This window comes from Neoarius graeffei, chromosome 22 (assembly GCF_027579695.1).
Source record: "Neoarius graeffei isolate fNeoGra1 chromosome 22, fNeoGra1.pri, whole genome shotgun sequence".
Taxonomy (NCBI): Eukaryota; Metazoa; Chordata; class Actinopteri; order Siluriformes; family Ariidae; genus Neoarius; species Neoarius graeffei.
Window position 1 is genome coordinate 13,885,667 of NC_083590.1, and position 144,179 is coordinate 14,029,845.

The 144,179-nt window shown below is 41.6% G+C and overlaps 1 protein-coding gene and 1 long non-coding RNA gene across 2 annotated transcripts; both read right to left on the reverse strand.

Moving 5' to 3' along the window:
- Positions 1 to 8,858: 8,858 nt before the first annotated feature.
- Positions 8,859 to 90,176, reverse strand: LOC132870665 (NACHT, LRR and PYD domains-containing protein 12-like). Its single transcript, XM_060904422.1, has 9 exons — positions 90,123 to 90,176; positions 78,341 to 78,457; positions 77,325 to 77,378; positions 75,320 to 77,089; positions 68,673 to 68,867; positions 61,703 to 61,876; positions 57,461 to 57,634; positions 10,917 to 11,090; positions 8,859 to 9,036 (listed from the first exon to the last, which is right to left on the reverse strand). The coding sequence occupies exons 2-9, from the start codon at positions 78,445 to 78,447 to the stop codon at positions 8,859 to 8,861; spliced, it is 2,826 nt and encodes a 941-aa protein (XP_060760405.1). The 5' UTR covers positions 78,448 to 78,457; positions 90,123 to 90,176.
- Positions 90,177 to 94,204: 4,028 nt separating this feature from the next.
- On the reverse strand, positions 94,205 to 116,202 carry LOC132870668 (uncharacterized). Its single transcript, XR_009651166.1, has 3 exons — positions 116,117 to 116,202; positions 95,188 to 95,329; positions 94,205 to 94,280 (listed from the first exon to the last, which is right to left on the reverse strand). It is a non-coding gene; the product is annotated as an uncharacterized LOC132870668 (long non-coding RNA).
- Between the last annotated feature and the right edge of the window lie 27,977 nt (positions 116,203 to 144,179).

The following is a 144,179-nucleotide window of genomic DNA, read 5'->3' on the forward strand; positions in this document are numbered from 1 at the left end:
AAAAGGTCCTTCCATTCAGGGAGAAACCTACTGCTGTATTGTGTTTTGAGTTTCTTTGCCAGAGTGCCCATTCAGAATCTTTTCAGTCGCTATTGAAAGTCGCTCAGGTGGAAATACACTTTTCAAACAAAATGTTACTTCACAGTTGGCGGGATTCTCGCAATGCGGTGTGCGCATGATCAAAAGTGGAACGAAGTCTCGCTACCACAAGATAACGTGCAATTTCATAAGACTCTTTACTGGCTGTGTTGCAAGGATGGACGGCGGTGGAGCAGACAGAGAGCTGGAAAACTTCTTCCTCCAAAAATATATATTTTTATTTTTTCTATTTTCAAAACTTTTCTTAAAATAGTGCAAATATTTACAGTGCACCAACCAAAGGTTCAAATTGCCAAAAAGAAAACTATACAAAGAAAATAAGAAAACACAAAAATAAAGAGGCTTCAAGTTTGCCAGACTAAATTAAAAAGACCCTGAACCTATTAGTCAGCCAAACCTCAGTACCTTCAAACAAGACGTTCCAACCACAACTGAGGCTCTGGAGCTACTGCAGAGCTTACCCACAGCCCCTCCCACAGCTGAGCCCCAATTGCAAAATTAATCAATCAACTAAATAATGACATCCTAAATACAAAACAACAATTTAAAGAAACAAACACAAAATATACAAACATCCAAAATAATTTTCTTTAACCAAAAACCCTTCAGTGCATTGTAAAATACATTTCCCCAACACCAGTAAAACAACCCCGTTAAAATAGTCCGTTCTACCAAACACCTCAAAACCCCTCCATAACAGGCCAATGGTACAGTCCCTCGGTTTCTCACAACAAACAGGAAGTGTGTGGAGTTTGCGTGATGAGTTACTAAAAACTGTTTTGTGTTATAAAAATGCTAAAACTAAATAAACTTGACGTTAGAAATAACCGGTTTGTACGTGTGTTTCCTAGACCAGAGACAATGCTTAACAGATGGGAGATGAAAATGCTTAGAAATGTGTGATGCGTTTTACATAATGAGTGGAGCCAAACAAATGTTACTAGAATGCCGGTAGGCCTTTCCCTGCACTCATAACAAATGCTGCTCTCGTTAGAAACTATGGCAAACGGTGGAGTATGAAATGCTTGAAAACCAGTAATACTCATACAGAAAACAGTAATGGAAATGAAGTGCAACTCACAGCGACAGGTCAGCCAAGATGTTTGAACGTTGCTGGCAGATTGCTGCCTATGTGCTGTGCGCTTGCGTGAGAGGTGTGTGTGTGTGTGTGTGAAGGTGTGTGTGCGCAAGCGTCACGGCTCACTCCGTGACAGGCTGTCTGTGCTTTCTGTGGTGTACAGTATGTTTGTAAATGTTATGCGCTCTTTTATCATTGTGGGAATTGATTATAACTCTAAATAAATATTGAAGTTTTTTTAAAGAATCCGTATAACTTTATTTGTACGCCCGTATACTACATTTATTGAATCAAATCTGTATAAAATACAGACATTCCGTATAGCTTGACATGTATGTGTCGGGATGCCATTAAATCTTGGAGGGGAGAAGTGTAAGGACAAGAAGAGTTCAAAGAAGCCACCCCCAACATATTTATTTATTTGTTTGTTTATTTATTTGATGTAGTTCCTTGTTGTTTAGTGATGATGCTGAGACAGTTGTGTTCTTCCATGTAGTTGTGGCTCACAGGGCGATCTGTGCTCCTGTGCTTTAAACGGAGATGGAATGCGTTGGGAGAGGTTGTTCCTCCGTTACGCCACAAGGGGGAGTATGCGGCTAGGCACATTCATTGTGCAAAGTAAACAAGGTGTAAAAACTTTCCCAGCTCCATCTCGCTTCCTGTGAAGGTGAATAACATCACATCAGGAGCTCCATGTGTTTGAGGAGTTTTATTGAGTTATTTTTTCTTGTTTCTGATGCTAAGGCTTCTGGTTGGTGTTGTTTTATTTGAAATGTGCTGAAAATATCTTTGTGAAGTGCCCAGGCAGTCGGATCGGTTTGGTGTGTGTGTGTGTGCTCTCACAGATAAATGTTCTCATCAGTGCTTTACTAGACCGCAATGCAATCAGCACAAAGAGTTTAGTTTTTGAATTCTATAACCACTTGGTGGAAACTACTTGAATTTGTATGTTTTTTTGCACAAATGCAGATAAAAATATCGTGAATAATCACACAAAATCGTCAAGTTTAAAAACTGCACATTAATTAGTTCTCTTATAGTTTATTTTGTGAAGCGCCCTCTTGTGTCTGAAATTGGAAATGTGTAATTTTCTATTTATTTCTGATGCTTTGTCGACTTTATATAAAGGAACCTTCTACATGCAAATATAGTCTTTATCATTCTGCCTGAACATTTCTGTACATGATTATATACAGTGGAAACTCCATATAATGAAATACCGAATATAACACACTTTTTTTCTCCTCCAGTCCCAGTGAAATCAGTTTGCTTTGTTTTGTATTGTTTATTGACTGCTGATATAAAAAAAAATACCTGATATAACAAACAAAGTTCCCTGGTCCCAAGGACCTCGATATAAAGAGTTTCCACTGTATTTATTTATTGATTATAATGGCGATGTTACACTGAAGCATAAGTTGTGGTGTTTACTGTCATTGTTAGAAAATACCTTCAAGAGAAACTCATCATGATACACATTTATTTCAAAACAATGTGTGATTTCTTCAAGATAATACAGTATGTAATACAGACAGAAGCTTAAACAAGATCCTGCTGGAATGAGTTTGTTTCAATATTGAAATGTTCTCATGGTTGCAAAGACAAGAAATAGATCTTTAGGACTGAGAAAACAAGGATAATATTGTGGTTTAAAAAAAGGGAAAACCATCAAATTACACTTGTTCTTGTGACCTTCAAGTTGAAAGCTGTTTAGGTTTTTGATGATAAAAAGTAGATAATCTGATAAAAGGATGAAAAATGCTATGGATAAAAAAAATCACTTTGGTATCACAGTGGAGAGGGAGGGACCTGGAAGTTACACTCCTTGACATTTTCCAGCCAAGTCCACTGTCTTCTCAATCCTACTGACTGCAGCTTTAAAGGGTGAAGTTGTGGTGATATTTGTATGGAACTGATGGTTAGTAATCGCTGGTGTGTGGAGGTGAACTTTTTGGTGGATGAGACCCATGAACTCATGTTCTGTCTGGAAAGGGGCATAGCAGTGCCTTGGGTCTGTGGCCCAAAGTGGGCGGAGCATGGGGAAGGTGCGTGAGGGGGTGTCTCCCTCCTGTAAGGGGGGTCTGGGCCTCCCCCAGAAAATGTTTAAAAACTGGATGTTCTTCAATGCTCTCTGATGGCATTTCTGTGATGAAATAGGTTTTATTTTGCAGATATAAAAAGGTACACTTTATTCTAATTTTCAGCAGCCAGGCCTAAAATCAGTCTGAATGATGTTAACATGCACCACAGGAAAATGTTCCACTGGATTTTCTGATGGCATTTCTGCACTAAAACAGGCCTTAAATCTGAAGTCAATAAAATGGAACACATTAATTTTATTATACAGAGTGTCTACATCTGTAATTTTATTACACCAGACAACCAAAAAAAGCAGAGCCAGGGTTGGAAGTTGCCCTGGGATTCACTGCCTTACACTTTTTTTCTGAGGATTTAAAAAAAAAAAGTATACATACATATCATGAAAAACAAAATACTAGCACTTTAAATGCATGGGGTACATTTATAATTATGTCAGCTGGGTTCCACTTTATCATTTACATTTTATCTTGCAAGTTCAGGAGCTTTTTTTAAATGTTATTTTAATAAAATGTAATTTTCAGAGTAAATCTTAAAATTCAACATTCTCACGTTTTTCCAGAATAAGTGAAATTTTTCCTAAAAATAAAGATAAATTTTTTTTTGCTTTACATTCAGATGGCTTGTATCCAAAAATAATCCTTCATTTTTTTTAAATTTCCCAAAATTCAGACAATTTTTCATTCAAAAAATTATATAAATTCTAACTTCATTAGAACTATTACAAATAAAGGGAAGTTTATGAAGCATATGTAACATTTCATCAACACATTATTTCACCAGTCAACAGATTTAAAAATTTCTCCAAAATTCAGGCTCCTGCTTTTCAGTGTAAGGGTGTAGGAAGGGCTTCGCCCCAATCTCCTGTGCCAGTCAATATGGTGTGTGAGCAATAATCGGTTAATTACTCAGTTACGTCTGTTTACTGACCTGCCAACATCTGTGCGAGTGCCTGCTGACCAATGGCTTTTTCATCATTTTGGTCATTTGTATGCTTTAAAGGAACAGTCCACTGTACTTCCATAATGAAATATGCTCTTATCTGAATTGAGATGAGCTGCTCCGTACCTATCCGAGCTTTGCGCGACCTCCCAGTCAGTCAGATGCGCTGTCACTCCTGTTAGCAATGTAGCTAGGCTCAGTATGGCCAATGGTATTTTTTGGGGCTGTAGTTAGATGCGACCAAACTCTTCCGCATTTTTCCTGTTTACATAGGTTTATATGACCAGTGATATGAAACAAGTTCAGTTACACAAATTGAAACGTAGCGATTTTCTATGCTATGGAAAGTCCGCACTATAATGACAGGCGTACTAACACCTTCTGCGCGCTTCGCCAGCGCATTGATACGGAGCTCAGATATCAATGCACTGCCGAAGCGCACAGAAGGTGTTAGTACGCCTGTCATTATAGTGCGGACTTTCTATAGCATAGAAAATCACCACATTTCAATTTGTGTAACTGAACTTGTTTCATATCACTGGTCATATAAACCTATGTAAACAGGAAAAACGCGGAAGAGTTTGGTCGCATCTAACTACAGCCCCAAAAAATACCGTTGGCCATACTGAGCCTAGCTACATTGCTAACAGGAGTGACAGTGTGTCTGACTGCGTCTGACTGACTGGGAGGTCGCGCAAAGCTCGGATAGGTACAGAGCAGTTCGTCTCAATTCAGATAAGAGCATATTTCATTATGGAAATATGGTGGACTGTTCCTTTAAAACCACCTTCTTTCCATTCTGGCTGTAGGTCTTTTCCTCATTACATAAAAGGCAAATCACAACTCCAGACTTGTCAATAAGTTTCTGACGTCATGTTTCTCATGGCTGAACATATTTATCAACTTCTTTGAGTTATTCGTCCCTCCATTTATTTTTAATGCCCTGGTCCAACTGTTTAATTCTCTCTTTTTTGCACCAATTTCTAAATACTGTGGCATATTTTTAGGAAAATCTATCCAAAGTTACATGATTGAATCCAGCCTTAAAGGTGGAGTATGAGATTTTTTTCAGGAGTATTTTTTACCATATTGCTTGAAAAGCTCCTCACACCCATGTTGCAAGCAGTACAATAGAAGGTTTGACCCAAAAACGAAATATTTTAATCCAGTCTACAGTGTAAAATAAAGGAAAAACGCCATCCAATCATATCGAGGTACCACCTCAAAATGATTGGATACTGACACGTCAATCAGACTGAAGCCCTCGAGCAGCCCGCCCTTCTGTATGTGTGAGAGAGCGAGCAGTGTGTCACACAGAGCCCAGGATTTTCTCAGTGCGCTCCCTCCAAACAACGGGGATTTACATGAAAATGGAAGGAGATATTCACAAAATTATTTCACAGTGAGTGCCACAAGGATCTCGTGAACTCACTGATGTAATTTTTTTGTCTGTAGTGAAAAAAATGAGGTCACTAGAGCGAGTTAAAAACGAGTGACTTTTCTGCCAAGTTTATAATGGCAGTCTATGGGGCTGCGCGCCTGCCCTCTCCTCACTTTCAGGCTTCTCATTCAAAAACTGCAAGTCCTATTGTGTAGGTAGACACATTGTGTGAATCAGGACAAGTGTGGCTACTACTTTTGAGAAAATTGTGTGTGTGGAGTGAAAATTGGGGCTGAAAACACAGTTTAAATGAGAAAGTTTGAGCTATTTTTCCAAGCTCTCTACACTCTCCACTGGTGTGTAACGCAATAGACACCTAGTCTGGCTAATGCAACTTCAAAGCTCTGCGAGCATTTGGTCTGGCAAAGATATTAAGCCCAACCGTTTCCCAAAGCGCGTGGTTGACCCGCCTCCCTGAAATGCCTCAGTTTGCTACTGGTCGAAGCCAGAAAAGGCTGTGACGAAGCTTAAACCAATCACATCACTCTTTCCTCTGACGTATGTGACACGACGGGGCTAACTGGTAGATTAAACTCTTACCGAAGCTGGTCGGGAGCAAGGCGAAAACGTCCTTCCTTTCAATAAATACCTCCAGGGCTGCTCTTTGCTCCGTTTTCAATGAGAACTTGCTCCATGTTCGTAATGTTTCTAGTGAATGAAGCGCTTCCGGCATAGATTCTGTAAACAATCTATGGCTTCCGGTCGCAGTTCTACTACGTCAGTGCCTTGAACACGCCTCTACCCAGGGCCATTGGAGATGCTCAAAGTTGATTGGCTTCCGATTTTTCGGGAGCTTGGAAGAGCTGTAGATAGCTTGCCTTGCCAGACTAAGCTCGCAACAGGCCCTCGTGTTGTGTCACACTTAGGATGGGCGGGCCCAGGCTAATAGACACCCATTATAAAGGCTGATTTTCTCAGGCTTTATAAGGGGGAGGAGGGGTGGAGACGCGGGGGGTGGGAGCATGGCGAGGGCGGGCGTGTTTCTTTTCAAAATACGGCTTGCGGGAACCGTTATTCCAAAATCTCATACCCCACCTTTAAGGAGGACTAAAGACATGTTGACATCAGAAACAATCAGAATTTATATGAAGACGCATTAAAAACATGAGCATTGCTGAGTAATAGTGACAAACACAAACCACCATGGAACAAGACAAGCGACAAAGTATTGACACTTACAATGAATCAGAAATTACACAGATGCTGAAAATGAAAGTTTTGCTATTCGATTTTGATGAAAATCCATTTTTACATCTGAGTACTAACACCCATGTGTTGTGCATAGATTTATATTCAATAACTGTTGGCTTTTCTTTTGCTAAAAGAATCAGTTTAAATACATAAACTAATTTTATACAACAGAAAATAATCACACTGTATTTATATATTTAATTCTTCAAAATCTAGAGGAAAAAAAACTGAGAACAAAAATGAACAGCTTTGGTCTGACCCTGTAACAAAAAGATCTAATCTACAGTCACAGAGCACTTTATCAGGAACACTAATTCATGCTGTTAGTGCCAAATTCTGACCCCACCATCTGTGAGCCTCAGCAGAAATCAAGGTTCATCAGACCAGGCTACGTTTTTTCACTCTTCACCTGTCCAGTTGTGGTGATCCTGTGCCCACTGCAGCCTCAGCTTTCTGTTCTTGGCTGACAGAAGTGGAACCCGACGTGGTCATCCACCTCAGTGTTCAGTGTGTTGTGCATTTTGAGATGCTTTTCTGCTCACCACAATTGTACAGAGTGGTTATCTGAGTTACTGCAGCCTTTCTGTCAGCTCAAACCAGTCTGGCCGTTCTCTGGTGAACCCTCTCATCAACAAGGCGGTTCCATCCAGGTATTCCTAATAAAGTGCTCAGTGAGTGGATATTAAATACCAACCAAAGGACAAAGAGATAAATGTGCCTTGTAGTGAGTCTCCTCAGGGCTTCCTCAGATTAACTCCCCAAATGCCGATCCTGTCAGGTGAGAATCCCACCAATGTCCTGAAACTGTTCCTGTCCATTTCAGCTCCCTCTTCCACTGACTGGGTTCAGCTCGACTCCCTGTGCTTTTTCACCTGCTCTTTCAGGGTTTTTAAGGGACTGAGGTCCAGGCAGTTTCATGCAGATCACAAGTTGTTCCACATTCAGTGTAGAATTGTGTGCAGTCTGATTCACTGTGCACCATGAACACACACTGACCACGTCTCCGAGTCTCTTTCATTTGTTAGAACTAAATGACTGGCGTGTTTATGAATGTGTTGTCTGTTCCCCAACATGGAAATGCAGGAACACCAGAGTCTTCATCTCACACACAGATGTTCATCACAACCTGAAACTGAAAGAAAAACATCTGGATTAATCCCCACACACTGGACTGTGGTACTTCATGACCAACAGCATGTAATCATCTCTGCTCCAAGAGAAACATTATTATCTCCTGTTGATAATTTAATTCAACATTTATTCAGTCTTATATAATATCTGTGTTCTAACACTGAGCTCCAACAAACGAGAACTTCCACAAGATCTAACAGGACAGCGAGCAGACGTTTCCCATCACATCACTGCTCTGATCCAATCACAGGCTTTGGAGCTTTTTAAACAGTAACTAACACTGCGGTGGGTTTGATCTCTTGTTCTACATGTAGATTTAAGTGCAGACTTTAAGAAGAAGCCGAGGTGAATTTTACAGGAACGACAGAAGACACGGTGTGGAGGTGGAGAGCAGGAAGGAGTGTCAGAGGGAGTCAAGTGGCTCCTTAAATCACATATTTGTGGCAGTGTGGCATTAAAGATGATCATTTTACTGAGTTTTGAGGAGAGTTGAGAAGAAAATGTGCTGCTGATCAGAAACAGGGAAAAGCCGGGATCATCTTATTCAGACAAAAGCAGCAGGATGAAGTCAGAGACAGCAGGGTGTCACAAGGAGACGAGGTGTTCATTTACAATCACTCTCATGCACTCAGACGGGACATTTTGGAGACTCTGACTCCATCTTCTGCTTTCAGATGAATTTTAAATCAATTTTACTGAACAACAAACAGCATTAAAGATGACTGGGAGGGAAAAGTCGGATTAAATAGAACACAGTGAAAATTTCTAAAACTGGTTTCATTTCATGGCCTGGTCATGTGACATTTACTGAACTTAAAGAAAAACTATAATGAGGTTAAATTCTTTTTTTTTTCAATATTCACCTAAAAAGGTTATTACTTACATGAGTTTCTGTAGTTTGTAATGTTCATCATCCTTAAGAGCAGAGAGCAGCTTCTCTCCTGAGTCTTCTATTTTATTCTCATCTAGATCCAGGTCTCTCAGGTGTGAGGGATTTGATCTCAGAGCTGAAGCGAGAGCAGCACAGCCTTCATCTGAGACACCACACCACCGTAACCTGCGGAAACACAATGACACACACTTCACTGCCTCAGTTTATGAACATCAAGATTTGCTTTGATGTTTTTGCTTTGCTTTCTAATGAGCTCTTGGAGAAGTCGTTCGCTCAGAGGTTCACACACTTTTTAAACCCCAGAGTGTGAATGTTTAAATGGTTTATTCAGGACTGACAAGAACAAGTGTGACTGTTTTCTTTAGACAGAATGTGTTTGTCTACGATTCTGACTCGGATGAAGATCAGACCATGTTTTATTATTAAAGAAAACCAGGTAATGTCAAAGTCTTCAAAAACTTTTTTGCAAACGCAAGTAGTAAAATAATTTTTTTTAAAAACCCTGTTATTTATGAAGAAACATTTTGTGAGTCTTAAAATTGGTTAATTTTTCCAAGTATTTGAAATAATTTTAATTTCAGAAGAGAAAACGTCTATTCTTCATTACAGTTTTCTCTCTCTCTCTCTCTCTCTCTCATGCTGAGATGTTTTTTTTTCTTCTGTGTAAAACACACTCGCCCACACTCCATTCCCTCCCAGTGAAGCTGTGTCTCTGGGCGGGGCTCAAAATGACGTGTTAAATCCTGTTGTCCAATGAGCTTTCGTCTTTCTGCCCATTAAAACAGCGAGTACACAAACACCTAACAGACACTAATAGATGCAGAGGCTTCAGTGGGGGTCTGTTAGCTCTGTGTCTGGGGCTTTTCACACAGGCTGCACTGTTCACCACTAAACAGTGCGAGTTTAATGAACAAACAGCGCGATATTGCAGTGAGATACGCCATCAATCTGATTCACTAAAATACTGAACGACACCAAGACTGATGAATAAAATAGACACTTTGGGAAACGTTTCATTGCTGCATTTTAATGAGATGTGAGGGGAAGCCGGGCTTCCAGTGTCGTCTTAAAGCAAATCACCACTGACAGAGATGGACTGGAACATTATTTACTATTTTAAATTATTATAATTATTTCATCTATTTAGGGGGCGGCACGGTGGTGTAGTGGTTAGCGCTGTCGCCTCACAGCAAGAAGGTCCTGGGTTCGAGCCCCGGGGCCGGCGAGGGCCTTTCTGTGCGGAGTTTGCATGTTCTCCCCGTGTCCGCGTGGGTTTCCTCCGGGTGCTCCGGTTTCCCCCACAGTCCAAAGACATGCAGGTTAGGTTAACTGGTGACTCTAAATTGACCGTAGGTGTGAATGTGAGTGTGAATGGTTGTCTGTGTCTATGTGTCAGCCCTGTGATGACCTGGCGACTTGTCCAGGGTGTACCCCGCCTTTCACCCGTAGTCAGCTGGGATAGGCTCCAGCTTGCATGTGACCCTGTAGAAGGATAAAGTGGCTAGAGATAATGAAATGAGATTTCATCTATTTAAAAAATTCAAAACAACAAAAGGATTGTTGCTGTGGCTTTTGGTATTTTGGAAGTTCTTTTCTGCGCCTTTTTAATTAAAAGTCTTTTTTTAATCCAATTATTTTTTCCACATCAGTTCAATGGCATTCACGTCTTATTTTAGTTTTTAAACTCGATATTTCTGAGATCATTTCCAGCATGTCACTGCTGCTTTAAACCCTGCAGCTCACACAGAGTGCAGTTAGTTTGTGTCTCAGGTGCAGTTTGTGTGATTAGTTACAGCGTTGTAGTAAATTTCACAGTGATTTCAGACACACTGCAGTTGGATCAAGTCCCGTTTTGTGCTGCAGCTTCTCACATACGTCCATCTGACCCAAAGACTCTGTGACAAATCATCAGTGTGCAGTGAAAAGAAACAATCTTCCTCCTCAGGACATTGATGATGAACCTAAAACCTCTGCTTCAGTCTCACTATTAGAGAATGTGTCTTACTGAGGAGCAGGTCATGTGACTCTCAGAGAGATGATCTTACCCCAGTTTCTCCAGTTTACAGTGAGGATTCTCCAGTACAGCACAGAGACGCTTCACTCCTGAGTCTCCCAGATGATTATTATTCAGATTCAGTTCTCTCAGGTGTGAGGGGTTTGATCTCAGAGCTGAACTCAGAGCAGCACAGCCTTCATCTGAGACACCACAACCCCACAATCTGCAGAGACACAATGACACACACTTCATCAACAGATTTTCATCTTGGTGTAATAGTGGTTGTGAAGATGATGTCTCTCATGTTGGACTGTCTCTATTCTCTTCACCAATCACAAGCGATTATTAATAATGACTCAAACATTCCCACTGTTACTGACATTAAGTTTACTCGAGGTGCAAATGATTCAGCAAAAAGTCAATAATTTAAAGGTTTAAGTGAAGAGTCAGGTTTTGTAGGATTTATCTCTGCTTGACTGGATTTTTAATGATCACATAATTAAAATGTCTTTACAATTAAATATTTCTTTAAAGTAAAAGTGATTGAGGAGAAATGATCACTTCATGACTAATATATTTGTTCTGCATGTTTTACTTTTACAGAAAATTTTAATTGATAACACTGTATACAACTATTAACTGCTGCTTTAGTGAGTTATTGTGACTCTCAGAGAGATGATCTTACCCCAGGGTCTCCACTTTACAGTGAGGATTCTCCAGTCCAGCACAGAGACGCTTCACTCCTGAGTCTTCTAGTTTATTCCCAGTCAGATCCAGTGTCTTCACAGTCAGATGCAGTTCTCTCAGACTGGAGGTTTCTGAGTTGAGCACTGAGACCAGAGCTTCAGCGCTTCTTCCTTTAATTCTATCACACCTGATCCTGAAGGAAATAAAATAATACATAATAAACTCACACAAATGATCAAACAGGTCCTCAAATCTTTCACTGCACCATTTCATTTTCATAAACGGCAAAAGTACAAACTCCAAGACGACAACACACTGAAATGCTGTAACAGTAATTCACAGTTCGAGCTGTTCGGATTTGAGTTTTCTGCTGCACACGTCATCACTGACACATGGGATAAACACGCAACATCAAATCTGATCACCAAATCGGGAAATAAGAGTCCGATCTAAAATATTTATAAGAGGAGAAAGGAAAAGAGTTTCAAAAGTCAGGTTTAGATGAAGCAGGCACAGTTCGAGGCAGAGTCATATTTATCTGAACAGATCAGACATTTGATTTGTTCTCTAATTAATGAGCGACTGAAATGATCACAGCCCAGTGCTGAAGGAGTTTTATGGAGATACTCATGATGAGCTCGTTAGCTAACAGAGAACAGAGTGTGTGTGTGTGTGTGTGTGTGTGTTTGTGTGTTTGTGTGTGTGTGTGTGTTGCCAGGGGCTCCTTATTTGTTCCTGGTGTCAGTGATTTACAGACTGGACATGTTCTTCCCCTTACACTCTGTGTGTTGTCTCTCCCTCTCTACCTGAAATCAATAAATCACAGAGCTACAGCAGGAAAAAGAACAAAAGCTGTGAAGGTCAACAGAATTTTTTTTTTTTTAATTTATAAACGATTTCAGGATATTAAAACGAAAGAATAATTAGCATGTAATAAATTTATATTATGATTTCATAAAAGTAAATAATAATGGTGTTTCTAATGAGTTCTCTGTGAAAGTCTGTTTTCACCACTTGAATAAAACCTTTTATCAGGTCATAACAGGCCTCAACGTTAACTTTTGTCACCTTTTTCCCTGCAGAGCAAATTACCTCAATTTTTTGTCCCCTGTGAATTTCCTTTTGCCCTAAAATTTTGCGGTATTTCAGCAAGTTTAAGTGCATGGTTCAAGGCAACACTGGTATGTTTTCTCGGGGTATAATTGAGTTATTTAGACAAAAGTATATTTAAAAAAAAAAAAACACCTTTTTTAAAAAAAATACAACATTTATTTCTGCAGTAGAAGACAAAAAGTCCTGAAAAAACAAAACATAAATCAATATCATATATGTAAGACTTACGTATGGTACGAGTACATAATACGTCTTTTTATTACGAGTTTCGGATACAAAACACACTTTGTTTTGCCTCACAATATTGCAAAGATGAATTATAAAACTAAAAACATTATAAAACAGGAGTGTGTTCTGCAGTACTGTCTTATCATTCAGTCTGCCGTTGCACTCAGGAGGAAATTAAACAACCTGTCCTCCTCATCTACATCAGCTTCCTGTGCAGCCTCTGCAAATTTTGGGCGCCGTTCACCATAGGTGGACTGCCCTCTCAGCATTAAACGCATCAAGATCCAGGCCCTGTAGAGCAGGGGTTCTCAACCTGTTTTGCTTTAAGGCCCACCTATTCATACTTGTACCGAGTCGGGGCCCATTAAAAAAGATCCCCAATTATTTTGGCTCATCTATTCTATTAGAATCTAATAATCTACTGTAAAGTGTATGCATGGGATGCAACATCACTCCCTGTTACAGATGGGAATTTAAATAAATGCAATAAAAACTAATTTTTAGATTGTAGGTATTGTATTTAAAGCTGTACGGATGCAGGTCATTCTCAGTCAGAAGGGGTTAATGATCCAAAAGTGGAGTCTGATCCATTCACACAAGAACTTATTGCCATGTTTGTGTTCAGCAAACAAGCAGGTTATTAAAACCAAGAAGTCCACTCAAAAAAAAGTGGATATAGAAACCACTCCGAAGGATTTTTCCTATGAAAGAAAAATTTACCACCTAAATTTGGCATTAAAAGAATTTTGATCATATTGTAGCCGTAACTAAATACAAAGACAATAGTTATCCAGACTGTTAATTAACTTAATGTGAAGATAATCAACAGATTTTAAGCTTTTTTTTTTAAAAGATTGAGTCTATTTTAGTCTCTTGTATTTGTAATTATTTGTATCTGTACATGTACAACCCCACCAGCTCTGCTGATCAATTTATTGTGTTTAAATAAAGTTATTCATTCATTATGAGGTGGAAAATTATCCATCTGTTGAGTTCCCCGATGTCTCAAACTACCTGGTGCTGCAGACATCGTTCTACACAAACACACAGATTAAAACCTGGAAGAGCATGGAGGAGAACAACTTTTTATATGTGTCTGGGTTAAAGATCTGGGGATCAGGACACTACAAGATAAATCCTGTATTGTTGTTGCCTGGGTAAGGAGGAGTTTCTGGGTTTGTTGTCCGTGTCTTTGCGATGGTTGCTATGACGCTACAAGTTTTGGTATTGCGTGAAAATCAACTGCTGTTCGATTCCCAATCCTCCCTGATCTTCTCTTCCAGCAGGCATCTCAGATCCATAGCATTACCCACAAATCTTTCGCTCTCTCTATATATACGCACACGCTCTGTGTGTATTTAACAGGGTGGGGGTGTTTAAAAAAAAACAACAACAAAGAAAAAACCCTGTCCTTTTGTCAATTCAATTGTGTTTCTCTCAGCATTTCTACAGGCTTTGTATCATATTCTACAGGTTCTACAAGCGAGTCACTGCATTCAGTAGGTCGTTTCCGAGTTATTAGATTCTGTAAATGCATTGTGGCAACAATCCAACAACACCTTGACATTAAAAAGAAAACAAAAACAATTATGAAAAAAGTATTTTTGAAGACTGAAGTATTTTTAAAGCAAATCCCAAAGTACTGTAACTCGAGTAAAAATTTGACTGAACAACTTTCACTTGTATTGGAGTAACATTTGACCAGGAGGATTTTTACTTTCACTCAAGTAATGGAGTTGTGGATTTTGTCCCAAAGTGCAGATTTGTCCAAGAGCTTTCAGTTTCTCTCTTTCTAACAGTGGAACAGTAGAACAGTAATATTCAGCTTTACTTACATTGCTTTTCTGGATGCTGCAATCACAGGCATCACCTTCACAAGAACCCAATCTGGTATCTTCTCTGTACTGGTATATTTAAAGGAACCTTCTACATGCAAATACTGTATAGTATTTATCGTTCTGCCTGAAAACTTCTGTACATGATTATATACAGTGGAAACTCCATATAATGAAATACCGAATATAACACTTTTTCCTCCAGTCCCAGTGAAGTCAATTTGCTTTTTGTTTTGTTTTGTTTATTGACTGCTGATATTAAAAATATATACCTGATATCACAAAGTTCCCTGGTCCCAAGGACCTCGATATAAAGAGTTTCCACTGTATTTATTGATTGATTATAATGGCGATGTTACACTGAAGCATAAGTTGTGGTATTTACTGCTATTGTTAGAAAATACCTTCAAGAGAAACTCTTCATCATGACACAAATTTATTTCAAAACAATGTGTGATTTCTTCAAGATAATACAGTATGTAATACAGACCGAAGCTTAAACAATATCCTGCTGGAATGAGTTTGTTTCATTATTGAAATGTTCTCATGGTTGCAAAGACAAGAAATAGATCTTTAGGACTTAGAAAACAAGGATAATATTGTGGTTAAAAAAAGGGGAAAACATCAAATTACACTTGCTCTTGTGATATACAAGTTGAAAGCTGTTTAGGTTTTTGATGATAAAGTAGATAATCTGATTGAAGGATGAAAAATGCTATGAATAAAAAAAATCACTTTGGTATCTCAGTGGAGAGGGAGGGGGAGGGACCTGGAAGTTACACTCGTTGACATTTTCAAGCCAAGTCTACTGTCTTCTCAATCCTACTGACTGCAGCTTTAAAGGGTGAGGTTGTGGTGATATTTGTATGGAACTGATGGTTAGTAATCCCTGGTGTGTGGAGGTGAACTTTTTGGTAGATGAGACCCATGTTCTGTCTGGAAAGGGGCGTAGCAGTGCCTTGGGTCTGTGGCCCAAGGTAGGCAGAGCATGGAGAAGGGGCATGAGGGGGTATCTCCCTCCTGGAAGGGGGGTCTGGGCCTCCCCAAGAAAATTTTTTAAAAACTGGATGTTCTTTGATGCTCTCTGATGGCATTCCTGCGATGAAATAGGTTTTATTTTGCAGATATAAAAAGGTACACTTTGTTCTAATTTTCAGCAGCCAGGCCTAAAATGAGTCTGAATGATGTTAACATGCACCACAGGAAAATGTTCCACTGGATTTTCTGATGGCATTTCTGCACTAAAACAGGTCTTAAATCTGGAGTCAATAAAATGGAACACGTTAATTTTATTATACAGAGTGTCTACATCTGTAATTTTATTACACCAGACAACCAAGAAAATCAGAGCTAGGGTGGGAGGTTGCCCTGGGATTCACTGCCTTACACTTTTTTCTAAGAGGGGAAAAAAATCAAATAATTATACATATATTATGAAAATCAAAACACTAGTACTTTAAATGCATGGTGTACATTTATAATTATGTCAACTGGGTTCCACTTAATCATTTACATTTTATCTTGCACGTTCAGGAGATTTTTTAAAATGCAATTTACATAAAATGTACTTCTCATCTCATCATCTCTAGCCGCTTTATCCTTCTACAGGGTCGCAGGCAAGCTGGAGCCTATCCCAGCTGACTATGGGCAAAAGGCGGGGTACACCCTGGACAAGTCACCAGGTCATCACAGGGCTGACACATAGACAACCATTCACACCTACAGTCAATTTAGAGTCACCAGTTAACCTAACCTGCATGTCTTTGGACTGTGGGGGAAACCGGAGCACCCCCACGCGGACACGAGGAGAACATGCAAACTCCGCACAAAAAGGCCCTCGCCGGCCCCGGGGCTCGAACCCAGGACCTTCTTGCTGTGAGGCGACAGCGCTAACTTCTTCACCACCGTGCCGCCCCTAAAATGTACTTTTCAGAGTAATTCTTAAAATTCAACATTTTCTCAAGTTTTTCCAGAATAAGTGAAAATCTTTACTAAAAATATAAAATATTTAAAAATAGTCGGTTTTGCTTTACATTTATATGGCTGATATACAAAAATCTTTCATTTTTATTAAATTTCCCAAAATTCAGTCAATTTTTCATTCAAAAAATTATATAAATTCTAACTTCATTTGAACTATTACAAATAAAGGGTAGATAATGAAGCTAGTTTTATGTAACATTTTGTTAAATCTCTAAACAGTAAAATCCAACACATTATTTCACCAGTAAACAGATTTAAAATTTCTCCAAAATTCAGGCTCCTGCTTTTCAGTGTAAGGGTGTAGGAAGAGTGTCGACCCAATCTACTGTGCCAGTCAATATGGCACGTGAGCGATAATCGGTTAATTACTCAGTTACATCTGTTTTTGACCTGCCGACGTCTGTGTGAGTGTCATGCTCTGCCCTGGACATCCACTCCGGAGATTATGGATCTCTCACGCCAGCGCCGATCCGGATCCGGGACAGGAATTCCTTCTCCCCTGAACTTACTTCCTGGTTTTCACTGCTGCTCATTTAAATTATTTAAAGGCCATTCTCAGACTCTGTTTTTGCTAGAACAGTTCGTTTGCTACTCTAGCCGTTTCTGTGCTGCTCATGGTTTTTCTCTCTAGTTACTTATCTTGTTCATGTTTTTTTGCACTAAGGGTTTTTCCTGGTTCATGGGTTTTTGCACTAGCATTTTTGTCTTTGCCTGTCTCATGTTTTTGCCTGTCTTTGTGCTTTAGGTACTAAAAATCGATCCATTTTGTCTCTGGCAAAGGCTAGCTGAAGTTCGCTAAATGTCCGCAATAGTAACTTACGCTCCCGTTCAAAAGTTTGGGGTCACCCAGACAATTTTGTATTTTCCATGAAAAGTCACACTTTTATTTACCACCATAAGTTGTAAAATGAATAGAAAATATAGTCAAGACATTTTTCTGGCTATCTTGAGCATTTAATCGACCCCACAAATGTAATGCTCCAGAAACTCAATCTGCTCAAAGGAAGGTCAGTTTTATAGCTTCTCTAAAGAGCTAAACTGTTTTCAGCTGTGCTAACATGATCAGGGGTGCTTTATCAACACCCGTGGCCCAGGGGCTACTGGGTTTTTTGAGGCCCCTCATAGGCTACCTGTCAACCCTACCCTTACCATTGGCCAGGAAAACACTCATTTTATTTGCAATACGTGTCAAGCATTTACAGTGTAAGCACGTAATTAGCCTAGAAGCCTACGATAGGTTACGTTTGGCTCAGCGTAGCTGCGCAAGGCCCACGCTCACATCGCTCAACACATCCGACCACAGAGGGAGAGAAGAACGTGCGCATTATCATTACAGAGCCGGTTCTGATTATTACCACAGACAGGACAGTGATACTGCGTAACTTTCACGCAGGGGCATGGCCAGAGATAACCACACAAGCGCGCGTGCGCTATAACGTAGACCTATGTGTTGTAAACATAAAACACACACACCTACAGACAAGTCCTTTTAAAAAATAAAATACATAAAAATAGCTCGGCGGCATGAAAACAAACATTCACTGCAAGTCAAGGTACTTGGCTCGGCGGCCACATGAAACGTAAACACCATGGACAGTGGCCAAACTCATAACTCTACAGACCGAAATACACGAAACCAAGTCCTACTAGGGTCTATTTTACCGATCTATGTTCAAGCATCATGCAAGTCTTCCTTCTCCTTGAATAAGACCGTGCATTCAACTGCCTTTTTGACATGACTGCATCGAAATATCACTTGCAACAATATTTCACGCACTCCATCAAGAAAAAAGTTAAACATGATGAACACGGGCATACTGTTTTGAGCATATGATTTTTTAAAAAGAAACTAGCTACATCAAAGTCCTTCAATAAACCCATCCTTTATCGCAAATGAGCTTAACCTAGTTCAAAGCATGACGCTAGCAGTAGCTGCATAAGGCAAAATCATGTGGGCCTTTCGTCAACAACAAGCCACAGTGGGCAAATATTAATAATCAAGTGTCCTTACCTTAAAACGTTGTCTTGACCACAGAACTTCTCAAGTATTTCACTTAAATCCACACGGGTTAACAACACACCCAACACAGCTAGCGAGAAATGTGGATATACGCTAGATTGCTATTTCCCTCAGTATGCTTACTCTGTCTGCTCACGGGCGCAGATAGAGGGGGGGACGGGGGGGATTCGTCCCACCCAGATTTAAATTCACCTCGTTCGGTCCCCCCCACTTATAGGGAGGAAAAAACGTCTATGTTGTCTTTCTTTGCATAAGGCAAACCTCACGGAAAAATCAAAAGACTAATTACCATTCGGTTTATTGAGGTGCACAGCAGTGTATACATAGTTGCAACTGCGCAGACTGCACAGGTTGCGAGCTCGAGCTTGGTTGCTATGGTTACAAGTTTGACAGGCATATCGGGGACAGCGCCTCCTAGTTCAGGACCCCAACACGGCATGATGAAGGGTGCCTAAAGGCAGAAAACGATTGTATCGTTTAAAAAAAAAAAAAAAAACGACTGTAAGTAAACTGTGCCTTACTTTATCATATCACCTTGCAATTTTTTGATAGTCTGTTCAAAGTAATGTCGTAGTGAAAGTAAAATCGTACGGAGTAGAGATGCCTTTCTGGTAGCCTCCTTCTTTCGGTGGTAGCCTGTAGATACAGTGCTCAGAAGGCAGTTTTAATGTTTAATCTGGCGTTCCCTGCCATAATTTCAGCGAGCATATTGTTTCATAAGGAAACTTTGCGAAGAGTTGTTGACTGACTGCCGCTCACGCAACACACAGGCATAGTTAGAAAGTCAGGATGCACTGGTTTACACTTTACACACACACACACGTAGCCCAGCCTCTCGCTATAGTTAACAGTTGGAACTTAGCGGTTTTAAAACTAGTTTTGCAATTTCTGTGCGTGATGATAATGTGTAAACTTTGGATTTCCATAGGCTATGTTAAAATGTTATCATTGTCCTGGCCTGCAGGTAGTTCCTGGTGATGGCAGTGAGGGAGGTGAAATAACATGTATACACACTACCGTTCAAAAGTTTGGGGTCACCCAGACAATTTTGTGTTTTCCATGAAAAGTCACACTTTTATTTCCCACCATAAGTTGTAAAATGAATAGAAAATATAGTCAAGACATTTTTCTGGCCATTTTGAGCATTTAATCGACCCCACAAATGTGATGCTCCAGAAACTCAATCTGCTCAAAGGAAGGTCAGTTTTATAGCTTCTCTAAAGAGCTCAACTGTTTTCAGCTGTGCTAACATGATTGTACAAGGGTTTTCTAATCATCCATTAGCCTTCTGAGGCAATGAGCAAACCCATTGTACCATTAGAACACTGGAGTGATAGTTGCTGGAGATGGGCCTCTATACACCTATGGAGATATTGCACCAAAAACCAGACATTTGCAGCTAGAATAGTCATTTACCACATTAGCAATGTATAGAGTGTATTTCTGATTAGTTTAAAGTGATCTTCATTGAAAAGAACAGTGCTTTTCTTTCAAAAATAAGGACATTTCAAAGTGACCCCAAACTTTTGAACGCTAGTGTGTGTATATATATATATATATATATATATATATATATATATATATATATATATATACAAAATGGAATCATTTGCTGACAGCTCAGTCCCCCCCAGTTCAAAAATCCTATCTGCGCCCCTGTGTCTGCTGCCTGAACTGTGAAAATTATAGGCTACAATCTTTTCATCAATTTCTTCAGTAGATGCCATTTTAGACATTTTATTATCCCTCCTCCTCACGGTTTCATTTGAGCAGTTGACACCCTCCTCTTCCTCAGCACAGTTCCAGTTTGTCTCATCTGCCTCGCTGACTTGGTTCTCCTCCACCTTCACAAATGTAAAAAACAGTACCTTAATGTAATAATATGCTATCCATTACCTCATAGCATATCTAGCCTAGCTACACATAGCCTAGCTGCTGCTACGGCTGATAACTGATAAGTAGCTGATATTCTGAACAGATTGGTGATCCTTACCTTAAAAAAGTCTGTGACTTTAGGCAACGATTCTATCATTACGTGCATCTCTCTCTTTTTTTCCTTTTATGAGCCCCGCTAACATGTGAACGCTTCATCTTTCAAAGCCTCTAAATTTGTGTCTCAGTAGTCTGTAGTCTGCAGTCTTTGGCGTGCTTTCGTGCGTGACGTTACATTTTGTTACATTTTATTCTGGTACAGTTGTGGGTGTTCGTTTCGCGAACCACATCCACCATGTCTCTTACAGCAGGCTACTGTGCGCTCATTTATTTCTAACCATATTTCTATCCGTACATTAATGTAGGCCCACGATTCCGACAGTTTATTATTTTATTAATATTACAAGGCCCCTTTACGAGGCCCCTGATTGGCTGTGGCCCAGGGGCTTGAGTCCCCCCCTTAAAGCGCCGGTGAACATGATTGTACAAGGGTTTTCTAATCATCCATTAGCCTTCTGAGGCAATGAGCAAACACATTGTACCATTAGAACACTGGAGTGATAGTTGCTGGAAATGGGCCTCTATACACCTATGTAGATATTGCACCAAAAACCAGACATTTGCAGCTAGAATAGTCGTTTACCACATTAGCACTGTATAGAGTGTATTTCTGATTAGTTTAAAGTGATCTTCATTGAAAAGAACAGTGCTTTTCTTTCAAAAATAAGGAAATTTCAAAGTGACCCCAAACTTTTGAAAGGTAGTGTATTCTGGTTTATTTTTCCTCACGTTGTGCCCCTAGGGGAGGCGCGCCCCACACTTTGAAAAGCCTTGTGTTAGACTATTCCAGTGGGAGTTACTACTGTAGGAACAGGCCTGATTTGGGGGGGGGGGGTAAAAATTAAAGTAGTAGAAAACTATTTGTGTGTGAGGGCCACAGTTCTTAGATATGTACATACATTTTAAGTTTACTTAAATATCCTTTTTAAGTAATTTTGTATATATGCATCATACATGTGTATATATATACTTGCAGAATAAATGGGTCGCCACAACCCTATTGATCTAAAAGCTTAGAAACAAAAAATTAAAAATAAACTGGCAAAGTTTAGAGCTTGTCAGGAGCAAGGAAAAAAAAAAACTGAGTCACAAAAAAACCTATATTTGTAATGTAGATCCTGACAAGGTTTCCAGTGGTACAGATTTTAGCCATATAGATTACACTCTGAAGGAAGTTACTAAATCTGCTGAGTCAGTGAGTAGGCCTACATCTACAGTAGATGTTGAACACATTACAAATGAGTTATGCAGCGTGGATAAATCAAAGGAAAAAGTGGAACAGCAAAAGGTATTGCAAAATGACAAAGACCAGAAAGAGACAGATTCAAAGGGAGGCAGTCAAATGACCTTGAGAAATTTTCCACTACAGAATGATCCACTATATCTTGGCTACTTAGAGTGGAGAAATCTGAATAGGAGGATAAAGTATATTGAAGAGGGTAGATGGAACCAGTAGACAAAAATATGAATATACATGTAGTTATTTTTCATTTTGCACATGACTCTTTATCTGTCAAGCTGTTAACTATAAATTTATGAACAATATTTTTTTATTGTGTAGCTGCAGTTCCTGTGGTACTATGGCTGCCCCATTTGACATGGGATATGATAGTGATTTGGAGACTCAAATTTCCTGTCCTTTAACTAATGATGAAAAGAAAGCAAAGCGGAGGACATATATAAAGAATTATATGGCCAAATGTCGAGCAGATACAAAAAGAGCTACGGTTACAAATTTAGGGGAAATAAGTGACATTGAGGATGAGCTAGGGCAGCATGGTGGTGTAGTGGTTAGCGCTGTCGCCTCACAGCAAGAAGGTCCGGGTTCAAGCCCTGTGGCCGGCGAGGGCCTTTCCGTGTGGAGTTGGCATGTTCTCCCCGTGTCCGCGTGGGTTTCCTCTGGGTGCTCCGGTTTCCCCCACAGTCCAAAGACATGCAGGTTAGGTTAACTGGTGACTCTAAATTGACCGTAGGTGTGAATGTGAGTGTGAATGGTTGTCTCTGTCTATGTGTCAGCCCTGTGATGACCTGGCGACTTGTCCAGGATGTACCCCGCCTTTCACCCGTAGTCAGCTGGGATAGGCTCCAGCTTGCCTGCGACCCTGTAGAACAGGATAAAGCAGCTAGAGATGATGAGATGAGGATGAGATTGAAACATCCTTGAGGACTGACATGAATGATGACAATACTGATTGCTCAGAGGGTCATGATGAATTTGACACTGGAGCTGAATCATGGCCATTGCAGGAGGAAAATGGAAACATGACAGCTAGGCCCACAGAAAATAATGAGCACAACCTGCCTGTCCCAAGCCTACTGGATAATGTGTATGACCATTTTGATAGTGATGATGAACTGGCTGCGGAAAGTATCAAAGAAATTGAAGCACTGCAAGAAATTGACTGTAGTGATGATGAAGAATCTGCACTGTCAGAATGTGAAGATGAATTGGATGCAACGGTTTGTGCATCCACTGCTCCAGATGCCCCTGGCACACTCTGGTCTGATCTTCGTGAGGCAGTTTATCAAACAAGGATGAATACAGTCCAAACAGATGCTGTTCTCTCTGTTCTCTTTAAGCATAAGGACAGTGTCTCTGCCAAATTGCCTAAAACCCATGCTACACTAATGAGGACAACTCACCAGGCCATGCATGAGAAGATAAAACATGTAAGTGGGCACAGTTATTATTACTTTGGTCTTGCAAATCAACTACAGTTTGTGTTAGGATTATATCCTGTTCATGTCATCGCAGATCGAGATGTGCTCATGATTACCTGGAGTAATGATGGCCTCCCCCTTTACAATTCTAGGCAGATTAGCTCTTGGCCTGTACTAGCTTACATTTTGAACATTAAGCCTAGACACATATTTGAAGTTCTGCTTACTGCTGGTGATGGCAAACCTTGTAATCTTAACTTCCTGGAGGAATTCATCGAAGAACTGCATGATTTGATACAGAATGGTTTTATATACCAGGGAAAGACATACAGAGTGTTAATGAAAGCAGCTGTTTGTGATGCTCCTGCAAGAGCCATGATAAAACATGCCAAATCATTCTCTGCTAAGGTAGGCTGCTGTCAGTGTGAGATGGAAGGATTGCATGATGGCAAGAGAATGATCTGGGTTGGCAGCAGCCATTACATTTCGCGCAGTGATGAGAGCTTCAGGTCTAAGCGACAGCCTGAGTATCACAAACCAGGTGAAACTCCCCTCCTTAAACTTGTTGTAGATATGGTTTCTGCTTTCCCACCAGACTTCATGCATCAAGCAGGCGGAACAGTCAAGAAAATGTTGTTGTGGATTATCAAGGGGCCCAAGAAGGCTGGCAATGGCAAGAGGTATTGCAAAATGAATGCAAGAAATATAAGCATCCTTGATAAACGCATTCAACATTTGAGCAGTTCCTGCCCCGCACATTTGTGCGCAAGCTAAGGAAAACAATTGCAGGGGTGATAGCGTTCCGGCGCGGCGCCGGAACGCTATCACCCCTGCAATTGAGTTGGCAGATTACAAGTTTACAGAACTCCGCCAATTCCTTTTGTATACAGGCAAAATCCTCTTGCAGGATCTAATGGCCACCGATGATCACTACAAGCATTTTATATAACATACAATACTGTGTGTGCACTCGTGGTGGACAGTGAAACTGCAGCCATCTACACAGACCTGGAAAAACTTTTGATGAAGATTGTGGTTGATGGCTTCACTGAGCTGTATGGCACTGCTTTTATGACTGACAATGCACATGCTAATATCCACTTTCCAGATGTTGCTGCCGTCCATGGCAGCCTAGAGTCTGTGTCCGCTTACAGGGGCGCAGATACGTTTTTTGAACTGGGGGGGACAAAGCTGCCAGCAAACCAACCCCAACCCCACCCCCAACATGTGTTGTGCGAGGAATATACTCTGATGCCCTCAGGGCGGCGACATTACTCAGATAAGACAAAAAAAACATCACTCCTTCATCCCTGCAACCGTTAGCTTAGGCCTACTAATAAATAAAGAGTAGGAATAGAGCACACCTGTGATGTCTGGTGCTCTCATTTGCTATTTACCACTGACACGACAGGATGTCATGTGGGTTGAATATGTGTGTGTGTGTGTTCTGGATGACTGCTGACTGTTTTGTCTACCCTTTGTATTTATCTATAGCATCTAGGTCTGTGTATCCTATGTATTGAGACTTGGACTGTCAAACTTAATTACCCATCATTGAAAGAAATAAAGCTTATTGATTCTGATACTGATTCCAATCACTCCCCAAGCATGCCATATGCCATATGCAAAAACTGTTTTATTTAAACATTAACTGACTTTCAGCACACTGATTCTTTAAGAAAACAGAAAGAGCAGGGTGTAAAAAAACCCACAAAATGTAATTAAAAGTCACTTCTTACTTGATGTGCCTTACAAACACATAAACAACATAGCCTATATATATATACATGAATAAAATTGTAAATAAGTAGTCTACATGAGCTGTCCCCGATATGCCTGTCAAACTTGTTGTGGGTAACCATAGCAACCAAGCTTGAGCTCACAACCTGTGCAGTCTGCGCAGCTCAACCAACCGAATATCAGTCTTTGTTTTGTTTTATGTGAGTTGTTGCAACTATGTATGTACTGCTGTGCACCTCAATAAACCGAATGGTAATTAGTCTTTTGATTTTTCCGTGAGGTTTGCCTTATGCAAAGAAAGACAGCATAGACGTTTTTTCCTCCCTATAAGTGGGGGGGACCGAACGAGGTGAATTTAAACCTGGGTGGGACGAATCCCACCCGTCCCACCCTCTATCTGTGCCCGTGTCTGCTTACCCTTTTGAGAATCACTTGGGTCACCTCAAAAAGAGCATAACATCTAGTCATGACCCCCTTGTATCAATGCTAAAGGGTATTCAGAGGAGGCACGCTGTCCTGAAGGGAAGAACATTGAGAACACCACTCCCATGGATAAAATTTACTTGCCCGGACAATGTATATGTTGATCACAGGGAGCATAGATGCTTTGAGGCCCTAGGCTATAGTGAAGGTATGGTCAAGTGCTGTGAGTACACACAAGTTACACCCTATTTCACTCAACCCATTTCTTCATTCCGCATTGGCTGCTATAGAGTTCAAACAACTCACTGGAAGTTCATTCACTTCAAAGAAGAGGATTTCATTCGACTACGTCCAGGAATGCGCATCGACTTGAGTGAAATGCCTGGCATGGCTGGCCCTGATACTGCTGATATTTCTGTCTTTATGGGATTCCTGCACAGTCAGATGGATCTGCTGTTCTAGAAACAAATGTATGTATAAATATTGCAACCTGTATAGTAGTACATTTAAATGTTATGGAATTCTCTCCTTTCAAAAGTAAAAAATAGGCTATTATAATAATAAAAATAATTAACACACATAACAGGTCTCTTATGGACTATATTTTGTAGTCCACATTAAATAACAATGGTGCAGTAAATGTACTATTACAGTGAAGGAAATATCAAAATATAAAGTGCAATTATGGTATGTTGTTCATTTCCAGTGGGATGGGCTCTGCACTCGGCACTCGACTTTTATGGACTGTCCACTGAAGATGGCGTCTGGACAAGACCAACTTCAGGTAAGGTCACTGGCTTTGTATTTACTCTTCTACACACACTGTCTGTGCACTTACAGAGCCAGGGACACTTCATTTTGTTTGTAGGAACCCTCTACTCACTTCCACAGAACTGTCATGTTGTTTTGAGCTTTGCAATGGTTTTAAAACTAGCGTTTTGTATTGGCAAAAAGACATGCCCCGCACACTGCCGTGTTGGCGCTTTCTGGTTGAAATTGCAAAAAAATGAATTTTCTCAAAACACATCCGATTGACGTGATTGTGGTAGGAACCCAACGTATGCACTCCCAATAATGCGAAAATAGACCTAGAAAGCATTTCACTCTGGAGTATTCCTTTAACATAAGTTCCATTTTGAAATTTAAAAAAAAAATTCTTTTCATTTTCAGAATGCATAAATTCTATTTTCTGTTATATTTATTGTGTAAAAATTCCATCAAAAATTAGGATATACAGTTTTGCAAATTTTTCAAATGCGGAGTTGAAAACCACACTGTTCATTTATAATTACAGTGGTGCTCGAAAGTTTGTGAACCCTTTAGAATTTTCTATATTTCTGCATAAATATGACCTAAAACATCAACAGATTTTCACACAAGTCCTAAAAGTAGATTAAGAGAACCCAGTTAAACAAATGAGACAAAAATATTATACTTGGTCATTTATTTATTGAGGAAAATAATCCAATATTACATATCTGTAAGTGGCAAAAGTATGTGAACCTCTAAGATTAGCAGTTAATTTGAAGATGAAATTAGAGTCAGGTGTTTTCAATCAATGGGATGACAATCAGGTGTGAGTGGGCACCCTGTTTTATTTCAAGAACAGGGATCTATCAAAGGCTGATCTTCACAACACGCGTTTGTGGAAGTGTATCATGGCACGAACAAAGGAGATTTCTGAGGACCTCAGAAAAAGCGTTGTTGATGCTCATCAGGCTGGAAAAGGTTACAAAACCATCTCTAAAGAGTTTGGACTCCACCAATCCACAGTCAGACAGATTGTGTGCAAATGGAGGAAGTTCAAGACTATTGTTACCCTCCCCAGGAGTGGTCGGCCAACAAAGATCACTCCAAGAGCAAGGCGTGTAATAGTCGGCGAGGTCACAAAAGACTCCAGGGGAACTTCTAAGCAACTGAAGGCCTCTCTCACATTGGCTAATGTTAATGTTCATGAGTCCACCATCAGGAGAACACTGAACAACAATGGTGTGCATGGCAGGGTTGCAAGGAGAAAGCCACTGCTCTCCAAAAAGAACATTGCTGTTCATCTGCAGTTTGCTAAAGATCATGCTGACAAGCCAGAAGCCTATTGGAAAAATGTTTTGTGGACGGATGAGACCAAAATAGAACTTTTTGGTTGAAATGAGAAGCGTTATGTTTGGAAAAAGGAAAACACTGCATTCCAGCATAAGAACCTTATCCCATCTGTAAAACATGGTGGTGGTAGTATCATGGTTTGGGCCTGTTTTGCTGCATCTGGGCCAGGACGGCTTCCCATCATTGATGGAACAATGAATTCTGAATTATACCAGCGAATTCTAAAGGAAAATGTCAGGACATCTGTCCATGAACTGAATCTCAAGAGAAGGTGGATCATGCAGCAAGACAATGACCCTAAGTACACAAGTCGTTCTACCAAAGAATGGTTAAAGAAGAATAAAGTTGATGTTTTGGAATGGCCAAGGCAAAGTCCTGACCTTAATCCAATCGAAATGTTGTGGAAGGACCTGAAGCGAGCAGTTCATGTGAGGAAACCCACCAACATCCCAGAGTTGAAGCTGTTCTGTACGGAGGAACGGGCTAAAATTCCTCCAAGCCAGTGTGCAGGACTGATCAACAGTTACCGCAAACGTTTAGTTGCAGTTATTGCTGCACAAGGGGGTCACACCAGATACTGAAACCAAAGGTTCACATACTTTTGCCACTCACAGATATGTAATATTGGATCCTTTTCCTCAATAAATAAATGACCGAGTATAATATTTTTGTCTCATTTGTTTAACTGGGTTCTCTTTATCTACTTTTAGGACTTGTGTGAAAATCTGATGATGTTTTAGGTCATATTTATGCAGAAATATAGAAAATTCTAATGGGTTCACAAACTTTCAAGCACCACTGTACGTGAGCTCCTGCTTGTTTCTTGTTTAAAATTACTTCATATTCTAATGGTTTGATTTCATGTCTTATTAACAGAAAGTCCAGAATGACTTGGAGGATGGCATCATTCAGATGAATGAAAGGATGGAAGGGCTGTACAGATACATGATAGAGCTGGATGAGCACCGCCACTCATCTCCAGAACAATTGATTCCAAATCCTGGAAATTCCAAGGAAGGGGAGACTGTCATAGGTCATTTTGCTGCCCTCTCCCTCCTGGCCAACAGCAGCAGGCAGCAGAGGGACCTGTCAAACTACAGGCTGTGCCTAGATTATCTGGGTCTACCTTGCAAGAATGGCGTATCTGAGGTTAGTCCATTAACTGTCCAAACACATTTTGAAGACATTAGTCTAGACACGTTAGCATAATGTGTTTTGTGATGTGTGTGTGTGTGTGTGTATATATATATATATATATAAAAAAAAAAAATCTCCTTCTCACCCCCGACGGGGGGGTGGTATCCATGTCATCCTCAAGCTCGGGTCCTCTACCAGAGGCCTGGGAGTTTGAGGGTTCTGCGCAGTATCTTTGATGTTCCTAGGACTGCGCTCTTCTGGACTGAGGCTTCAGATGTTGTTCCTGGGATTTGCTGGAGCCACTCTCCCAGTTTGGGGGTTACTGCCCCAAGTGCCCCCACTACCACGGGGACCACGCAACCCTTGACCTTCCACATCCGTTCCAGCTGCTCTTTCAACCCTTGATACTTCTCAAGTTTCTCATGTTCCTTCTTCCTGATGTTGGCGTCAGCTGGGATCGCCACATCTATCACCACCACCCTCTTCTGCTCTTTGTCCACCACCACTATGTCCGGTTGGTTAGCCAGGATCTGTTTGTCAGTCTGGAAGCTGAAGTCCCACAGAATCTTGGCCCTGTTGTTCTCAGCCACCTTCTGTGGTATGGCCCATTGGGACTTGGGTATTTCTATTCCATACTGGTTGCAGATGTTCCTGTATACTATCCCAGCCACTTGGTTGTGCCTCTCCATGTACGCTGATCCAGCTAGCATCTTACACCCTGCTACTATGTGCTGGACTGTTTCAGGGGCTTCTTTGCACAGTCTGCATCTTGGGTCTGATCTACTCTGGTAGATCCTGGCCTCTATGGCTCTTGTGCTTATGGCCTGTTCTTGTGCTGCCATGATTAGTGCCTCTGTGCTGTCTGTCAGTCCTGCATTATCCAGCCACTGGTAGGATTTCTTGATATCAGCCACTTCCTCTATCTGACGGTGGTACATGCCATGTAGGGGTTTGTCTCTCCAGGTTGTCTGTTCCTCCTCCTCCTCTGCACTCTCTTCAGGGTTCTGCTGCCTGAGACATTCACTTAGCAGTTCATCCTTTGGGGCCATCTTTCTGATGTATTCTCGGATTTTCGATGTTTCATCCTGGACCGTGGTCTTGACGCTCACTAGCCCTCGGCCTCCCTCTTTCCGCTTAGTGTATAGTCTCAGGGTGCTGGACTTGGGGTGGAACCCTCCATGCATGGTGAGGAGCTTTCTAGTCTTGATATCTGTGGCTTCTATCTCCTCCTTTGGCCAGTTTATGATACCAGCGGGGTATCTGATGACTGGTAGTGCGTACATGTTGATGGCTCGGACCTTGTTTTTACCATTCAGCTGACTTTTCAGGACCTGCCTTACTCTCTGGAGGTATTTGGCTGTGGTTGACTTCCTTGTGGCCTCTTCATGGTTTCCATTAGCCTGTGGGATGCCAAGGTACTTGTAGCTGTCTTGGATATCACCTATGTTGCCCTCTGGTAGGTCAATCCCTTCAGTCCGGATCATCTTGCCTCTCTTTGAGACCATCCGGCCACACTTGTCCAATCCGAATGACATCCCTATGTCATCGCTGTAGATCCGGGTGGTGTGGATCAGCGAGTCTATTTCTCGCTCGTTCCTGGCATACAGCTTGATGTCATCCATGTAGAGCAGGTGGCTGATTGTTGCCCCACTACGGAATCGGTACCCGTAGCCGCTCTTCGTGATGATCTGACTGAGGGGGTTCAGGCCTATGCAGAACAGCAGTGGTGATAGCGCATCTCCTTGGTATATGCCGCACTTGATGTTGACTTGGGCAATGGGTTTTGAGTTGGCCTCTAGGGTTGTCTTCCACATTTCCATTGAGTTCTGTATGAAGGTCCTTAGGTTCCTGTTGATCTTATACAGTTCCAGACATTCCAGTATCCATGTGTGTGGCATTGAGTCGTAGGCTTTCTTGTAGTCAATCCAGGCAGTGCACAGGTTGGTCTGTCTCTTCTTACAGTCTCGGGCGACTGTTCTATCGGCCAGTAGCTGGTGCTTGGCTCCTCTGGTGTTACTGCCAATTCCTTTCTGTGCCTCGCTCATGTATTGAGCCACATGCTTACTCATTTTTGCCGCAATGATGCCTGACAGGGCCTTCCATGTTGTGCAGAGACAGGTAATTGGCCGGTAGTTGGATGGGATGGGTCCCTTCTGGGGGTCCTTCATGATCCTGCCTTGGGTTAGCCATTCTGGGTGGGTTCCATCCCTCAGCAGCTGGTTCATCTGTGCAGTTAGCTTCTTCAGCCAGTACATATGGATCATATCGGGGCCTGGTGCTGTCCAGCTCTTCATCTTTGACACTCTTTCTTGGACGTCTGCCATTGAGATGGTTAGTGGTTCTTGTTCTGGGAGGTTGCTGTGGTCAGCTCTTAGGTCCACTAACCATTGGGCATCGGTGTTGTGTGATGCCTTTCTTTCACATATGTCTTTCTAGTATTTTTCCACCTCAGCTCTTGGTGGGTCTGACCGGTTGTTGTTCCCCTGCCATTGAGAGTACACCTTGGCTGGTTCAGTGGAGAACAGCTTGTTTATTCTCCTGGCCTCTCCTTCCTTGGTGTATCTCCTCAACCGGGTGGCCAGAGCTGTTAGTCGCTGTTTGGCAGTTTCGAGTATGGAGAGTGAGTTGTACTTCCTGGGCGCCCCTTTATTCACCATGTTCCCTTTCTGTAGTTCAGCTAGCTGGCTAACTTCTCTCCTTGCTGCCTTTATCTTGGCCTCTAATCGTCTCTTCCATGGTGGATACTGTTTGTTATGTCCCGAGCCCACCTTGTGTCCAAGCATCTGTTCTGTGTATCAGCTTGTTGGTCTCAGTGATGGTTCTTGTGGAGATTGTCTTCAGAGCAGCATTCACATCTACTAGTAGATCTTCTGAAGGTACTTGGCAACTCAGCTTCGGTATTTGTCGGGGGCTCCAGGTTTCCAGTTGGGTCACGATCTTCCTTCTCAGGTCAGCAGCTCTTGTGTTGAGGCTGTTAGCTGTTGGGGCTTGGTACCCAATCTCTGGTTGTGGGGATGATGACATCTCCCCGCTGACCTGTCTTCCTGGCTCCCCCTTGCCGTAGCATCGTTGTTGTATTTCATTAATCTCTAGTTGTGATAGAGATTATGGATGTTGGAACACTGGGCTAATAGCTGTTTCTTTGTTAGCCTTGATTGTGGGTTTCGAAGTATCCAATGGCAATCACATTCTCTGCATGTATCCCCTCTCTCTGGGATTGCTTGTATAGTAGCATTCCAGCAAATCCGTATTTTCTGTCCTCGTCCATCGATGTCTTGTTCCAGTAGCCCATTTCTCATCAGTTTGCCCTGGTTCCCTAGCAACTGACGCAGACCTTGTTGACCCGGGCGACGTCTGACTCTATCAGTTATGTTTTCACTCATTCCTGAGGTAGGCTGATATATCATGAGGGGTTTTGCCTAAGGACCCTTACTGGATGATGTTTTGCCCCGACCGGGATTCGAACCCCGATCTCCTGCGTCGTAGTCAGTGAGCATTACCACTGTACTATCCAGCTGATATATATATATATATTTTTTTTTTTTTACAGGAAATTGATAGTTTCAGTATGACACTTTTTGTTGTGAAGACTTGTCACCCAAGTAACTTGCCAGACTTTGTTACTTGCAGCAAAATTTGTGACCCATCATGCAAAAAGGTATGTTTTTGAAGAAATTGTGGTATCTGAGTTTTGTCCTTAGAACTGGAATACATTGTTTAATAAGTTTTAATGTAGTTTACGTTTTCAAATAGTCAAAACGCTTCCAGAACTGTTGGTGTTTGAATATGGCTTAGGAAGGATAGAAAAGATTGGCATTCAATTATACTGGTGTAATTATTCAAAATTTGTAGTAAAAAGGTTCACATGACCATGAGTTTGGCATTATTCCAGCTGATATGGAGCGGCTGTAGCATGTCAGCACATATCCCCAATGCAATTTCATGGCAGTTGGGGTGGGGTGGCATGGCGTCCTTGGCTACGGGCAAAGCATATTTGCACATACAATATATATATTCAAAATTATTAATTTTACTTATTGTTTTACTCTGCCTCAAATTTTTATGACTATTGTATGTCTGGTCATGTGTTTATAAAACAAAGCTACCGATTGTTTCAGCCCCATCCCCCCCAATTTTCCCTTTTTATGAAACTAGAAGACGTAAATAATAAATTACTAACTTATTTTTGTGAAATTTTGAAGATAATGCCATGTTTCCGTGGTAACCGTACTGGGCCTAATAAACGCGCATCAGCAAAAATACTCATCGTGAAATGGCAGGATATTTAATTTTAAAATTTCATGTTTTTGGACTTTAAAATTATTGAAACTGTATTGCTGGGATTCAAATCAAATGTAGCAGTGATATTATGAGACAAAATGTTATACACAGAAAGTTGACCCTCACTGGCTAGAAACTGGAAAAAATTGGGAAACTTGAACTCTTTAACGCATTTTGGCCATTTTTTTCAGAAAGATAACATACACTTTATGCCATGTGGAAGAATTATTAACACTCTTTGCCATTCTTTATGGACAGTAATAAGATGTGGGACCTCCATCGTGATGGTCAATGACAAATCACTGGGGCCTCGTTTATACTGTTTTCATGACGTATTTCCGAAATCTCCTCAGGTGGCAACCATACAGTGTTATACTGGTTTAATTTATTGTTGCAATTTTATATGCAGCTTGTATCATTGTCATCTGAGGAGATTTAAGAAATACATGCCATGGCAACAGTATAAATAAATAATATTCTTTTTGTTGACAACTTAAGTTTTAATATTTACTTTTTTAATAAGACTATGTTAATTTAAAAACGAGTTTGTATATATCAATATATATTCCTTGCTTGTATGTTTCAGCTCCATGCATTCAACGACACCATCACAGGTGACACTGCTACAGCCAATAACAAGCGCAGAGCATTCCGCAATGCCTTAGCTGCCGCAATACCTGATGTGGGGACAGGTGAAGGACAGATTTCATTGAGGGGCAGTCTGAGACAATGTCTTAGAATCCTTGCCCCTGATTATATATGGCAGTATTTTGCAGTCAAGGGCGGGAAGGGGTCCAAGAAAAAATTCTCTTTTAGGTCCAACCTTCCCACAACATACAGCATTGTGTGTGGTGTTGTGATTAAAAAAATCACATCAATCAGCACAGTTCATAGAACGCGAATTGGGTGAGGTCATGAAGTCATGCCCTCACAGGGCCAAGAGGTACCACACTGCTGTAAGTACTGGCCAGTCCAGTGAGGACGCAGCAGCTGCTGCCATCATTGCTGCTGGGGAGGACATTGAGATACCCGGCGGCAACAGGCAGCCAGTGAATGAAAATATTGATGAGCATGATGAAGAACCATCTTCATCTGACCATGATTGTGAAAATTAGTGACTTTTAATCTAAGCAACTGAAAGCCTCTCTCACATTGGCTAATGTTAATGTTCATGAGTCCACCATCAGGAGAACACTGAACAACAATGGTGTGCATGGCAGGGTTGCAAGGAGAAAGCCACTGCTCTCCAAAAGAACATTGCTGCTCATCTGCAGTTTGCTAAAGATCACGTGGACAAGCCAGAAGGCTACAGGAAAAAATGTTTTGTGGACGGTTGAGACCAGAATAGAACTTTTTGATTTAAATGAGAAGCGTTACGTTTGGAGAAAGGAAACCACTGCATTCCAGCATAAGAACCTGATCCCATCTGTGAAACATGGTGGTGGTAGTATCATGGTTTGGGCCTGTTTTGCTGCATCTGAGCCAGGACGGCTTGCCATCATTGATGGAACAATGAATTCTGAATTATATCAGCAAATTCTAAAGGAAAATGTCAGGACATCTGTCCATGAACTGAATCTCAAGAGAAGGTGGGTCATGCAGCAAGACAACGACCCTAAGCACACAAGTCATTCTACCAAAGAATGGTTAAAGAAGAATAAAGTTAATGTTTTGGAATGGCCAAGTCAAAGTCCTGACCTTAATCCAATCGAAATGCTGTGGAAGGACCTGAAGCAAACAGTTCATGTGAGGAAACCCACCAACATCCCAGACTTGAAGCTGTTCTGTATGGAGGAATGGGCTAAAATTCCTCCAAGCCGGTGTGCAGGACTGATCAATAGTTACCGGAAACATTTAGTTGCAGTTATTGCTGCACAAGAGGGTCACACCAGATACTGAAACCAAAGGTTCACATACTTTTGCCACTCACAGGTATGTAATATTGGATCATTTTCCTCAATAAATAAGTGGCCAAGTATAATATTTTTGTCTCATTTGTTTAACTGGGTTCTCTTTATCTACTTTTAGGACTTGTGTGAAAACCTGATGATGTTTTAGGTCATATTTATGCAGAAATATAGAAAATTCTGAAGGGTTCACAAACTTTCAAGCACCACTGTAGATTGTGCAAGACTCTGTTACACTGGTTCACAGGATGTCTACATCAAGTTTTGTATTTTGTTTTACTGCAAAAACTGCTTATTGGAAAATGACTGACCAGCACAAATATGTAACCATACGGTATATATTTAGCTGCCGTTGAGAATCGGTGCTTATGTTATTGTGCTTAAACACATGTAGATTGCGCATGATTCTTATTGCATTTGTATAATATTTTACATTAAATTTTGTAATTTTTGAAATATGATGTTTTGTCTTTTCTATTATTGGTATAATATGGTTTCTCTCCAACTCCTGTTTGATTATAGTTCAAGGACGGGTGTATACTACATATAAAAGGCAATAACAGCAGAGAACAGTGAGTCACTCACTAGTACAGCTGCTGCCTGCTTTGGGCAGGTTTTGTTGTAGCATTCATATGTAAACTGTTCTCCCTCAAAACACCAAACAAATGTTTTTATGCAAACAGTTCTCCGACAAACGCTGAACAAACGTTTAAAACCAATTGCAAACTATTCCCCAGGAAACGTTCCATGCAAACTCTTCACAATCAGTTTGCAAACTCTTCCCTAGAAATGCTGAACGAATGTTTCTGTGCAAACAGATTGGTAACTGTTCCCTACAAACTGTTGACAGTCCATTTTCAAACTGTTCTCCCACAAATGTTTAACAAACGTTTCTATTCAAACTGTTGGCAGTCAGTTAGCAACTTGTTCTTACAAAAACGTTTAACAAATGTTTTAATACAAACTCAACAGTTTGCAAAATTTTCTTCTGCAAACATTTAACAAACGTTAATATGCAAACAGTTTGTTGAACGTTTGTAATATGTTGGTGTGCAAACTGTTTTTGCTTACAGGTTTTGGTTTGTTTTTGGTTTGTTTTGGGTTTGCAAACTTGTGTCTCGCAAACGTTTCCCAAACTTTTGAAAAACATTTGCTTCCTGGGAGGGGAGGAAACCCAGGGGCTGCAAAGCCGGGGCTAAGCTAAAGGCTAGGCTAGTGGACAACCGGCAGCGTTACAAACCATCCATTCCCTCCTGGAGGGAATTCCCCATGATAACGGAGGCTCCATTATCATGGGTAATGTGAACTCACTGCCAAATAAGGTTCACAAGCTATCCGCACTGAACAACCAGCGGATTTACCGGGAGAGCAGTTTATTTATTTTTACAGAGACATGGCTAACACCTCTCAGGTAACAATTTTACGTAGTAACTACATACAACGTAGTGGTTTGGTAGATGTTATGTAGTGTTTATACGTACACTGAGTGCAGAATTATTAGGCAAGTGAGTATTTTGACCACAACATCCTTTTAATGCATGTTGTCCCACTCCAAGCTGTTTAGGCTTGAAAGCCTACTACCAATTAAGTATATCAGGTGCTGTGCATCTGTGTAATGAGAGGGGGTGTGGTCTAATGACATCAACACCCTATATCAGGTGTGCATAATTATTAGGCAACCTCTTTTCCTCTGGCAAAATGGGTCAGAAGAGAGATCTGACAGACTTTGAAAAGTATAAAATTGTGAGATGTCTTGCAGACGGATGCAGCACTCTTGAAATTGCAAAGATGTTGAAACGTGATCACCGAACAATCAAGCGTTTCATTGCAAATAGTCAACAGGGTCAAAAGAAGCGTGTGGGGAAAAAAAAGGCGCAAAATAACTGCACATGATCTGCGGAAAATCAAGCGTGAAGCTAACAAGCAGCCATTAGCATCCAGTTCTGCCATATTCCAGAGTTGCAACATTCCTGGAGTGTCAAAGAGTACAAGGTGTGCAATACTGAGGGACATGGCCAAGGTAAGGAAGGCTGAAAAACGACCACCACTGAGTAAGGCACACAAGATAAAACGTCAAGACTGGGCCAAGAAATATCTTAAGACTGATTTTTCTAAGGTGCTGTGGTCTGATGAGATGAGAGTGACTCTTGATGGGCCAGATGGATGGGCCTGTGGCTGGATCAGTAATGGGCACAGAGCTCCACTCCGACTCGGACGCCAGCAAGGTGGAGGTGGAGTACTGCTATGGGCTGGTATCATCAAAGACGAGCTTGTTGGACCTTTTCGAGTTGAGGATGGACTCAAACTCAACTCCCAGACCTACTGCCAGTTCCTGGAAGAAACCTTCTTCAAGCAGTGGTATAGGAAAAAGTCAGCATCTTTTAAGAAGAACATGATTTTCATGCAGGATAACGCTCCATCTCATGCGTCCAAATACTCCACTGCGTGGCTAGCCAGTAAAGGTCTGAAAGGTGAAAAAAATAATGACATGGCCCCCTTGTTCACCTGACCTAAACCCCATAGAGAACCTGTGGTCCATTATAAAACGTGAGGTCTACAAAGAGGGAAAACAGTACACCTCTCTGAACAGCGTCTGGGAGGCCGTGGTTGCTGCTGCACACAATGTTGGTCGTGAACAGATAAAGAAATTGACAGAATCTATGGATGGAAGGCTTTTGAGCGTCCTCATGAAGAAGGGTGGCTATATTGGTCACTGATTTGTTTTTGTTTTGTGTTTGAATGTCAGATATGTTTATTTGCAAATCTGGAGTTGTCATATCAGTGTACCTGGTGAAAATAAATAAGTGAAATGGCTACATATTTGGTTTTTATTAAGTTGCCTAATAATTCTGCACAGTGAAAGTTACCTGAACACATACATATTCTCCTAAAATGGCCAAAACTAAAAACACCCCACTCTAACTTCCATACATATTCAGCTTTGATATTTATGAGTCTTTTTGGTTGATTGAGAACATAGTTGTTGTTCAATAATAAAACTAATCCTCAAAAATACAACTTGCCTAATAATTCTGCACTCCGTGTAGTTACTACGTAAAATTCTGGACTACCAGCAAAGTTTTTACTATGTCGTAAAGTTACATAGAGAAATTACGTACCCACCACCTTTCCACTACCCTATGGATACTATCACACTCATATGGGCACATTTTCACCTCCTTTCTACTACCATACAAAACCTGAGTAATATTATGCAGAAAACATGGAAGAAGCAACAATATTTTGCATAGTCGGTGCATTTATTTAGAAATGTGAAAAAATTATATTATATATATATATATATATACACACACACACACACACACACACACATCTCATTATCTCTAGCTGCTTTATCCTGTTCTACAGGGTTGCAGGCAAGCTGGAGCCTATCCCAGCTGACTACGGGCGAAAGGCGGGGTACACCCTGGACAAGTCGCCAGGTCATCACAGGGCTGACACATAGACACAGACAATCATTCAGATCTACAGTCAATTTAGAGTCACCAGTTAACCTAAGCTGCATGTCATTGGACTGTGGGGGAAACCGGAGCACCCAGAGGAAACCCACGCGGACACGGGGAGAACATGCAAACTCCACACAGAAAGGCCCTCGCTGGCCACAGGGCTAGAACCGGGACCTTCTTGCTGTGAGGCGACAGCGCTAACCACTACACCACTGTGCCGCCCATATATATATATATATATATATATATATATATATATATATATACACACACACACACACGAAAATAAATAAATAAATAAAAACCAAAACCATGTGTACTAGTACACTTGACAATCATAACAGGTCATGTGTTGTAGTTTCACAGGATGAAATAGAAGATTAATACATGCATTACCTGAATCAAATGTAATCATGAATATGCAAAGGAACTTAAAGGTATTATTCTACATTTTTATGATGGACGCTGGTCAGATATTACATTACACTAAAATGGCATAAAAACCTACAGAGACTGACTGCAATATTTACACATGTGCCAACCATTATTTTTGTTCTGGCTCTAGAAAATATTTAATGGTGAACCAGTATTCAATAATAGAAATTCTAGCAGTGAAAGAGCTAACAGCTGTCTCTGGTTTCCGAATCAGATGAATGGTGGGTTGGTACAGTAGTTGTCTCCTTAGTTGTTGTAGCCACAGCAGCGCGAGCCTGCAAATATAATTATTATCAGTGATAAATTGGGGAAACCTTACCATTATATGGTCAGATTAATTGATGCATATACACAAAATATTTGCAAGAGGTTAAGTACCTACAGATAAGGTGGCATGGCGGTGTAGTGGTTAGCACAGTCGCCTCACAGCAAGAAGGTTCTGGGTTTGAACCCAGCGGCCGGCGAGGGCCTTTCTGTGTGGAGTTTGCATGTTCTCCCAGTGTCTGCGTGGGTTTCCTCTGGGTGCTCTGTTTTCCCCCACAGTTCAAAGACATGCAGTTAAGTTAATGTGGGGCGGCCTTGTGCTGAGGTGCCCTTGAGCAAGGTACTTAACCCCTGACTTCTCCCCGGGTGCTGTAGCGTGGCTGCCCACTGCTCTGGGTGTGTGTGCACGTGTTCACTGCTTCAGATGGGTTAAATGCAGATGATGAATTTCACTGTGCTTGAAATGTCCATGTGACAAATAAAGGTTTCTTCTTCTTTTTCTTCAAATTCTGCACAATTTCATCTAGGCGCATCAGAACCTTTCTCTGATGATCTATAAAAACACATAAAAAGGAAATGGTTTGTGTCATGGGCCACATAAAAATGAGTGAGCATTATGCATTTATCAATTAAAGACATGAATTTTAAAAATGGTTGGATTTTATGATAAAATACCACACATCAATAAGTAATATTATTAGTACTGAATGTCAGTACACAGATATTCAGACTGACAGATCACAAATGTAAGTCATTTATTCAAGTAGTGTTTCAATCTTTTCATAAAATGTGTACACTAGCATGTCTCTTTTGTAAGTAAGAATAGAACTCACTGTCTGATCTGGTATTTTGCTGTGGATCTGTACTCCTCGGCCTGAACAGCTCTTCAAGGTCCTCTGTATCCGAGACGAATTTGCAAACCAATTAATATCTTACAGAACGAATGGAATTAATTAAGCTAATTGTAAGATTTTACTGTTTGTTTTTAATGAATGTAATATGCAAACCGTGGAGATGAATGCTATTCTCAAGAGATAAAAAGAAATTCCATCTAAGTGAATTTTTCTATTGATTGCATAATAAATGCATGTAACAGTAAAACAAACTGAAATAGTGTGGAACAGCTTTATGAAACATTCCAAATACCCCAATAAGTAGTCTACATATGTTGTTACAGAATAAATTTTGTGAAACAATTTAGTTTTTAAATTTCACCAAACATTCATATTAGGATGCATGTTTATCAGTTTATATCGTAACAATACTAAATAATTGACCAAAGTCAGCTTTTGACTGAAATCACCATGGTTTTAAAAAGTGAATGAAATTACCCCATAAAGGGTAATTACCCCACTAACATTCAGTAACGGGGCTGGCACTGGGAGCCGCGGGACTCCGACACCACGCCCATCATCCCCCACAAACAACATGGCACCATGGCACACTTTCCTGCGGTGGAGACTCATACACTAACATGCATTAAAATAAACATTTAATGATAATATTTGCATATAATATATCGTCAGACTTAATCACCTTACATTCACATAGTGACAACAATAGCAAGGGTTCTTACCTTGAAAGATTCTATCGATCAAAGCTCTCCAATTATAACAAAACACCTTCCCTTCGCACGAATAAAAAAAAAAAAATGGGCAGCTGGAAGTCGCTCCTTCAACGGGTTTTGAAAGAGATGCAATCCAGAGCCGCAAAGCATGATGGGATAGAGGTCAGCCAGCATATGCCCTTTTCCCGCCAAGTTAACAGGGTGGGGTGGTGGAGGGGGTCACAGGGTACTATTGGATTTGGAAAGAAAAAGTGGGGGGATATTGATAATTTCTACGAAAAGTGTCGACGAACGGCCCGAAGGCATGCGCCCTGGAAAATGAAACTGTACATGTTCATTCAGTGAATTTGAGCATGTTTTGAATAATTTTGCTTGCTTCAAGCTTTCTGTTGTATTTACTCTTTTATACCCCTCCCCCCCGGTCGCTGAAGGGAGGTTAAACCCCTCCCCTGGATCCGCCACTAGGGGTCACAAAAATAAAAATTCTCAATCACACATCACAGGAATAGAAAGAGGCTCAAATCACAGGTCACGGAAATAATTTGTTGGCAATCACGGATCATGTGAAAGTCCTCCCCTTCAGTTAAAGTTTTGCGTGTACCAAACATGATTTTGGATTTAAAAAAATACCACTAGTAGTTATATTAGAGGGTTTTAATGCAGATAAACTGATAAGACATGCCTAACTGCAAAATCATGAATCTACGAACTTTTATTTCATTGAAATGGCCTCATTCAGCGCTATTTTAAAGTTAAAATATGATCAATTCATCAATAGACCAAGATCACATTATTAATGTTATTGATAGAGACATACAACAAAATGTATGAAAGCAAATTATTAATACATCGATCATCAAATTGAAAATACACACAACATGTAGACAGGACACACGTCACTGGATGGTCGCCAGATAACATGTCCGTTAGGTATTACCACTACGTCGTCATTACATATTGGCACGACATTGTATTAGGACGTGCCTACTACGTAACGACAAAGTATTTCCCTGACATTACCAAACCACTACGTCGTGTACAGGTCCTTCTCAAAAAATTAGCATATTGTGATAAAGTTCATTATTTTCTGTAATGTACTCATAAACATTAGACTTTAATATATTTTAGATTCATTACACACAACTGAAGTAGTTCAAGCCTTTTATTGTTTTAATATTGATGATTTTGGCAAAAAAGTAAAGGAAAACCAAAAATCCCTATCTCAAAAAATTAGCATATTTCATCTGACCAATAAAAAAAGTGTTTTTAATACAAAAAAAGTCAACCTTCAAATAATTATGTTCAGTTATGCACTCAATACTTGGTCGGGAATCCTTTGGCAGAAATGACTGCTTCAATGCGATGTGGCATGGAGGCGATCAGCCTGTGGCACTGCTGAGGTGTTATGGAGGCCCAGGATGCTTCGATAGCGGCCTTAAGCTCATCCAGTGTTGGGTCTGGTGTCTCTCAACTTCCTCTTCACAATACCCCACAGATTCTCTATGGGGTTGAGGTCAGGAGAGTTGGCAGGCCAATTGAGCACAGTAATAACATGGTCAGTAAACCATTTACCAGTGGTTTTGGCACTGTGAGCAGGTGCCAGGTCGTGCTGAAAAATGAAATCTTCATCTCCATAAAGCTTTTCAGCAGATGGAAGCATGAAGTGCTCCAAAATCTCCTGATAGCTAGCTGCATTGACCCTGCCTTTGATAAAACACAGTGGACCAACACCAGCAGCTGACATGGCACCCCAAATCATCACAGACTGTGGAAACTTCACACTGGGCTTCAAACACCTTGGATTCTGTGCCTCTCCACTCTTCCTCCAGACTCTAGAACCGTGATTTCCAAATTAAATGCAAAATGTACTTTCATCTGAAAAGAGGACTTTGAACCACTGAGCAACAGTCCATTTCTTTCTCTCCTTAGCCCAGATAAGACACTTCTGACATTGTCTCTGGCTCAGAAGTAGCTTGATATTAGGAATGCGAAAGTTGTATCCCCTTTCTTGAAGATGTCTGTTCATGATGGGTCTTGATACACTGACACCAGCCTCAGTCCACTCCTTGTGAAGCTCTCCCAAGTTCTTGAATCAACTTTTCTTGACAATCCTCTCAAGACTGCGGCTATCCCTGTTGCTTGTGCACCTTTTCCAGTCGCCCTTTTCAGCAACGACCTTTTGTGGCTTACCCTCCTTGTGGAGGGCATCAGTGATCATCTTCTGGACAACAGTCAAGTCAGCAGTCTTCCCCATGATTGTGGTTGTGTGTACTGAACTAGCTCGAGAGATACACTGTGTTCATACTGTTTTACTCAAACTCGAAATGAAATATTCTAATATTTTGAGATGGGTTTTTTTTGTTTTTGTACTGTATGCCATGCTGATTAAAATTAAAATAGAAAAATGCTTGAAACATTTTAGTTTATGTGTAATGAGTCTATAATATATAACATTTTCACTTTCTTAAATAACTGATGGAAAATATTGAACTTTTTCACAATATGCTAATTTTTTGAGAAGGACCTGTATATACGTTGTGTGTTTGCTGGGTAGTTTCATAAGCGTTGCACTTGATGAAACAACACTATTTAACAAAAGTTACATGATCTGAGGGCCGACATTGGCGAAGACGCAGTTGAAAATGTCTTCCTTGATATTGTGGAGTGTTCAGAGGGCACTGCTGCACAAGCTTTGTACACCAAACTTATGGAGACCTTAGAGAGCGCCACCAACTAGACAAGCCCTATTTGTCAGATCACCTGCTCAGCATCACAATTGATGGAGCTTCAGTCATGACTGTTCCAAGATGGTGGCGTGTACACACGCAGTGGCTCCTCTCTGTCCTGACAGAACGGTGTTTTTGTGTTTTTTTGTGTTTTAAAACAGTGTGTATCTGTTCATCTTTGTCGCGTCCATCAGTTTTAAGGCGCACATACTCCCGTGAGTTTCTGCTCGACATCCGCAGAACTATATTCACAGATATAAATCCAGCGGACGCGGAAGTGCTATGCAACTACAGTTTGCTCCGGAGGCCTGCTCAACCACCAACCCCGACTTCTGCATCCAGCCCACAGTGGAAGCACCACAGGCGGAACATGCAGAAGCAGAAGAGGGGCAAATGTGGAGGTATCTGGGCTAGGCTAGCGGCTAGCCCTCACCGGCCGGCTAGCCCTACCATCATTCTGGCCAATGTACGCTCGCTGGACAACAAGCTGGATTATGTCCACCTGCTCTGCTCATCTTCTAAGTCTGTGAGTGAGTGTGTCCTCGTGTTTGTGGAAACATGGCTTAATGACAGCGTCCCGGACTGTGCCATTCAGCTAGCCCAGCTAACATGCTACCAGTCAGACAGAGTGCTAGTCGAGGGGGGGAAGACTCGCGGTGGAGGACTCTGTGTTTACATCAGTGATGCCTGGTGCCACGATGCTGTTGTGGTCTGCAAACACTGCTCACCACTGGTGGAGTTTATAATTATTAAGTGCCGGCCATTCTATCTGCCGAGGGAATTTACAGCCATATTGCTGGTAGCAATATATATCCCTCCCGGCTACAATAACAACAGGAGTGAAGCACTGAATGAACTCTATCAGCACATCAGTGAGCAACAGACAGCCCACCCAGATGCTTTTCTCATCCTGGCTGGGGATTTCAACCATGCAAACCCCAAGAGCGTGTTTCCAAAACTCTATGGACATATCAACTTTCCCACACATGGAAACAATACTCTGGACAATGTTTACACCATGCATAAAGATGCCTACAAAGCCCTACCCCACCATGGGGCCTCAGATCACTCCACTGTTATGCTAATGCAAGCATACAGGCCGCTGGTTAAAGTCACCAAACCAGCTACAAAGCAGATATGTGTGTGGCCAGAGGGGTCCTCAGAGGCACTCCAGGACTGTTTTTCCACCACTGACTGGAGCATGTTCAGACAGGCGGCCACGTACAACAACTCCACAGATCTCCAAGAGTACACAGAGACTGTCACTGCCTACATGAGGAAGTGCATGAACGGCATTACGGTCACCAGAACCATCTCCATTTGGGCCAATCAGAAACCATGGCTGACAGGGGAAGTCCACAGGCTCCTGTGGGCTCGGAACGCCGCCTTCAGAGCTGGGGACGAGGTGGGCCTGAGGACAGCTAGGGCCAACCTGTCACGAGGCATCAGGGTGGCCAAGAGACAGTATTCCAGGAACACTGCTGACTATTTCAATGACAGCAGAGACACCAGGAACCTGTGGTGGGGGATTCAGACCATCACAGACTACAAACCCTCACCGCAGACCTGTGACAACTCCACGTCGCTGCTGAATCAGTTGAACGACTTCTTCGCTGGCTTTGAGGCAGACAACAGCACCACGGCACAGAAGACCCCACCACCTCCCGGTGACCAGGTGTTGATGCTGTCCCCAGACAGTGTGAGGAGAGCTCTCAGGACAACAAATGCATGGAAAGCCCCGGGTCCTGATAACATTCCTGGTCGTGTGCTGAGGAGCTCACAGATGTCTTTACAGACATCTTCAACATCTCGTTGAGTCAGGCTGTTGTCCCCACATGCCTCAAAGCCACCACCATCATCCCGGTCCCAAAGAAGCCGTCTCCCTCCTGCTTCAATGACTCCCGCCCTGTCGCACTCACTCTCATCCTCATGAAGTGCTTCAAGCAGCTAGTCATGCGGTATATCAAGTCTGCCCTCTCCCCCATCCTGGACCCTTTCCAGTTTGCATATCAGTCCAACCGTTTGACCGATGACACCATCTCCACTGCCCTCCACTCAGCCCTCACCCACCTGGAGACAAAAGACTCTTATGTCAGAATGCTGTTCATAGACTTTAGCTCAGCATTCAACACAATCATTCCTCAGCAGCTCATTCATAAACTGGACCAGCTGGGACTCAACACCTCCCTGTGCAACTGGCTGCTGGACTTCCTGACAGGGAGACCACAGGCTGTACAGGTCGGCAGCAACTCCTCCAGCACCATCACATTGAACACGGGGGCCCCCCCAAGGATGTGTGCTGAGCCCCCTCCTCTTCACTCTGCTGACCCACGACTGCACACCAACATCCAGCTCTAATCTCTTCATTAAGTTTGCGGATGACACGACTGTGGTGGGTCTCATCAACAATGGTGATGAGACAATCTACAGGAGTGAGGTGAGCCGCTTGGCCATGTGGTGCAAGGACAACAATCTCTGCCTGAATGTGGAGAAGACGAAGGAGATTCTTGTGGACTTCAGGAGAGCACACACCCAACATGCTCCACTATCTGTCGATGGTGCTGCAGTGGAGAGGGTGAGTAGCACTAAATTTCTGGGTGTGCACATCTCTGAAGACCTGTCCTGGAGCAACAACACTGCATCACTGGCCAAAAAAGCCCAACAGTGTCTGTACTTCCTCTGCAAACTGAGGAGAGCAAGAGTCCTGGCCCCCATCATGCACACATTCTACAGAGGCACCATCAAGAACATCCTGACCAGCTGCATCACTGTGTGGTACAGCGCCTGCACCGTGTCCTGCTGCAAGACTCTGCAGCGCATCATGAAAGCAGCTGAGAGGATCATTGGTGTCTCTCTCCCTTCTCTAATGGATATCTATAACTCCCGCCTCACCCGCAAAGCCATCAGGATTGCAGGTGACCCCACCCACCCATCTCACAGCCTTTTCAGTCTGCTGCCATCGGGGAGGAGACTGCGGAGTCTCCGGGCCAAAACCAGCAGGCTCAAGGACAGTTTCTTTCACCAGGCAGTCAGGAGGCTCAACTCCCTCCCTGTTCTGCCCCTCCTCCCCCTGCCACAGATTCTGCTTGCACACACCCCTGCCCCCCCTTCAGCATCTAACATGTCACCCTCACAGTCCCCCCCCCCCGACACACACACACACTCTCAATGTTCATTAACACGCTGAACTCAGGGACTGCACATTTCACTTTACCTCACTCATTTGCACTATTCCGCACTACCTCACCTTAACAGCTATTAGTTTATTCTTTACCTGCTATACCTCAAGTGTCCTTGACTGTTTATTTGCTCCAGTTTGTGTGTGAGTGTTTAGTCTATGTCTAGTTCTTATCTAGAGTGTTTATACTGTTTATATTGTTTATTTCAATTATTCTATTTTTATTTATTGCATTGCCTGTTTGCACCGTGGGTCAGAGAGGACTGAAATTTCATCTGTACTGTATGTTGAGCATGTATAGCATATTTGACAATAAAGTTGACTTGACTGGCAAGGATAACAGTCTCATTACCATCCTAAAAAGAGAATTTCCCCATGTTAAAGCCATCCACTGTGTGGCTCACAGGTTGGAGCTTGCTGTGATGGATTCACTCAAGGATGTTACAAGCACTAATTACTTTGAGTCATTTATGACAAAGCTTTACACTCTGTACCACCAGTCATACAAGAACGAGCATGAACTGGAAGAAGCTGCCTCACAATTAGAAGCCACACTGCGCAAAATAACTCTTATATTTACAATTTGATGGGTGTCTAGCAGTTACAGAACTGTAAAAGCTGTATGGCATGATTTTGCTGCCCTTGTCCAACATTTGGCCTCTGCAGCAAATGACAACAGTCGAAATTCAAAAGAAAGATGTAAATATCAAGGTCTTCTGAAACACCTGAAAACAACAGGCTTTGTCACTGATTTAGCAAACATGAAAGATGTCCTATGAGAGCTGTCTGACTTGTCTCAGCAGATGCAGAACTGGCATATGACAGTTGTGGAAGCACAAGATGCCCTGCAACACAAAGTAGCATACCTACAGTACAAGCCCTAAAAAATCAGGAACAACCTGGAAAGTCTCTAGAGAAAGCAAAAAAACAAACAAGCAAGAGGAAGTTTAAAGATGTTCAAATTGAAGTCACTGCATCAAAAATCAGAAGACCCCAGTTTCTACAAGCAGTGATCAACAACCTAAATGCACGATTTCCTGAGAGTGACCTCTATGATATGCTAAAGCCTCTAAATCCAAACAACTGGCCAAAAATTGTGATGAAAAAATCTTATATGGGGACATGGAAATTGTCAATATTGCTAAACTTTTAAACATGTCTGGAAGCAGTGTTGTTCAGGAGTTCCACAAATGGAAGATCACTGGTAAAGCTGATGGATCATTGAAAAGGAAAATGATTTCTGCCTCAAGAACCTACAACTGTAGTTCAGCAGAATGTGAACTTTTTTAGCTGCAAATTTCGCAGTAACACCTGAACACAACCGATTAGCTGCTGATCACTTGTCTAGCCTGTTATTCCTAGATGTCAGTGGACCACCAGCACACAACTTTGACCCAGACAGGTACACAAGATCATAGGTTGCAAGTGGGCACAATATGTCTGGCTACTCCAACCCAGGAAGAAAGTCAGCAGCATCTGCTTCTCGCCCTCTGTGGCGAGTACGGAAGTAGACTCTTCATCTTGTACACATTTATACAGTAGTTTCACTGTCAAATTTTACATAAACAAGAGAAAAATTTATTGACAAACTATATAATTATATGATTTATTACAACGGTTGTTTTATTAAAGTCATTTTTTACATTTATGTGCAAATACTTCTAGAAATATCTTCACATGATATGGCAGTGTCAGTTTGAATAAAGGGTTTCCTCTTATTTATACATTGTTTATTTACCTTATTATTATGGTATGACACATTATTACGGTATAACAACAACTGATTCCCATAAAGTTTATTATCTAAGTTTTGAGTGAACAGGGTCACTGACACTGACCCACCCCCAATCCAAAATCTATTTCGGACACTGGTGAGTAATAGTGACAAACACAAACCACTACGAAGCAAGACAAGAGACAAAGTATTTACACTGACAATAAATCAGAAATTTACACAGACGCTGAAAATGAAACTTTCTCGATTTGATTTTGATGGAAATCCATTTTTCCATACAAGTACTAACACCCATGTGTTGTGCATAAATTTATTTTCAATAACTGTTGTTTTTAGCAAAAAAGCCAAAAAAATTTCAGTTTAAACACAGAAACTAATTTTATACAACAGAAAATAAATCACACTGTATTTATATATTTAAATTCTTCAAAATCTAGAGAAAAATTTTTTAGAAGAGAACAAAAATGAACAGCTTTCATCTGAACTGGTCACAAAAAAATCTAATCTACAGCCACAGAGCACATTATTAGGAACACTAATTCATGCTGTTGGTGCCAAATTCTGACCCCACCATCTGTGAGCCTCAGCAGAAATCAAGGTTCATCAGACCAGACTACGTTTTTTTCCACTCTTCACCTGTCCAGTTGTGGTGATCCTGTGCCCACTGCAGCCTCAGCTTTCTGTTCTTGGCTGGCAGAAGTGGAACCCGACGTGGTCATCCACCTCAGTGTTCAGTGTGTTGTGCATTTTGAGATGCTTTTCTGCTCACCACAATTGTACAGAGTGGTTATCTGAGTTCCTGTAGCCTTTCTGTCAGCTCAAACCAGTCTGGCCATTCTCTGGTGAACCCTCTCATCAACAAGGCGGGTCCATCCAGGTGTTCCTAATAAAGTGCTCAGTGAGTGGATATTAAATACCAAACAAAGGACAAAGTGATAAATGTGCCTTGTAGTGAGTCTCCTCGGGGCTTCCTCAGATTAACTCCTCAAATGCCGATCCTGTCAGATGAGAATCCCACCAATGTCCTGAAACTGTTCCTGTCCATTTCAGCTCCCTCTTCCACTGACTGGGTTCAGCTCGAGTCCCTGTGCTTTTTCACCTGCTCTTTCAGGGTTTTTAAGGGACTGAGGTCCAGGCAGTTTCATGCAGATCACAAGTTGTTCCACATTCAGTGTAGAATTGTGTGCAGTCTGATTCACTGTGCACCATGAACACACACTGACCGTGTCTCCGAGTCCTTCATTTCTTAGAACTAAATGACTGACGTGTTTATGAATGTGTTGTCTGTTCCCAAACGTGGAAATGCAGGAACACCAGAGTCTTCATCACACTCACACACAGATATTCATCACCAACTGAAACTAAAAGAAAAACGTGTATTAATCCCCACACACTGGACTGTGGTACTTCATGACCAACAGCATGGAATCATCTCTGCTCCAAGAGAAACATTATTATCTCCCGTTTAAAATTTAATTCAACATTTATTCAGTCTTATATAATATCTGTGTTCTAACATTGAGCTCCAACAAACGAGAACTTCCACAAGATCTAACAGGAAAGTGAGCAGACGTTTCCCATCACATCACTGCTCTTATCCAATCACAGGCTTTGGAGCTTTTTAAACAGTAACACTGCGGTGGGTTTGATCTCTTGTTCTACATGTAGATTTAAGTGCAGACTTTAAGAAGCTGCTGAGGTGAATTTTACAGGAACGACAGAAGACACGGTGTGGAGGTGGAGAGCAGGAAGGAGTGTCAGAGTGAGTCAAGTGGCTCCTTAAATCACATTTGTGGCAGTGTGGCATTAAAGATGATCATTTTACTGAGTTTTGAGGAGAGTTGAGAAGAAAGTGTGCTGCTGATCAGAAACGGAAAAGCCGAGATCATCTTATTCAGACAAAAGCAGCAGGATGAAGTCACAGACAGCAGGGTGTCACAAGGAGACGAGGTGTTCATTTACAATCACTCTCATGCACTCAGACAGGACATTCTGGAGACTCTGACCGACTCCATCTTCTGCTTTCAGATGAATTTTAAATCAATTTTACTGAACAACAAACAGCATTAAAGAAAACTGTGAGGGAAAAAGTCGGATTAAATAGAACACAGTGAAAATTTCTCAAACTGGTTTTCATTTCATGGCCTGGTCATGTGACATTTACTGAAATTAAAGAAAAATGATAGAGATTACATTATTATTCTCTCTCCCCCCCCCAACATTTGCCAAAAATCTTATGACTTACCTGAGTTTCTGTAGTTTGTAATGTTCATCATCCTTAACAGCAGAGAGCAGCTTCTTTCCTGAGTCTCCTATTTTATTCCCAATCAGATTCAGGTATCTCAGGTGTGAGGGATTTGATTTCAGAACTGAACTCAGAGCAGCACAGCCTTCATCTGAGACACCACAACACCACAACCTACAGAGACACATTGACACACTTCACTGCCTCAGTTTATGAACATCAAGATTTGCTTTGTGTCTTTAAATTAGAAGGGTTTTGTGTGTGTGCTTCCCATGGATTTATCATTTCTTTCACCATTTTGTATCAAGGAAGTAGCTAAGCTGTGAGCAGAAGAAGGAAGTTACAGCTCACGAGTTACAATCAGAAACAAATTTCAGAAATTAATGCAAATAATTAAACAGAACTTTAGATTTACAATTTATCTGAAATATTGCCAAATTATTCCACCACTGCAGGCTCCAACATGTTTAGGTTTGAGATGTCAATCATGTTCTGTCCCAGTTTACTGATTAGCAATTGGTTACAAGGCTCCACCCCTTCAAGAGGTCGACCAATCAAAATAAGGATAAGCCGTGAATCCAGGCGGAACAAATAAAACACACATCGTCCAATCCACAGTGAGGTTTTTTTTTCCCCTTTGTGAAAACACACTCGCCCATACTCCATTCCCTCCCAGTGAAGTGGTGCGTCTGGGCGGGGCTCAAAATGACGAGAGACACACTTCGGTGAAACAAACAGTGTGAGTTTAATGAACAAACAGTGTGATATTGCAGTGAGATACTCAATCTGATTCATGACAATATTGAATGACACCAAGACTGATGAATAAAAGACACACTTTGGCAAACGTTTCATTACTGCTTTTAATGAAGAAGAAACCTTTATTTGTCACATGCACACTTCAAGCACAGTGAAATTCATCATCTGCATTTAACCCACCTGAAGCAGTGAACACATGCACACACACCCAGAGCAGTGGGCAGCCACACACAGCGCCCGGAGCAGTCAGGGGTTAGGTACCTTGCTCAAGGGCACCTCAGCCCAAGGCCGCCACATGTCAACTTAACCGCATGTCTTTGGACTGTGGGGGAAACTGGAGCACCCGGAGGAAACCCACACAGACACAGGGAGAACATGCAAACTCCACACAGAAAGGCTGGGTTCGAACCCGGAACCTTCTTGCTGTGAGGCAACTGTGCTAACCACTACACCACCGTGCCCTCGAAATGTGAGGGGAAGCTGGACTTCCAGTGTCATCTCAAAGCAATCACCACTGATAGAGATGGACTGGAAGTTTATTTACTATTTTAAATTTTTTTCTTCTTCTTCTTTTTCTTCTTCTTATTATCATCATCATTTCTATTTGAAAATTCAGAATCAACAAAAGGATTGTTGTCGTGGCTTTCAGTTTATTGGAAGTTCTTTTCTGCTCCTTTTTAATTTTTATTTAAAAGTCATTTTTATCTATTTATTTTTATCGCATCAGTTCTATGGCATTAACGTCTCATTTTAGTTTTTAAACTCTATATTCCTGAGATAATTTCCACCATGTCACTGCTGCTTTTTAACCCTGCAGCTCACACAGAGGGCAGTTAGTTTGTGTCTCAGGTGCAGTTTGTGTGATTAGTTACAGTGTTGTAGTAAATTTCACAGTGAGTTCAGACACATCGCAGTCGGATCAAGTCCCATTTTGTGCTGCAGCTTCTCACATACGTCCATCTGACCCAAAGACTCTGTGACAAATCATCAGTGTGCAGTGAAAAGAAAAAATCTTCCTCCTCAGGACACTGATGATGAACCTAAAACCTCTGCTTCAGTCTCACTATTAGAGAATGTGTCTGACTGAGGAGCAGGTCATGTGACTCTACCCAGATAGCATAACAGTCCGCGGCTGATGTTCTAAGGTCCGCATTGGCTCTGCCTCTGTCTGACAGGCCAACCCTTTTCCCGGATCAGCGTCGGATGTGAGCAGAATGATCCACACAGTGATCGGTTTATACACCCGCAGGGCGGGACCGCGCAGGCGCGCTCTTCAACAGCACAGACGCTACTTCAGTCCAGTCCATTCGCTGTATGGCATACTTTTTTGGTAAGTGCCTTTTCAACATTAAGTTGTTTTATGATACGATTCTTTTGGATGAATAACCATAGTATTTTACGGAATGAAGCTAAGGTTGTTTGGGAGAAGTTATTTTGTGTGTGAGGCTGTTTTGGCATGGCTAGGATTATTTTCCACACAGTTTATTTTGTTAATAAGTTTTTATATTAAAACAGTACAGTTGTAGTTATTGGTCAAATATAAAACAGTAGTGTTTAGACGAGTTCCTGTATGTACATTATTAAAATAAATCGCTGATAATTGGATGAAAAAAGGCTGACTCCGCTGCGTTAGCTGTCGGATCGGAGCTAAGGCTGAGTAGCATTAGGCTAACATCACCGAATCTGCTCAGTTAGCCTAATGACTAAAATTGATTACTAAAATAATCAATGGTTTCAGCTCTAATTGCCAGAAGTTTTGGTTAAATCATTTACACCAATCATGTAGGGAAGGACTGCTGGATATACTTGTGTTTGAATCATGCCATTTTGAGAAGTGATAAATGTTTTTCATCTTCAGGTACAAGGGGCTGAGCACGAGGCTAATGATGAGGTGTGATTGTAGAGAGGGGCGCTCTCTGAGGGCACAGTCACACCGGGAAGTTTGGTCAGTTTCCTCCATTGGTTTGGTTCATTTGTAGTGGTGTGATCGCTGATAAAATAGCATGTGTGAATACTGCCATTTTCTTTCTTTTTTTTAACCCAATTTTTAAAGCCATGGTTCACTTGACATGCTGGGCCTGTGTGAACTTCAGGACATTCTGGTGTGAAAGCAACCTTTCTCTCCTCAGCAACAGCATGCATAAGGTTCACTTTACAAGCCTGGACCATGAACTTGAGTACATTTTGGTGTGAAAGCCATCCGTTTTATATCCATGTTTTACTTGTATGGTGTTTATAATGCAGTTCAGCACTTAATCCATGTTTTACATATATAGTGATGTATACGATGCAGTTCAGCACTTTGAACATTGTTGACATTAACTTTTTTTTTGCACTGTTCATTATTGCACTGTGCCAGAAATTTTGTGAGCTGATCACTTCACTTCACTTAAGATCCCCGTCAATTATGACGATGGGGGACCCGTAGCCCTGTGGTGCCTCCTTATTTGTCGCTCTGCGGCTGGTTCTCTGAGCCTAAGCTCGCAGGTTTCCGACCCAGAATGGAGGGCACACCTCCACAGGCAGCGGTCCTGGGCATCCTCATACCAAGTCTTTAAATCCATTTGGAAGGCGCGAAGGTCTTTTTTAATGCAGTCCTTCCAGCGCTTGCGAGGGCGTCCCCTGTTGCGTTTACCAAGCTTCAGCTCGCCGAATAGAAGTTGCTTAGGGATCCTGGAGTTGTCCATTCGGGATACATGGCCAAGCCATCGAAGTCTGCTACTATGGATCATGCTTTCAATGGAATAGCAGTTGGCACGCTCAAGGATCTCCGTGTTGGTGACGCGATGCCACCACTTGATGTTCATGATTTGTTGGAGTGACCTTTGGTGGAAGACTTCCAAGTGGCGTATATGATGGGCAAGAGTGGGCCATGTTTCAGATCCATATAGGAGCGAGGGGAGGACTATGGCTTTATAAACAGTCACCTTAGTTGCCAAAGATGGGCCTCTTCTGTCAAAGCACCTAGTTCTTAAGGCGTTAAACGCAGCTGCACCGCGACTCACTCGGTGCTGGATCTCAGGGTCAAGACTTGCGTCGTCGGACAGGTTTCTTCCTAGGTATGTAAAGGTATGCGCGCGCTTTAGTTGTGTACCCTCGATCATGATTGCAGTTGGCTCCTCACACTGGACATGCATTACTTCGGTCTTTAGTTTGCTGATCGTTAGGCCCCAGGACACGCAGGCGTTGTTCAGGGCTGTGACGCCTTCTTGTAGGGATTCACAGGTTTTGGTGGTCAGAGCGGCATCATCGGCATACAGAAAATCCTCAAGGCGCGTAGATGGTATGGACTTTGCCTTGAGTCTCTGGAGATTGAACAGATCACCGTCGAGCTTATGCTTGATGTCAACGCCGAAGTCAAGGATGTCTTTATGGGCGTTGCGCAGGACAAAGGAGAAGAGAAGGATGAACAGAGTAGGAGCTAAAATACATCCTTGTCGCAGGCCATTTGTTACCGGGAATGGTTCGGTGAGTTCTCCGCCGATCAGTGCTCTTGCCTCCATACCGTTGTGGAAACTCTGGATGATGTTAACTACCTTAGAGGGGATTCCGATTTTCTTAAGTAGAGCCCACATAAGAGGTCTGCTAACTGTGTCAAATGCCTTTACTAAGTCCACAAAGACTGCGTGCAGTTCCTGGTGTTGCTCCCTACACTTTTCCAGGAGCTGGCGGAGGGCGAACATCATATCGCTAGTTGACCGCCCACCTCTGAAGCTACATTGGGCTTCAGGGATGTATTTTTCTATGCAGGGCCATATTCTGTCAAGGATGACACGGGCGAATAACTTGCCAGTGACAGATAACAGCATAATGCCGCGGTAGTTGCCGCAGTCGAAGCGACAGTGCTTCTTGAAGATCGTAACTATGATACCGTTTTTCAGGTCTTGGGGTAGCTTCTCCTCTTCCCAGATGGCAAGGAAGAGGGTCCAGAGTTCTGAGAGGAGGGGTTTTCCGCCTGCTTTCAAGACCTCCGATGGAATGCAATCTGAGCCCGGAGCTTTGTTGTTAGCCAGGCGGTCAAGGGCTGACTTAACCTCTTCAACGGTTGGTGGAGCTGCCAGTTCATCAAGAATTTCTTCCTGGGGGATTGTATCAAGGACGGAGGTATTGGCTGTTCCTGACTGGTTCAATAAAACACTGAAGTGTTCTTTCCAGCGAGCTAGTATATCTTCCTTTTCCGTAAGCCGGTTGCCCTGAGAATAGTTTATAGGACTGATACCACTTTGGCGTCATTGGTAGGCGAACTTAACAGACTGGAAGAAGGCTCTAGAGTCGTGTCTTTCAGCATGTTGTTCAATTTCTTTAGCACGGTCCAGCCACCACTGGTTTTGAAGGCGGCGGAGTTCTCTCTGACAGGTGCTTCTCGCTTGGCTGTAGCGGGCTCGGTTCTCGCGTGTATCATTGCTGAGGACAGCTTGGAAGGCCGCTTGTTTTTGATTCAGAAGGTTTCTGATGGTGGGGTTGTTCTCGTCAAACCAGTCACGGTGATTGCACTTTTGGAAGCCAATGGTATCCTTGGCACCGTTATAGAGGGTGTCGCGGAGATATTTCCACCGTTGCTCGAGAGAAAAATTCTCAGAGGTGATGCTAGACAGGTTTTCACAGATGGACTCTTGTAGCTGGTCTAATATAGATGGATCGCTCAGTTTCCTGACATATTTAGCCGCTTTGGCGTGGTGGCCTTCCACTTCTGAGTTGATAGATGAAAGCGTAGTTTTAAGCGGGCACATACCATTTTATGGTCCGTCCAGCAGTCAGCGCTACGGCGGACTCTTGAATCTAAGACATCGCTCTTATAGTGTAGCCTGACAATGATGTAATCAATGAGGTGCCATCGTTCGGACCTCGGATGTTCCCAAGTTCCCTTGTGGATGTCGGCGTGGGAAAAGCATGTGTTAGTAATGCATAGACCAAAGCGTGTGCAGAGTTCAAGAAGTAGAGTTCCCTGCTCATTTATATCACCAAGGCCATGGGCACCAATTACATCTGGCCAGGCTTCTTGGTCCCTTCCTACTCTGGCATTAAAATCTCCGAGCAAGAACACTCTGTCGAGTCGAGGGATTGCAGTTAGGACTTTCGACAGTTGGTCGTAGAAGAAGGCTTTCTCCTCAGGAGGTCTCATGAAGGTTGGGGCATAGACACTTACAACTGTTGCTGTAAACTTGTCAAGCTTAATTCTCATGCTCATCACTCTCGAGCTGAATCCCTTCCAGTTGATCACAAGGGGGCGGATGGTATTTTTGACCGCGATAGCCACCCCTTTGAGTTTGGTTTGTCCTGGAGGTCGTCCTGAATGAAGAAAGGTGTAGTTTCCTTCAACAAATTCGCCTTCGCCCAGGATTCGGCTTTCGCTTAGACAAGCAATGTCGATGTTAAGACGGTCAAGCTCCAGAGACACTAAGGCTGAGCGGCGCTCAGGGGCTTGGCATCTGATTTTACTTTCGTCGGACGTAGTCCGAACGTTCCAGCAAGCTAATTTAGCTTGGGAGGAATGCTTGCGAGCAAAACTGGGCTGATCAGGGCCGCGGGGTCCCCGCGGCTTTACCCGTGGTCCATCATGCTTGCTGTTATGCTGTCCAGATTTGCGACGCAGGTGTTGTTGATGATAGTTTTGCTTATATGGGTCCATAGCGGGTAAGTGGTTCCACTGCAAAGGGTTGCTGGCCCTGTGCAGTGGGCAAGCAGGCTGCCCTTGTGAGCTGATACTAATGTGAAAATAGCTGATCAACAAAGTCACATGTTTATATGTGTCAATAAAAGCACTTTGTGATTTTTCTGAACATTTGTCTTATTAATGCTAAGGAAGCAAACTTGGGGGTTGGGAGTTCACCTCAGACGGTTGTTGTACATATCTGGACTACATCCGGCCCTGATCCAACTCACATCTGTACCTGATCTGGGCAGTGCAGAGAGAGGTTTTTAGTGATCCGTGCTGGACCTGGCCAACATCCGTTCCAGATCCAAAAATTGCATCTGTGCTGGATACGGGGCGGAGAGCTAAAGTTATGTGGGACAGATCCGTTTGCTGTTTTCAGACCGGACTTTGGGGTACATCCGGTGCTGATCCGGCTCAGATCAAATTGCTATCTGGGTCAGAGAGATGATCTTACCCCAGTGTCTCCAGTTTACAGTGAGGATTCTCCAGTCCAGCACAGAGATGCTTCACTCCTGAGTCTCCCAGATTATTCTTAGACAGATTCAGTTCTTTCAGGTGTGAGGGGTTTGATCTCAGAGCTGAAATCAGAGCAGCACAGCCTTCATCTGAGACACCACACTCACACAACCTGCAGAGACACAATGAGACACACTTCATCAGATTTATCTTGGTTTAATTCTTACTTTAAAGATGATGAATGTAAAATTCATTTTATTATTCAGAATGTCATAAGGATTTAATATCACCTGTTTATTCTCATTAACAGTGTAATTAATAATAATAATAATAATACTGAGTGTTATGGGCAATTCCATGTAAATGTCAACCTCACCATGCAAAAATAAAGCAACATGTAATACATCAAAACCACTCCCAGAGATATCACCTAGGCCTGTATTTTACAGATGTGAATAAGTTGAACCAATTTGTCACAAGAATTGTTCCCTTCGCCTTAATGTCAGTCTTTCTTTCTTATAATGTAAAACCAAAGCTAAAATCAACTTTGATCATGTACAATTCTATATTATTGCCACAAGCCACAGAAATGTATGCTAAAATCCACAAAACAGCAAAACAATAGCCATCCTAAATATTATTTAAGAACTTTGATAGTTTTAGCTGATATTTAGAGAGTTTTTCAAAGGGTTATGGTGGTTAAATTGCTGATTTTCTAAACATATGCCATGTCTATTTCAGACGCGTCACATCCATAACGGAATTTCGTCACATCCATAACGCTGACTTCTCCTTCCGAAACTCTGCATGAAATACAAAATATTTTAAACAAAGATTTTTTTAATATTCACCTTGGACCCCTCTATCAAATGGATATCTCCATTTCGACATTAGGTTTACAATTTCACAGAGTTTGATAAAAATGTACAGTCACCCAAGAAAAGTGATACTTTTTCTGTCACATCCATAACGCATCTTTGATTGGCATTTTCTGGCATGCCCTAGATGTACTATGGGAATTGTTCTTGTTCTATCACTTCTCCAGTATGGTACAGCCTTAAAATATGCAACACCTGTTTAAATAGTGGGAGACAATAAAACATGCACTGGGTCATTTGTTGCCATTTTGAGTTCAAGTGTCACGTCCATAACGCTGGAATTGCTCTTATATTGAGTTTCTCTCCTCTGTTGTGTGTGATATTAAACCATCAGCAGCTGAAGCTGAACAGAGAACAGCAGAGAGACCATGAACTTTAATCAGAGAGAGAGAGAGAGAGAGAGAGAGAGAGAGAGAGAGAGAGAGACTGACTCTCAGATGGTTCTCTACTAGACTTATAGTGCACTACACAGGGGTAATAAACTTGTTTCTCCGGTGTCTACAGGGTGCATTTATAGAACACTATAGATTTATATTACTGTAGAATCAGAGAAGTAAACAATGATTATTCCATATAAATCCTACAAACATTCAGTCACTCGTTCTTGAGACAGCATGCAAACAAGAATTTCAGAAAAAATGGACAGAAAACTCCAAAACATACCGGTTTCACCTCTGAGTGTCGGAGGCATAAAAATGTCAGTGTATTATAACTATATTCGTTTGTCTAATTACTTTTTCATCCCTCAAAAAAGAGGGAGCACATATAAACAGTGCTGGAATTTCAACACCAGTCACCTGTCAGCAGAAGTGGACAAAATACCCAACTTCATTCCTTCAAAGTACAGATCCCACTGGTCAAATGTTACTCCGATACAAGTGGAAGTTGTACAGTCAAATTTTTACTTAAGTTCAAGTACTGAAGAATTTGCTTTTAAAAATACTTAAGTATTAAAAGTACATTTTCTGTCAACTCATTGTTGTCTTATTGCCACAATGCTTACAAAACCTAATGCCTCTGAAGCAACCGACTGGATTTACTGACTAACTTGCAGAACCTGTAGAATAAACACCTGGTAGAACATTACAAAATGAAACATAACTTACAACTAAGCAGAATCATCAATAAGATGCTTGCGAGTTTCTCTCTTTGGCTACTGGTAAAAAATACGTAGTAGCTATAGCAATTATGCAAGGTCACAAAAGCTAAAATGTTAATGTTACCAAAGACAGAAATGTGAATTCACAAAATGAACGCATACTGTGCCATCATGGTGGTTTAACGTTAAGCTAGCTAGTCAGTGACGCTCCACCTGACATGCTAGCAAACTCTTTTCAAACTCGAAATTATATTGAGGTCGCTAACATTACTAGAAAAGAAAGATTTCTACATTCTATTTATTTGGAAAGATTATGCCAAAACAAATTTCTGAAAGGACTTCAGATAAGTTAATATTAGTCATGTTAGCATAACTCCATTTTTACATGCTAACTAACAGTGTGCAAGTTAATGAGCTGTGTATTAACGTTAGCCGTGGACAAGGCTACGGCAACTTGGCGGGCAAATCCACAGAAAGTCATTTGACTAACCAGACTGCATAGCTATTGCAATGTTATCACTAGCTCTAAAAGCACAGACAACTTCATTACAAGCTTTCTCTTGGAATAAAATATTTACATACATTTACATATGCTTCTACAGGTTGGACGGTGAGTTTTTGGAGGCCATAATGTGGTTCGTTTTAGGCAAAGAAAGCAAACATTTAAAATGAAACGAATCTTTATTCCTTTCCCCAGAGCATTCCCCAGAAGAACCGCCTCCTTCCATTCTGCCATCAAATGATCGTGTTCAAAATAAAACTGCGGAGAAATCACTGAACTTGATTTTTAAAGTCAAGGGACGTGACCTTAGTGATTACTGACAGGCTGTCTCAGTGTCACCTGTGAAAAAAAAAATCATGTTTTAGAAAAGAAAAAACATCCAATTTCAAAGCTGCTTCATAGTAACGTGTAATGAGGACCTTGATAGAAATGTAATGGAGTAAAAAGTAAAATATTTGTCTTTCAAATGGAGTGAAGTTAAAGTCATAAGTTTCCAAAAAAAATAATACTCAAGTAAAGTACAGATACTAAAAAAGTGTACTTAAGTCCAGTACTCAAGTAAATTTACTTGGTTACTGTCCACTTCTGCCTGTCAGTAATGTGATAGAGAGCGCCACTTCCAGTCAGACTACAAACATGGCCGATCTGAACTACAACACCCAAGAACCAAAGCGCTCTTTATCGCCTGTCTATTAATTACACCTGTCACTCATTTCCTGGTCAATCAGCCCACGCTATATAAACACCTCTCCCACACTCACTCAATGCGAAGCATTGTTCAGTGTCTTACCAAGCCTTGTTATTCTGCCTGCCTTATCATGGGCTCAACCCTCATTATCGTCTCGTTACTCTTTAGTCTAGCCCTTATTACTCTGTCTGCTGATCGATCAACCCCTGCCTGTCCCTCGACTTCAATTTCATCTTGTGTTTTGGATTTGTTTACCAGTCTGCGTTCCCCGCTCTCCCCTGCACATCCGTAAATGTCTGCATCCTGACATCACCCAATCTGGATGCAAGTTTCCTCAAAATAAAGCTGAAGGTCTGCACTCTGAGCTAATCTTCATTATTTAATTTCATCAACAATATACTGTGGAGAACAAAAGAAAAAAACCTACCACAATTTTTTATATCCATGTCCAGGCTGTATTTGGGGGGGTCCTGGGTTCAATGTTTATATATATATATATATATATATATATATATATATATATATAAGTTAAACCCAACATTTCACACTATCCCTGAAAATTTCATGCAACTAGAAAGAAAAGTTAAAAATAATGATGAATGGAACTTTGTAGTGTTTTTCTGTTGCACTTGTTTTTATAGTAAAATTCGAGCCACGCTGCCTGTTAAAAGCCTCGATATCTCAGAAACTAATGCAGATACAAGCCTGGAATTTTACACACTATTTACTGGCAATAGTGACTTTATTCAAAAAGTATGAAGCAAATCTGAGACGGTCAGTTGGGAACTTTTTTTTTTTCATCTGGTGAAAATTCATTTTCATTAATTTCTAAAGTAAAGTAATACATTTCAGATACACTGCAGTCGGATCAAGTCCCATTTTGTGCTGCAGCTTCTCACATACGTCCATCTGACCCAAAGACTCTGTGATAAATCATCAGTGTGCAGTGAAAAGAAACAATCTTCCTCCTCAGGACATTGATGATGAACCTAAAACCTCTGCTTCAGTCTCACTATTAGAGAATGTGTCTTACTGAGGAGCAGGTCATGTGACTCTCAGAGAGATGAGCTTACCTCAGTGTCTCCAGTTTACAGTGAGGATTCTCCAGTACAGCACAGAGACGCTTCACTCCTGAGTCTCCCAGATTATTCTTAGACAGATCCACTTGTCTCAGGTGTGAGGGGTTTGATCTCAGAGATGAACTCAGAGCAGCACAGCCTTCACCTGAGACACCACACTCACACAACCTGCAGAGACACAATGAGACACTTCATCAACAGATTTTCATCTTGGTTTAATTCTTACTTTAAAGATGAGTGTAAAATTTATTTTATTATTCAGAATGTCATGAGGATTTAATATCACCTATTTATTCTCATTAACAGTGTAATTAATAATGATAATACTGAGTGTTACAGTGGGGAAAACAAGTATTTGATCCCTTGCTGATTTTGTTGGTTTGGCCACTAATAAAGACTCGATCAGTCTGTAATATTAATGGTAGGTGTAGTCTAACATGCTGAGATAGAATATCACAAAGAAAATCAAGAAATCGACTTTAAAGAATTTGTATTAATTTATTTGCATTTTATTGAGGAAAATAAGTATTTGAACCCTCTTGCCAAAAGGACTTAGTACTTTGTGGCAAACCCCTTATTTGCAAGCACAGAGGTCAGACGTTTTTTGTAGTTGATGACCAGGTTTCTGCACATATTAGGAGGAATTTTGGGCCACTCTTCTTTGCAAATGACCTCTAAATCATCAAGATTCCGTGGCTGTCGCTTGGCAACTCTGAGCTTCAGCTCTCTCCATAGATTTTCTATAGGATTCAGGTCCGGAGACTGGCTGGGCCACCCCATGACCTTGATATGTTTCTTCTTCAGCCATTCCTTGGTTGCCTTGGCTGTATGCTTTGGGTCATTATCCTGCTGGAAGACCCATCCACGACCCATTTTAAGCTTCCTGGCAGAGGGAAGGAGGTTTTCACTTAGGATTTTACGGTACATGGCTCCGTCCATCCTCCCATTGATACGGTGAAGTAGCCCTGTGCCCTGTGCAGAAAAACACCCCCAAAGCATAATGTTACCACCTCCATGCTTGACAGTGGGGATGGTGTTCTTGGGGTCATAAGCAGCATGTCTCTCCCTCCAGACACGACGGGTTGAATTGATGCCAAAGAGCTCAATTTTGGTCTCATCTGACCATAACACCTTCTCCCAGTCACTCTCCAAGTCATTCAGATGTTCATTGGCAAAGTTCAGGCGGGCCTGCACATGTGCTTTCTTAAGCAGGGGTACTTTGCGAGCACTGCAAGATGTTAGACCATTGCGGTGTAAAAACTGTTTGCTTGGTGACTGTGATCCCAGCTGCTTTAAGATCATCCACTAACTCTGCCCGTGTTGTATTAGGTCAATTTCTCACCATTCTCATGATCCTGGAAACCCCACGAGGTGAGATCTTGTTTGGAGCCCCAGACCTAGGTCGATTGATGATCATGTTGTGAGTCTTGTACTTGCACACAATTGCACCAACGGTTGTCACCTTAACGCCCAGCTTCTTGCTAATGGTTTTGTAGCCCATACCGGTCTTGTGCAGGTCTACAATCTTCTCCCTTAAATCCACAGAAAGCTCTTTAGTCTTTCCCATGTTGGAGAGTTTGGAGTCTGACAAACTGATTGATTCTGTGGCCAGGTGGCTTTTATACAAGTCATTAGTGATATCAGGTGTCTTCAATTTAGGTGACAAGGTAATTTGGAGAGTCTAACTTGTCTGTATTAACAAGAACTCTTGATGGTTACTAGGGGATCAAATACTTCTTTTTCTCAATAAAATACAAATAAATTAATATAGATATTTAAAAGTTATTTTCTGGATTTTCTTTTTGATATTCTGTCTCCACATGTTAGAATACACCTACCATTAAAATTACAGACTGATCAAGTCTTTCTTAGTGGGTAAACCAACAAAATCAGCAAGGGATCAAATACTTGTTTTCCCCACTGTATATTTAGTTTCTCTCCTTTGTTGTGTGTGATATTAAAGGAATAGAAAATGTAAAGTAAATACATGCATGGGTTGGTTGCTTGTAATATTGGGAGCCCGTAAGAAATGTTTCAGGCATGTTTGACCGTTTACAAGAAAGTTATGAGCATTTTTGTATTGCTGCTCTAATGCCACCAGGAGGCTGCCATGTTGCCTGTTGGAAGGGTGATGTGTGATGTCATTTGGGTGCAAGGCTAAGTGTATACTTCAGTACTGATGGGGCAAAGCGAAAGGTCTACTAAGGTGACAATTTCGATTTTTTCACTATACATCTGAAATAGTGTATTAATGAGCTGCAACCCTGACTTATGGACAAACCTGAACTCTTTACCTGTAAAACGAGTCTGAAACTATGCGTTATACTACTCATTAGCATGCTCAGCATGCTCTCGACTCATTCATGAAAAACTTCAAGATGTCCCCAGACTAGCCAACCGTAATTACTGTAGTAGGTAGTCCAATCCCCGCAGCAATGCAGAAAGAGGGTAAACAAACACTGCTTTACTATACAGGATTCATGTGAACATTACAGCAGGATGCACTTTTACGAAAAAAGGCAGAAATATTGCCAGAAACGCCCGAGCTGCTGGTATGGTATGGATTTATTTGGTAAAATTTGTACATGTAAAAGATAGAGTATAAATAGCACCGAGGATAACACAAAGTATAAAATACACTTATTTCCAATGTGGTCCTCTTGATGACAGCAGAAAACAATAAAATATAAGAGACAATAATAAATTGACAAAATTGTATAAACAATGAGTCAAACAAAAAAAAAAATATGTGCTAACTAATTATCACAGTACAACTAGATTACAGAAATGGCATCAAAATGATTAAAAATTAGCTTTATATACACACAACTGGGTTTGGAATTTACTCCATAAAAACTGTTTTACCTGTTTTTTAAAATGATCACGTGTTTGACAAGATTGCAGTGATGGAGGTCGGCTATTCCACAAACAAATCCCTGTAAACCTAAAAGAACTCCAAATGGTTTCCGTAAAGTGTGACATCACTTACAATACATGGCCATATTCGACAAAATGGACCACAGCACCAGCGACATTTCTTCACTGACTTCCTCGAGTATGTCAGACAATGACACGAATAATGATGATGATCATGATAAACAAGCATTACCATATCAATTAGTTACACACAAGTGAACAATAGAGTTGTTTTAGTTAGTCATTACCGAGGCTTTTCTGACAACACTAAATCAAAGCAAAACACCCAACAAACATCAAGCCACTTAGCTGCATTGGCAATTATTACGCTTATGCCCAAAGGAACTCAAAATAACACATCACGCTTCATAAAAAGTTAGGGAAGCCATAAAAAGTGTTTTCTTACCCTCTGAACTTCTCTTTTGCGGATTACTGACTGTGTTGTCTTGTTGGTCTTGTCCGCTTTTTGGTCAAAGATTGTGGGAACTGCATCTGGACTCAGCCCTGGCTTGTATGGTATTCCTAATGCCGATGCAGCCAAGTTGTTTGAGTGAAACAATTTTCTTCAAAATGTTCTGAGCACATGAGCTGCACAAAGCAGTGTTTGTTTACCCTCTTGCTGTGTTGCCGCGGGGGTTGGACTGTCTACCATGGTAATTACGGTAGGCTAGCCTGGTGACCTCTTGATGAAGTTTTTCATGAATGAGTTGAGAGCATGCCAGGCATGCTAACGAGTGCTTACGCTGCCAGGAACATGTAAAAACTCCTGCACTTACCTCTTCAACAGATTTAGGTTCGTCAGATCATATGCAGATCTGTTTGTAGGTTGTCGAGCAAGGTTACAGTCCGCAGAATGAGGCTGTCATGGCAGCACTACTTGTTGGGATATAAATATGAAAAGTTACCTCCCTGCATTCAGTCGCATAGAAATACATTAGCTTCCCTCACTGTTTATCAGTGTCAAGTTTATTTGTATAGCGCTTTTAACAATAAACATTGTCGCAAAGCAGCTTTACAGAATTTGAACGACTTAATTATGAGCTAATTTTATCCCTAATGAGCAAACCTGTGGCGATGGTGGCAAGGAAAAACTCCCTCAGACGACATGAGGAAGAAACCTCGAGAGGAACCAGACTCAAAAGGGAACCCATCCTCATTTGGGCAACAACAGACAACATGACTAACATTAATGGTCCTAACATAATGTCAGCTTCATTGATGCTATAAACCCCCCACCGACGGAAACCCGAGCGCAGAACTGTTCACGACAACCGCAGTCCCAAAGTCAGCAAGTCAACTGCAATCAGTGACATCAGTTTTATCTCCACTTTTTTGTTAGAGAAATGGAATTTGAATTTTTTTTCACATAAATTTTTAATGAAATAATCTCCAGCCAGGGGCAGCTTCAAGTCTTACTCGCTATGCGGCGCTTCTGTGTCTTGCGCTCAAATGACATCAGAACACTGCCGGAAACGATCAGGGGGATTTTTCTCATCTCATTATCTCTAGCCGCTTTATCCGGTTCTACAGGGTCACAGGCAAGCTGGAGCCTATCCCAGCTGACTACAGGTGAAAGGCAGGGTACACCCTGGACAAGTCGCCAGGTAATCACAGGGCCGACACAGACAACCATTCACACTCACACCTACGGTCAATTTAGAGTCACCAGTTAACCTAACCTACATGTCTTTGGACTGTGGGGGAAACCGGAGCACCCAGAGGGGACCCACGCGGACACGGGGAGAACATGTAAACTCCGCACAGAAAGGCCCTCGCCGGCCACGGGGCTCGAACCCGGACCTTCTTGCTGTGAGGAGACAGTGCTAACCACTATACCACCGTGCCGTCCTGGGGGATTTTTCTCATCTCATCATCTCTAGCCACTTTATCCTGTTCTACAGGGTCGCAGGCAAGCTGGAGCCTATCCCAGCTGACTACGGGCGAAAGGCGGGGTACACCCTGGACAAGTTGCCAGGTCATCACAGGGCCGACACAGACACAGACAACCATTCACATTCACACCTACGGTCAATTTAGAGTCACCAGTTAACCTACGTAACCTGCATGTCTTTGGACTGTGGGGGAAACCGGAGTACCCAGAGGAAACCCACGCGGACACAGGGAGAACATGCAAACTCCACACAGAAAGGCCCTCGCCAGCCACAGGGCTCGAACCCAGGACCTTCTTGCTGTGAGGCAACAGCGCTAACCACTACGCCACCGTGCCACCCGGGGGATTTTTCTGATTGGTTAAAATATTTTCAATGGCAGCCTCCATGAAATCATCCATTCTGCATAGAAACTTGACTTTTGGAGATGGATATCTTAGTTGTGTAAACTCCTTATTTTCAATTATTCATAGGAATCATTAGTTTATATAATAATCTATCTTCATAACTGTTTTAAAAATGGATTTTCTTTTAAACCATCAGCAGCTAAAGCTGAACAGAGAACAGCAGAGAGACCATGAACTTTAATCAGAGAGAGAGAGAGCGAGAGAGAGAGAGAGACTGAATCTCAGATGGTTCTCTACTAGACTTATAGTGCACTACACAGGGACAATAAACTGGTTTCTCCAGAGTCTACAGAGTGCATTTATAGAACACTTTAGATTTATATTATTTTAGAATCAGAGAAGTAAACAATGATTATTCCATATAAATCTTACAAACATTCAGCCACTCGTTCTTGAGACAGCATGCGAACAAGTATTTCAGAAAAATGGACAGAAAACCTGAAAACCTACAGGTTTCACCTCTCAGTGTCGGAGGCATAAAAATGTCAGTGTAATTTATGATGTTCGTTTGTCTAATTACTTTTTATCCCTCAAAAAAGAGGGACCACAAATAAACAGTGCTGTAATTTGAACACCAGTAACCTGTCAGCAGAGGTGGACAAAATACCCAACTTCATTACTTCAATCAAAGTACAGATTCCACTGGTCAAATGTTATTCCGATACAAGTGAAAGTTGTCCAGTCAAATTTTTACTTAAGTTAAAGTAATGAAGGATTTGCTTTTAAAAATACTTAAGTAATAAAAGTACATTTTCTGTCAACGCATTGTATTATTGCCACAACACTTACAAAACCTTAAAAAAGACCACAAAAAAACAGTGCTGTAACTTCAACAGCAGTCACCCAATCTGGATACAAGAATAGAGGAATCACATCGAAACTCTACATTTCACACTATCCCTGAAAATTTCATGCTGTTTTGTGCTGCAGGTTCTCACATACTGTACGTCCATCTGACCCAAAGACTCTGTGACAAATCGTCAGTGTGCAGTGAAAAGAAACAATCTTCCTCCTCAGGACATTGACGATGAACCTAAAACCTCTGCTTCAGTCTCACTATTAGAGAATGTGTCTTACTGAGGAGCAGGTCATGTGACTCTCAGAGAGATGATCTTACCACAGTGTCTCCAGTTTACAGTGAGGATTCTCCAGTACAGCACAGAGACGCTTCACTCCTGAGTCTCCCAGATGATTATTATTCAGATTCAGTTCTCTCAGGTGTGAGGGGTTTGATCTCAGAGCTGAACTCAGAGTAGCACAGCCTTCATCTGAGACACCACAATACCGCAACCTGCAGAGACACAATGACACACACTTCATCAACAGATTTTCATCTTGGTGTAATAGTGGTTGAGATGATGATGTCTCTCATGTTGGACTGTCTCTATTCTCTTCACCAATCACAAGCTATTATTAATAATGACTCAAACATTACCACTGTTACTGACATTAAGTTTACTCGAGGTGCAAATGATTCAGTAAAAAGTCAATAATTTAAAGGTTTAAGTGAAGAGTCAGGTTTTGGAGAATTTATCTCTGCTGGACTGGATTTTTAATGATCACATATTTAATTGTAAATACATTTGATTATTTTTTAAAAGTGATTCTGAGGAGAAATTATCACTTCATGACTAATATATTTGTTCTGCATGTTTTACTTTGACAGAAAAGTTTAATTGATAAACAACACTGTATACAACTTTTTACTGCTGCTTTAGTGAGTTATTGTGACTCTCAGAGAGATGATCTTACCTCAGTGTCTCCACTTTACAGTGAGGATTCTCCAGTACAGCACAGAGACGCTTCAATCCCGATTCTTTTAGTTTATTCCGAAACAGATCCAGTGTCTTCACAGTCAGATGCAGTTCTCTCAGACTGGAGGTTTCGGAGTTGAGCACTGAGACCAGAGCTTCAGCGCTTCTCCCTTCAATTGTCTCACAACTGATCCTGAAGGAAATAAAATAATACATAATAAACTCTCACAAATGATCAAACAGGTCCTCAAATCTTTCACTGCACCATTTCATTTTCATAAACGGCAAAAGTACAAACTCCGAGTCGACAATACATTGAAATGCTGTAACAGTAATTCACAGTTCGAGCTGTTCGGATTTGAGTTTTCTGCTGCACACGTCATCACTGACACATGGGATAAACACGCAACATCAAATCTGATCACCAAATCGGGAAATAAGAGTCCAATCTAAAATATTTATAAGAGGAGAAAGGAAAAGGGTTTCAAAAGTCAGGTTTAGATGAAGCACGCAGAGTTCGAGGCAGAGTCATATTTATCTGAACAGATCAGACATGACATTCTCTAATTAGTGAGTGACTGAAATGATCACAGCCCAGTGCTGAAGGAGTTTTACAGAGATCCTCATGATGAGCTACTTGGCTAAGTGTGTGTGTGTGTGTGTGTGTGTGTGTGTGTGTGTTCATGTTCCCAGGTGCTCCTTATTTGTTCCTGGTGCCAGCGATTTACAGACTGGACATGTTCTTCCCCTTACACTCTGTGTGTTGTCTCTCCCTGTCTGACCTGAAATCAATAAATCACAGAGCTACAGCAGGGAAAAGAACAAAAGCTGGGAAGGTCAACCGAACAAAAAAATTAAAATTTATAAACGATATTAGGATATTAAAACAAAATAATAATTATCATCATGTAATAAATTGATATGATGTAATAAAAGTAAATAAGAATGGTGGTTCTAATGAGTTCTCTGTGAAAGTCTGTTTTTCCACTTGAATAAAACCTTTTATCAGGTCATATTAACAGTAAATATTTTTTAATTATAATTTTGTATTACTGCAAACTCCACATGGTTCTATCAGCCCAGTGTCTGAGTCACTACATTTCACTAATAACACCAATTTAATGTGGAGAAAAAGGATTTTCAAACTAAACATAGTGACGGTTTTACACAGAAAAAACACCTCAGTGTTTATTGGACACTGGAGCCTGCAATAGATATGTAATTTGTCCATATTATAAATAATAATGAAGTATAAAATTCTGTCTATTTGCTTCATTTTTGGAAATTTGTTGTTTGTAAGTCTCGTTAGTTGGCTGCCATGTAAATGTTTTACTCCTTAAATGACCAACTGGTCTCCACATGTTTAATAGCTGCCCTGCAGTATTATTCAATTCTACATGCAACTGTTATCCTTATGTTATGTTATGTTATGGCTTTTTGCTCCTCCTACTCAAGTGAGTAGGACGCTTCTTTGCTTTGCTCCTGCTTTCTTAATCTTTATTTCTATACTTTACTTTCTCATTGAATTTCCACTATTTTATTTATTTATTTATTTTTCATCTTTATAAGCTTTTAATTTAATTTTAATTTAATTTCCACTATTTTTTTTTTTTTTAAATGCCAGGAAGCAAAAAATCCTGCAGAAAATGCATGGAATTAGAACAGAGGATTTCTATTCTGGAATCAAAGATTAATGCTCTGCCAAAGACGGACAAATTAAAAGCGATATCTCAGGAAAGGAGTACTGAAACAGTGGCTGAGAATGCAGAGATTGCACTCCGACAGACTGAGGACATTGCAGACCAAGTGGAAGAATTCATAACTAAACCTGTAAGTACTGAAAACTGGCAAATGATGGGTGCTAAGCCCAAAAACAGAAGAGTAATTACTTCAACACCAGCTCGTTCTACAAATTACAATAGGATCTATAATCCTATGGAAAATCCACAGCCCATAAGGCTTCAGAATAAATTTGAATGCCTCAGGGATGTGGAAGAGGATTTGTCAAGCGGACAAACACATAGTAAAAAGAGATCACACCAAGATCGAAGAGCTGTGAGAAGAGGCAAAAAGCAGCTCATAACACCACCTGATCCCACAACCCTTGTTCTTGGTGATTCCACTGTAAGACAATTAAAAGGTTATGAGATGATTATTTGTTGTCTTCCAAATGCATCCATCTCTGACACCAAAGACAGCATTTTGAAACTCATGTCCGAGCATAAAACTATTAAACGTATTGTTGTGCATGTGGGAGCAAATGATGTTTTCAGAGAACAGCTGTTTGTCCAAGATGATTTCAGAAAACTTTTTTCTGAGCTCTATAAGACTGGAATTCAATCTTTTATCAGTGGCCCACTCCCAGCGAGAGGAAGTTTTGCTTTTTCTCGACTCTTCAGTCTTAAGACCTGGCTTGGAAAAACTTGTTCTTCATTTGGTATGAATTTCATAGACAATTTTAACCTTTTTTGGAATCGCAAAGAATTTTACAAGCCAAATAGCACTGAACTCAGCTGGATTGGAGCCAAAGTCTTAGCAGACCACTACAAACTTGCAATCTTTTCTCAGCCAGCACCGAGGAAAACAGTTGATAAGATGTCGCAGACTGACATAGTTACAAAGCCTAAACAATCATCTTTGCAAGTCATCATCAAGGACACACAAACATCTGACTTGCAGGCCTCCCAACATTCAAGGACAGACGACTCCACTTCTCCTCGGATGGATTTCCCAAATAGCATGAAAAAATTGCTCCCAATGGCTACACTTTCTTTTTCCAGCCAAAATCTGTCACGACAAGCAGTGTATCCAGTTCATCAAAATTGTGTTCGTCCAGGACTTTCAGCTGGCTACAAATCTTTTTCACCATCCAAAAGATACATGTCATCTCCAATCCTTTCACCCTCAAACCAAATGGAACATTTAGAAAGTCTTGTTTGATGTACTCTGGGTCCCTGCAAATGGATGTAATGTTGAAAAAAAGCTGGGACCCGATGTTGACACTATTCCTGTGTTGATAAGAAACAGAAAACATAGAACACATTTAACCCTGGGGGTGAACCAATCTAATCTCCTTCCTGTTTTAAAACAGCATCAGAGTGCACAACCAAATATTGCTTCTAGAATTTCTGTAAAGCTAGCTCTTCTGAACATTAGATCACTTTTAAACAAGTCATTTTTAATTAATGATCTTATTTGTAAACACAATCTTGATTTTTTGCTTCTAACTGAAACCTGGCTGGATCAAGCAAATAGTGCTACCACCCTTATCGAAGCAGCTCCCCCAAATTTTAATTTTTTGAATGTTACCCGACAAGGGAAAGGTGGAGGGATCGCAAATATATTCAAAGTCTCTTTTCAATGTAAACAATCCTCACTTGGTGATTTTATGTCCTTTGAACACTTATGTGCACTTGTTACATGCTCTCCTAACATATTATTATTAACTATTTATAGGCCTCCGAGACATTCAGCCAAAGTCTTTCTTGAAGAGTTTGGTGAACTGTTATCAGTCATTTGCTTAGAGCTTGATTGTCTTATTACATCTGGGGATTTTAACTTGCATGTAGATAATACTGATAACATTTATGCCAAAGAACTATTTGCAATTATTGATAACTTTAACCTGGTACAACATGTACAGGGACCGACCCACTCTCGTGGTCATACTCTTGACCTCGTCATCACAAAGGGTCTTACTGTTTCTTATACTGTTGTTGACCTGGCCTTATCTGATCATTTCTGTGTTTTCTTTGAAGTTTCTATGTCTCCTCACATTCAGAATAGCTCAACGACTATAGGTAGGAGAGTCATAAACGACAACACGTGTGTTCTTTTTGAGCAAGCTCTCTCTCAGAACTCAACCAAAATGTCAGACTCTGTAGATGATTTACTGGAATTTTTTAATTTAAATATGACCCAAATTATGGATGATATTGCTCCATTCAAAATAAAAAGAGTCAATGATAAGCAGAAAGCACCATGGAAGCAGTACCCGGCTGTTAAACTGCTAAAGAGAGAATGTAGAAAGACTGAAAGAAAATGGCGCAAATCTAAACTTCACATCCATTATCAAATCCATAAAGAGATGCTTTGTAATTATAATTATGAAATTCGTAAAGCAAGACAGTCTTTCTTCTCCAACATCATCAGCAGGAATATGAACAATGCCCGTGTGCTATTTTCAACAGTAGAGAAGCTAACTAATGCCCCACCACAATTAGCACCTGAACTTCTATCAGTTAATAAATGCAATGAGTTTGCATCTTTTTTCAAAGGTAAAATTGATAAAATAAGGCAGAATATTTCTCATAATACATCTCAGTTGCAAAAAATTGAAAAACTGCAATCACCAATGATACAGATAGATAACTTTAACACAATGTCAGAATTTTGTTTAATTGATTATGAGACTCTTGAAAAAACTGTACAAAATCTCAGTTCCTCAACATCTGAACTGGACATTCTGCCCACCAACTTTTTTAAATCTGTTCTTCATCTTATAATTACAGATGTGCTTCAAATTATAAATACATCCTTGGAGACTGGCGTTGTTCCTGTGTCCCTAAAAAAAGCTGTTGTAAAGCCCTTCTTAAAAAAATAATCTGGATCCTTCAGTGTTAAATAACTACAGGCCAATATCAAATCTACCATTCATCGGGAAAATCCTGGAAAAAATTGTCTTCAATCAATTAACTGCCTTTTTGATATCAAACAGCCGTTTTGATAATTTTCAGTCAGGATTTCGTGCCAATCATAGCACTGAAACAGCGCTGATTAAAGTTATAAATGACATACGTCTTAATACTGATGCAGGCAAAACATCGGTCCTGGTATTACTGGACCTCAGTGCAGCTTTTGATACTGTTGATCACAACATACTGCTATATCGACTTGAACACTGGGTTGGATTGACTGGTAAAGTTATCAATTGGTTAAAATCATACTTAAAAGATAGAAGCTTCTTTGTTACCCTGGGAAATTGTTCCTCAACGTCAATGCCCTTGACCTGTGGTGTCCCCCAGGGGTCGATTCTTGGACCATTACTTTTCAACCTTTATATGCTCCCACTTGGGCAAATTATCAATAAAAATTCAATTTTGTATCACTGCTATGCAGATGATACCCAAATTTATTTTGCTCTATCACCTAATGATTATGCCCCCCTTGAATGTCTCTACCAGTGTATCGATCAAATCAATAGCTGGATGTCACAAAATTTTCTTCAGCTGAACATAGATAAAACAGAAGTAATTCTATTTGGAAAAAAAGATGAAAGACTCAGGATTACCACTATTCTTGACACAAAAGGGATTAAAACTAAAGAAATGGTTAAAAACCTTGGTGTTTTCATTGACAGCGAGCTAAACTTTGACAGTCACATGAAAGCAATCACTAAAACGGCATTTTATCACCTAAAAAACATTTCCAAACTAAGAGGACTTATGTCAAAAAATGATCTGGAAAAACTAATACATGCCTTCATCTCTAGTAGGGTTGATTACTGCAATGGCCTTTTCACAGGCTTGCCAAAAAAGACCATTAAACGATTTCAGCTGGTTCAAAATGCAGCGGCGAGGGTTCTCACACAAACAAAAAGAACAGAGCACATTACTCCAATTCTAAGGTCCCTTCACTGGCTTCCAGTAAGCTACAGAGTTGACTTTAAACTATTGCTGCTGGTATACAAATCTCTAAATGGTACAGGGCCCAATTACCTCTCTGATATGTTGCAGCGGCCTAACCCAATCAGATCTACCAGATCGCAACAGAAAAATTTACTATTAAAACCAGTTGTTAAAACAAAGTGTGGTGAAGCAGCTTTTAGCTACTATGCAGTACAGCTATGGAACCAACTGCCAGAGGACATTAAAAATGCTCCTGCTGTTGGCAGCTTCAAATCTAGGTTAAAGACCAAGCTGTTTTCAGATGCTTTCTGTTAATTAATATTTTTACATTTTTTATAATCTTTACTTTCTCTGCATGTTTTAAATTTACTTTAACTCCATTCTATTTTATTCCGCTGGTTTCTTTTTCTCCTTTTTCTTTTTGGCATTTTATTATTTTATTTCTACTATTGTTTAATTCTTATTATTTTCTTTTAATTCTTTGAATTAATTGTTTTAGAATAGAAATAAATTTATTTTATGTAATTTTATTTCTCTATTGTTTACTGTTTTTGTTTTTGCTTCTGTAAAGCACATTGAACTGCCATTGTGTATGAAATGTGCTATATAAATAAACTTGCCTTGCCTCAATTTCTACAGGCTTTGCATAATATTCTACAGGTTCTACAAGCAAGTCACTGCATTCAGTAGGTTGTTTCCGAGTCCTTAGATTCTGTAAATGCATTGTGGCAACAATCCAACAACACCTTGACATGATAAAACAATAAAACATGAATCTTTTAAAAAAGTACTTTTAAATACTTCAGTATTTTTAAAAGCAAGTCCTCCAGTACAGTAACTCAAGTAAAAATTCGACTGAACAGCTTTCACTTGTATTAGAGTAACAGTTGACCAGGAGGATCTTTACTTTCACTCAAATAATGGGAGTTGTGGATTTTGTCCTGAAGTGCAGACTTGTCCAAGTGCTTTCAGATTCTTGCTTTCAAACAGTGGAAGTGTTATATTCAGCTTTACTTACATGGCTTTTCTGGATGCTGCAATCACAGGCATCACCTTCACAAGGACCTCATCTGGTATCTTTTCTGTACTGGTGTATTTACTCAGGTCAAACTCCTCCAGCTCCTGTGCTGAAGTCAGTAACACAAACACCAGAGCAGACCACTGTGAAGGAGAGAGTTCACTTTGTTTTCCAGATTTCAGGTAGTGTTGGATTTCCTCCACGAGAGAATCGTCACCCAATTCATTCAGACAGTGGAACAGATTGATGGATTTTTCTGCAGGAAGATCTTCACTGATTTTCTCCTTAATGTACTGAACTGTGTTCCTCTTTCCGGTCCAGGAGCTACTTCCTGTCTGTGTTACTAAGGCATGCAAGAGTTTCTGATTGGACTCCAGTGAGAGACCCAGAAGAAAGCGGAGGAACAGATCCAGATGTCCAGTCTGACTTTTTAAGGTCTGATCTACAGCACTCCTGTGTACATCTGAAATTGTCTTCAAGGACCGACTCTGATCAAGAACATTTCTCTTTTCCTTCATGAAGGTCAGATGCACATACAGAGCTGCGAGATGCTCCTGAATGCTCAGATGAATAAAGCAGTACACTTTACTCTGGTGAAGCCCAACCTCTTCTCTGAAGATCTGCGTACACACACCTGAGTACACTGCTGCTTCTCTCACATCAATGCCACACTCTCTCAGGTCTTCTTCATAGAAGATCAGGTTGCCTTTCTCCAGCTGCTGAAAAGCCAGTTTTCCCAGTTTGAGAAGCATTTCTTCATCACTCTCCTGCTTCTTGGAGTACTTTCCTCTGATGATGTTTGTTTGAATGATGAGGAAGTGTGTGTACATTTGAGTCAGAGTCTTGGGGATCTCGCCACTCTCTGCTTCACCCAACATTCTCTCGAGAACAGCAGCTGAAATCCAACAGAAGACTGGGATGTGACACATGATGTAGAGGCTTCTTAATGACTTCAGGTGTATGATGATGTTCTCGGCCAGGCTCTGATCACTGACCCTCTTCCTGAAGTACTCCTCCTTCTGTGGATCATTGAACCCTCGTACCTCTGTGATTCGATGGACATACTCCAAGGGGATTTGATCAGCTGCTGCTGGTCGGGAGGTGATCCAGATGAGAGCAGAGGGAAGCAGGTTCCCTTTGATCAGGTTTATCAGCAGCACACGCACTGATGCTGATTCAGTTACATCACACACACTCGCTGTGTTCTGGAAATCCAGAGGGAAACGACACTCGTCCAATCCGTCAAAAACGAACAGAACCTTTTCCAACCTGGACATTTCTGTTTCTTTGGTTTCCTTAAAACAGAAATGAAGGAGCTCCATCAGACTCAGGTTTTGGTCCTTCATCAGATTCAGCTCTCTGAAAGGAAGTGGAAATATGAGGTGGACGTCCTGATTTGCTTTCCCTTCAGCCCAGTCCACAATGAACTTCTGCACAGAGACTGTTTTTCCGATACCAGCCACTCCCTTTGTCACTACAGTTCTGATGGGTTCATCTTCTTCAGATAAGGGCTTAAAGATGTCATTGCATTTGATTGGCGTTTCCGCTGTTGTTTTTCTCCTGGACACTGCCTCGATCTGTCTCACCTCATGTTCTTTATTGACATCTCCACTGTCTCCCTCTGTGATGTAGAGCTCCGTGTAGATCTCATTCAGGAGCACTCTGTTTTCCTGCTTTATCATCACTCCATTTAAACACTGAAACTTCTTCATCAGATTTAATTTGAACTTTTTCTGGACTTCATTTCCAGCAGCAGATTCTGGGGCATGTCTGTGTGACAGGGGAAGTAGGAAGACATGGTGAGACATGGGCTCCAATTCTTAGCATTTAAGATCACAGTTTTTCTGACTGGTTTCCACAGATAGTTCTTTATGATGTTCTCACTGTGCATTTGTTTTATTCTCCTGTATTTTTTCTATAATCTAATCAGTCTCTATGAAATAACAGCAGAGAGGTTTATATTCCAGTGCGCCAGTGTCAGTCATGGTGTTGGGTTTGATCTTACCCTGCATCTGTGATGAAGATCTTTTCTATTCTGTCTCCTGCCTTCTGTAAAACACTGAACAAAAATTTGTGCTGTTAAAGACAATAACTTTCATCACTTTAATCCTACAACCTAAACTTTAGCCCTAATTTTACTACAATAATTCTTTGAGTGCATTAACATTTAGAGAGCACAGTGCTGAATACAACATAACAAAAACATTGTGGACCTGGAGAAAATAAATATCTGCCCCAGTTTTAATTTGAGTTTTTCTCATTTTTCCTTCCTTTCTGGTCATTACGGATGGAACAGAATATCACTCCATCATGCAGAATGAACAGATAATGTGTTTTAAATGGATACAAAAGCAGATGGATATTTTTAGGAAAGCTGTCCAGAAATGTTCACAGGTATAAAATCTGTAACTCATTCCAGAATTATACTCCACCCTGGATGATCCACCAGTCCATCATTTTAGGGGCAATTTAGTGATAAGTTGACCAACTGATGTTTTTGGGAGGTGGGAGTTCAGGTGGAGGAAAATGCTGATTTTCATTATTATTAATAAATGCTGTAATGTCAGTGATGTGATTTATGGAAAATAGTCATTGTGTTCATATAAAGGGTCTCCATTTTCTATTATATTTTACAGAAACACTCAGACATCGCTTTTCATGGAGACACGGCCAAGTAACAGTGATCTCAATGGGGCCGGGATTTTAATCGCAATGTATTATTATTATTATTATTATTATTGTAGTAATTCCATATTGTTTTTTTGCTTCTATTATCATGTCTTGCTTTAGCATTTAAGACATTACCTGTAAAACATTTTGAGCTTTGTAAATATTTACATTCCTCAAAAGCATTTCCTGAAAGTCTTACTGAATTACTAAAGACTAAGAAACTATTATATCATAAAACTGTACACTAAAATGATAGGAACCATAATAGAGATTAAATCAAAAATAGCTGCTAATGACAGTGTACCACAGCCTTTAACTGTGACTTTAGCTATGTGAATTATGGGATGTTACCTGTGGACAGATGAAGGGTTTCCCTTGTTAAAGCACAAAGGAAACTCCATAGACCGATCACTCTTCATGGAGACACAGCTGGGTTCTGGTGAGTCTGATTTCTTCATCTGGAGTTTACTGTACAACATTATAGACAGTCCTTTATATACACCATTTACACTGGTTATTATTAATTATTACTGGTTATTTTAATTGGCAAGTGTTGGTGTCAATCAGTAATTTATTTTATTTTCTATACAAATTATTTTCCAATATCCTCTTCATTTTTTTGTTGTACTTTCACTTTCCTTTTTTTGCATTTTAAACTTTTTTTTTTCGGAAGAACGCCAAGACCAGAAGCTTTCTTTTTCCTCCTCCTGTGTAAAGAACACAAGCGGAGGCCATCCACATCGGATCTGCTTTAATATCAACAGAATTAAGATACAGTGGTGCTCAAAAGTTTGTGAACCCTTTAGAATTTTCTATATTTCTGCATAAATACGTCTTGAAACATAATCAGGTTTTCACACAAGTCCTAAAAGTAGATAAAGAGAACCCAGTTAAACAAATGAGACAAAAATATTATCCTTGGTCATTTATTTATTGAGGAAAATGATCCAAATCTTACATATCTGTGAGTGGCAAATGTATGTGAACCTTTGCTTTCCATATCTGGTGTGACCCCCTTGTGCAGCAATAACTGCAATGAAACGTGTCCGGTAACTGTTGATCAGTCCTGCACACTGGCTTGGAGGAATTTTAGCCCATTCCTCTGTACAGAACAGCTTCAACTCTGGGATGTTGGTGGGTTTCCTCACATGAACTGCTTGCTTCAGGTCCTTCCACAACATTTCGACTGGATTAAGGTCAGGACTTTGACTTGGCCATTCCAAAACATTAATTTTATTATTCTTTAACCATTCTTTGCTCGAACAACTTGTGTGATTAGGGTTGTTGTCTTGCTGCATGACCCACCTTCTCTTGAGATTCAGTTTATGGACAAACATCCTGACATTTTCTTTTAGAATTCACTGGTATAATTCAGAATTAATAGTTTTATCAATGATGGCAAGCTGTCCTGGCCCAGATGCAGCAAAGCAGGCCCAAACCATGATACTACCACCACCATGTTTCACAGATGGGATAAGGTTCTTATGCTGGAATGCAGTGTTTTCCTTTCTCCAAACATAACGCTTCTCATTTAAACCAAAAAATTCTATTTTGGTCTCATCCATCCACAAAACATTTTTCCAATAGCCTTCTGGCTTGTCCACATGATCTTTAGCAAACTGCAGATGAGCAGTAATGTTCTTTTTGGAGAGCAGTGGCTTTCTCCTTGCAACCCTGCCATGCACACCATTGTTGTTCAGTGTTCTCCTGATGGTGGACTCATGAACATTAACATCAGCCAATGTGAGAGAGGCCTTCAGTTGCTTAGAAGTTACCCTGGGGTCCTTTGTGACCTCACCGACTATTACCGTACATGCCTTGCTCTTGGAGTGATCTTTGTTGGTCGACCACTCCTGGGGAGGGTAACAATGGTCTTGAATTTCCTCCATTTGTACACAATCTGACTGTGGATTGGTAGAGTCCAAACTCTTTAGAGATGGTTTTGTAACCTTTTCCAGCCTGATGAGCATCAACAATGCTTTTTCTGATGTCCTCAGACATCTCCTTTGCTTGTGCCATGATATACTTCCACAAATGTGTTGTGAAGATTGGACTTTGATAGATCCCTGTTCTTTAAACAAAACAAGGTGCCCACTCACACCTGATTGTCATCTCATTGATTGAAAACACCTGACTCTAATTTCACCTTCAAATTAATTGCTAATCCTAGAGGTTCACATACTTTTGCCACTCGCAGATATGTAATATTGGAACATTTTCTTCAATAAATAAATGACAGAGTATAATATTTTTGTCTCCTTTGTTTAACTGGGTTCTTTTTATCTACTTTTAGGACTTGTGTGAAAATCTGATGTTTTAGGTCATATTCATGCAGGAATATAGAAAATTCTAAAGGGTTTGGTTTTAATTTTATTATACACAGAATCCAAAAAAGATAAACCTTCTTTACATTGGAGCTATGTTCACAAGAAATGGCGTCACAAGACGGGTTCACAAACTTTCAAGTACCACTGTACGTGAATCCTTTCACCATCACACACCTTCAGCTTGTTCACTGTGCTGAGTGCAGGATGTTTATTCATTCTTCCTCTGTCACTATTGATAGCTTTATTTGTGATAAATGCAGATTAGGCCACACCAATTTAATTAGTTGGTTCTCTGATTTTTTCAGGAAAAATATGAAGCGAGCGAGCGAAATAAAAATAAAATTTAAAAAATGCTCTGATGGTAAAATTAGCAGTGGAAATAGAGGGCTTTCATAATTGAGAAACAAAACAAAGACAATACATTATTGGAAGTGTGTTGCGTGAGGGCATGAGAGGGCAGTCATACACGCGTCTCACGCTCACTACATAATCAGCAGCCCTGCTCAAGAGGGATGCTACCCAGAAAAAATGAACAAGGGAATAAACCCAGTAGGCCTACAGTAAATTTGTGTCATGTATTATCCTTGTCAGCAGAGCTAGCTCTGGCTGCACGTATTTTATCAGGCAAACCAGTAAACAAATAGGCTAAATAACCGATTGAATTACAGTCAATTGGACATCTACAATGCACAGAAAAAAAAAAGATTTGACCAGGAGTAGGCTACTTCTGATGGCTAAACACTTCAAATTAGGGCTGAACGATTTTAAGAAAAAATTGAATTGTGATTTTTCTGGCAGATATTGCGATTTCGATTTCAACCACGATTTTTTTTCTTTAAATCAAGTTTCAGTGCAAATTAATTAATACAATGAATTCCATAAAGCTAATGCAAGAATGAAAATTGAGGTCAACAGATTTCAAATGTAGGCCTGTTTATTAACATTGAGTGCCTGAGGAACAAGTTACAATAACTTAAAATAACAAAAAGAGAGCCATCTTTCTTAAGTAAACTTTTGCTTCTTTTACTTTTCCCATCTACAACATATCAGACATAAAAAAAGGTTGATCAATGGCTCAGCAGCATCAAAATATTGCACTTTTGTAAAAGAATGTACATAAGCATTATAAATTATAACTAGAGCCAACAATTCCCCTGTGGGAAATAAGAATGATGCAGTGGCTGTAGCAGTCGCTATTGCAGGGCCCCTCCCTCCTGTGTGTGTGAGAGTGAGCGAGCAGCCCCTCCCCCACCCACGCGCTCAGACACAGAGACAGAGAAAGCGCACTTTTTCCTCACAGTGCTCCCTCCAAACAATGGGGATTTACACGAAAACAGGAGATATTCACAAAATTCTTTCACACTGAGTTCCACAAGGCTTTCCTGAACGTAATTTTTTTTGTCTGTAGTGTAAAAAATGAGGACAATTTATTGACGAAACAAAACATGGGTCAGTTTAGGAGCACTGAGAAAAACCGCGGCTTTGACGACCCCAAAATCGTGTTGTCTGAGATCGCGATTTTCGGTTGAAAACGATAGATTGTTCAGCCCTACTTCGAATGATTTTTTTTGTTTGCCCCTCACATCAATCAGTGAAATATATAAATCAAACCCACCTCCACAGAGTTGTTGTCCAAATTGGCATATCGCAGGGTAACAAGCTCATGGCATCTTGAGTACAACTGTGCAAAGTTTTCCCCCTCTTGAATTTCGACACACCTGTCAAAGATTTTACACTTCTGTTCGCTGAATATCCTAACAATCACAAACACAGGCTTTGCAGGATTCCCTTCCACAGGCATGTTTCTTCCACAAGTCTTTATCTAAAGTGAAAGGGACAATTTGATTGGTTTTCAACATCACGTATCCTTTTCTGTTGGCAGAAGTTTGATTTCGATTTTTTTTTCATTTTGCATTTTCTTCAAGCAGCGATTCCGAGAACCAACTAATCGAATTGGTGTGGCCTTAGTTCGCTCTCTGACAGAGAAGATTGCACCTGTAGAAGTGCGTATCCAGACTTTAGACAAGGCCAGTGAGAATGAGAACAGTGTAGTTTCTGCAGGAGAAAGCCTATCCAGAAAGTCTATCTAGCCCTAGGTAGAGTTAGTAATCCCCCAACTCTGGCATTAGAGCCTTCACAGCAGGGTGAATGGGTGATGACTCAGTGGCACAAGCATAGAGCCAAAGCTACCGCTGAGGCTCGCCCACGGGAGCACCACTCCACTTCACGTGTTGAAGAAGTTTGCTCCCCTTAGTGATGCACCCGCTGAGAAACCTGAAAGAGCTCTGGGTTATAGGGAACTCCATCCTACGGCACGTGAAATTAGCTAGGCCTTTAGGGGTACCAACAGCTTTAGTCAGGTGTATACTGGGAGCCAGGGCACCAGACATAGCAGGTTCCTAGGTTAGGCACCTAGGCAAGCATAGGTTTTTAAAGATAGTTATCCATGTAGGAGCTAATGATATATGCCTTCCTCAGTCTGAGGTTAGTAAGAGTAACTTTGTAGAGGTGTTTAAATTTACAAAGGTGATGTCCAATGCTGTAGAACGCTCTGGCCCCATCCCAATATGGTGTGGTGATGTAGCTTACAACAGGTTATGGTTCTTGAATTGCTGGTTGTTCAGGTGGTGCTCTGAAAACAGTGTGGGCTTTATAGATAATTGGGCTAATTTTGAGGGCACTGCTGGCCTGTTAGGGTGGGATGGTATCCATCCCACTTGGGAAGGTGTTGCTCTCATTTCTTGCAGCATAGGTCATAGTCTCGGAACAGGTCTAGTTAACTTCTGACAATCCAGCGCCAAGGCCAGGGAGCAGATGAACAGGCTAAACTAACTGTCTGCTAGCTGCACAGAGTCGACACTCATGGTCCACTACATCGAGACGGTGTCTGTTCCCTGAGCTAAACAAAAAAGTAGAAATACTCAGTTTGTTCCAGTAACCTAATCGATATAAAATTAGATCATACTGACTATACAGCTGCTGCCAGCACCTTTGATCTAAAGGTGGGGCTATTAAATATTAGATCTCTTACATCTAAAGCGCTAATGGTTAATGAACTTATTACTGATCAGGAGTTTAATGTACAGTGTTTAACTGAAACATGGATTAAGCCAAATTAATATATAGCATTAAATGAAGCTAGTCCTCCTGGATACAGTTATATACACCAGCCTCGTCTAACTGGCAGAGGAGGAGGCATTGTGGTTATTTATAAAGATTATCTAGGTGTAACACACAAACCTGGTTATAAATTTAATACATTTGAAGTTCTTCATACTCATATAATATATGTAGCCTCGAAAAATAAGTCTACCCAGTTAATTCCGTTACTTATTATTTACAGGCCCCCGGGACCATATTCTGAGTCTGTTTCTGAATTTGCAGATTTTATCTCAGACCTAGTTATTTCCTCAGACAAAGCTTTAGTTGTCAGAGATTTTAATATTCACTTCGATAACCCAGAAGACCCTTTGACAACAGCATTTGTGTCCGTTTTAGATTCAGTAGGGGTTAATCAGAGTGTCACTGGACCGACCCATAATGGTGGTCACACTCTCGATCTAATACTAACATTCAGGTTAAACATAGAAAATACAGTCACACTTCCACAGTCTGAAGTTCTCAGATCATCCGCTCATCTCATTCAAAATATGTCTGAGTAATAATATATGCACCTCACCACGCTACTGTATTAAACATACATTCACGTCAACTACTGCACAGAGCTTTATAAATGATCTCCCAGAGTTATCAACTTTGATTGGGTCACCGTCAGCCCCCACAGAACTTGATCAGGCAACTGAATGCTTAGAGTCAACATTCCGCGATACTTTAGATAATGTAGCTCCTCTTAAAAAGAAACTGATGAGAGAAAAAATTAGCACCCTGGTATAACGATGACCCTTGCACTTTAAAACGGACCACTCGAAAATTGGAACGTAAATGGCGTCAAACAAAATTGGTAGTGTTCAAATTAGCTTGGAAGGAGAGCTTCCTGAAGTATAGAAAAGCTCTTAGTGCTGCTAGATCAACATATCTCTCCTCCGTAACAGAAGATAACAAAATTAATCCTAGATTCCTATTTAATACTGTAGCAAAATTAACCAAGATTAAGACCACTATAGACACATGCACACCTGCAGTATGTAGTAGCAACGACTTCATGCATTTTTTTAAATGACAAAATTGAAAATATGACAAAAAATTCAAACTACTAATTTAAAGTCAGACACTGTAAGTGACCCTGTAGTTAACAATAAAACTGTATCAGATCAGCAATTAGAATTTTACTCCCCTGAGAGAAATCGAATTACTTTCATTAATCTCTGCATCAAAAGCCTCAACTTGTGTACTAGATCCCTTACCTACATATCTATTGAAACAGATAATACCTGAAGTAATTGAACCGCTTCTAAAAATAATAAATTCTTCTCTTAGGATTGGCTATGTACCCAAATCATTAAACTAGCAGTTATCAAACCCCTGATTAAAAAAAACTGACATTGATCTCTGTCAGCTGTCTAATTATCGGCCGAAATCAAACCTCCCCTTTATTGCCAAGATCCTAGAAAAAGCCGTGGCATGAGCATAACTGCTGTATTTACATAGGAATAACATCCATGAAATGTATCAGTCGGTATTTAGACCTCATCATAGCACTGAGACAGCACTGGTGAAAGTAGCAAATGACCTATTGTTGGCGTCTGATCAGGGCTGTCTCTCGCTGCTTGTGTTGCTTGACCTTAGTGCAGCATTTGATACCATTGATCATTCCATTCTTCTGGATAGACTAGAAAACGTTGTGGGAGTTAAGGGAACAGCTCTCTCTTGGCTCAGCTCTTATTTAACTGATTGCTATCAGTATGTTGATGTAAATGGTGATTTTTCTAGACATACTAAGGTAAAGTTTGGTGTTCCACAAGGTTCTGTCTTAGGTCCACTGCTTTTTTCTTTATACATGTTCCCTCTGGGTGATATTATTCATAAGCATGGTATTAGTTTCCACTGTTATGCTGATGACACACAATTGTATGTTTCTGCAAAACCTGATGAAAGACACCAGTTTAATAGAATTGAGGAATGTGTGAAGGACATTAGACACTGGATGCTTATTAACTTCCTTCTGCTTAACTCTGACAAGACTGAAGTACTTGTACAAGAACCACATGCAGCTAGAAGCAAGTTTTCTGATTATACAGTAACTCTGGATGGCCTTTGTTTCTTCACGTGCAGCAGTAAAAGACCTCGGGTGATTATTGAGCCCAGTCTTTCATTTGAAACTCACACTGATAACATTACCCGGATAGCTTTCTTTCATCTCAGAAATATTGCTAAGATATGAAATTTAATGCCACCACATGATGCAGAAAAACTAGTTCATGCTTTTGTTCCCTCCAGGTTGGATTATTGTAATGCCTTACTGTCTGGATGTTCCAATAAGTGCATAAACAAGCTCCAGTTAGTTCAAAATACAGCAGCAAGAGTCCTTACAAGAACTAGAAAATATGACCACATCACCCCTGTCTTATCTACACTGCATTGGCTCCCAATCAAATGTCATACTGTTTATAAAATATTACTATTGACCTTTAAAGTACTGAATGGTCTTGCGCCACAGTACCAGAATGAATTTCTGGTCCTTTATGACCGGCCATGCCTACTTCGATCAAAAGGTGCAGGCTATCTGCTGGTACCTCGTATAGTGAAGGCTACATCAGGGGGCAGAGCCTTTTCTTACAAAGCCCCACAGTTATGGAACAGCCTTCTAAGTCCATAGCCATATGGTCCCCATCAGACTGATGATGGGGGACCCTTGGTAGCCCTTTTGAGGTGCCTTTTCTTTTGCTGCTCAGCTGCTTGAGCCAGGAGGCTGTTCTCGCAAAGCAGTCTGCCTGATCGTACAGCATCTCCCCAGGCAGCGCGATCTTGTGCGGTCTGGTACCAGGACTTTAGGTCGATGCCGAAGAGACAAAGGTCTTCCTTAGCGCAGTCTTTCCATCTTTTTCTCGGCCTTCCCGTCACACCTGCCCAGTCTTAGCTCCCCGAAAAGAAGTTGTTTCGGAATCCTGGTGTCATCCATTCGCGAAACATGGCCGAGCCAGCGCAGTCTGTTACTGAGCAGCATGGTCTCAATAGTGGTGGAGCCAGCACGGTTTAAGATCTCAGCATTGGTCACGCGCTGCCACCACTTCACACCCATTATCTACTGGAGAGATCTTTGATGGAATACTTCAAGACGGCAGGTGTGGTGAGCCAGTGTAGGCCACGTTTCGGATCCGTAGAGCAATGAAGGAAGAACCATGGCTTTGTAAACAGTCAGTTTAGTAGACAGGGTGAGACCTCCTCTGTTGAAACATCATGTTTGTAGAGCATTAAACGTAGCTGCACCGCGAGACACTCGGTGTTGGATTTCCGAGTCGAGGCTTGCGTCATCCGACAGGTTGCCTCCGAGATACGTGAAAGTTTGGGTGCACTTCAGCTCAGAACCATCAATTATGATGGTGGGTGGTTGGTCACACTGAGTATGCATCACTTCCCTCTTCGGTTTACTGATTGAGAGACCCCAGGACCTGCAGGCATTGTTCAAAGCTGTGACTCCCTCCTGTAAGGACTCTGATGTTTGTGTAGCTAAGGCTGCATCATCTGCATAGAGAAAGTCATCAAGTTTTGACGTCGTTACAGACTTAGCTTTGAGTCTCCGGAGATTGAAGAGTCTGCTATCAAGCTTGTGTTATATATCTACGCCAAACGCTGGGATGGATTTGTGGGCATGCCAGAGGACAAAGGAGAAGAAGAAGATAAACAGCATAGGGGCTAAGATACAACCCTGGTGGAGGCTGTTAGTTACTGCAAAGGATTCAGTAAATTCTCCACCAATAAGTACCCTTGCTTCCATGCCATCATGGATGCTTTGGATAATGTTGACAATTTGGGGGGGGGGATCCCGATCTTCAACAAAGCCCACATAAGTGGTCTGTTAACCGTGTCAAAGGCCTTGACTAAGTCGACAAAGACTATGTGTAGTTCGTGATGCTGTTCACAACATTTTGCCAAGAGCTGGCGAACAGCGAACATCATATCACTGGTTGCCTGGCCACTTCTAAATCTGCACTGTGCCTCTGGGAGGTGTTTCTCTATGCAAGGCCACACTCTGCTCAGAATAATGCGGGCAAAGACCTTTACAATAACAAAGTAGTGTGATCCTATGATAGTTGCCGCAGATGAAGCGGGATTGCTTCTTGAAGATAGTAATAATGGAACCATTTTTCAGGTCCTGAGGCACCCTCTCTTCCTCGCAGATGGTAAGGAGGAGTTCATGGAGTTCCACGAGGAGGGTAGGACCACCTGCTTTAAGAACCTCTGCTGGGATAAGGTCTGGACCAGGAGCTTTGTTGTCAGCCAGACGGTGAAGAGCTGACTTCAATTCCTTGGTTGTTGGGGGTGCTTCGAGATTGGTGAGTGGCTCCTCCTGTGGTATATCATCGAGAACACTAGCGTCTGCTGTCCCTGGCTAGTTCAGTAGGGCACTGAAGTGCTGTTTCCAGTGAGCTAAGATGTCTTCTTTTTCAGTCAGTCAGTTGCCAACTTCATCATTAATGGGGCTCATGCCACTCTACATCAGGGGGCAGAGCCTTTTCTTACAAAGCCCCACAGTTATGGAACAGCCTTCTAAGTAGTGTTGGGAATCAGACACCGTCTCCGCATTTAAGTCCAGGCTGAAAACATACCTGTTTAGTCAAGCCTTTTGTCAATTTTATTAGGTAAAGGAGTAGATCTGGAGGGTCCTCAGACAGTGTTTTGGTAAACTGGGATGTATGGATGCTGTCAGTCCCCCACTCGCTTTCTCACTCGAGTTTGACAGTGTAGTGGCTGGCTGCTTTATGTCCCAGGGCTCCCTCATGCCTGTGTTACCTTCTGGCTCTCCCCTTTTAGTTATGATGTCATAGTTAGTTTGAGTCCCTGCTTGCACTCAGCACAAAATGTATACTGTTCATACTCATCAGGTGACATTGGGCATACCCAACAACCTGTGTTTCCTCCCCCTCCCTAAAGAGGCATGGGGAGGATATAAAAAGATGCTGATTCACCACATGGCCACATAGGAGGAGGGTCAGAAGAAGTAATGTATCTGTGCTTATGTCTTTGTCTGCCAACAGTTTCCAGCTCTAACAGCACTCACTGGTCTACTGAGAGAAGCAGTTCTTCTCCTCAGCACCTCCCTTGAACGGCAAAGCCTCAATCATTTCCAAGGGACATTCTTACACTGGGATGGGATGATTCTTCAGCAGCTCACACCCTCACTCCCTTTTCCCCACTCCCTGCCACCTTTGTAAATAAAAGAGCACTTGTGTTTTCCACCTCATCACTGTCTCCTGAATCTGTGTCCCAGCCTGAGTGTGAGGGGCACCACACTGATATGGTATATGCACGCAAAGGAGACAGACCCACACCACAACCACCCTGTCCCGGATCCATTTGTATGATATGTCCTTTAGGTCAGCCAAGAGCAAATCACAGATCTCCCAGAAGATGGCACAGGGCCTCCATGCAGCCACCCAAGAGCTACTGCCCCTCAAACAAGTTGGCCCAGTGGCGGCAGTGGTACCTCTCCCTGACCCAGCCCGAAATGCTCAGTGCCTGCTCATGAATATGACCACCAATGATGACATCAAGGCCTTCTTGGGCACTTTTGAGAGGATCATGACTCAAGAAGGCTGGGCTCTACAAGACTGGTCCTGCACCCTGGCCCGTCTACTCACCGGGGAGGTACAACAGGCCTAATACACAGTCTCAGATGAAGAATCTGATGATTATTCTAAACTCCAGGAGTTGATTCTGGCCTGCTGTGGGCTTTCCTCCACCTGAGCCACCTCTGAGTTCCACCACTGGGCCAATCAACCTGGCAAGGAACCATAGAGACAGATGGGCACCCTCTTGCACCTCACCCAAAGGTGGCTCCAGCCAGACCAGCTGTCCCTGTCAAAGATAGTGGAACATGTCACCCTCAACAAGTTCCTAAGGACCCTCCCCAGAGAAGAAAGAAAAAGCTGTGGGTTTGAAGGCAGCAAGAACACCTTAGGACATGATCATGGTCCTCAAGTACACCCAATTCACACTTAAGATCTGAAGAGGGCTGGGAAAGACATGAGATCACAACGTTCCCCAAGAACTCCGTTGCTGCCCCTATGCAGCCTACAGAGAGGAACAGAGGAACAACCACGTCCCAAACCAGCACCGACAGACAAGCCCAGGGCCACCAAGACTGATAGAGCCCCTCTCCCCAAATTCTACAAACCATGGTTAGCTGCATGATATTGATGACATACTCTGCGAGAGCACTCCCACAGATTTCTGGAATTCATTTCCAGCAGCAGATTCTGGGTCATGTCTGTGTGACAGGGTGAAGCAGGAAGACATGGGCTCCAATTTTAGCCATGGCCTAATTGTTCGAGAAGCAGCTTTGGGACCAAAAGGTCACTGGTTCAATGCCCTGGACCAGCAGGAATGGCTGAAGTGCCATTGAGCAAGATACCTAACCCTAATTGCTCCCCAGACTGCTCTGGGTGTGTTCATCACTCTGGATAAGAGCATCTGCTAAATCCCATTAATGTAATGTATGAAGGGTTTAAGATCACAGTTTTTCTGACTAGTTTCCATAGATAGTTCTTTATGATGTTCTCACTGTGCATTTGTTTTATTCTCCTGTATGTTTTCTATAATCTAATCCATCTCTATGAAACAACAGCAAAGAGGTTTAGAATACCAGTGCATCAGTGTCACAGTCATGGTGTTGGGTTTAATCTTACCCTGTATCTGTGATGATCTTTTCTATTCGGTCTCCTGCCTTCTGTAAATCACTGGGAACAAAAAATTTTTGCTGTTAAAGACAATAACTTTCATCACTTTAATCCTACAATCTAAACTTTAGCCCTAATTTTACTACAATAATTCTTTGAGTGCATTACCATTTACAAAGCACAGTGCTGAATACAACACGACAAAAACATTGTGGAACTGGAGAAAAAAATATCTGCCCCAGTTTAAATTTGAGTTTTTCTAGATTTTCCTTCCTATATAATCATTAGAGATGGAACAGAATATCACTCCATCATGCAGAATGAACAGATATGTTTTAAATGGATACAAAAGCAGATGTGTATTTTTCAGAAAGCTGACCAGAAATGTTTACAGGTATAAAATCTGTAACTCGATCCAGAATTATACTCCACCCTGGATGATCCACCAGTCCATCATTTTAGGAGCAATTTAGTGATCAGTCGACCTACTGACATGTTTTTGGGAGGTGGGAGTTGAGGTTGAGGAAAATGCTGATTTTCATTATTATTATTATTATTATTATTATTATTATTAATAAATCCTGTAATGTCAGTGATGTGATTTATGGTAAATAGTCAGTGTGTTCATATAAAGGGTCTCCATTTTCTCTTATATTTTACAGAAACAAACACTCAGACACATGGCCTTTCATGGAGACACGGCCAAGTAATAGTCAGCTCAGTGATGCCAGGATTTTAACTGCAATGTATTATTATTCGTAGTAGTAATAGTAGTAGTATGAGAACAGTGAAACAGCAGTGAGGTGTGCAGTTGGAACGACTGAATGGTTCAAGGTGAATGTGGGACTTCATCATGGATCCAGGGATTAAAGCAAAAAAAAAAAATCCTGAGCCTGAACTTTTTAGACTCATGCAAGCGATTCTATTCACCATATGGCCGGTCGGTTGGAAGGGTTGGCACACAATATAGGCCTATATATGTTTTATGTGGTTGCAGGGGTCGTAATATGAGACATGAACACATTCACAGGGTCAAAAAGATTGCATGAATGATTGCAGACTAATGCCGCTTTTCCACTACAAACGCGGCTGAGCCGTGCCGTGCTGAATTGGGCTGAGTCGAGCTGAGCGGGGCTGTTGGAGTTGCATTTCGACTACAACCGCGCTGAACCGTGCTGGCTGGAAGTGGGTGGACACATTGGGTGGAGTTAGCGAAAGTGGGTGGACGTCACGTGATGTCGTTAAGCGGCGCAAACAGTGACATCAGTGATCTTTTAAGCGGTAGTCTCACGACCCGGATAGTAAACAATAAACATGGAGGACATGGAGTCGTTAGTGTTGCTGGTCTTGGTGCTGTGGCTTGTTGTCACCGACAACGCCAACAGATACTGGCAAGAGCGTACAGATGAGGCGAGGCGCATAAGGCTTCAGAAATTCTCATAATTCGTAATTCTTCTTCTTCCGGGTTTGCGGTGTTTACAGATCCCAGTGTGCTCGCGGGGCGTGTGTGGGCATGTGAGGACACTCCTCCTCACCAATCAGTGCACAGGGGAGTGTCTGCTCACGCCCCCAGCCTCACTCAGCTCGGTTTGGCTCGCTTCAGCCCTACTCCAAAACCGTGCGAGTTTTGGGTGCTAAGCAGGGCTGAAGCGAGCTGAGTCGTGCTGTAATGAGGTAGTCGAAACACGAGCCGTGTCGGGCTGAAGTGAGCTGAAGCGAGCTGAAGTGAGCTGAAAAAGGGTAGTGGAAAAGGGCCATTAGTTTGACTTTTGAAAATGCAATACCAAAAACGGCCAGTAGATGGCAAAAGTGCACCTCACCAAAATATGCTACATGTAGCATTTAGGGTTTCTTTTGATATCAAGTTTTGCTGCTAAGCTTCGTCCTTAACAGGTTACAAATTGACCTGCAATCACAAGGTGAACTGTTACAAGGGTATGTGAAATTCAGTCTAGCACTGGAAAAATAAAATCTTTGTAACCATTTAATTTAGGGTACATTAAAAGGACAGTGGTTTACTTTTTAAACAGTTTTAATAATTCAAATAATTCAACAATTTAAATATTTCAATAACGTTTTATAACGTTCACGTTCAGGGAGAACATGCTGTTTTTTAGTTTGGTGGAAATTTGCCATTTGAACTCAGGTGTTATCCCGTGAGTGTTAAAATAGCTGGCGAGCTGATTTGAAATGGACATTTTACTTAATGCAATTTTGTCTTCCGCTATTTTTTTACACAGATCGACCAGGGGTTGCGCGAGCGTGAAGGAGAGGTCGTGTTCTGCGAGAAATGCGCACACCCGTATTTTCAAGTCACACACACGGTCAGTTATGGATGCCGGTACATCAGATGTTGTTGTTGCTCCTGGTAAGCGCGTCGTGTGTGGGACAGCACGAACAGCTGCTCTGTGAGCAGGGTCTGACTCGTGTCAAGGAAGAACCTTTTTGCCGCTGGATGCATATATGAGCTTCTTGGAGCACAGCGTGCAAAAGCAAGCGCCTGGCTCCCTCAACTTCCTACACCAACTGCTAAATGGCTTGCCATCTCGTCCAATCTCCTCCAGCCATGCTCAGGGTCATTTATTCTTCAGACCTTTATCTATGGCGAGGGTATTTTCCCCTGGCTTCATATACTGCATCGTCCCCACTCCATGAAATGCCGCTCTCTCTACTCTGAAGTTGCTCAAGGCACATTGTGTTAAGACCCGCCCCGTTTTACTTCTGATTGGCTAATACTGTTAGTTTCAGAACCGGAGAGTTGCGCTTCTTTCCTATCATTGGCAGAGAATGAACACACTCGAAAGCCATGGGGTTATCAAACGTTTTTTTCCTCCTAATAATATATATATTGCCCGCAGTCAAGCGCTGCACGCCGGAAATCCGGCAGGGGGCCAGAATACTTTAATCCCTGTGGATCTGCTTTGAGTCCTTTCTTGTTTGCCATAGTGATGGATAGCTTGACAGACGAAGTGAGGCAAGAGTCACCATGGAACATGATGTTTGTGGATGATATTGTGATATGTGGTGAAAGTAGAAAGGAAGTTGAGCTGGGTTTGGAGAGATGGAGGTATGCATTGGAACGAAGAGGAATGAAGGTGAGCAGTAGCAAAACAGAATACATGTGCATCAATGAGAATGGGGATGAGAGTGTAGTGAAGCTGCAAAGAGTAGACATAAAGAAAGTTGGTGAATTCAAGTACCTAGAGTCAACTGTGCAGGAAAATGGGGGCTGTGATAGTGAGGTGAGAAAGAGAATGCAGGCAGGGTGGAGCAGTTGGAGAAGGATTTAAGGAGTCATCGAAAGTCCCAGCAAAAGTGAGAGGTAAGATGTATAAGACAGTAGTGAGACCAGCTATGATGTATGGATTGGAGATCATACCCTTAACGAAGAGACAGGAGGCAAAGTTGGAGGTGGCAGAGTTGAGGATGTTAAGGTTCGTAATGGGAGTGGCAAGGTTGGACAGGATAAGGAATGAGCACATCAGAGGGACAGCACATGTGGTGAGCTTGGGAATTAAGCTAAGAGAGATGAGACGGAGATGGTATGGGCACATCCTGAGAAGAGATGCAGAGCATACTGGAAGGAGACTGTTGAGGATGGAGCTACTAGGCACACGAAAACGAAGAAGGCCAAAGAGGAGATACATGGATGTGGTGAGAGAGGACATGAAAGTGGCAGGTGTGGTAGAGAAGGATGTGGAAGACAGGGAGCAATGGAGATGAAAGATCCACTGTGGCGACCCTAAATCGGGAGCAGCCAGAAGAAGTAGTAGTAATTCCATTTTGTTTTTTTGCTTAGATTAGCATTTCTTGCTTCAGCATTTAAGACATTATCTGTAAAACATTTTGACCTTCATGAAGGTTTACACTCCTCAAAAGCATTTCCTGGAAGTCTTACTGAATTAATAAAGACTAAGAAACTATTATATCATAAAACTGTACACTAAAATGATAGGAACCATAATATATATTAAATCAAAAATAGCTGCTAATGACAGTGTAGCACAGCCTTTAACTGTGACTTTAGCTATGAGAATTATGGTATGTTACCTGTGGACAGATGAGGGGTTTCCCTTGTTAAAGCACAAAGGAAACTCCATAGACCGATCACTCTTCATGGAGACACAGCTGGGTTCTGGTGAGTCTGATTTCTTTATCTGGAGTTTACTGTACAACATTATAGCAGAGGCATGAGACAGAATTTCATCAATTTCTCGAATATCACAATACAAAATACTGGGAGAGATGAATTTGCTGCTCATATCATGTATTGTGATATTTCTGTTTAATATTCTTTATGAGCGCTACCTCTTCTTACACACTAGGTGGCAGCAACAGAGGTCGTAGCCCACAGAGCGGAAACCTCACTGCTTCAAAGCAAGCTGACTGAACAGTCCAGAAAGTTATGCTCATCAGAAGGAAGTGTTATGGCACATGGGTCAAACTCCAGGCCCACACACTCGTTTCAATCGGCCCACGTGAACTTGGAAACAATAAAACTGAAACAGCCTGTAGAACATGACTGCTTAACATTTTCACGCTATCCAGAATTCACAGCAGATCTGTAGTGGAGCCATCTGAAGGTAGTTACAGTAAACCGCTGTATATACATACGTGCACTCCAGTTTCTATTACTGCTAGATTGACCACGGTCTGAAATGCAGGTTAAAATAAACGCCTGGATTTGACACAGGATCTGAGTTTAACACCCCAACTGTATTGATATTGCAGTGGTTTGATTTGTTGCCTTTACAAATCAAAAATGAATGTATTACACTTTAAAATGTAATGTTTTGTCTCAACACTGTCTCATCAGTCTGGTCCTGTGAAGCCTGTATTGGGATTTGACTCATATCATGGCTTTAGTGTATTGTCTTATACAACTGCATTTTTAATTTTATAAGAACATAATTTTACTAACAATTAACAGAATCTGGCTTTTTTTTTTCAAGTGGTGACTTAACTTTTCATTCTCAGTACAAATTTTTGTTCAGTTTATCTTTTCAGATATACTCACTCCATATTTCAGATATGAACAGTTAAATGACTAAAATATTAGAACATGGCAGCTTACCACTTTTCTGAGGGTGGGGTCACATTATCTGTGTCCAGATCACGGCTCTCCATTTTTGAATATTAGCGTATGGACACACAGCTCATGGACTCACTGCTGATTCCTGAAGATGCTGATCTCTTGGATTGAATGAATTACACTCCTAAAAATCAGAAAGAAAAAAAAACCCAAACATTCTGTTAAACTTGGAGAGAAAAAAATCTTTCACATCAGATGAACTGCACATGTGAAAGACTCCAAACTTAATATACACGAGGATTCAGAGTAAGAATAGTTTTAATAGTTATGCAGCAGCATCATGTCCCATCAGATGCAGAAGACAAGTATCTGTGTGTGTGTGTGTTTGTTTCTGTCCAGACAGGGGGTGAAGTGACCAGTTCAGTAATCAGGGGATTGAGACCTCTGCTGGAAAGGAAGAGACACAGTTTGAAGTCCAAGCAGGTTAGCTGTGATGCCTTCACTAAAAAAGCTGAAACAGGAGGTGACTAAAGTCATCTGAAATTAATAGAAGGGCTATTTTAAGTATAATACTACTTTTTTCTCATACCAGCATAAATGGGTTTTTAGTTTGAATAAATTCTGATCCAGAAGTCAGCCAGTCTGACGTCAGTTGCACTAAACAGGGATGATTCCTGTGAGCCTAAAGTAGGGCTGTGTGATATGACTGTTTTACAGCGTGAACGGTCCATGATCTGCTTTTACTGTGAGGGATCACATGGACTGTGATACTAAATATATTTTGTCAGTTGTGCCGAAAATGCTGAGACATGGCATCTTGTTTTCTGAACCAGAATTTACTCTATTCACTAGTCCAGCTCACGGTCTCCCTGAAAGACACAGGAACAAACCAATAATAACCCAGAGTCAGCAGCTCCTTGGGTTATATTTCCTCATTTTGTTTCCCATCAGCATGGCCAAGAACACATGGCTTGCGTGGTGCTGGTTGGTACATCACTTCTGTTTTCTGTGTATTGATGGTGAGTCCAAAGTCCCGACAGGTGGCTGGAAAGCAGTCTATACTGACTTGCATGTCTTCTAATGAGAAAGCATTCAGGGCACAATCAGCAGCAAACAGAAATTCATGCATGGTAGTGGTTCAGAGTCTGCGAAGATTGGAGAGCTTCCCGTCGGTTCTGAACCTCAGCTTTATACCGATGTTATCGCGGTAGGTGTCCATCAGCATAGCAGAGAACATCATGCTGAAGAGTGTTGGGGTGAGCACACAGCCCTGCTTGACTCTGTTAGTGACTTCAAAAAGGGTCTGAGAGAGAGCCATTGTTGTGAACTTGGGCTTGCATGCCATCATGGAATTGCCGGACGATGAAGTGATCTGGACAGCCAAACTGCCATGATTTTCCAGAGACCTTTGCGACTCACAGTATCAAAGGCTTTTGTCAGATCAACATAGGTGGTGTACAGTCTCACATTCTGTTCCTGGCATTTTTCTTGAAGCTGTCGAGCAGCAAAGATCATGTCCACAGCACTACACCCTTTGCGGAAACAACACTGGCTCTCTGGAAGAAGGCCTTGTTCTAGATGGACGGAGAGGCGGTTTAGACATATCCTTGCGAGAATCTTGCCAGTGGTAGACAGCAGTGATATGCCACGATGGTTGTTGCAGTCTTTGTGGTTACCTTTGTGCTTATATAGATGGAAAATGGAGGCATCTTTGTATTCTTATGGCAGTTTCCCTTGCATCCAAATTTCAGAGAATAGTTAATAATAATACATTTTATTTAAGGTGCCTTTCAGGGCACTCAAGGTCACCTCACAATACACATAAATGACAATAAAAAAAGCAAAAAAGACAATATAAATGCAATAAAATAAAAATCAGAAATCAGCAGTAGTGGATCACAAGTTATAGTGAGTAGGCAAGTTTGAAAAGATGGGTTTTTAAACAGGTTTTGAAGATGGATAATGAGTTAAAATGTTCCTGATGTCAGGGGGGAGGGAGTTCCAGAGGCGAGGGGCAGAGAGGCTGAAGGCTCTGGACCCCATGGTGGACAGACGGGCAGAGGGCACAGTGAGGCTGATGGAGGAGGCTGACCCAAGTGTCTGGGAGGGAGTGTTGATGTGGAGAAGGTTGGAGAGGTAGGGGGGGGGGGGGGCAAGGTTGTGGATGGCCTTGAAAGTGTGGAGCAGGATTTTAAAGTCTATGTGAAATTTGACAGCATACCTGTCATCCCTCCCGTTTTTCCCGGGAAACTCCCTTATTTTGACTTATTTCCCACTGTCTTCCAGTTTTTTTATTTTCCCGAAAATATCCCGTATTTTCACATTATATAAAAGTCCCGTATTTTCACAATATAAAAAAGTCGGTAGGTCCAGAATTCATGACGCGCCTCTGAAAGGAGTTTACAGCAGGAAGTCGGGCCATGAATTCACGTCCCCGCCCTCTCCAGTACAGCAGGTGGCAGTCTAGTAATTACACATTGATTTTAATTGCATGTCTGTGAAGAAGACTGTCAGAACCATAGCGCTAGTCTGACCAAGGTCACTGCTCGGAACTTCTCACAAAACTAAAAGATGGTCATAATTCTTTTCTCAGGGAGCGAGTTTCAGTAGACGGCGAGACTAGAGACATGAATAAAGAAAGGAGCGAGGCAAAACCAAAAAAGGTGTATTGCCGCTACTTGCCCAAATGGCAGGACGAATTTAATTTTGTGAAGAAAAGTCAGTTCGATTACCACGCATTTTGTGTGTTATGCCGTTGTGACTTTAGTGTGCGCCATGGCAGGAGGACCGACATTACACAGCATCAAAAATCGGCAAAACACCAGAGCATACCTGTCAACCCTCCCGTTTTTCCCGGGAAACTCCCTTATTTTGACTTTCCGAAATTTTCCCTTATTTTGAGTTAAAAATCTGGGAAATATCCCTTTTTTTCAAACCTCAAAGTTGACAGGTATGCAGTGGAGTTGTTGGAGAACAGGAATGATATGATTGATGGATGGAGTTCTGGAGACAATATGAGCAGCTGAGTTCTGGACCAGTTGGAGCTTATGGATGGACTTGTGGGGGAGACCATAGAGGAGGGAGTTACAGTAGTCTAGGCGGAATGTGACTAAAGTTTGGACCAAGATGTCAGTGCTATTGGAAGTAAGGGACGGACAGAGGCAGTTAATATTGTGAAGATGGAAGTAGTCTGACCGGGTAACATTATTAATGTGGGTTTGGAATGACAAAGAGCGGTCAAGAAAGACACCCAGGCTCTTAACCTGAGGGGAGGGGGAAACAGAGGAGTTGTCAATGGGGATGGTGAATCTGGGAGTGTTAGTGAGAATGGATTTAGAACCAACAAGGAGGACCTCAGTTTTATCACTGTTGAGTTTGAGAAAGTTGGAGGAGAGCCAGGATTTGATTCCCTGTAAACAGACACAAAGGGAGGGGGGCAGGAAGGTGGAGGTGGGTTTAGAAGGAGAGGTAGAGCTGGGTGTCATCCACGTAACAATGGAAATGGATGTTGTATTTACGGAAAATATGACCAAGAGGAGGGGTGGCACGGTGGTGTATTGGTTAGCGCTGTCGCCTCACAGCAAGAAGGTCCAGGTTCGAGCCCTGTGGCCGGCGAGGGCCTTTCTGTGCGGAGTTTGCATGTTCTCCCCGTGTCCGCGTGGGTTTCCTCTGGGTGCTCCGGTTTCCCCCACAGTCCAAAGACATGCAGGTTAGGTTAACTGGTGACTCTAAACTGACCGTAGGTGTGAATGTGAGTGTGAATGGTTGCCTGTGTCTATGTGTCAGCCCTGTGATGACCTGGTGACTTGTCCAGGGTGTACCCCGCCTTTCGCCCATAGTCAGCTGGGATAGGCTCCAGCTTGCTTGCGACCCTGTGTTAGGATCAGAACCAGGTTTCTTGAGAATAGACGTTACAACCACAGATTTGAGAAATGATGGAACAGAGCCAGAGGCAAGGGCGGCTGGTGCATAAGGGCGATTGGGCGATGCACTGCCAAAACGCAAAAAAAAAAAAAAAAAAGGTTTTTTTCTTTTTTTAAAACAAACTTTCACCAGCACTGCTCGAGGCCATTTTAATCTGTCTCTGGGTATCATTGTCCAATCAGGGTGGGCTTGCTTCTAGAGTACCGCCCCTTTTGGGGCGATTTCAGTCACGCTGAAAATCGCCCAAGACTTCACTGATAGAGTCCCATGTTAATATATTTTTTTTCTCCTGACTGACACTTCAATGCAATCTCTATGAGTTCCGGGGGGGCTTGCCCTAACGTGCTTACGTCACTGTGAAGCACGGCAAAGTTGCGTTCGATCCGCTCAGTTTCTGAGGTGAGATGGATGCAGAAAGCAAATCAATGCGGTCCTTAAAAGAAGTTCCATTTAGTCAGCAATCAAATCGAGCTAAATTGGCAACAAAACAAGCTGGACCCCCTCGACCAAATCTCAACATAAAACAAATTTCGACAAGGGGGGGAAATCATATACTCGAGGTTTTACTTCAACATGGTCCCAGCGCAAATCCTGGCGAGCTGGCTGCGAGGACGCCTCAGCGGTTTTCTGCTCCCCCTGCTTCCTTTTCCACCCTGGAGGTGGCTCCATGGACAACACTGCTTGGACAGTCACTGGAGTTTCGGACATGCATCATTTGTCGGAGAAAATAAAAGAACATGAGTCATCAAAGATTCACATGGGCAGCTGCCTGAAATTTTCGGCTTTTGGGAGAGTGAACATCGCTACACAACTGGATGAGGGCTACAGGCTAGCAGTTCACCGCCACAACGATGAGGTGAGCAAGAACAGGCACATATTAAACCGGCTCATCCAATGCATGAAATTTTGTGGAGTGTTCGAGTTAGCTCTACGAGGCAAAGACGAAACTGAGGGCTCCAGTCACTGTGGTGTTTTTCTGGGTTTGGTTGACTTCGTGACTCTCACACACACACACACACACAGTCACAGAATCCGTTCACTTTTGATGTTTTCAATGTGCATTTTTATATTTGCCACACTTTGCTCTGAGAGTTAGCACTTTGGTAATATCCTTGGTAAATACCAGTAATTGCAAGATCTAAAGATCCACTCATCTATTTATTCAACTGCTATTGTTATGTTAGCCAACTATTTACAATGTTTTGTTACAGTAAGTGCACTTTCCTGTTTGTCCTTAAGTTGCACAGTCTGTAAAATTCTTGCTGGTCATGGAGTTTGAAGTACAAAATCTATTTACAGAACATTCTGTAGAACAGTTGACTTGCTACCTAGGTCAATTTACTTCAGTCCTGTGGACATTTATGGTCCGTGTAGACATAACGGGGGAAAATTGCCCCCCCTGAAAAAAAATTCAGGAGCCGCCACTGGCCAGAGGTTAGGGAGGAGTGAATGATGGCAGTTATCAGGGGCAACAGAGAGGGAAGGCATGCAATGACTAAGGAGGTTGGCAGTGGGTCAAGCTGGCAGGTGAATGTTTTTGATTTCAGGATGAGGTCAGAAATTACATTAGGAGAGGGGAGTTGGAAGCTTGAGAACAGTTGAAAGAGGGGGGCATGAGAAGCCAGAGGAGACGGATTGCAGGATGAGGGGTCAGTTGCTAGTAGATCTTACTTATTTTTGCATTAAAAAAATGTCATTAGAGAGTTACAGTGTTCTGTGGAGTAGAAATGAGGGGGAAAAGAGTTTGGGGGGCGTAGTATTTTGTTCAGCACTGAGAATAGAGCCCTGGTGTTCCCATCACCAGCACTGATCAGACCAGCATAATATTGGGATTTGACTGAGGAAAGGGTGTTTTTATAGTAAATGATGTGGGAGTGATACATTTCCTTGTGAACAGAGAGTCCAGTTTTCTTGTAGAGACGGTCAAGTTGACATCCTTTGGTTATGAGTTGTCATAGAAAAGGTGAAAACCAGGGAGCAGAGTGAGTGAATGATACAGTCCGAGTTTTTACAGGGGCAAGTAAGTTCAACAGAGTGTGGAGATGATCATTGTAGAGGGTAACCAGTTGATCAGGAGGGGAGGAGTAAATGAAACTGGAGAGGCTGTCAATACCTGAGGAGAGAGCTGCTAAATCAATGTTTTTAATATTATGGAAAGAGATGAGACGTGACTGTTTAGTTTTGGACAGTTTTAAGCAGGAGTTGAATGAAATTAACATGTGATCAGAGATGGGAAGATCATCAGCGGAACAGTTAAAAGGAGTGTCACCAGAGCAAAAGACCAGATCCAAAATATGTCCTTTAGTGTGGGTAGGGAAGTCAATGTACTGTTTTAGACCAAAACTATCCAGGCACGATGTAAAATCCTTGGTAAGTGCCTGATTAAAGTTGTCCATATGAATATTATAAAATCACCAAGCATAATTACATTGGGAAAGCGAGAGCAGATGCGTGTTAGGGTTTTGCTGGGATTCGAACCTGGGTCGCTGGTGTGATAATCCAGCAAACCCCCACTAGGCCACCAGGGGGATGACTCAAGTGCAGAGGGGTGAGGGTGAAAGTAGAGTATCAAAAACAGTTTATTTACAATATTTACAATCCAAAGGAAAAAACAAAAAGATAATCCAAAAGCTCAGAAGATATACAAAAATAAAAATATCCAAAGATTCAATGTCCAAAATCCAACTCAGAAAAGAAGAGTCAAAAACTCAAACGCTCAGAAGATCCAAAGGTCAAAACAAAAATCCACAAAGTCTAAAAGAAAGTAACAAAAACCAAGAATACTAAGACACAGGCAAGGTACATGGGACAGAGGGAACTAGCACTAACAGCATAGCATAAAGACTCCATGACTAGGGACTGAACTGAGGGAGTATATATACACAAAATAAATGGGAAACAGGTGACACTAATGAAGAAAAACAGGCAATCAACACAAACACAAAACACAGGAACAGAGGCGGCCTCTAGAGGCCAAAACAAACATGACACGAAAAGGAAATAACAGCGGCCTCTAGAGGCCAAAACAGTCCCAGTCCTAACAATGCGAGTGAGAAAAGCAGAGAAGTCATTAATAAAATCCTTCTTAGGATTGGATTGGCGATAGATAGTAACTTGAACAGTTGGAGTCGGACCATTAAGTTGAAGAGCCAGAGTTTAAAAAGATGAATATGCTGGAACTGTAACGAGTGAGACCTTCCAGGTCTTGCAGTAGATTATCGCAAGACCTCCTCCTCTGCCAGTGAGACGGGGCTGGCAGGTGTAAACAAACCCAGGTGGTACAAAGTCATTCAACAGAGAGAAGTCATCGGGTTGTTGCCACGTCTCAGACATAAAAAGTCATACTTGCGATCACGGAGGAGGTCCTGGAGCAGTTATCCCTTGCCCGTAAGAGAAAGGATGTTAAATAATCCAATTTTGATGTTGCTGTGCTCATTGGTAAAGTTGACGCTAGCCAACCTGGCTATGCTGGCTAATACACTGCGGTCCACTTTCCTACCGGAGTTTCTCGGAGGATGTCGAGTTGTGGACCAGATGGAGTTGATTGCAGTGGAGTCGTCAATGTGGTAGCTTCGTTGGGAGCCCTGGTGGATGTATTTCCAAGGAGGTGGGCGAGCGATGTCAGGGCAGAGATGCTGAAGCAGTGGAGGATCATGTCGGTGGAGCTGCAGCTGGAGGAGCTCAGCAGCCGTGTATTGGAGTAAAGCTGATGATGGATTAAATATAAATGGACAGGACAGTCCAGGTGAGCACAAACCTCACGGCAAGGTTGTGAATCTTCATGTTGGGCGAGAGAAAAGTAACGTTCCCAGAAAGCAGTAGGAAGGCGTGTAAGCCCCACAGGTGAGCAGACCAGATCAGGCAAAACTGACAAACAGGTTGTTTTGATAGGGGAGCCAAGGTATAACACCAACAGTGCCATGTTTGCCGAAGGTAAAATATCTACTGCAGAGTCCATATATTCAATAAAATTAACAAATAAGGGCCAGTGAGCAGCAGCAGCAAATGCGCCAGTGTGCACTCAACCGGAAACCGGTACTGTGAGGTGGCTGGTGATGAGAGGGTGATTCAGTTTGTAGATCTCTGCTAGATTGGAATTGCTGCCAGGAGCTTTGCCATTTGCTAGACCCTTGATAGCTTTGAGGACCTCATCTACTGTTGGCAGATTGTCCATTGTGTTATTGATGGGTACTTGTGGCAGCCTTTCAATTGCCTCCTCACTGATGTTTGAAGGGCGATTCAGGACATTATTGAAGTGTTTACCCCAGCGTTGAAGGATCTCTTCCTTCTCAGTTATTGTAGAGCTTCCATCCATGCCAAGCAGAGAGGAAGACCCAGAGGAAGATGGACCATAGACAGCTTTCAGAGCACAGTAGAAGCCTTTCCAGTTCTTGTGGTCAGCATATGCTTGGCTCTCATCTGCCTTTGTACCAAGCCATTTGTCCTGTATTTGGTGGAGTTCAGTCTGAATCTTGGCCTTGATGTTCTTCAGGGCATATGCCTTGGAAGCAGAGATTAGATTAGATTAGATTAGATTAGATTAGATTAGATTAGATTAGATAGAACTTTATTGATCCCTTTGGGCGGGTTTCCTCAGGGAAATTAAAAAGTTTGGGTCCTGGAGCACAGCACAATGCAGCTGGTGCTTCATTTCCAGAAGTTCTCGTATTGGAGTGGCACTCTCGTTGAACCAGTCCTGATGTTTGTGAGAGGATATGCTGAGGACAGAGAGAGCAGTGGTGTAGATTGCATCTCTCAGCTTGGCCCAGTTTTCTTCAATATCTCCATTGGTTAAGGTGCTGTACAGACTCAGAGATGCGCAAAAGGGTCTGCTTGGTAGAAGGGGCAGAGAGTTTGGCTATGTTGAGGTGCTTTTGGGGCTTTCTTCCCTTGCGGTCATCTTGGTGGTTGGAACTTGATCTTGAGCTTAGAGACAAGTAAACTGTGGTCCATCCAGCACTCAGCACCACACATCGCTTTGGTTATTCTAACATCCTGCTTGTCCCTCTGACATACTAGCATGTAGTCAAGGAGGTGCCAGTGCTTGGAATGAGGGTGCTGCCATGTGGTTCTATTGCATTTCCAGAGACGGAACAGAGAGTTTGTGATCAGCAGCTCATGATTGGAGCAGGTTTCTAGAAGCAGGTAGCCATTGCTGTTGCACTTGCCAATACCATGCTTCCCAAGTACGCCATGCCAGGTTTCATGATCATTGCCAACACACGCATTGAAATCACCTAAGATGATGAGCTTGTCTGACTTGGGGACAGCCGAGATGGCAGAGTTCAGCTCCTCATAGAATCTCTTTTTTGCTTTGTCAGTGTTAGTCATTGTTGGTGCATATACAGTGAGGATTGTGGCACAACACTTGCCGGTTATTGTCAGTCTTAGGGACATCAGTCTATTGCTGATGCTTTTTGGAGAGAATGGCAGCTTCTTTGCCAAGCCAGTCTGAACAGCAAAGCCAACTCCAGATTCACAGTTTTCTTCCTCACTTTTGCTACGCCAGTAGAACGTATACCCAGCACCCATTTCAGTCAGCCATCCTTCTCCAGCAAATCGTGTCTCACTGAGGGCAGCAATCTGGATCTTGTATTTTGAAAGCTCACGAGCCACGAGAGCAGTTCTCCTCTCTGGTCTAGCAGTTTCGCTATGGTCCAGCAGAGTTCGCACATTCCATGCTCCTAAGATCAGTGGGGTGGTTTTGGCATGAAATTTCCTCATCGTTGTTTACTGCAGAAAGGGGAACTCCTGCCAGCTGTAAGCTGGCCAGGTTGGGGGTGAGGCAGGCAATTTTTAGGACACCTTTTCTAGTCCTTGCCTCAAGCCATGGAGTTGAGCAGTGCATTCCTAAATAGGGCTGCTCAGTCACCCAGGGGGCTGCTGAGGTCCAGTGTTGCCTCGGTCACTGGACAATGACCCTATAGCCTAGGCCGCCTCCGTGCAGGTTTGTGGCTATGGCTACCAGTGCAGTCCAACATCTGCCGCTTTGCCACTCTCCCACTGCCGTAGGACTTGGATGTGTGAGGATGAGTTGGTGAGATGAGGTGAAGTGGATGAGTAGGCAGGACTTGCGTCAGGTGTTGGATTAAAGTGAGGATGGGTTGCGCTGCACCAACCTCACTCTCTCACCCAAGATGCATGATTTTCAGCAGCAAGATGAAGTCAAGATGGCAGAACATGGACTTGGGCGCAGTAGATGGCCTGGAAGCCTTATGTGCCTCATCCAGCCCTGAGAGCTCCACGATGCTTGCTGGCGCCATCCAAACATACATTGGAAGGGACTTCCTCTGTGTGGTAAGAGTGATACCTTGTGGGCATGACCAGACTTTGCATGAATGGGGTAGGCATTCCCCATTGTTTTCTGTTAGGGTTGATTCCCTTAGCTTTGGGCTATCCCTAACCATCCACAAGACAGTGGAGCTATTTGAGCCACAGCTGGCAGCCTAACAGGTGCTACTACTCCGGGTCAGAGTGGACCTGGGAGTAATGACAATTAAGGGGTGACCCCATGCTCCCCAAAGCCCCATCCATCCCTGGCAGGAGCCTTGCCATTGGATGCAGTTTAATGTCATACCCAGGACCAAGTTTAACATCATACCCAGGTGTGTGATATGACTGTTTTACACCGTAAACGATCCATGATCTGTTTTCACTGAGGGATCACATGGACTGTGATACTAAATATAGTTTGTCAGTTGTGCTGAAAATGCTTTGACATGGCATATTATTTTCTGAACCAGACTTTATTCACTCGTCCAGCTCACGGTCTCCCTGAAAGATACAGGAACAAATCAATAATAACCCAGAGTCAGCAGCTCCTGTTTCCTCATTTTGTTTGGCATCAGCATGGCAAAGAACACAGAGAATCTGGTGTGTAAAAAAATCCACTTCAGTTAAAGGTTCTGATTGCAAAGTTGAATTCTGGGTAAAACGTTCTATTTTTATTGCTGTTGGAGTTTCGAGATGTTTGGCTGCTGCGCACACACACACACACCACACACTGTATCCTGTGTGTCAACATTCTGCTGAGATAAAAAGCATCCCACATTTTACAATTCTGGAGATCACCAAAGCAAGTGAGCAACAATATCACATGACCACTGTGGGGCATATCTGACCTGCTTTTAACCAAAACATGTCAGAATGGGCAAACATGACGGACTCTGCTCTCCCGCTAGTGGAAAAGAAAAGGAAAGCCTACCGAGTGAGTGCAACTGCAAGATAGAGCAAGGTTAAAGCACATGTCATTTTTCTGGACAGATAACTAAATCATTCTAGCTAGCACTTAGCTATCTTAGTCTAAGAATGCATGGGTTCAACTCCACGGTAGCGAGTATGGAGTTATACCCCTAATGTTTTGATCTTATAGAGAAAGAAACAAGAATACAAAAGCAGTAACAGAGAAAAGATATATTCATCTTTTGTTTTGCAGATCTAGTTCAGTTCAATGCTTTGCTAAGATGCAAACATCCGTGGCCCAAGAAGAGTTAACCATAAAACACACTTCCCGCCCCTAAACAGTGAAACCCTCTGGTGTGACTGTGCAGTCAGGCACACAGGGCTCTAGCCACGTCTCCGTGAATGTCAAAGCACAGCAGTTCCTGCTGTCCCTCTGGTGTTTAATCCGTGCACGCAGCTCGTCCAGTCTGTTGTCCAAAGACTGAACAATAGCGAGCAGGATGCTGGGCAGAGGAAACTTCCTGATTCTCTGTCATGAGCAGGACAGGACTCCAGCACATTTCCCTCTCTTTCTTTTCCTCTGGCATTGCACGAATAAACAAAAGACCCAGGGATGTGCAGCGTCTGCGATATCAAAAGTTGGTTTAAAGTCTGAACTGTCTGATGGTCACAACTCCACGAGAATTTATCGGTCACACTGAATGCATGATATCACTGTATGTGCAAAAAGAACCAGTCATAAAAAAGTAAATAAACACTAATTTGCTGAGATGTCTTTGAGTTCTCATCGGTGCGGCCATCTTACAGCGCACCCAGAAGTAATTCACGAATGTCAACCACAAATTACATACCTGCAACTCAAAACTCTCCGAGGTCAGAGAGGCGGCAAGATGGCGGTTTGAGCAGTCGTGTTTCTAAGGAGCTCATCAAACTTAGTCACAAATTATTTGAAAGATACAGAATGAGATGGTGTCTCCAGATTAAAGGCTTGGGAGAGGAAAAAGGAGGAAAACATCAGGGAGCATGTCATACAAATCCTGGGTGACGCTGTCCCAGAGTTGAAGCTGAAGATGGAAGAAGCAGTTGACATTGTGCATCGGGTAGGGAAAAAGATGGACAAGAACAGACATGTCATCATTCTGTTTGCCGTAAGACGAGTGAAGGAAGAAGCATGGCAGCGGAGAAAGGACTCTCCGTTCTGCAAGGAAAAAGGTATTCGTTTAACTGAAGTGCTTCTACGAGAGGATTGGGAAGAAAGGAGACGGCTCTGGCCACAGATTGAGCGAGCGAGGCGGGCCAACAATCAAGCCTACTTTCAGGGTACACACACACACACACACACACACCAGGGACGTGCACAGGATTAAAGAGAGGCAGGGGCTCAAAGTCAGAAAAAGGGCAGCAAGTGCATGATTTTTTTCCCCCCGGTTCTTTCCAAAATATGGAAATGTAGAATTAAAATTAATGTACTAATAGGAAGGTAAGTACTTAGCTATGTGTTCTGTGTTGGTGAAAGTGATATGCAATTGCCATTTCTTTTGTGTCAGCAAAATTGTCACTCACATTATCATAGGCTTGGAAGACATGCAAAGCAATAAAACACTGGTGCATTATTAGGCTTTTTTATTGTTAAAGATTTAACATTGAACAGTGAAACCTGAACTTTGAACAAATAAGTAAATAGCCTAATGGACAAAATGATAAAAATCAGTCCTACCTCTCATAAGGTAGAAGCCTAACATTCCAGGGGCCTTAAAGCAGTAACCTTCAGGGGGCCATGTCCCTGTAGATATTAATGACCTCATTGTGATTTATGGGTGTGTCTTTTTCAATCAAGAGGAGAAGGAGATCAGAGAGCCTCTCTTCTTTGCATAGGCTTCTGAGTACATTTTTCACAAGCTTTAGCTTGGAGAAAGACCTCTCCACTGTTGCAGTGGACACTGGAATCGTGGCATATATTCTCATCATTTCCTCCAGTGCTGGGAAGATGTCATGTCCACTGTTGTCTCTTAGCGTTCTTAAGATCCCCTTCAGTGTGAGAGTGTCTGGGAAAGAAGCATGGAAAACTCTGAGCTCTGTCTTCAGCTTCTCTTCTTCTCCTCCATAGAATTCACACAATGTGTGAATAGCTTCAGTAGAGTCAGGACCCATGGCGTCTTTACCTACCCAGGTACTTGCCTTTGTCAAACTGTGGAGTGCACTGAGTACTTTGAAGGACTGTGTCTTCCCATCTCCCTTAAATCTCCTATGTAGTTCCTGAGAAAGAACATCAAGGAATGGATCGTACATCTTCACCCTGTAGTACTCTTCCACTGATTTGAAAGAGTGGCTCTCTGTGACTGCAGTAGAACTGTGTGTATACTTTGCAGGAACCTTTCTCTGCGTTTTCTGTCCTGGGGGGACTGTGGGGGCGCTGCAGGCCTTATATTCACAGAGAAAGCTGAAATTACTATGTAATAATAATAATAATGTCATGTTGTTGTTATTATTATTATTATTATTATTATTATTATAAGCATGCACAGTAGTAGCAGAGACAATAAACTTTAGATCTGTATCTCGGACTTGTAGCCTAAATCAGACCTGTAGTGAGGTAAATATGATCCGCCATGAGCAAGGTGAATTTTATTTTGAAATTTAATGCAGCATTTTATTTTGTATTTTATACTCGATTTCCTGTACCATGCAAACTTCTCTGTGCTGCTCGATGCGCCATACTCCGACGTCCAGCAAAAATAGAAACTGACACATAACATTGTTTTTTTCTGAAACATAACGCACATTTGATTTGAGCACGTTGTGGAAGAGGTCGACGACAAAAGTTATGAGAAAAAATGTATGTCAAACTTTGACCAGTTGGTGGCGCTAGCGAGTTTGAGGTGGCAACATGAAATTTACTGAGAAGAATCATGAAACTGTCCAGAATCAGTGTGCTAAATTTCATAACTTTTTACCATACTGTTCTATAGGCTGCCATAGACATCCTATACGGAAGAAAGATGCTTGAAATAATAATAATAATAATAATAAGAAGAAGAAGAAACCATAGAAACACTAGAGGTGCCTGCAGCTCCGCTGCTTGGCCCCTAATAAAATATAGCTGCAAGCAGCAATGCGGGGCCAAGCAGCCACATGCTAAGAGATTGATGTTATGTTGGAGAGATGGTCATAACTTGTGCTGACCTTGAAATTTTTAAATGACCTTCAATGGGGCATCCAACAGTGTGATCAGGCATTGGAATTTTGTTTCGAACCAAAACACATGAGATATGAGCCAAAACACATTTTTACAAATTATAGCGCCCCCTATTGGTCAATTTGCACCAAATTTGGTGTGGACCCTTCTGGAGGGGTGTGGCTTTGTCCTTAAGTTTGGTTGAGATATCTCAAAGGGCTGCCGAGATATGAGCTCACTTCCTGTTTGGCGTCTTCGCCACTAAATTTGATTGGCTGCTGTGCAATGACAGTTTTATCAATCGCTCCAAGAAATAGACCCTATATGCAACATAGTCTGAAGATGGTCCATGTCCATTTTCATGAAAAACGGTCAAAAAATGTAGGAGAAGTAGCATTTTATTCAATTTTAACAAAATCCAAAATGGCGGAAAATCTACCCAGGCGGAAAATGACGTCATAGGGTGCATTGGAATCGGCTTGGCCCAAGGATTCCAGGGATACCAAGTTTTTGAGAATAGGATGTATGGTTCAAAAGTTATGAGCAAAAATGTATGTCAAACTTTGACCAGTTGGTGGCGCTAGCGAGTTTGAGGTGGCAAAATGAAATTTACTGAGAAGAATCATGAAACTGTCCAGAATCAGTGTGCTAAATTTCATAACTTTTTACCGTACGGTTCTATAGGCTGCCATAGACGTCCTATACGGAAGACAGATGCTTGAAATAATAATAATAAGAAGAGGAAGAAGAAACCATAGAAACACTAGAGGTGCCTGCAGCTCCGCTGCTTGGCCCCTAATAAGAAACCATAGAAACACTAGAGGTGCCTGCAGCTCCGCTGCTTGGCCCCTAATAATAACATGAAATTATTATTATTATTATTATTATTATTATTACATAGTAATTTCAGCTTTCTCTGTGAATATAAGGCCTGCAGCGCCCCCACAGTCCCCCCGGGACAGAAAAGGCAGAGAAAGGTTCTTGCAAAGTATACACACAGTTCTACTGCAGTCACAGAGAGCCACTCTTTCAAATCAGTGGAAGAGTACTACAGGGTGAAGATGTATGATCCATTCCTTGATGTTCTTTCTCAGGAACTACATAGGAGATTTAAGGGAGATGGGAAGACACAGTCCTTCAAAGTACTCAGTGCACTCCACAGTTTGACAAAGGCAAGTAACTGGGTAGGTAAAGACGCCATGGGTCCTGACTCTACTGAAGCTATTCACACACTGTGTGAATTCTATGGAGGAGAAGAAGAGAAGCTGAAGACAGAGCTCAGAGTTTTCCATGCTTCTTTCCCAGACACACTCACACTGAAGGGGATCTTAAGAACGCTAAGAGACAACAGTGGACATGACATCTTCCCAGCACTGGAGGAAATGATGAGAATATATGCCACGATTCCAGTGTCCACTGCAACAGTGGAGAGGTCTTTCTCCAAGCTAAAGCTTGTGAAAAATGTACTCAGAAGCCTATGCAAAGAAGAGAGGCTCTCTGATCTCCTTCTCCTCTTGATTGAAAAAGACACACCCATAAATCACAATGAGGTCATTAATATCTACAGGGACATGGCCCCCAGAAGGTTACTGCTTTAAGGCCCCTGGAATGTTAGGCTTCTACCTTATGAGAGGTAGGACTGATTATCATTTTGTCCATTAGGCTATTTACTTATTTGTTCAAAGTTCAGGTTTCACTGTTCAATGTTAAATCTTTAACAATAAAAAAGCCTAATAATGCACCAGTGTTTTATTGCTTTGCATGTCTTCCAAGCCTATGATAATGTGAGTGACAATTTTGCTGACACAAAAGAAATGGCAATTGCATATCACTTTCACCAACACAGGACACATAGCTAAGTACTTACCTTCCTATTAGTACATTAATTTTAATTCTACATTTCCATATTTTGGAAAGGACCGGGGGGGGAAAAAAATCATGCACTTGCTGCCCTTTTTCTGACTTTGAGCCCCTGCCCCTCTATAATCCTGTGCACGTCCCTGCTTTAATGTTTGATATAGTGAAAGACATTAAAGTGCATCTCATCTCATTATCTCTAGCCGCTTTATCCTGTTCTACAGGGTCGCAGGCAAGTTGGAGCCTATCCCAGCTGACTACGTGCGAAAGGTGGGGTACACCCGGGACAAGTTGCCAGGTCATCACAGGGCTGACACATAGGCTACGTTTACATTACGTCGAATCAGCGGATCATCAGATTAACGTTCTTAAAACGATTCGCGTTTACACTAAAACCATTAGCCGTGCACACAGCAACACCAATACACGGATATGCTCGGCTCTGCAGGCATCCTGCGCTCCAAATCACTCCGCCCTGAACAGCGAGTGCCCTCTGGAGGGTGCGCACTCTGGCCCTGCGCAGCTCACACAGCGCGCGAGTGAAGTGCACAAGCCACGATTCGGGACTGAGCCGCTGTGTGTGTGATCCCAGCGCATATCACTTACTACTTGCAAGTGGAAGGATGGCAAGCCTAAAGACAATCATAACTACACAATGGGCAGTATTTGCATCAGTATTTGCAGTATTACAAGGCGGAAGTCCGCGCCGTTTTTCAGCAGTCGCGTCACATGACCAATGCCAGCGAATCAGGAAGGTGGATGTCACAGTGACGTTGTCCAATGAGGACGCCAGCTAGAGCTCAGCACAGCGTATTCACGTATCTCAATGTTTACACAGCACCGGACCAGATACAATCTAGATTGAATACGTGGACACTGGCGGATTCCCGTTTCCCGGCTTTTCCAGGTGGTTTAATGTAAACGGACAGTGCAGCCGCGAAGAAAACGAGACAGATACGGTCTAATGTAAACATAGCCATAGACACAGACAACCATTCACACTCACATTCACACCTACGGTCAATTTAGAGTCACCAGTTAACCTAACCTGCATGTCTTTGGACTGTGGGGGAAACCAGGATTAGTACTCATCATTTTCCAAAAGACCAGACAATGAGAGAGAAAAGGGAGCGCTTGGTCTATACAGGCTGTGCATTTAAACCGTGCAATGCTCTCGCAGCCTGCTCGCGCTTCTGCAGATATCACGAATCTGGCTCCAGACTCTCTTGGGATTTTTCCAGACGCGTTTTGTTATTTTATTTTTTTCTGCTGTAGACAAATGGCCTTGTGCAAAATTAACCTTCTGGATGAGTGTGTAAAGGGACATATTCACATAAAAAAAACGAAATTGGTCCAGGATATGCACTTTAAACGGACAATGGAGCTCTATTTAAAGGCTTCTCTTCAGTTAGTTGTGGAGTGAGCTAATCAGGTGTTAGACTTGAAGGTTGTATACTTATTTTGTTCTGTTCCAGTTGTAATGGTAAATGTGAAAATTTCGTTTGGCTCTTTGAATGTAAGGGGCTTAAAGGACAGTATAAAAAGAGGCACTTTTTCTATTTTGCAAAGGGCAAAAATCTCATTGTTTTTGCAAGAGACTCATTCCTCTGAGATGGATAGGACTTTTTGGACTAATCAATGGGGAGACAAGATGCTATTCAGCCATGGATCTAACCAGTCGGGAGGTGTGGCGATATGCTTCAATAGATGTCCTGGTGAAATCGTGACTCTCAGAGCTGATGGAGATGGTCACTGGTTGACTGTGGTATCGAAAGTCTATTCTTCCTAATAACTAATGTTTATGGATACAATAATGGTCAAAACACAAAACTAATGGAAAATATTACAAATGTGATTTCAGACTTCAAAACTTCATATCCTACTGAATACATCATAGTAGGCGGTGATTGGAACATAACACCTAATGAATGTGAAGATAGATGGCCTCCTAGACTAAGCAAGTTGAAATGCAATGACACTGTTGAAGGTTTCAAGACAGATAATAATTTAACCGATGTATGAAGTTGTTTAAATTCGGGAATCAAAAATTACTCTTGGCTTAAGCCCAATGGGGAAAGTAAGTCTCGAATTGATTATTGGTTGGTCAGTGACATAATCATGAGATATGTTTCAATCTAAAATCTCTAATGCTCCTCTATCGGATCACTGTTTTATAGATCTGGTGTTAAAACCAACAATAAGGGAATCCAGAAACAAAGGATATTGGAAATTTAATGGCAAGTGGTTACAGGATGAGAAATATTGTGAAAAGATAAAAGAAATAATGAGGGATATTGGAAATGATGAAGCCATCAATAGTGACACTGGTAAATGGGAATTTCTCAAATTCAAAATTAGGGCATGTACTATTAATTTTAGTAAAGACCTTAACAGAAAAAGAAGAGAGTATGAAAGCAACCTACTTATGGATACAAGTCTATGTTGTCGTAAACCTGAACTAAATGATTTAATGATTTGATTGAAACAGGAAAAAAATAGGTTAATGGAGCTACAAGTCAAATGAGATTACCTTTATCTTGAAAAAGCACAGGGTGCCTTAAGATTACAAGCAAAATGGATTGAGGCAGGTGAAAAAAAAAATTCCTCATATTTTAGTCATTTAGAGAAGAACAGACAAGTGAGAAATTCAATTACAGCTCTAATGATAAATGGTATAGAAAGCAAAGATCATAGGGATATAGAAAAAGAGGTTTTACATTTTACTGCAAGTTGTATACTGTACCTCAAATTACTCCTCGGTAGATATGGATAACTTTTTTGATACAAATCAAGAATGTTATTATAGAGGAATCCTTTAAAGATCTTTGTGAAGCTGATATTAAAATTGAGAAAATAGACTCAGCTATTTTGAAGATGGCTTCAAACAAATTGCCAGGTACCGATGGGCTTACTGCCAATTTTTATCAATTCTTTTGGAAAGATTTAAGGCATTTACTGTTTAAAGCTTTAAGAGAGTGCACAGAGAAGAAAGAACTGACATCTAGCATGAAACAAGGTGTAATTACGCTCATTCCAAAGTCTGGTAAAGATAAAAGAATACTAGATAACCTGAGACCAATTACACTGCTGACTACTGATTACAAGATTATTTCGGGGGTCACTGCTGCTAGACTGAAGGGAGGCTTATCATCCATAATTAATGAGACACAGTCAGACTTTTTGAAAGGAAGATTCATCCATAATAACATTAGGTTGGTTTTAGATTTGCTTGATTACAGTGATTTAACTGATGGTGGTTTTATCTTATTTTAGATTTTTTTTTTAAAAGCTTTTGATTCTGTTGAACATCCTTTTATTTTGAAAACTTTGAATCATTTTGGATTTGGAGAGAAGTTTAGAATAAATATAGATATGTTATATAACGGAATTAATAGCTCTGTTGCTCTTGGGCATGGCACTTGTTCAAGATTTGGAATCAAGAGGGGCATTTGTCAAGGATGCGATACCTCCCCTTTATTGTTCATAATGGTTGCAGAAATGTTATCTATTTTTTATCAAAAATAGTGAAATTGAAGGCCTAAATACATTTGGAAGTCAAATAATAATTAGTCAATTAGCAGATGATACAACCTTAATTTTTTAAAAATGAAACTCATTCCTTTAGCCTTACAATTGATAAATATATTCTCAAATGCGTCAAGACTACAGTTGAATGTGGGCAAATGTGAAATATTAACTTGACATGATTATCCCCTGCAACCATTATACAATATAAGGAAAGAAAGAGGTTAAGTACTTGGGTATGGTTATTTCTAAAGACAAAACAACTGAGGAGTTGAATATTGGGAAGAATGTAGATAAATGTAAATCAGCTATGAGTAGGTGGTTGCAAAGAGATATTACAGTCTTTGCTAGAGTGTTATTAACCAAAATGGAGAGTCTGTCTAGACTTATTTATCCAGCTTTCTCTTTATCTGCAAAGATGATTAACTCAATCAACAGTGTCAACTTGAATTTCATATGGAGAAACAAAATGCCATTACATTAAGAAAAATTACATGGTTAAAAATCATGAAGAGGGGGTGTTAAAGCAATTGACTTTAATATTATGAATGGAGTTCCAAAATTAAAATGGTTACAAACATTTATGAGGAATAGGCATTCTTTTTGGTTTATTATCCCAAATGGAATTTTTCAGAAAATGGGGGAGGGGGGGGGGGGGAATAGACTTCTTTCTTCGATGTGATTTTGACATTAACTCAGTACCAGTTAAACTTTCTACTTTTCATCAGCAAGTGTTACTCTATTGGAAGCTAATCTATAAATATAACTTCACTCCACAAAATACACCAATTTGGAATAACAGATACATTTTACTTGGCAGAAAATCTTTGTATTTTGAAGAATTGGGATCGAAAGGGATTTGGGCAATTACTCATTTCTTGGATGACAATGGAAATGTATTACAACATGGAGAATTTTGTCAGAATTTTCAATTCAAATTCACTGTTAAACTGTATAATAAGATTACGTATAAAAGCCATATCACTTTCTCTGAGATCAAAGGTCAAAAAAAGATATTGTTTATTCAAAGGTCTCTCCGCGACTAAGACAGCTTTGCACTGAGGGAGCTGATTTCTGTGACTATAAATGTTCCAACAAGGTTGTCAGATGTGTTTGAAAAACATGCAGAGGGAAGAAAGCAGCCTAAAGACACTCCTTATGAGAAAACACTAGTCACTGATGCAGGACATTGCACCTGTATTTAGCCATTAAACACCTGCTCAGGTGATTTCAGTTCCGCAGTTTTACTGCTGTTTTTACACGAGCTCAGTCAAATACAACCACATTTCTCTCCAACACATCACTTACTTTTACTCAGCACTCCATGCTGGGCTTCATTAATCTCACCGGTTCTGCCTGGAGTTGGAGTTTTTATTATTATTTTCTCCCAACAGCAACACAACGACGTCTCAGCTGAAAAAGAAACACTTTGACTTCAGGAGAACTGATTCACTCCGAGTGATGTGTCGTTCAGGGAATGAATCGACTCTTTGATTCGGCTCTTTGAGATGAATTTTAAAAAAATTGAAAAGGCAAACAGTGAAATTGAAATGTTTACTCGTTCAGGGAGACTCTTGACGTTTTGTTGTTCTGAAGTTACACTGCAAGTCCAGTCCACTTTAATTACCAAGAAATAGAATAAAAGTGTGGTCATTAATAATAATAATCTCACATAAAATCTGTTTGTGAAAAGACAAAAGAAAGCAGCTGAGAAAGATTTCACATTTTATCCTGATTATCACATTATTACATCATAGTATTATTCATCATCCTGACATGCCATCTCGGTGAGTACTTCCATGCTGAGGCCCTGGCAAAATACAGCCTCATTCCACCCACAGCCAACATTCAGAACTTGAGGGTATATTCCACTGCTCGTCTCCCTCCTTGTTTAGCTGCCAGTGGCTGTTCTCTGATCTCCTTTCCCTCAGGGGCATTGTCAAACACTCTATTGAACACTGTGATGAAGCGGTTGCAGGAAGAGATTGATTTGCCGCCTCTCTCCCATACAGCTGTAGACCACTTAAGGGCTTTGCCAGTGAACAAACCCAAGAACTGGGTGATTATGGACTGGTTGGAGGTACCCTACTGATCAGCCATATAGAGGAAGCACTGAAGTAGAAATCCTCTACACTGGAAGGGTCTCTTGTGAACTTGTCAGGCTGTGGAATGAGAGGAACAACTTATGCCACTGGAGTTGGGGATGCTATAGGTGTGACATGCTGGGTCAAGATTTGGACAAGGGCTTCAGTGAGTTGCTGGACCTGGGCCTCAACTACTTGGATCCCCTGTTGTTACTCACCAATGAAATACCCTTGGGTAGAAAGCGCATTGTGCTGAGCCTCCGAATCTGCTGCATCCATACTACAGGGTGAAGTAATCTGTCATGCACAGGAAGAGGCACAGATACAACTGCAGATTAGAGTCTTTACTGAACACTTGGCACAAAACATCAGGCAGAGGCTTGATCAAAGACAGGCAGAGGTTATCTCATCTCATCTCATTATCTCTAGCCGCTTTATCCTTCTACAGGGTCGCAGGCAAGCTGGAGCCTATCCCAGCTGACTACGAAAGGCGGGGTACACCCTGGACAAGTCGCCAGGTCATCACAGGGCTGACACATAGACACAGACAACCATTCACACTCACACCTACGGTCAATTTAGAGTCACCAGTTAACCTAACCTGCATGTCTTTGGACTGTGGGGGAAACCGGAGCACCCGGAGGAAACCCACGCGGACACGGGGAGAACATGCAAACTCCACACAGAAAGGCCCTCGCCGGACCCGGGGTTCGAACCCAGGACCTTCTTGCTGTGAGGCGACAGCGCTAACCACTACACCACCGTGCCGCCCCAGGCAGAGGTTATGTGATCAGCAAACAGTATAACGAGCAAAATCAGAGAGAAGAAACCAGTAATCAGAAGCAGGGTCAAAACACAAACAATGGCTTGGTAATATCAAAACTTAATGTTGACTGAGTGATTACTTTGCCGTTAGTGTGTCTGTGTGCAGTCCTTTAATGCTGTGATTAGAGACAGTTGTGTGTGATTTAAGAAGCTCAGTGAGCTTGAACGTGAGAGCTGTGGTGGGTTCTGTGAAATGGAGTCTGGAATGGAATCCAGTACAGATGTGACAATATTTTTCCTTGTCACAACAGAAAACACTTTCTTCGAAAACACTGATATATAATACTGTAAGAGGAGGTTGGTTATTAATGTTAAGTGTTAGATCAGATTGATTAAGAATGATTTATGTGAAGTGATGTGAGGGAACTATAGTTAAGGGCGGAAGGATATGTAGAGGGCAGATGGCTCTATAAAAAGGGGGTGTTCAGGAGATTGAGGGTATTAAAGTTGAGTAATGAAGTATTCCTGATTCTCCGTGCTGTCTTTTCTTGCCCACAGCCCGTTTAAGTTAGTGACCTACTAGACCAGCTTTATCTAGTGTTCCTACAGGACTTCTCAACATCAGAGGGATCCGCAGGACAGACAGGATGTTTGCCCTCGCTCTGGATCACATGAGCGCTATGCTCGTGGCTACAGCCCATCACTCAGGGACTACACTCGCCGTGGTCATTCTCCTGAGCGCATTGAGGACCCCAACTACCATCACTCGCCAGGACGTGTATGTTTCTACTCTCCATCTCCTGCACAGTCAAACAAGGTAAACTACATGTATTTGACAATGAGGGCCAATTGTCAGCTACAGACTTTACCAGGGCCCATATAGACAATATAACCCCATCTACAGACTACACTACAGACATTTATTCAGAAATCAATGTGGCACAAAGATATGTTTCCGTTGTAATTGAGGACACTGTTGTACATGCTTTTGTGGACACGGGGGCCGACGTCTCTGTTGTTAGTGAAGACTTTAGAAAGACCACAGCTTCATTGTATAACAGGGGCGCCGCTAGGGGGGGGAAGTTAGGACGATTCTAAGGGCCTGGCACTGACAGGGGAGCCTGTGAGGGATATTAATATTATTTTAATAGTATCGCCTTGTGTAAGTTTTTGAAATACAATATTTAATTTCATCTGTTAAAATATGCAAATTATACATGGTTATGATTTGCTATAACATTTTCCTTGAATTATTTATGATGTCATTTCACCCGTCCACCCTTTTTAATAATGGTACAGTCTGATTGTGGATGGGAACAGTGAAATATGTAGCTCCGTGTGTGTACAACGCCGCTATTAGCGCAGCTCACAGCAGCTGGCAGTTTTTCTCCGTGCGCAACAGAGGTGAACATTCTAGAAGTTGCTAAGCAGGAGCAGGTGTGATGGTGGTAAGATAAATTATGAAGTCCGGATATCAAAAACGGAAGGAGAAGCAGCAGAAAGCTGAAAGGGAGAAAAAGGGTCAACAATTGGTGACTCAGTTTTTCCCAGAGAAAGCTAGCCTATTATTCACTGACACTCGATGCCATTACAGCATGCTAGCTAATGATAGACTAGCAGAGTTCATTTTAACCGAGTTGGAATATCAAGACAACACTTTTCAATAAGCAGTGCAGTGTCATTTTATTTAAATACTTCACGTTTATTGCCATGGAAGATCAGATGACTGTAATGTAGAAGGTCTGCACAGAACTAGCTAAACTTGTGCAATAAACTAGCCTACTGGGCTAATACTGGTGCTAATAACTGGTTTCAAAACTAATGAGGTGCCCTCAACATACACAGATTCAGCCTCAGGAATAGGACCCCAGCCCTCAACCCAAATCCTAGGAGAAGGTGAGCAATACAATCCATGAATAAAGGATTTAGGGTTAAAAACTATTTTAATTGCTAGGCTAGAAGAGTTGACAGCAGTGTTGCCAGATACTGCTGACGTTTTCCAGCCCAAAATATGTTCAAAACCCACCAAAATGCACTTGAAACCGCCCAATCTGGCAACACTGGTTGACAGAAAGAGAGAAACACTAGCAATACGATCATGAAGACTAGCCTGTATCATGACTGATACTTGCAGATAGAAATAAAGTCGGTAACACTGTGTGGGGAAAAAAAATCACCTTTTTTCATAGGTATCTTTATTGTATAATTAAGTCTAGATGTTTTGCCATTGTTCATGTGTGGATTTGTTGATATTAAGTATTTAACTTTAATATTTTGCACATTAGCTGTGATCATAGATATCATTGCTATTGTTCATTTTTGGATTTATTGATACTGTTGCTAAGTATTTAACTTGAATATTTGCTGTGTTTTCTAATAAATGTGATGCCTAAAAGAAACCAAAAACACTTAGTGGATTTCTTGCAGTGCACTATGTAATTGTATCAAGAAACTAGTGTAGTTATTCATCAAGGTGTACATTTGATCACATACAATAAGACAATAAATGGAGGAAACAAAGGAATACATTTGTAATCCTGATTTATTGATGACGTTTGCTGGAGGGCTCTGGAGTATCCATAATGTGCATACAGAATGATGCATGCAATTTCTCTCAACACAAATATTTGGATTGAATGAACTCCATAGGCTACTGAGTGGCCTAATAATAGTTGCTCATAAAAGAAAAAAAAAATTTTTATATTTTATTTATATATCATTTTAAGGCAACAGTCTATTCAGTCTAATTCTGACAGTTCTGCATTTAAAGTGTTCATATACCAAATACAGTTTCTCGATTGCTAAGACACATTTCTTGAAAGCTGCTCTCCTTTTCTCTAAACTGTGAACACAAAACTCAGTTTTCAAGCTACATTCACAAGACCTCAGACTCTTCTTGCAAAACCAAACTTTCACCTCAAAACAGTTCAATCTGTGCTCAAAACTGAACTATGTTGTCAAATCGTGCCCCGAGTCAATCAAAATTAAAAAACACTACTGAGCAGTCACTAAACACTACATAGAAAAATAGAAAACAATGCTCAGGACATGAAGCTGGAGAAATAAATGTTTATTGTTCACTGTAGGCTAAATGCATGTTGCAAAACAAAAAAACCTGTGCATTTAGCACTTGTACAAAAAGACAAAACAGAAATCTTGTTTTTACAAGTGCTACATGTAAATGCACAAGCAGAAATCTTGTGCATTTGCCACTTGTGTACAGTAAGCCCATGTAAAAATAAAGTACAAAAATATACAAATAAGTGCATTACTCATCCACATCACAGGCCACATTTTGTCTGGCCAGGCAACGGGGGAAAAAAAAACCCTGGCATGCCGTATCCAGGCTTGGCATGCCTCCACACCTATGTCACCACAGGCAAGTTCCATGGCTTGCAGGAGATTTACCCTGGTGTAAGGTTGGCGTTCATATACCTTCCACCGCCATGAGGAGAAGAATTCCTCAATGGGGTTTAGGAAAGGGGAGTACGGTGGAAGGCAAAGATTGATAAAACCTTGGTTCATATTGAACCACTCTCTAACCTGGAGGACTCTGTGAAAACTCACATTGTCCCAAACAATAACATAGGGCAGCAGGATGAGCATCCCATCTAACAGAGCATCTTGCATGTGATTGAGGAAAATGAGGAGCTGGTGAGTGTTGTAGGGCCCCAGGTTGGCATGATAGTGGACAACCCCATGATTGCTGATGGCAGCACATAATGTGACAGTCACCACACTGCCCAGGGACACCAACAATGGCCCGATGGCCAATCACATTACGGCCTCTCCTTCTCCTTTGGTGAGATTAAACCCAGCTTCATCCATGTAGATGTATTCATGGTTTCTTTCCATTGCATCCAGTTGAAAAACCCTCTGTAGAAATAGATATAGTTTTGTAAGTGATACAGAAAAAGTGATTTAGGCCACTACAGTAAATCACTACTTAGAGTAATCAACATTGAATGTGTCTGGATATATACCAACCTGTACATACTGGAATCTTTGCTCTTTGACTCTGTGAGTTGTGATCAAAGGGCACTCTGTACAGCTGTTTTGTGCACAGTCTGTTGCGCTTGAGGACACGATCAACAGTAGAGAGGCTGACACTGTTGATACCCTCAAAATTTACATGGTCCTCAATGATCTGCTGCTCAATTTCACTCAGTTTAACAACGTTGTTCTTACGGACCATATCAACAATTAGGGTCTCTTGGTGTGGGGAGAACATACCTGTCCTCCCACCCCCATGTGGCAGTCTTTCAATTCTACAAAAAGAGAACATGCAGTTACAAAAAATATACATGGAATACTAGGCCTACAAACAGTTAGACCAACCCTCCATTACAATACTACAGTACATTGGTACAGTGATGTACTGAAACATATATTTACTTAAAGTATACTGTGGTACAGTATATAGTATGTCATACAGTAATTGCTGTCAACATTTACATACTGTACTATAATGTCAAAACAGGTAATTACCTGTTATCTTCTCTCAAGGGCGCAGATAGCACGGGGGACGGGGGGGGACATGTCCCCCCCAGACTTATAGTGACTCCCATCTGTCCCCCCCCCCGTTTCCTACGTAAGGCGCCACACAGGTAGAAAAAGTGAGGATTAATGTTCCGTTAGTTAGACTAACTTACACTGCAGCGCAAAGTTGAAATGGCAGCAGTAGCAGCCTTGTCAGTGATCAATCCACATTTTCCCCTTCTTGAATCGGTGTAGGCTGGAGCAGATCCTTGCAGAGTTGGGAAAGCAAGGTGTTCATTTTCCACGTAATTCTCGGTTAATAACACTGCACAGCTCATCCATTTGATAGCAGCGGTGTTTCTGCTGCGGTGCGTTCAGTTGTACTCGTAAGTTGGAAGTTTGAAGTCGGAAAAGCATTGAAATCCAGCATCTCCCAGCATAAACGTTGGGGTTTTCGTTTCATTTCATTAACTGGCCATATTTTTCGAATTCCATGTTCCATGATGTCCCAGTTTTTAAACTGGGAAGCGCTCAGTTCTGAGTTTATGTGGCTCGGAGCTCCAAGTTCCGACTTCCAATGTAAATGTAACGCACCATCTCGACCCCGGGGTCCTAAGGGGAGCTGGGGACTTTGCCTGTCACGGTAAACATAGTGATCATAAACAACTGTCTAATGGCCGAGCTGGTGATCTTTCTGCCACATTAAGCCAGAGAAGAGGGGAAAAAAAATCATAGCGTTTGTTTCAAGAACCAAAAGATGTAAATATCCTATGCCTGTTGCCTTTCCCAGATGTGACAAATACTTGTTTTGTAATGTTGAGTAGCTAGTCTGATAATAATAAGAAGGAATTTGGACTTACCTGAAGTAGGCTAAATGTAAAATAACAGCATTCTAGGCTGTAGGTGAATATCTTTTAATGTTGTTATTTTTATGTATAATATTTTAGTAAGCAGCAACTGTTAACTGAAATTATGAGATTCAAGATGTTAACAGTGTCCTCCTGGCCTGCAGGCAATCCCTGGTGGGGTCAACAATGAAAAAACAATTAGCTACAGCGTTTTTTCAAAAACCGAGCAATGTTGACCAGGTAGGCCTTTGTCTACCAATGTTCATTCAGTTAGAAAACTCACAATTCGAATGTATATTGAAGCTTCAGTGTACACACACACACACACACATTATATATATATATATATATATATATATATATATATATATATATAAAAGGCGTAGGTGGTGTAGTGGTTAGCGCTGTCGCCTCACAGCAAGAAGGTCCTGGGTTCGAGCCCCGGGGCCGGCGAGGGCCTTTCTGTGCGGAGTTTGCATGTTCTCCCCGTGTCCGCGTGGGTTTCCTCCGGGTGCTCCGGTTTCCCCCACAGTCCAAAGACATGCAGGTTAGGTTAACTGGTGACTCTAAATTGACCATAGGTGTGAATGTGAGTGTGAATGGTTGTCTGTGTCTATGTGTCAGCCCTGTGATGACCTGGCGAATTGTCCAGGGTGTACCCCGCCTTTCGCCCGTAGTCAGTTGGGATAGGCTCCAGCTTGCCTGCGACCCTGTAGAAGGATAAAGCGGCTAGAGATAATGAGATGAGATGAGATGAGATATTTATATATATATATATATATACATACACACACACACACACACACACACATATATATATATATATATATATATATATATATATATATATATATATATATATATATATATATATATGCGCATTTACACAAAATGGAATCATTTGCTGACAGCTCAGTCCCCCCCCAGTTCAAAAATCCTATCTGCGCCCCTGTCTTCTCTAAATCTTCGGATTATGGTGGACACAGTGAATCTACTGATGTTTGGTTGTACCCTTTCTCCAGCCTCCCTCATACTCATACCATGGACAAGAACATGGTCAATCACAGTAGCTCTGATTTCATCAGATATTACTGTTCTTTGTCTTCGCTGACCACCTCAACCTCCTCTCACACAAACTCTTCCTCTCAGATTTCTATCCATTGTAGGGCCTCACAAACCAGTGCTCTCTGAACTGGCTTATATGTTCCCTCACATCATTAGCCAAATGTGTGATCAATTTTGAGTTATGTTCAAGTGGTGACACCTGTGTTTTAATTGTGTTTGACTTTTGTCACATGTGCTCACCATTATGCAGCACGGGTGCATCACAATGAAAATGTGTTGGCAGGTTGTGTCTAAACAGGTGAAAAGTGCTTATGGTTTTGCCAAAAGAGTGATTGATTCAACCAGTGGGTTCAGGCAACTGAGCATTTGGTTTAGACAATAGGGTTTAGTGTTTTAGCAATTGAGAAAAACTGTAATTGCATCACCTAAACTTGCTAAGTAGCTGATCACATGCATAGTAAAGTAGAAGTGCCAACCAAAAACAGACTTCAAATTCAGTTGCTTGCGCTTGAAAATTTTACCGGGGGGGGGGGGCCCTAAATTGTAATCTTTCATAGGGCCCAAGATTTCTAGCGTGCCCCTGTTGTACAAAAAGCCAATTGTTACAGTTTATACCTCTCACGGGTATCACAGGTGACCCGCTGGACTCTATAGGTTCCATCTCTGTCAATTTGGAGCACTGCTCACCAGCCCATGACACATACTCTTCAGGTGGTCAGAAATTGTACAAAGCCACTTATTTTAGGCTGGGACTTTTTGGTTGCTAACGGCATTGTTGTTAATACGAGAGACATGACCCTTACTATAGAAGGGAATGTGGTGCCATTAGTGAGCCCACAACAGTATGTCCCTAGCCTCACAGATGTGACCATGTCGGCCACAATCACAGCTCCTGTGTTTTCTGAGATGGTTATCAGGGCTAATGTCAATGCACCTCTTAAAGGACTTGTCCCACATGGTTTTGCAGGTGTATTTGAGCCACATTAGACTGATGACTCTGCAATAGGTTTTGCCTGGACTATAACACAAGCTGAACAAGGCTCCATCTATGTTAAAGTGGCCAATCCCTCTAAAGAGGATGTTTTGTATGGAGGCACACGGATAGGACATTTTTATTGCCACATCAGACTGCGCTAAGCACCAATTCACTATTATGGAAGCCTCTACAGACAGTGTCAGTAACCGGACACCTGCTAAATCCAAGCCACTTGCTCTTCCTGATGTTACAAACTCTGAACTGACACCAGCACAACAAACACAACTGAAAGACATTCTGAACTCGTTTGCTGATGTGTTCAGTCAACACTCATGATTTTGGCAGGACCAATTTAGTCACACACAAAATTAACACTAATAGTGACATTCCAATTTCACAAAAAGCCTATCACACTTCTGCTGTGAAAGCTGAAATTCGACGGCAGGTGGAGGAGCTGAAAGCTCAGGATGTGATTGAAGACAGTACTACTCCCTGGGCTAGCCCAGTAGTTATGATCAAAAAGAAGGATGGCTCTTACAGGTTTTACATTTGATTTTAGGAAGTTAAATTCAGTTATGCATCGGTGATGGTATCCTCTACCGAGAGTTGATGACAGTTTGGATGCACTGTCTGGTTCTCATTTTTTTTCTACTATGGATATGTCATCTAGATATTGGCAAATTGAGATGGATGCTGCGGACAGACCAAAAACAGCATTCACCACAGGCGATGGCCTATATCAATTCAAGGTAATGCCAATGGGTCTGAAGAACTCACCCCCAACTTTTCAGAGACTTATGGAACTTGTATTAAGAGGACTTCATTGGACAACATGTGTCATTTATTTGGACGATGTTATTTGTATGGGAAAGAACTTTGATCATCATCTTAGGAACCTCACAGACATTCTCACTCGGTTCAGGCAAGCGGGTCTTAAATTGAATCCAAAGAAATGTGAGTTTTGTAAGTCTGCAGTCAAATACATGGGACACAGTGTCACATGATGGTCTAACACTGGATCTAGCAAACAGTCAACGTATACATGACTGGCCTGTCCCACATTCAGTCACTGCAGTGCGTGCTTTTCTAGGACTTTGTTCTTATTACAGACATTTTGTTTACAAGTATGCTTTCATTACTCAGCCCCTGCACAGACTTACACAAAAACATGTCCCATTTGAATGGACAGTCGAATGTGCCACTGCATTTCAGACTCTCAAAGATGCACTCACCTCCCCTCCTATAATGGCTTTCCCCAGTTTTGATCAGCCGTTTATCCTGAGTACAGATGCATCGAACTATGCCGTGGGGGCAGTGCTTTCACAGATCCAAAATGGACTGGAAAGAGTTGTAGCATATGCTAGCCATGTTTTGACACACACACAGAGAAAGTGGTCCACCTGTGACAAGGAACTGTGGGCCATTGTTTGGTCTGTGAGACATTTCAGACATTACTTGAGCTGTAATCCATTCACAATTATCACTGACCATCGCCCACTTCTTAGTTTACGGAAGGCTGATGTGACACAGGACCTGATGGGCCGCAGAGGCCGTTGGGCATTGGAGTTGGATCCATATCTATTCTGTCCTCAACGTGTGTATGCATCTATACACGAATTGACAGATAGCGAACAAATTTCCAAGAGAAAGTCAGAGGCTGGAGTAAGATTGAAATGTCTTTACTGTTGTCATCATTCTCTTGAACAGATTTCTTTGTAAAACTGAAATTATACAAAACAATAATTACTAGATGCAATTTAAGTAACATAATATATGCCCAACATGAAATGATTCAGGTAACAGCTACAATATTACAAATGTTACATTCCAGTGATGTGTTAATAGCTGTATATGGCTTGCAAATAATGTACACCAAATTCACCAGTTTACACAAACACAGGAGAAGTGCTTACATATATACAACCGAAAACAATCAAATGACTATTAAACTGAGAAGCTGTATTTGCTCATAGCTTGTTAACATTAGTAGTCTCAGCATATACTGCACATAAACTGGGTATTCAAATGTAACACGCTAAAAATACAGCATATAGCACTTATATGTTGTTATAGTTAGTTGTAAATTGCAAATGTATTCACAAGCGATGCTTTCCTGGACACAAATGAGGGTTGGAAAGTAAGATAGCTGTGGCTGCACTCTGGTCACTTGTAATTTGTCAACTACAGGGTTTCCCTCTTTGTTTTCCCTGGGCTATGACTTGACTGCATCACATGACTAAAACAACCAATGAAAAGAAACAGCTAGTAGAAATTAAGAAAGAGTGTGTTACCCATAAACAACCACCAGGTGGAGAAATACCAAACTAAATACAAAGTTATACAAAGCATGACAATATCAGTGGACGGTGGTGCACAAAGAGGGAAAGAAACGCATCATTGCCGATGCTATGTCACGAATCCCATCCCCGCAACAGACATCTGTGATTCCCCTGTCACAGGACGTTCAGCTATCCCTGGGAGACCACAAAGCTCCTGTAGTTACAGAACTGCAAAGTACACTGGTGCCACCATAAGTTTGTGCAGTGGAGAGAACCGAGACTATGCTTCAGGTCAAAAACTCAGGTATGGACTTTGTACGCCACTCATTTGCCAATCAGGACACTGACATTTTATCTGCACAACTTTCAGATCCGATTCTTGCTGAAGTGTATTCATGGGTGCAGGAAAACAAACGGCCCTATCTTAGACATGTAAAAGGGAGAATACAAAGAAAACTTTGGTGGCAGTTCCCAAAGCTTGTGCTACACAATAACTAACTTGCTGTGTAGGAAGGCTCACAATGTATCAGGACAGTCAGTGGTCTATCAAGTCTTAATTCCCAATGCCCTTGTTACAGAGACTATGCACATGCTTCATGGAAACCCCTGTTCTGGTCATTACGGTGCTGATCGCACATTTAAGAAAGCCTTGACAATGTGTTATTGGACAAACATGAAGTCTGACATTGATAATTTCTGTAACTTGTGTCCAACTTGCGAAGCATACAGGAAGCCCGTGCCACCACACAGAGCACCTTTACAATCTGTTCAGGCAGACAGACCATTTCAGTTTGTGTGCACAGACATCACAGAACTGCCTCTCACGTCAGAGGGAAATAGATATGTACTGGTAGTACAAGATCATTTTACTAAGTATGTGAATGCTTTTGCTATGTTGGATCAAAAAGCATCGACTGTAGCCAAACTGTTTTGTGAGAGATACATTCCTGAACATGGAGTTCCTGAGGAACTGTTTTCAGATCAGGGATGTCAATTTGAATCAGAAATTATACAGACTATTTGTCAGAGACTTAACATAAAAAAGAGAAGGACCACACCCTACCACCCCCGTGGAAATGGGATGGTGGAACAGTTTAACAGAACCTTAAAAGAACAGTTGGCAAAACTCATTCATGATAAAAGGGACGAATGGGACTATTATTTGCCAGCAGTGGTTCTTTCCTTCAATGCCACTCAGCACAGGGTACTCACCGTACTTTCTTGCTCATGGTAGACAGCATTGACTGCCTACTGATGTGTATTTTTCTTTACCAGGATTATCAGAGAGCCCACAAAACTATGGCTCAGAACTAGTGACATGGCTTGATACAGTGTTTCAGGCTGTTCGCTCTAATTGTGAAGAACAGAGACTCAAGTGTGAATATTACTACAATAAACAGGTGCAGTTTAAACCATATCAGAATGGGGATCTGTTGTAGATAGATGATCCAACCACCCAAAGACAAAAATTTTCTCCAAATTGGACTGGACTAGGGCTGAACGATCTATTGTTTTCGACCGAAAATCGCGATCTCAGACAACACGATTTTGGGATCGTCAAAGCCGCGGTTTTTCTCAGTGCTCCTAAACTGACCCATGTTTTGTTTCGTCAATAAATTGTCCTCATTTTTTACACTACAGACAAAAAAAATTACATCTATGTGTTCAGGAAAGCCTTGGGCACTCAGTGTGAAAGAATTTTGTGAATATCTCCTTCCATTTTTGTGTAAATCCCCGTTGTTTGGAGGGAGCACTCTGAGGAAAAACTGCCCTTTCTGCTCACAGCGCGCGGGTGGGGGAGGGGATGCTCGCTCTCACACACACACAGGAGGGAGGGGCCGCTCCCTCTCAAAGAGACACAGGCTTGTAGCCTCAGGGCAAATCATACATTCACACAGTACAGTGCAGCTCCTGCAATAGCGACTGCTACGCGCACTGCATCACTCTCACAATTTCCCACAGGGGAATTGTCTCTAGTTATAATTTATAATGCTTATGTACATTCTTTTACAAAAGTGCAATATTTTGGTGCTGCTGAGCCATTGATCAACTTTTTTTTATGTCTGATATGTTGTAGATGGGAAAAGTAAAAGAAGCAAAAGTTTACTTAAGAAAGATGGCTCTCTTTTTATTTTTATTTTAAGTTATTATAACTTGTTCCTCAGGCACTCAATGTTAATAAACAGGCCTACATTTGAAATCTGTTGACCTCAGTTTTCATTCTTGCATTAGCTTTATGGAATTCATTGTATTAATTAATTTGCACTGAAACTTGATTTAAAGAAAAAAAATCGTGGTTAAAATTGAAATCGCAATATCTGCCAGAAAAATCGCAATTAAATTTTTTCTTAAAATCGTTCAGCCCTAGACTGGACCCTACCAAGTGGTGTCCTCAAATGATAAGGGACTCATTTACAAACTGTTGGATCTAAACCATCCACACAGGGAGCCCAAAGTGATTCATCGTCTGAAACCATATAGGAGCACCTGGGAGGCATCAACTGCACTGGGAAATCACACTCCTCTCCCCAGGTACACAGCTCTATCCAGTTCACTCCCCTTGAACAGGGGCGTCAGAAGCATTTTTAATGTGTGTGTGGGGGGACACCCTGGCAGGGGGTCCTCCCCCAGAAAATTTTTTATTAATTAGATGCCATTTCCTGCATTCTGGTGTATTTTTAACAGGTTGTTAAACACCTAATTTTACCGGCAAAAGTCACTTAATTCAATGACTATTTTAGAGACTCATCAATAAGTCCTCATTCAACTAGTCCATACACTACCATTCAAAAGTTTGGGGTCACCCAGACAATTGTGTTTTCCATGAAAAGTCACACTTTTATTTACCACCATAAATTGTAAAATGAATAGAAAATATAGTCAAGACGCGACCCTGTAGAAGGATAAAGCGGCTAGAGATAATGAATGAATGAATGAATGAATGAATATAGTCAAGACACTTTTCTGGCCATTTTGAGCATTTAATCGACCCCACAAATGTGATGCTCCAGAAACTCAATCTGCTCAAAGGAAGGTCAGTTTTATAGCTTCTCTAAAGAGCTAAACTGTTTTCAGCTGTGCTAACATGATTGTGCAAGTGTTTTCTAATCATCCATTAGCCTTCTGAGGCAATGAGCAAACACATTGTACCATTAGAACACTGGAGTGATAGTTGCTGGAAATGGGCCTCTATACAGTGGGGCAAAAAAGTATTTAGTCAGTCACCAATTGTGCAAGTTCTTCCACTTAAAAAGATGAGAGAGGCCTGTAATTTTCATCACAGGTACACTTCAACTATGAGAGACAAAATGAGAAAAAAAATCCAGAAAATCACATTGTCTGATTTTTAAAGAATTTATTTGCAAATTATGGTGGAAAATAAGTATTTGGTCAATAACAAAAGTTCATCTCAATACTTTGTTATATACCCTTTGTTGGCAATGACAGAGGTCAAACGTTTTCTGTAAGTCTTCACAAGGTTTTCACACACTGTTGCTGGTATTTTGGCCCATTCCTCCATGCAGATCTCCTCTAGAGCAGTGATGTTTTGGGTCTGTCATTGGGCAACATGGACTTTCAACTCCCTCCAAAGATTTTCTACGGGGTTGAGATCTGGAGACTGGCTAGGCCACTCCAAGACCTTGAAATGCTTCTTACGAAGCCACTCCTTCGTTGCCCGGGAGGTGTGTTTGGGATCATTGTCATGCTGAAAGACCCAGCCATGTTTCATCTTCAATGCCCTTGCTGATGGAAGGAGGTTTTCACTCAAAATCTCACGATACATGGCCCCATTCATTCTTTCCTTTACACGGATCAGTCGTCCTGGTCCCTTTGCAGAAAAACAGCCCCAAAGCATGATGTTTCCACCCCCATGCTTCACAGTAGGTATGGTGTTCTTTGGATGCAACTCAGCATTCTTTCTCCTCCAAACACGACAAGTTGCGTTTTTACCAAAAAGTTCTATTTTGGTTTCATCTGACCATATGACATTCTCCCAATCCTCTTCTGGATCATCCAAATGCTCTCTAGCAAACTTCAGACAGGCCTGGACATGTACTGGCTTAAGCAGGGGGACACGTCTGGCACTGCAGGATTTGAGTCCCTGCCGGCGTAGTGTGTTACTGATGGTAGCCTTTGTTACTTTGGTCCCAGCTCTCTGCAGGTCATTCACTAGGTCCCCCCGTGAGGTTCTGGGATTTTTGCTCACCGTTCTTGTGATCATTTTGACCCCACGGGGTGAGATCTTGCGTGGAGCCCCAGATTGAGGGAGATTATCAGTGGTCTTGTATGTCTTCCATTTTCTAATAATTGCTCCCACAGTTGATTTCTTCACACCAAGCTGCTTACCTATTGCAGATTCAGTCTTCCCAGCCGGCGGCACGGTGGTGTAGTGGTTAGCGCTGCCGCCTCACAGCAAGAAGGTCTGGGTTCGAGCCCCGTGGCCGGCAAGGACCTTTCTGTGCGGAGTTTGCATGTTCTCCCCGTGTCCGCGTGGGTTTCCTCCGGGTGCTCCGGTTTCCCCCACAGTCCAAAGACATACAGGTTAGGTTAACTGGTGACTCTAAATTGACCGTAGGTGTGAATGTGAGTGTGAATGGTTGTCTGTGTCTATGTGTCAGCCCTGTGATGACCTGGCGACTTGTCCAGGGTGTACCCCGCCTTTCGCCCGTAGTCAGCTGGGATAGGCTCCAGCTTGCCTGCAACCCTGTAGAACAGGATAAAGCGGCTAGAGATAATGAGATGAGAGTCTTCCCAGCCTGGTGCAGGTCTACAATTTTGTTCCTGGTGTCCTTTGACAGCCCTTTGGTCTTGGCCATGGTGGAGTTTGGAGTGTGACTGTTTGAGGTTGTGGACAGGTGTCTTTTATACTGATAACGAGTTCAACCAGGTGCCATTAATACAGGTAATAAGTGGAGGACAGAGAAGCCTCTTAAAGAAGTTGTTACAGGTCTGTGAGAGCCAGAAATCTTGCTTGTTTGTAGGTGACCAAATACTTATTTTACCGAGGAATTTACCAATTAATTCATTAAAAATCCTACAATGTGATTTCCTGGATTCTTTCCCCCCATTCTGTCTCTCATAGTTGAAGTGTACCTATGATGAAAATTACAGGCCTCTCTCATCTTTTTAAGTGGGAGAACTTGGACAATTGGTGGCTGACTAAATACTTTTTTGCCCCACTGTACACCTGTGTAGATATTGCACCAAAAACCAGACATTTGCAGCTAGAATAGTCATTTACCACATTAGCAATGTATAGAGTGTATTTCTGATTAGGTTAAAGTGATCTTCATTGAAAAGAACAGTGCTTTTCTTTCAAAAATAAGGACATTTCAAAGTGACCCCAAACTTTTGAACGGTAGTGTATATTCATCAGCCTGATTTTAAACCCACTGCTCTGCCTAAGATAATAAGAAGAATGTGACACAATTTATCACCAACAATGACTTTATGGGTGCATTTTACTTTTTATTTTGTCTTTCCTTTTTTATTTAGTTTTAGATGTAACACAACATGCCACTGTGCCAAGCAATAGTGACACTCAACCGTATGTTTAAAAATAAGAATATTCATAATTTCACACAATGAACAGGCATGACATGGCATCATGCAAACTTCATAACACAATCACACTGTGTCAAGCAACGGTGACACATAAAAAAACAACTTCACACAATGAACAGGTACAATTTTGTTAACCACCAACAGTGACTTTAGTGCATGCATTTTACTTTTTTCCAATTTAGTGATACTCATAACAAAAATGACATGGCATCATGCAGTCTTCATAACACAAAATTACACTCTGTCAAGCAACGACACATAAAAGAGAACTTCACACAATGAACAAGTGCAGTTTTGTCAACCTACATGCAATGGTGGTACTACAGTAACATTTACAGATCAGTATAACAAATAGATTTATAGATATAACTCCTTCTTGCATTGGTGCCACCACAATTTCTACCACTTCATAACTTTTATCCCCCTTTCCTTCACAATCCACCTGGAATAACATCCATCTCTCTCCATTGCTTTCCTTTCTACTATTCCTTCCCCATACACTGATTTTCCATGCTACTTTCCAGAAAACTGGCAAAGACCAGACAAAACAAGTTCTTCAAATCACAACAGGGAATCAATAAATATCATCAGAGCAGACTTGACCTCACTCTTGGCATTACAGTAAGGCAGGCCTACTGGGTTTGAATTAAATGATAGCTAACATTAAGCTAGCTGATACATCTCCTAACACTGACTAGCCAGCTAACTGCACTAACATTTCCATTGGGACAAAAAAAAAACCTGTCCTGTGGGGAAATTTTGACTGACTTTCCACTTTTGTGAAGAATTTCCTTATGTCCACTGTGTCTGGGGAGGGAGCAAATACTGAAAACAATTCATCATCAACCAAGAATGCCCCATTAGGCTAAGCTTATTTTATTGTTTACTGTAGTTGAACATTAATTTAATGTGGCCTAGGGTTAATTTTGAGGGCATATCACAAAAGAATAAGGTTTTAGCAAAAGCTAGACATTGTGAGGTAGCAGTGGGGCCAGGGGCACCGCCAGAAATTTTGGGCCCCATGAAAGATTAGAATTTTGGGCCCCCCAACGTTGCCCACCCTCGTCACAATTGCACTATTGTCATTATTTGACTTTTGATAGCCCATGGACCTTGAGTTTGTGACTATGGCTACGTTCACACTGCAGGCTGAAGTGACTCAAATCCGATCTTTTCGCCCATATGTGACCTGTATCCGATCTTTTATTGACAATATGAACGACACAGATCCGATTTTTTCAAATCCGACCCAGGCCGTTTGGATATGTGGTCCTAATTCCGATTCCTATCCGCTCTTTTCATATGCGACTTAAGTCTGAACTGCCAGGTCGCATTCATCCGACTTACACGTCATCAACAAGCCACAAACGTCACTATTCTGCGCTGAAGTAGGCGGCGGGTCTCTCAAAAAAGTTACAACAACATAGCGCATAATCACGGGCGCAGATAGAGGGTGGGACTCGTCCCACCCAGATTTAAATTCACCTCGTTCTGTCCCCCCCACTTATAGGGAGGAAAAAACGTCTATGCTGTCTTTCTTTGCATAAGGCAAACCTCACGGAAAAATCAAAAGACTAATTACCATTCGGTTTATTGAGGTGCACAGCAGTGTATACATAGTTGCAACAACTCACATAAAACAAAACAAAGACTGATATTCGGTTGGTTGAGCTGCGCAGACTGCACAGGTTGCGAGCTCGAGCTTGGTTGCTATTGGTTACTAACAACAAGTTTGACAGGCATATCGGGGTTTGGGGTTGGTTTGCTGGCAGCTTTGTCCCCCCCAGTTTTTTGTCCCTCCCAGTTCAAAAAACGTATCTGCGCCCCTGCGCATGACATCAATGCGAGGGACGCTTCAGGCTGTGAAGGTTCTGAATCTTCTCAATGGAAGGACGCAGATGGCAGTATAAGTATATTCTCAATGGAAGGACCCGTAGATGGCAGTATAAGCCCAGACATAATTCAGGCCAATATAAGCCCATACATAAGAAAAAAGGAAATAAAATGGTGAATGATGCAGCAGTTATTATTGAGTTGACTGTAAATAAACATAACCAACATTATTTAACACACTGCTTTGAACTCTTCTTCATTCAAGTGTGCAAAATTGGGCTACTTAGTATGGACTTCATTCGTTCATGTGTTGAGACAACTTGCATGCATCACTGTATCTGTATGGATTTATAAGATATACATTCTTTATAGGCTACTTCAGTGCCAGAGAGTTCCAGAAAACATCAGTAATCACAATTTCCTGCCTTAATTAATAACTAGGCAACAGTTATTTCATACAACATAATGCACTGCAAGACATCCACTGAGAGTTTATGCTTTCTTTTAGGCAGCACTCATTTATTGTCAAAGCAAATATTCAAATATCCATGAACAATAAAATATTCAATATTCAAGATAGATTCTTACCAGCAATATCAACCAATCCAAATGAACATTCCACACACGTAACCATGTCAAACACTTGACTGGTGTCCATTATTAGCAACACTTTAATCTAACAAACTGTATATGGCGCTCGTTCATTAAAAACTTCAATCCTAAAGCATTTATGGGTTGTATTGCTGCTTACCTCCTTCTCTAAAGGGGGGGGTCAGTGGTTTGGTAGGGCAGAGGACCCCCTGAGGCTGAATCTGTGCATATTTAGGGCACCCCATTAGTTATGAAACGGGTTATTAGCATTAATTATTAGCACCAGCATAACATAATATTTAATCTTGTTTATCACACAAGTCAGTTCAGTTATTAAAATGGAAAAAATGTCACTACAAACTGTAAAAGTGTTCTCTTGATAGGCTAATCCAACCACGTTCATACTGTTCATTTACCATTCGCTAATATTTTGAACACACGTGAGCAATAGCTACCTTTCTTTGGGAAAAACTGAGTGACCAGTTGCCTGCCTCTCCGGTCCTTCTCAGCTTTCAGCTGCCTTTCTTTACGTTTTTGACAGCCACTCTTCATATTTAACGATCATAGACTGTACGCACTCCACTGCTGGCTGGCTGGCTGCTGCACCGCGACACAGCAGCAAGTAGCGTTGCACTGATCAGCACACAGATTTAACGCATCGCGCGTCTACCAGAACTGGACCGTACCATTTCGCAAAAAGGGGAGGGTTAAATGACAATATGTTGAAGAACTCAAGAAATAGACAACCTTGTTCAATTAGCTCATTTTACCAGATGGAATATTGCATTGTTGTTATTTCAAAAGTCTTATTAAAATCATTAAAAGCATATTATCAGCCCCTTAAAGGGCCCCATGGCAGTGCTGGGCCCCTAGAATTGTTCTAACCTTTCCCCGTCTGGCGGCGCCCATGGTGGGGCTGACGTCACCTCCTCCACTTTTGGGCAGCTGCACCAAAATGTCTGCTTGTGTGCAGTGAGTTGTTATAGGGAATGCCTGGAAAACCTGGAGTGGATTTTCAGTGTCATGTGTATTCTCTTATCGATCAAGCGGAATGGATTCTTTCACGAAGCAATAGAAACGGCGCTGGGTGAACTAATGTTTTATGTTAAATGTGTGTGGGGGGGTCCAAACGAAGAATTATGAAATGTGAAGGGGACACGTCCCCTTCACATTCAATGGTGGCGACGCCCATGCCCTTGAACCTGACACAAGTCAGGTCACACCTGTGACAAGTCAGGTCACACCTGTGACGTGCCCTGCTGTTCCTCTGATGCAAAGACCATTAGGCTGCGTTTTGCCAGTCCCACTGCAACAGGCTCAAGGGACTGATCCAGGTGTGATAGCGCCAGGTGGAACACAGTCGGACGCGACATGCACTACTCGGTCAGGACGGATTGTTCGGAGGCCACAACGTCTCTTGCTGTGAACACAACTCCTATCTACCCTGCTGGGGACTGTAAGGTGGTGGTTATATTTAAAAAAAAAAAAAAAAAAGAAAAAAATAATAAAATAAATGAATACTGTGTGCTTTTATGATACATGTTTTAAAAAAAGACTTGCCATGCTCATATGCTACATGTTGACCCTGGATAAGGTGGTTATGTGATCCTTTTTTTTTCACATGCTGTTTGACTTGGACCTGAGGTGATATTTCATGTACTGTCTGTTTATTTCTGTACTCACTACCAGAGATGTTATCTGTTAGTTCTGGAATGGGGACATTCCTTTTAATGAGGAGGACAAATGTAAGAGGAGGTTGGTTATTAATGTTAAGTGTTAGATCAGATTGATTAAGAATGATTTATGTGAAGTGATGTGAGGGAACTATAGTTAAGGGCGGAAGGATATGTAGAGGGCAGATGGCTCTATAAAAAGGGGGTGTTCAGGAGATTGAGTGTAATAAAGTTGAGTAATAAAGTATCCATGCTGTCTTTTCTTGCCCACAGCCCGTTTAAGTTAGTAACCTACTAGACCAGCTTTATCTAGTGTTACAATACTCTAACATTATAATATTTAATTTTTTTTTCTGTGTATTTAATATTTCTGATCTGCTGCATGGACTGTTCAGATTTCTGCAGGATCACTGCACACGCAGCTTGTTCTCTTATCTGGATCTGATCAATAACCTTGGACCTCCCAAGCTCCTCAGTGACAGACTCACATTCCTCACTACCTGCAGTGTGTGTTCCGTGTCAGATGAATCCGAGTCTTCGAATCATGTGTCGAATCTGAGAGCGCGCGCCAAATGAATCCCCGCTATCAAGGTGCATAAAACCACGTGACCATTGATAAAGACGCCTCGCGGAACAAGAGTGACGCTATTGGTTCGTCTCAGGGGGCGGAGTTCTAGATATCTGGAAGTGCCACGCCACGATTCGGGGCTTGTTAATGTGTAAACTGACACTCCGACATTTTTTTATTCTCCAACTATAAAACTGGATGTAAGATCAACTAAATATAATAAATCTGTATTTAAACGGCACTTTGTATAAAAACAACTATTGTGGCACAATCTGTTTCTGGGCGTTTTTCACAGGGATTGTTGCTCATTTCTGTATTTAAATCTATTGTAGACTTTGTAATGTTAGAGCAGAGTAAAGTCATGATGTTATTTGTGAGTCCCATAGAATTATCAGTCCCACAAACACATCAGTCCCACAGGCTCTTCTGTCCAGTTTCACAAGCACATTGCTTCCTCCTTCTCACTAAACACAACTGGAGCTGTAGTAATACCATTAATATGATCTATTGCGAGACTCAATTCCTTTATATAAGACATTGAAATATATGAAATATACTAATTATATACAATAAAATATAATTGAATATATTTATTAAATTTCTAAGTTATATTCAGAATATATTTCCAGCTGTATCTTTCTATAACCCTGGTTTGATGAACTGCTGTGCTCCAGCCTCTGGACTTTCTGGATGATTGTGTGATTATTCGTTTGACCAGCAGGTGTCTCTAGTGAGTAAGTGATGCCTCGAGAAATGAAGCACTTCTCAACACAACTGGCTGGAAAGCTTCAGTGTTTCATGAAGCTTCAAGATCTGGCCATCACTACATCTCAGTCACCACATGTTTGCCCTGTAGAATTACCTTGTACAGACATTTAGCGGGTGCCGGTTGCAGAGGTCTAACTCAATACTGGACCGATTTCAATCATTTTTGTCCCGAGTAAGTATTTGGATACAAAGAGACGGGAAATAGGGCCCAGTTGTTGTTTTTTTAAAAGCAGGATTTTTCCTCGAATAAACATTTTTTTTTTGACAGAAAACTTCTCCATATCAACAATTCTGGACATTAAAAAAAAATGTTGATGTGGAGCATCGTCCAGATGAATGAGCTGTTACTATAGAAACGATAACGTATTCGAACGAGCTCATTAACACAAATCTGCTCTACTTAAAATTAATCAACACCTTCTGACCAATCAGAGTGAAGAACTCAGCAGCACTGTGGTGTAATGCTCTATAAACACATCTTTACAGAGTCAGTAAGGAATCTGATGATGAGTCATTAACGACACACACTTGAGATGTGTTCTGTTTTATGGAATTGTTTGTCCAACACATTTTTATTGCAGGACAAAAACGCTGAATATTAATGTGGTGTACAACCTGAGTGTCGACCCATCACCCCCTCCCCAGTACATTCATAACAACACACACAAATAGAATCAACACAGTATGAAACAAGGGTCCAGTGTAAAAACACACAACACCACATTCATGTTGCACAGCAGTGTTTCACTAAAAGATCTTACAGCTCTAAAATATGGACACACACACACACACACACACACACACCTTAGTAAACAGAAGCTAACGGGTCACTGAGTCACTCATTCAGCTCGAGCCACATTGTGTTTTCTCCTTCAAGTATTTTGGAGCCAGAAAACAATTATTTAGTGTTAAAGGTAGACTGCCTTTCAGATTTTTCAGGTTCAGGTCATAAAAAGAAAATTTCCCTGACACCCAATTATTTTTGTTTAGTGGACTGAAAGCTACTGAATTTGAATCACAGACTTCCAATTTTATTAGTTTTTTTTTTAAATAGAACAATTAATGAACTTAGGGCCACATGGCACTAAATTCTCTGCTATTTTTTCCTGCTTCACCATGACTTGATTTACAATACTACATCATGCATCACATGGTGGGTTTCCCCCGTTCACACAAGGCATTGTGGGATACAAATTTGAAACAGGAGAGAAAAATGGAGGATGCGAATAAAATATGAAAGACCGACTACAGCAACGGAAAGTGAGAAGAAAAGACATTATGTTGTGAAGGAAAGGAAATGCAGGACCAAACTAATAAATCTCGGCAGTCAGCGAGCACCTCGGTGCAATCAGCTGTTCGTTTAGCGACAGAATGATGGAACTGTCAGTGCACGGTCAAAGATAAACCTGTAGATGGCAGTAATGCAACACTGTGGATGCCAGCTGCCATAAAACCCAAAAGAAGACGATGACACCAAAAGGTAAACCTGCACATGTGGACACCAGACTTCCTCTGCTTGCTTGACTGTGCAAAGCGAGTGATTTCATGCACATAACTTGCTCAGGAATCCCCTCAAATGAAATAACTTCCCAGCCACAGAATGTCCTGATATTTTGTGAGATATTACAGAAATAAACATATATCACAATGACCACATTTCAGAGGAAACTAAATTTCACTGATTTTATGAAATCAAAAGGCCTTCTACTTTTAAATCTAAACAGTGGTGTCAACATGATGTAGCTTCATTCACGGCTTTTTTTTTTAAAGGGGGGGGGGCATCATACTGTGGTACTCATCACTCAAAAAATCCATAGTAGCTTGTCTGAGCTAAAGAGTCACTCAGCTGAGAGATTTGTGAAAAAAAAAATCTCCACCCTAAAACCAAAGAGGAAGCAACATCCAATCCGCTATAGTGTGTTCTGGTGTCACCTACGGAGCCAAGGAAGAGATCACAGAAAAGCAAGCAGAGACACAAGCAACAAGAGTAAGAGCACAGTTCAGAGGATGAGGACAACTGGAGAGGAATTACAGGATTGCAAGCAGAAGACAGGGAACAGGGTGAACGAGATCTGTGGACAGAGGCACCAGAGGTTGATGTAGAAAATGGAGCAGAGGATTTCAATGATGAGGACAACACAGAACACCAGGTGGATCAACAGGAAGAGGATACGGAGACATGAGAGAACGACACTGACACACAAGATGCTGAGCGTGATCACCAGACTGAAACCTCATGCAGTGACCAAGAAGATGCTGACCAGTCACCTGTCTGAGAGGGAAAAGAAAAATCCTTTGAGAATGAGAAAACAAAAATGAAGGTTTACTTACCATAAGTTAGGGCTGCCTACGATGGCACATGAATAAGTAACATGGATGAGCAGATTCATAAGCTAAGTACTTGTAGCGCCACTTTGCTGTACAGGCATTAATAGGGGTGGCTATACTGAGTTCTTTAAATAGAGTGGTATCTGTACCTTTAATGTACACTGTTAAAAAAAAAAAGGTCAATGACTGGCAGCTACAGCTGCCAAACAGAAGCCGTAAAATTAAGGTAAACTATCCTAATTCAAATTAAGTCCAGAAACATTACTTTTACAGAAATTTTCATTAAATGGTCTGCAGAAAAATCCCATTATTTTACAGATTTTTCCTAAATTATTACGATCAAACACTTTTAATAAAGTGACAATGCTAAAAGTTCTGCGGAAAAATACCATTATTTCACAGACTTTTCATGGATTATCACAATCAAACACTTTAAATAAAGTGCCGATGCTAAGAGTTCTACAGAAAAATACCTTTATTTTACAGATTTTTCCTAAATTATTACGGTCAAACACTTTCAATAAAGTGCCAATGCTAAGAGTTCTGCAGAAAAATACCATTATTTCACAGACTTTTACTAAATTATTCTGATCAAACACTTTTAATAAAGTACCGATGCTAAAAGTTCTGCAGAAAAATACCTTTATTCTACAGATTTTTCCTAAATTATTACAACCAAACACTTTTAATAAAGTGACAATGCTAAAAGTTCTGCAGAAAAATACCTTTATTTTACAGATTCTTCATAGATTATTACAATCAAATACTTTTAATAAAGGGATGATGCTAAAAGGGGCGGCATGGTGGCGTAGTGGTTAGCGCTGTCGCCTCACAGCAAGAAGGTCCAGGTTCGAGCCCTGTGGCCAACGAGGGCCTTTCTGTGCGGAGTTTGCATGTTGTCCACGTGGGTTTCCTCTGGTTTCCCCCACAGTCCAAAGACATGCAGGTTAGGTTAATTGGTGACTCTAAATCAGGGGTGGGCAAACTTTTTGGCTCAGGGGCCACACTAACTTTTGAAATTTGCCAGGCGGGCCGGGCCAGCATCAAATTCATACATATTGAACATAAACTGGAAAAGCTTTAGTGTTATTGTAAGGCCTTCACTGACAGAGACCCAAATGCAGATCAGATTGACATTTATTTTAGTTCTCAGTCAACAAAGGCAGAGCAGAAAAATGTCTGCAGTTCAATAGATTGGCACTGGATCCATCCAGAAAAGTAACACACACACACACGACAGTAAGAAAAGTAGCACACTTAATTCTTAAATTACATCTTTGAGCTGCCAGGATGAGTAGGATGCCAGTGTATTTGTATATTTGTATCATTTTATACATACAACTAAATTGCATATCATTAAACTGAACTAAATTACATATCAGTACATATCATTTTTGTACATTTCACTGAACTCGTAGATTTACACCTGAGTGTTTTTTTTTAACCATCCACTTCCAGCCTGCCAGTACAACCAACCACCATTAGTAGGAGAGGTACCACACCATTTCAAAATGTTTGCAGTTCAACAGTTTGGGTACCACACCATGCCAACATGTTTGCAGTTCAATGGTTTGGCACTGGATCCATCCAGCCCACAAAATCAAACAAAACAGCTCAAGAAAGCAAAAAACTCCAAACTGGTTTTCAGGTTCAAAGTCACTCATTGAAATATTTCCAGTCCTCAAAAAATCAAAACACAGGTTCCAAACAGGTTTTCATATTCCAAAAGGCCACTCATAGATCAGAATAACGTCCACAGGCAAAAGTCCAGGAACAGATATAAGCAGAAGGAAGGTCAGCTGCTCATAATACACCTATAATAGCAGACAGGGACATAAATGAGGGGCGGAGCAGACACCCAAAAGCACATGGTACTTAAAAACAAACACCAGCACTACAGCAGCCACCCACGACAACCAAAATTACTAAGAGTTATACTTTTTAATATTATTATGTCTGTAAACATGTGACTACCATCTTATTTAATTAAATAAAAAAAAACTTGACAGTGAGTGCAAGGTGTTCAATAAAGAATGGACAACTAAATATTTTTTGCTGAAGTCCGATCAAAGGCTGTATGCCTTATTTGCAAAGAAACCATTGCAGTTTTAAAGGAATATAACATCAAACGGCACTTTTCCTCCAAGCATGCTAATTATGCTAACAACCAGTCAGCGCAAGAATGGACGAATACAGCTCAGCGGTTGCTGAGTGAATGTGAGTATTAACACTTTCTCTTTTTAAAACCATGTTGGAGCTGTAATATACGGAGCCGTAGAGGGGACATGGTGAATAAAAAAAATAAAGCGTGGGAACGACTTAAGGCCAATTTATGCTGACAACCCAGTCCTCGCAGATGGCATCGCAGATGGCGTCTGCGAAGCCCCCCCCCCTTCGCAGATGCTCTGCGCGCACCTCCCAAAAATTGTGACCACCGCAGACAGCCTCGCAGACAAGAGGGCTCTGATTGGTCCACTCTGCATCCGCTGTACACACACTTCCGCTTCCCGGTTTGTTTTGTTTTCACGACCGCCATTTTTAAAAACACGAGCGAAGATGGAGCAGCACGAAGAGCGGTTGATCCATAGATTTACGGGTTGATCGAGGAAGTGAGGAAGTACGTACATCTATACGATTCCAGTTCTAGTCATTATAAGGACAGCGCATACTCCAATAATTCGTGGAGGGAGATATCGCAGAATCTGGGCATGGATAGCAATTTTGCGACCCCTTGTGTTGTGGCGGTGAATAACATCGCGTACGCCTATTACTCCCCGCTCAACGATAAATTACAACTGTCTGCGAAAAGCTATCTGCGAAAGCCTTGTTGCAAGAGCATGCAGAGGCCCTTATAAGGTGTGTGCATGAGATATTAATGCACGTGCACGAGTTATAACCCGTGCGCACGCTTTGCGTTAAGGCGTGCGCTCGGGTACTTAAAAGTGAGGGGACGAGTTACAAATCGCTCCCTTTCATTAAGGCGTGTGCACGAGATATTAATAAGTGTGCTCGAGTTATAAAGGCGTGCGCACGGGTTATTAAAAATTGAGGGAACGTCTTAAAATGCATTCCCTCGGTTTATATCCAAGGCATGGGAATGATATCCTATGTCGTTCCCTCGACTTATTAAAATATTCCCACAATATCCTTGTTTTCGTTGATCTCGTTGCCTACACACACACGTACACACAGGCTGTAGCTCACCATGGTAGCTCCAGAAATACTAGACGCTATTTTATTATATTTTAATATTAGATTCAGATACACAGAAATCCTCGATGCACTTGCATCCCAACATGGCTTTATTATAAGTCTGAGACACCTCAAGAGAGTTCTGAGAGAGAATGGGCTTCGCCGTCGTAGTTTTTCTGACCTAGGAATGACTATAGATTTCATCATCAGCCAACTAAATAGCCCAGGTCGCCTCCACGGGTACCGCTGGATGAATGCAAAGTGCCTGGAACATGGCATTCAGGCAAAAACAGAGGATGTACGGATTATCCTTCAACTACTGGACCCAGAGAGTGTTGCGCTACACCATCGTCGTAG

Excerpts from the sequence above, each read along its gene's own strand:
- LOC132870665 (XM_060904422.1), bottom strand. The coding sequence starts at position 78,447 with ATGAAGAAATCAGACTCACCAGAACCCAGCTGTGTCTCCATGAAGAGT. Across the intron at positions 77,090-77,324 it reads ATCTTCATCACAGATGCAGG|ACATGCCCCAGAATCTGCTG; the intron begins GTAAGATCAAAC and ends CCTGTCACACAG. Across the intron at positions 11,091-57,460 it reads TGTAAACTGGAGACACTGGG|ATTGTGGGGTTGTGGTGTCT; the intron begins GTAAGATCATCT and ends GTGTCTCTGCAG.